The sequence below is a fragment of the Lepidochelys kempii genome, chromosome 6 (genome assembly GCF_965140265.1).
Source record: "Lepidochelys kempii isolate rLepKem1 chromosome 6, rLepKem1.hap2, whole genome shotgun sequence".
NCBI classification, from domain to species: domain Eukaryota; kingdom Metazoa; phylum Chordata; order Testudines; family Cheloniidae; genus Lepidochelys; species Lepidochelys kempii.
The window spans coordinates 15,561,130-15,702,378 of NC_133261.1; the positions used below are offsets into that span (position 1 = coordinate 15,561,130).

Below are 141,249 nucleotides of genomic sequence, written 5' to 3' on the forward strand. Positions count from 1 at the left end.
AGATTAGATTGAAGTGAACCTGGATGGCAGCATTATTAGATGGAAAGTGCTTTCTAAGCATTAGGTATAATTATTATGACTGCCCCTGCTGAGGGAAGTGTGTCATTCTTTCCCTTTGCTTCCATCACATACAGCCTGTCTTGGAGGAGTGATCATTCTTGTAAGTGTGAAATATGAATGACGGTTTTCTCTTTCCTGGGCAGTTTGTCATTTCTGGATCCCTCTCGGTTGCAGCTGAGACTCATCGCAACACCTGTTTGGTGAGTTTCTAGATATTGTTTCCTCCTCTTCCCTAATGTGGGGGATACTCAGAGTTTAGCTCTGCTTCGCCCAGGGCACTATCCAGGAAGAGAGTTGCTGATGAGAGAGCAGAGAGCTTGTTCATCAAGAATATGGAGAAGGAATGTTGGAGAGGGAGAAGGTGGGGGAGGTAATATCATTTATTGGACCAGCTTCTGTTGGAACATGTGTTGGAGAGGAAGACAGAAGAGACCAATGGGGAGCTGGAGGAGAAATGGGGATACTTTAAATCACTCCCTGCCGTCTGCCTCAGTATTCTTAGTGATGCTGAACTGAGAGCCAGTAGAGCTGAGTTAATTCCTCACTCTGCCGGAAACCTTGGGCAAGTCTCTTCACCACTCTGTGTTTCACTATCCCTCTTGTGTGTTTAGATCATAAGCTCTTGGGGGCAGGGACTGTATATGTGTGTGTATGTACAGCACCCTGCACAATGAACAACCAGTCTCAATTGGAACCTCTAGCTGTTATCATAGTAAGAGTCAGCCGGGCTTATCTAACTTTCCCAAAGAAGTTCAGGGTTTGAGTTGAGTGTAAGGTTCAGGCTGGTTCTTATATCTTCTTTCTATTAAATTTTTATTTAAAATTTCTCAGTATATACTGTGACAAAGTTCCTCCTCTACCTTGGTGGGTCTTGCGCTTATTGGCAGATTTGCTCACCTTGGAGCTTCGCGGCAGCCCTCAGTTTGGCCGTTTTCATGAACCCACAGTCCAGGTCAACTCCTCCTGTGTCTGACCAGGAGTTGGGAGGTTTGGGGGGAACCCGGGCCCGCCCTCTACTCCGGGTTCCAGCCCAGGGCCCTGTGGAATGCAGCTGTCTAGAGTGCTTCCTGGAACAGCTGTGCGATGGCTACAACTCCCTGGGCTACTTCCCCATGGCCTCTTCCCAACACCTTCTTTATCCTCACCATAGGATCTTCCTCCTGGTGTCTGATAATGCTTATACTCCTCAGTCCTCCAACAGTATGCGTTCTCATTCTCAGCTCCTAGTGCCTTTTGCTCCCAGCTCCTTACACACACACCACAAACTGAAGTGAGCTCCTTTTTAAACCCAGGTGCCCTGATTAGCCTGCCTTAATTGATTCTAGCAGCTTCTTGATTGGCTGCAGGTGTTCTAATCAGCCTGTCTGTCTTAATTGTCTCCAGAAGGTTCCTGATTGTTCTGGAACCTTCCCTGTTACCTTACCCAGGGAAAAGGGACCTACTTAACCTGGGGCTCATATATCTGTCTTCTATTACTCTCCTGTAGCCATCCGGCCCAACCCTGTCACAATACAGAATAAATAAACTATATGGACACTTCTCATAATACAGTAACCCTTTGCTACCTAATCTTAGCTGTACTTGAAACATTTAATTATTCATATGTATATATATAATATGAATGGTTAAAATATAAATCAATTATTTGTATTATACAATTTACAAACAAGCAAAATTTGTTTATAAAAATCCAACTAATTAAACCAAAAAAATTAAGTTAACCTAAAGAATAGAAGCAAAGTTCAGAGGAGGGGATTAGAGATGCGGAGGAAATGAAATGGGTAAAGAGGAGGGAGAAGTAAGGGAGCTCATTCGTTTAACAGGATCATTCAAATACTTCCAGGAGAGCATCCCATATCTCTGAGAATTTTTCTTGGGTATGTCTGTTACAATACACACGTCTTTCCGTGGTGGCCACACTTATGATATCTATGCTCCAGTCATCAATTGTTGGTCATTCTTTGGATTTCCATGCTTGTAGTACTGGTCTCGTAGTACTAGTGCTCTGCTTAGCCAATGTTTTTCAGATTTATTCACCTTCCAGTTAACATCCATTAGGGTTAAAATTACATTTTTGGCTGGTAACACAATTTTATCTGACAGGAAAAAGGTGACTCTGCAATTAAGTTCTGCCCAAAACATATGAGTGCTGGAGCATTCTCAGAACACACAGGTGGGCTGGTTCTTATTTTAACCAAACCTGTTCTCTGCCTACACACAGCCTGACCCTCTGCACGTCTCTTTCAGATGAGAGGCAGCCTGGGAATGAACATCACTAGCGCCATCTTCTCAGCCATTGGGATCATTCTCTTGCTAACGGAGCTGATTATTAATGCATCAGATTACAGCTACACTTATGAAGTATTTCTTTTGTTGGTAAGTGACAGACTCTGCCATAGAACCATAGAAGTATAAGGCTGGAAGGGACCGAGGTCGTCCAGCCCATCCCCCTGCACAGAAGCAGGGTTACGTCTACCTGGAGCATCCCTAACAGGTTTATTTAAAATACCAGGTACCTGGAATTGTCCCAAGCCTTTGACCCCAGGGTAGAAACTATCCATGTCTTCAGCTCCAGACTTTCTGATTTGGTTCTGCTGGATAAAGCCAGTGTCAAAACTCCCGTCAATGTTAAAAATCAGGCGGGGACCATGTTTTTCTTCTGTTTTTACAGCACCAAGCACAATATGGTCCTGATCTATGACTGGGATTTCCAGGCGCTTTCAACATACAAATTTAGAATAACTCCTGTTGATTTCAGCAGGAGTGGACCCAAATGTCTGTTTTATTTTATTTAACCCCACTTTGCACGGATGGGGCACTGTGGCACAGGGGAGTGAAGCCACTTGTCCAAAGTCACATGCAGGAAAGTGGTAGAACTCAGAACTGAACCCAGCTCTTCTGAGTTCTATTCCATTGTTTGAGCGACTAGGCCACACAGCCTCCCCTAGGCTTTATGATCCTCCATCTTCACAAATGGCTGCATCTCAGGGACACTGATTCCTGTAGATCCAAGAGAAAACAGAAGTCTATGATCTCCTGACAGTGGTGTGGCTCCAGGCATCACAATTACCAGGGCTGCTGAACAGTTTCAATGAGGAGAAGAATTCTGTGTGCCTGGGAGGAGGGAAGAACTGGAACCGAATTTCTGCATCCCCAGAATTGGACTCCCCACTACGTTCCCTTGGAGGGAAAAGAGGGGTTTTTATGTACCTCACGGCACCCCTGTGCAGTGTGTTACCTCTAGCAGTCAAAATTAATTAGCATCCCCTGTGGTTTTGTGCTCTCCAGAGTGCCGGGAAGGGGATCACGTTCATGCTGCTTTTGTTCACCATCCTGGAGTTTTCCATTGCCGTCTCAACCGCATACTTTGCATCCCAAGCCATCCGCTATACCCCCAACACTGTGAGTCTTTCAGCTCTCAAACGGGACGTGAGTCAGATCATGTGTTGAATGGAAGAGAAGATGTCTGCCTGAACAAAGTGCCCACCCTGATGGGAGGAGTGTCCCTGGGGAAGGACCTGAATGTCTCTTGGGGGGCACTGAAGGGGGAAAGTGATGGCCCTTGAGTTGGGCTGGTTGAAAATTTGGTCAAATAGTTTTCTTGATGGGAAATTGGGGTTTTGACTAAATGAGAATTTTAGCAGAAAGCACCTGCTTTCTTCACAAAATATTTCTATTTTGCCAAAACACTGAACACCTGAAAACAAACTATTTAAATACAAAGTGGCACCATGCTTCTTGATGGCAGTTGTAGTTCAGCTGCGGCATGCTCCCATTTTCCTCTATGGGCTGTGTTCTCTAGCTGGACTACATCTCCCATGATGCACCATTGCCAGGGCCCCTGTGACACATCCCCCTCCTCTCCCCAACAAAGGGAAAATGGTAAATCATGGGAGATATAGTCCTGCCAGTGACCATGGCTCTTAGAGGACAATAGAAGTTGTGATGCACCGTGGTTGCACGTTGAATCAAAATATTTTGGCGGTTGACAAACTTTTGTTGACATTTTTGGCAGAGGAAATTGCCCATTTTCTGGCCCTTTTTATCCTGATTCCTAACCAGGCTGCTAACACCATGGTCCAAGTGAATGAATTTTTTTTATGGGAGGGGGAAATAATCCCAGTTTTCACTGCCACCACATTGACCTTCATTGTCAGTGGTTTAATTTCCATATATCAGAGGGGTAGCCGTGTTAGTCTGGTCTGTAAAAGCGGCAAAGAGCCCTGTGGTACCTTATAGACTAACCGATGTATTGGAACATAAGCTTTCATGCATGCATCCGACGAAGTGGGTATTCACCCATGAACGCTTATGCCTTAATTTCCACAGGGATTCATTTTATCTCTCTGTGCCAGGTGGGGAGGAACAGGAGACTGTAACTGGGCCAGAACCTGAACTGCAATCCCTCGTTTTTGTGCCACTGAAAGTCACTGGCTGTCCTCAGCAGAGAATTCCCTTGGCACAGAATTCCCACCTGGCACCACCAGCCCTTACTCTCTTGGTGGAGGGCATGCACTGAGGGCACGGTCGGAGTCCCTTGTATTCCAGCAATACCTTGGGGGAAGAGGCGCCATCTTTCTCAGTTGCTGGGGGGTGCTCAACCCCCGTTCTGCCCCAGGCCCCAACCCCACTCCACATCTTCCCCAAGCCCCTGCCCCGCCTCTTCCTGCTCTGCCTCTTCACGCCCTGTTCTGCCCCCTCCCCCAAGCGTGCCCCTCACTCCTTCCCATCCCCCACCCCTAACACCTCCTGCACGCCGCTGAACAGCTGAGGACGGCAGGCAGCAGGCGCTGGGAAGGAGGGGAAGGAGCTGATCAGAGGGGCTGCCGGTGGGCAGGAAGCACTGGGGGGAAGGGTGAGAAGCTGATCGGGGGGGCGGCCGATGGGTGCTGAACACCCACTATTTTTTATGTGAGTGCTCCAGGGCTGGAGCATCCACGGAGTCAGTGCCTATGCTTGGGGTCATCACCAGCCTTGATGTTTTAGAGCAGCTGTTGGGACTAACACAGAGCCAGCCATGGAGTCATGATGCTGCAAACTCCCCTCCCAAAAGCTACAGCTGTGGACATTCCCTAGAGGGACAATGTTTCTAGCCAGACAGCAAAATAAATGAATCCAGGCAACAAAAACTCCTTGTTTGGGGTCAACTCACTGCTGTGATGCTGGTGTAGAATCTGACCTTCCCAAGGCTGTCTGCCTCCCATTCAGCAGTTCTCAGGGCGGTTCCTCTGAGCACCTTTGCATAACAAAGGGAGTAGCTGAGGTGAGGTTGACCCTTGTTGACCTGGGAGTAAGTAATCTCACACACTGATGGACTAACATTTTCTCAAACTGTGGTAAAACTGTGTTTTTATGAAGACACCCCCCCACCCCCCGTTTTTGTCTAAATTTTCCACAGACCTTTTTTATTTTTTTCAGCAGCAATTGTAATACTAGAATATTTTGACAAAACCAAAATATTTCAGTTTGGAAATACTGCCATGGTGCCTGATAGGGGTTGTAGTTTGAATGCCTCATGTTGCCATTCTCTTACGTAGGCCAAGCGCCTTGGCCTGACTACAACTCCCATGATGCGAAATTGCCTCCCCTCTTGGTGAAAGGAGGTTGTTGTATCCTAGGCATCCCTGGTCCTGGTGTGTCATGGGAAATGTAGTCTAGCCTGTGTTCCTGACCCATAGCGAAGAATTGGGACACCAGGCGACCAAACTGCATCTCCCATGAGCATCTCCAAATTGAAATCTTTCGGATTACAGGCACTCTTTTGAGGTGAAAAATTTAATTTTTCCCAGGAAACGGGATACTTTTCATGAAATATTTCACAGAAAAGTTTGGGGTTTGTTCATTTTTGGTTCTTTTTGTTTTGTTTTTTGGAGGGTTTTTTTGTTTTGTTTTTTAAAATCAGCATTTTGACAGGAAATTTTCAAGCATCCCTAGCAAGAAGCACAGAGGAATGCTCTGTGGCATAGTGAGACCTACCACATTAACCCTTTAAGTGCATCTCAGCAAATCTGCTGCAGTCAGGACCCAAGAGAACTTCTAGTTTCTTTATCCAAAATGTCATCACTATATCAAGAGACCAGAGTTATGTTCGTGACACCTGAGACCCATGCAACTACACAAAGAAAATCCTACCAATAGTGAGTAGGGGGTTGATAGTGATGATGGCACAGATTCATCCTTGTTGTAATGCCAGTCAGTACAGGAGACTTACACGAGGGATGCACCTGTCCCAGTTATACCAACTAGAGGGATTAGGAAGACGATGGTGGTAGTGTTGAAAAATGTGTTGATGAAAGGGAGTGGAAGAGTGAGGAAGGTGATGGGGGTGAGCATGGAAGACTGAGAAAGGTGATGGGGTGAAGAATGTGAGGAAGATGATGGAGCGAGAATAGAGGGGTGAGGAAGGTGATGGTTGTGGGGATGAGAATGGAGATAATGATGTTACCAGTGAGGACTGATCTCTTTTGTTCTGCAGGCCATGTTGTTCATGCCATATGTTGCCAATGCAAATGTTGGGGTTCCTTCTGCACAAATGCCCTCTCCAGCACCTCACACCAATGTGGCTTAGACCCCAAAGATGAGACCGAGTAATGGGCTTCATAACGAACTCCTACCAGAGATTGCTACAGCTGTGGCTCCTATTGAGAAGTAAAATCCAATGTAAATGAATTACACAAAGTTCTGTATTAATATGCCTAGTAAGGAATCTATTTGTCAAAAAAAAATGTACCAGACTTTTTTTGGGGGGGGGTCTGTATTGTTACACACATACTTGCTGACCGATATTTTGAAATAAATTACCAAAATAATTGTAACTTGCATTAGTATATTGTGATATTTTAACAAATAAAATATATGCAGATTGTTCCTTCCTGAGTGCAGTACTTTGAATTTGTCCTTATTGAATTTCATCCTATTTACTTCAGACCATTTCTCCAGTTTGTCCAGATCCTTTTGAATTTTTATTCTTTCATCCAAAGAATTTGAAACTCCTCCCAGCTTGGTATCATCCTTAATCTTTATAAGTGTACTCTCTCTGCCATTATCTAAATCAGAGGTCAGCAACCTTCGGCACGTGGCCCATAAGGGTAATCTGCTGGTGGTCCATGAGACATTTTGATGACATTGACGGCCCCCCGCAGCTCCCAGTGGCCGTGGTTCACTGTTCCCACCCAATGGGAGCTGTGGGAAGCGGTGGCCAGCACGCCCCTGCGGCCCGCCGCTTCCTGCAGCTCCCATTGGCCAGGAACGGCAAACCGCGGCCACTGGGAGCTGGGGGGGCTGTGCCTGTGGATGGTCAATGTCAGCAAAATGTCTCGCGGCCCACCAGCGAATTACCCTGATGGGCCGCATGCGGAAGGTTACCAACCCCTGATCTAAATCATGGACAAAGATATTGAACAGAACGAGACCCAGAACTAATCTCTGCGGGACCCCACTCAACATACCCTTCCACCTTGACTGTGAACCACTGATAACTACTCTCCGGGAATGGTTTTCAGTTATGCACCCACATTATAGTAGCTCCATCTAGGTTGTATTTCCCTAGTTTATTTATGAGACAGTCATGTGAGTCAGTTTCAAAAACCTTACTGACATCTATATATACCACATCTACCCCTTCCCCCATCCACAAGGCTTGTTACCCTGTCAAAGAAAGCTACTAGGTTGTTTTGACATGATTTGTTCTTGACAAATCCATGCTGACTGTTACTTATCACCTTATTATCTTCTAAGTGTTTGCAAATTGATTGCTTAATCATTTGCTCCATTATCTTTCTGGTTACTGAAGTAACCTGATGGGCCTGTAATTCCCCGGGTTTTCCTTATTTTTTTTTTTTTAATGGGAACTATGTTTGCTCTTTTCCAGTCCTCTGGAATCGCACCTGTGTTCCATGACTTTTCAAAGATAATCGCTAATGGCTCAGATATCTTCTTCAGTATTCTAGAATGTATTATATCAGGTCCTGCGACCTGAAGACATTTAACTTGTCTAAATAATTTTTAACTTGTTCTTTCCCTAGTATAGCCTCTGATCCTACCACATTTTCACTGACATTGACTATTTCAAACGTCCAATCGCTACTACCTTTTTTTGGGTGAAAACTGAAACAAAAAAGTCATTTCCACATTTTCTGTTATTGTTCCCCCGCACCCTCCATTGAGTAACAGGCCAACCCTGTCCTTGGTCTTCCTCTTGCTTCGAATGGATTTGCAGAATGTTTTCTTGTTACCCTTTATGTCTCTAGCTAGTTTAATTTCATTTTGTGCCTTGGCCTTTTTAATTTTGTCCCTACATACTTGTGATCTTTGTTTATATTCAGCCTTTGTAATCTGACCTAGTTTCCACATTTTGTAGGACTCTTTTTTTGTATTCCTGATCATTGAAGATCTCCTGATTAAATTCATTTAGTCCTAGCCATTTGCTTGCATGTAACAAATCCCTTCAGTTCATAGCACAGAAGCAGTGATAGGCCCTTTTCATGCCAAGTGGCTAGTCAAAGTTTGGAGCCCTGTGGGTGTTCCAGTTGGGAGCAGAAATTGGTGCTAGCCAGGTGGTTCTTTGATACAGTTGTGTTTCTTTTAAAGGAATGTTCAAAGTCCTTGGTCTCTGAATGCAGACAGAAGCAAATAGCAGGAAACAGCTTCTTTTGCTCACAGCACCAAGGACACCCTTTTAGCCTGCTCCCTGACCCAAAAACCTCTTTCCCAGTGTTTTCCAGGGTCAGCAACCACGCTTTCAGCTGCTCCCTCAGGCTGCCTGCCTCTCTCTTAGGGTATGTCTACACTACAGCAGCACAGCTCTGGCACCTCAGGGCCATTGTTTGAATGCTTTCTACATCGACAGAAGGGGTTTTTCCATTGAGGTAGGTAATCCTCTTCTGTGAGAAGCTAGGTCTTCTGTCAACCTAGCCACATCGACTCCGGGGGTTCAGTAAACCTAGCTACGGTGCTTAGGGCGTGAAATTTTTCAGAGATCTGAGCAATCTGATGAGGTCGACCTAAGATTTAAGTGTAGACCAGGCCTCAGTCTGTCCCTGTCTGACCTCAGTTTGCGTGATCTCTTTCTCGCTTACACATACACACACGCACAAAACAATACTCAGCCAAAAACTGCTGAGAGGGTTCGCACACACCTTTTGTCTTAGATGGGGCTTAGGCTTAGAGTTATGTTAACTGAAAGGTTAACTAACAGTGTTTCGAGCCTCACCCAGAGCCCATTAAAGTTCATGGAAGAACTCCTGTCGACTCCAGGGCCTCATGACTAAGATTTTCAAAGGTGAGTAGTGATTTGGGGTACCCAACCTGAGATACCTCGCAAGGGCCTGATTTTCAGAAGGTGGGTCCTCAGCACTTTCTGAACATCAGGACCCTTTAAGGCATCACAAGCTGGATATCCCCAAACCACTAGTCAGCTTGGCCCAACATCCTTACTCCCATATTCGTAACTTCACCATGGACCCAAATGAAATTAATGGGCAGCAGGTTTAAAACAAATAAAAGGAAGTTCTTCTTCACACAGCGCACAGTCAACCAAGGAACTCCTTGCCTGAGGAGGTTGTGAAGGCTAGGACTATAACAGGGTTTAAAAGAGAACTAGATAAATTCATGGAGGTTAGGTCCATTAATGGCTATTAGCCAGGATGGGTAAGGAATGGTGTCCCTAGCCTCTGTTTGTCGGAGGGTGGAGATGGATGGCAGGAGAGAGATCACTTGATCATTACCTGTTAGGTTCACTCCCTCTGGGGCACCTGGCATTGGCCACTGTCAGCAGACAGGATCCTGGGCTGGATGGACCTTTGGTCTGACCCAGTATGGCCATTCTTATGTTCTTCTTATGACCCACACAATGACAGGAGACAAAAGGTTCCTCTCCTACCATCAATGTTTGTAAACAACAGAGGCTAATAAGTGATACCATAAAAGGGAAGTGTGGTTCATAAGGGATCAAAGCACTCACTCAAATACTCTTTTGATATTGGTCAAGCCAGCCACCGGATTGTGTCACAGCACTGACGGGAAGCTGAAAGACAAGATGTGGTTGTGCTTGACTTTGTTACAGTTACACCCCTGAAGGCTTTGGCCCATGCAGGTTGACACTCAGTTGCCATCACACATTTTGCAAGAGTAGGAAACCTGCGCAGCAGAGGCTGAATTAGGCCAAATAATGGATTTTTTTAGTTCTCTGGCAATTCTGAAAAATTGAAACATTTGTTTTCATAGAATCATAGAATCATAGAATATCAGGGTTGGAAGGGACCTCAGGAGGTTATCTAGTCCAACCCCCTGCTCAAAAGCAGGACCCATACCCAATTAAATCATCCCAGCCAGGGCTTTGTCAAGCCTGACCTTAAAAACGTCTAAGGAAGGAGATTCCACCACCTCCCTAGGCAACGCATTCCAGTGTTTCACCACCCTCCTAGTGAAAAAGTTTTTCCTAATATCCAACCTGAACCTCCCCCACTGCAACTTGAGACCGTTACTCCTTGTCCTGTCCTCTTCCACCACTGAGAATAGTCTAGAACCATCCTCTCTGGAACTACCTCTCAGGTAGTTGAAAGCAGCTATCAAATCCCCCCTCATTCTTCTCTTCTGCAGACTAAACAATCCCAGTTCCCTCAGCCTCTCCTCATAAGTCATGTGTTCTAGACCCCTAATCATTTTTGTTGCCCTTCGCTGGACTCTCTCCAATTTATCCACATCCTTCTTGTAGTGTGGGGCCCAAAACTGGACACAGTACTCCAGATGAGGCCTCACCAATGTCGAATAGAGGGGGACGATCACGTCCCTCGATCTGCTCGCTATGCCCCTACTTATACATCCCAAAATGCCATTGGCCTTCTTGGCAACAAGGGCACACTGCTGGCTCATATCCAGCTTCTCGTCCACTGTCACCCCTAGGTCCTTTTCTGCAGAACTGCTGCCTAGCCATTCGGTCCCTAGTCTGTAGCTGTGCATTGGGTTCTTCCGTCCTAAGTGCAGGACCCTGCACTTATCCTTATTGAACCTCATCAGATTTCTTTTGGCCCAATCCTCCAATTTGTCTAGGTCCCTCTGTATCCTATCCCTGCCCTCCAGTGTATCTACCACTCCTCCCAGTTTAGTATCATCCGCAAATTTGCTGAGAGTGCAATCCACACCATCCTCCAGATCATTTATGAAGATATTGAACAAAACCGGCCCCAGGACCGACCCCGGGGCACTCCACTTGACACCGGCTGCCAACTAGACATGGAGCCATTAATCACTACCCGTTGAGCCCGACAATCTAGCCAACTTTCTACCCACCTTATGGTGCATTCATCCAGCCCATACTTCCTTAACTTGCTGACAAGAATACTGTGGGAGACCGTGTCAAAAGCTTTGCTAAAGTCAAGATACAATACATCCACTGCTTTCCCTTCATCCACAGAACCAGTAATCTCATCATAGAAGGCGATTAGATTAGTCAGGCATGACCTTCCCTTGGTGAATCCATGCTGACTGTTCCTGATCACTTTCCTCTCATGTAAGTGCTTCAGGATTGATTCTTTGAGGACCTGCTCCATGATTTTTCCGGGGACTGAAGTGATGCTGACTGGCCTGTAGTTCCCAGGATCCTCCTTCCCTTTTTTAAAGATTGGCACTACATTAGCCTTTTTCCAGTCATCTGGGACTTCCCCCGTTCCCACGAGTTTTCAAAGATAGTGGCCAATGGCTCTGCAATCACAGCCGCCAGTTCCTTTAGCACTCTCGGATGCAACTCATCTGGCCCCATGGACTTGTGCACGTCCAGTTTTTCTAAATAGTCCCTAACCACCTCTTTCTCCACAGAGGGCTGGCCATCTATTCCCCATGTTGTGATGCCCAGCACAGCAGTCTGGGAGCTGACCTTGTTCGTGAAGACAGAGGCAAAAAAATAATTGAGTACATTAGCTTTTTCCACATCCTCCGTCACTAGGTTGCCTCCATCATTCATTAAGGGGCCCACACTTTCCTTGGCTTTCTTCTTGTTGCCAACATACCTGAAGAAACCCTTCTTGTTACTCTTAACATCTCTTTGAGTCAAACCAAAACTGAAATTTTTCTATACATCCGATGAGAAAATAGTCAAAACAATATTTCTGGTCAAAAGAAATTCTTTGTTTGAACCTAAATGAAATATTTTGTTTCAGTTTTAAGCAGTTTTATAATGTGTTAATTGCATTTAATAAATGTGAAGGAAATTTCTAAATAAAAGGTTGTTTTAAACCAAAAAATTGAAGTGTTACCTTTTGGATTTTTTTTGTTTTGTTGTTATTTGGTCTGTTTTGTTTGAACATGAACAATTCAGCCAAAACTAAACAAATCTGTGAAACTTTTTGATGTCTCTGAATCCGAATTTTTTGCCAATAAACATTTTGGCTGAAAGATTTTGCCCAGCTCTAGCTGGACACAGGATTGCCATTCTCAACCATAGAAAAATTGTCATTCAGGTCCCCCAAAATCATGAGACTTTTTAAAAAATATTCGGTTCTTTTTACTGATATTTTGTGTCTGAGCCACTAGGGGTCATAGTTTTTTAGCTTTTCTGTGCACCCACAAGGGCTAGAAACTTACGATTTTTTTAAAAAAATGAAAGCTAAGATTCTCTCACAATCACAGGACTTCAAGAACTGGGGCTTTAAGAAAAGCACCAAATATTGCATGACTTGCAATAAAAACATCAGACTTTGTAGTGATGAGAGTCTCTCTTCATTAATTCCAAGCCCTTAAATTCTTCTCTTCCTCATTATTCACTGGCTACCTTTGAGCTAAGCATTGGGGAAGGCTGTGTGGCATCTGTCACTGATCTGTTAGGTATAAACATTGCTTGTGATAACTATCTGGTTGTGATAGGCTGGGCCATTCTCTGAGGTCACACGCAGGCAGTCTGAGTCTCTTCCTTGCTTGGGATCTTTACTTCAGCCTTTCTGGGTTCTGTGTGAGTCTTCTGATTATGGGGATGTGCAGTGTCTGAGTTTTCTTATACAGCTCTGGTTTGTATATGATGATCCAGCACAGTTGGACTCTGGGTCAGGGTTTACCTTCAACCCCTACCCCATGTTGGGGACACTGGGGCATGGCCACTATGTAACTCGAGGGGATGGAAGACCACAAGTGTCGATGAAGCCCCCTCGCACTAGACCCAAGTGTCCTTGGCCTCTTCCCCCTCCCCCCCCCCGACCTGGAGGCACTCGTAGCTGCTATGCTGAGGATCTGCAACAATATGTTGCAGAGTCAGACTGCCTGAAACTAAACAAGACCAAACAGGGCAGATATGGAAGAACAATGCTGAATAAAGCAGCTTTATGTATGGTTTAACAAATGATACAGAGAACAAGGGAACTAGCTGGTAACTGGATTGGCTGGCTATATGGATACTTAGGGCAGCTTGCTATTGGATAAGTATGCTGAAGAAAGGGTGTATAAAAGCCTGTGTAACTTCCTGCTCTGTGTGCAGGATTTGAGATTCTATTCTCCCTGTGCCTTGTTTGCAGCTGCAAATAAACTGTTCTGCTTCTCCACCCCGTTGTGATTATTGGATGACACACACCGGGTAACGAACCCCTGCTGTTGTTTTGCCTCTTGGTACTGGGTGCCGGCAACACCATGGAGATCAGCTTGTCCTACATCTGGTAAGTTCTTGTGGGCAGCAGAGGCTTGTCAGGTGTTTTCCTCTCAGCTGCTCTGTAGCAAGAGCCAGCTGGCATTTAAGACCACAGAACCTCACAATCTCTCTTAGGGGTAAATGCCGAATAAGAAGTTCCTAAATGTTTAAGATGCTTAGTTGCTGTCCTGGGGATGCTACAGAAGGAGAGAGAGAGAGCGCCTTGGAGATGAAAACCACTCGGTAAATCCCAAAAGCACTTATTAGAGCTGTTTGGAAAATGGGCTTTTTTCCCATAGAAAATTTCATTAAAACAAAAATGTCATTTACATCATAATTTTCCGTGGGAAATTCCTAGTTTTCTTCAAAAAACTGAAAAAATTTCAGTTTTATGGACATAAATGTTTTTTCAGGCTGTTCAGCTTTCCTCTGAAACATCAACCAATTTTGGGGAAAGCCGGAGCTTCCTCGTAACATTTTTGTTTAGTCAAAAACCAGATTTTCCTGATGAAAAGTTTTGATCAGAAAATGTCCAGCCAACCCTCATTACTTTTGTGGCAGTTCCCTCTAGACAAAGAGGAAAAGGAAGGGTCTCATTTCATTCTGTAGTGCCCCTAGTGGCCAAAGGACAATGTTGGTGGGCTCCTACCGGGAGCCCCATGTGTTCTGAGCCAGAAGGGATGGTGATTAGGGTGGGGAAAAGGCACAAGAGGGACTCTGAGCGGGATGAAGAAAAAACATCCAAAGGGGAAGAGGACTTTGGAGTCCTGCAATAAAACAAGGCAGAGAGACAGGGAGGAGCTAAGCATAACAGGCAGGGCAGGATTCAAAGTCTGATGCTATTAAAATCCCTTTTGCATGAGCCTGTCAGAATTTCCCGATGACTCTGGGAGTTGCCCACAGCTGGAAGGAGGACAGTAGCTGCAGCGAAAACAGAGTAAGTTCATCAGCGCAAACATTCTTAGGGTGACGGTTAAAATTGGGTGTTGGGGGCCATACTGGGGGAGGCTGTGGGGACACCCTGACAAGGACCCTTGTAATTTATGCTTCTAGAGTTGAGGGGAAAAAAGGTCAGAATTTAAAGAGCAGCAGATCCCATTACCTGACAAGCAGGGGAGAGAGGAGAGGAGGAGAAATTTGTGGCTCAAAGGCATATGCTCCTGTGACAGCAAGCGGCACATCTCAGACCTCTAGAAAATGTTCATACAGAAGGATGGAGCAGTGACACAACTTGCTTGCATTCACCCAAAGCTTTTCATGAATCAGCTGCTCTCCACTACGTGGCGCTAGCCAGTGGGTAAAAGGGGCAAGGTTCAGAGATTGGGATGGTCTTGACACGGTCTGTGATGTCTCCTGTCTAATAACAGTTGGCTCTGGGGTGAGCACTTGGTGCTTCCAAAGGGAGGTGCCTCTGGCAAACGTGGTGTCAATCGGCCGCCTTCCCACCCCCACAACCAGGGCCGGCTCTACAGTTTTTGCTGACTCCAACAGTGAAAAAAACTGCCGCTGCAGACGACAAAAGGGACAAGCTGCCGTCGATTTGCCGCTGCGGCCGGCGGGACAGAGAAGCTGCCGCCGAATTGCCGCCGCAGCCGGCGGGACAGAGGGGCTGCCGCCGAATGGCTGCCACCACGGAAACACTGCAGCCCCTTTCTAACTGCCGCCGCAAGCGCCTGCTTGGACCACTGGTGCCTGGAGCCAGCCCTGCCCACAAAATCCCCCAGCCAAGGAACAAAGTACTCTGGCCTGGACCGTGAAAGGGAAACAGAAATTGGACAAAAGGGGGTTGCACAGGTTGGAGAGAATAGAATCTCTGGGAAGGAAGAGACAGTCCTGACTATTCCCATGGCCCTTTAGCCTTTCCTTTCTCCTTACTACCCACATAGGTTAGAACCGCATTTAGATTGAGAGCTTTCAGGGCCTGAAGGAATCATTATGGTCATCTAGTCTGATCTCCTCTGTAACAGAGGCCAAAGAACTTCCCCCCCAGGGATTTCAGCATCAAGCCTCTTAATTCCTGCTTGCACTAAACTGAATGTATGTAGCTCCAGCAGCTAGCCACTACATCTTGTTATGCCTTTGTCTGCCAAATGAAAGAGCTCTCTCTCCTTAGAAATCATCTCCCCACTTATAGATCGTGACCACAACCTGCTTTCCAGTGCTTGTTAACACTTAAAAAATATCTGGAGCCTCTTAACAAGCCAAACCTAGCAGCAGCTGGGAGCATTGTGAAGACTGGCCCCTTATGGGGTTAGTGCTGTACATTGCCATGCGGGTGCACCTGTAAATGTCTCGCAAACTAGGAAATACACATATAACCCTCTGCAGCCATATTTCTTTTGGAGTGTTGGGAGATTATTAATAAGCCTTTGTGCTGTTTACTAGAGCCGGTTCAAAATTTCATTTTTTTCCAGAGAAAAATTCAATTTTCAGTGGAAATCTGAATACCAAAATATTTTCATTTGGAAATGCTGACTCATAGGAGTGGTCATTCCTTGCCTCATTGCCCCCCTTTCGCTCTGTAGCCCAGGAATCCTGGTCAGACATCTCCTATGGTGCACCATGGTCCTTCCTCCTGGAAATGGACACAGTGCATCATGGGAGTCCATAGCACATGATGGGGGATGTAGTCCAGCCAAGGAGCTCAGCCTGCAGAGGAGTATGGGGATATGCGGCAACTGAACTACATATCCCATGAGGCACCACAGCAGTATAGCTGAATTGTAATGTTTTCAGTTTAGAGCTTTCAGTTTTTTTATGCAAACGTGAAGTTCTGTGCAAAGGAGACCCTTTCCACACATACAAATATCCACTTAATGAAAAACCCAATTTTCCAGCAAAAAACAGTTTTGATGGAAAATTTTTGGCCAGCTCTTTTGTAAATGCTTTCGGGTCTGATCCCATGCCTTTGAAGTTAACGGGAATGTTTCCTTCGCTTCAATGGGAGCAACACTAGAGCCTCTGTGCCAAAGAACCCGAGTTAATTTCACCCTCTATCAACCCTAGGATAATCAGTTACACAGCTCTGGAAAATTCCATCCCAAAAACTGAATGATCCAGAAAGTTAAAAGCACCTGGAAAAGGAGGGGTGGAATGGAGACACTTGAGCTCCTTGGCTGAGATTTTAAAAGCCAACGAGACTGTTTTGCCACACAAACCCCATTGAAATTAATGGGAGTTGTGTGGCTGAATCCTTGAGTCAGCTTTCGGAATCTCAACCCTGAGCTTTAAGGTGTTGCTCGTGCTCCAATTATAGCTCCAGGAGAAGGACAAAATCATGGCAGGGACTCAAAGGGGGTTGAGCAATAGGTAACGAAGATTCCTACTCAGCATGGCCCAGGGGCTAATTTTGGGACTAGTGTTATTACATATGGCTTAATCTGGGCTAATCTCTCTTTTCTGCAGCATCTTCGCCATCATGGCAGCACCAGGAAGCATGGCCGATGGGGTGCTTGTGTTCATGCCCCCAAACAGCGCTGGTGTCATCCACCAAGGCCAGGGGGGATTAAGTGTCATTTCCCAGACTCCTGGGATGGTGCAATGTGGGCCTCAGCAGTTCACAGTCATGAACCAACTTGGGAACCAACCTCTTGGGTCAACGTACCCCAGGTGTCCCGCTGAACAGATCGCACAGCTAAGAAACGTAGGGATGATGGAGATATTCCTCAAAGCACAGCCCAAGACCCTAGGGGTAAGTGTGATCTTTGCTCCCAGTCCATGAGGATGAGTCATTTCAATACCGAAGGGCCTGAACAGTGGCTGAAGGCCTAAGCATGAGCAAACTCCAGATTCCACCCTTTTCTTTTTTACTTTAACCAACAGCTTTATGGGAAGGATGCCAAGAAGCTGGTACCATCAGGCCTCTTCCTGAGACTTCATTGCTTTGTAGGGGGTGGTGGATGGAAATACACCCAGAGTTCCAGGGGCACTGAATCCTCCTAGCTGCCCAAACAGGGAGAAATGAGGATTAATCAAGCAAAGGAGAAACAGGGGGAAAGGATTATAAACCAGCTATTTCTGGAACTAATGGAACAAAACAGCCCCATCTTTGGGAGGTGGGGATGGCTATTAAACTGGTGTAAATCAATGTAGCTTCATTGTGCTAATTCACTCCGGCCGAGGATCTGGTCTGAGAAGAAGCAGTTCAAACCCAGAGTCCCACTCCTAGTTACTGCAGTGCAGAGCTGATTCCATTCACCCTTGCGCTGCTAGTGAAAACAACCAACCTGCAACTTCTATTCATCAGTCTACATGGATAAGCCAATGATTGGTTGTTTATTTACAATTATGTAAATAAATAAGCAAATCCATTAATAGATTTGAAGTCCAAAAGGGACCACTGACCTCCTGTATATCACAGCCCAGAGAACCTTCCTGCTGAGGGGACCATTAGGGGGAAGAGGGGAGCGCGGGGAGGTTGACATTTTTTCAATGGGAAATGTAGTTTCCACAAAAATCAAAGATTTCCATTGGAAAAATCAAAACAAAATATTTTGGTTTTGGGTTGGGTCTTCCCAAATCAAACTACCTCAATTTGTCAAACTGAACTGTTTCCTCTCAAGTCAGTTTGACATTAAACTGCACCCACGTGAGCTGCTACGATGCCTCAAGGAAGTTGAGGTGATTCTTCCCAATAGGACTGGCTCCCTATTCCAAACTACGCCTTCCCAGCTGCACTGCGGTCGTCTCTTTTACTGAACCACCATGGTATGCCATGAGAGTCCCATGATTCTGCATGTGAGATGTAGTCCATGTAGGAAGTCTAGCCCATAGAAGAGAATGGGACCCCAACTACAACTCCTAAAGGGCAACGGTTTGACAAACTGAAATGAAATGTTTAACATTTTCCAAACTGAAAATTTTCAGATTTCAGATTAAAACAACAGTCTAAAGATCAGAATTTCTCACAGGATGGAGCTCTAATCAGCTCTGTTCAGGACAGGGTGCTCTGCTCATCCCCAAGATGGGGGGAAATTGGCTCCTCTTACTTCCCCATTCTCTTCCCACAGGCCATCCAGATCTTGATTGGGCTGATACACATCGGCTTTGGAGGTGTCTCTACAATTTTCATTAAATACATTGCTGTCTCTGGCATCGTTGGGTACCCGTTCTGCGAAGGAATTTTTGTGAGTAGAATAATTTAATGCTTTTATGAAATGATGGCATGACCACATGGATAAATAATAATTGTATATTATTAAAGCTCTAAATGGACACAAATCAGACATCAGGAACATACAAAAGCCAGTAGGAGAACACTTCAATCTCCTTGGACATTCTATAACAGATTTAAAAGTAGCCATACTTCAACAAAAAAACTTCAAAAACAGACTTCAAAGAGAAACTGCAGAGCTTCAATTCATTTGCAAATTTAACACTATTAATTTGGGCTTGAACAGGGACTGGGAGTGGCTGGCTCACAAAAAAAGCTATTTTCCCTCTCTTGGTGTTGACACCTCTTCATCAATTATTGGGAGTGGACCACATCCACCCTGATCGAATTGGCCCTGTCAGCACTGGTTCTCCACTTGTAAGGTAACTCCCTTCTCTACATGTGTCAGTATATTTATGCCTGCATCTGTAATTTTCACTCCATACATCTGAAGAAGTGGGTTTTTTTACCCACGAAAGCTTATGCTCAAATAAATCTGTTAGTCTTTAAGGTGCCACCAGACTCCTCAATCTGCATTAATCTGTATCATGCAGTGCCCCGGAATAGGCTTCTAAAAACCTTCCCCATGTGCCACCTTAGTCCCCCAGTAAAACCCACCTACATGTGCTTGAAAGACAGGAGCCTTCCACCAACTACCACTCTCACAATCCCTGCTATCTTACCTTGTCCTGGCTTCTCGTTTTGAAAATCTGCTCACCCTCTTCACCAAAACTGTCTTGTTGGGCTGGTGTTAAGGGCCAAGATGCTGTGAAGTCCCTGCCTTAGCCCCTCTCCAGGGCCGACGTTGGCACTCAGACACCTGTGAAGTCACTGGCTCAGCACTTCTGCCTACTGGGCTGTTGTCAAGGCCCAAGCCTTTGTGAGGTCACTGTCTGAGCATCTCTAGCTTACTAGGCTGAGGTCAAGGCTCAGGTCTCTGTCCCTTTGCAATTCCCCTGGCTGAACTGGGCCTTGTTAGGGTTTTATCTACCCTGAATCGGGGGTGGAGGCGAGGAACATTGCCTGATGAGCAAAAAGGGCAAATCTGCTGTCACCTTCCAACCAAGGGACTATTCAACTCTTAAGTGAAATTGGTAACTGCTTCACCACAGACAGCAGAGTATGGAGGTGACAGCAGGAGGCACTGCAGGTCTGGATTGAGGCATGTTAGCACAACTGGGAGGCTGGAGGACAGGTAAGGTGACCAGTTTTTCAAAAGGCAAAAGTAGGACACATGCAGAAGCCCCACCCTCCGTGTGGCCCTGCCCCCTGGTCCTCCTCTTCCCCCAAAGCCCCACCCATCAGCCAGGCTGGAAGCCAGAGCCAAGCCATGTGGTAAGAGTGGCCCAGGGAGCCCAGGACACTGTGGGGAGCCCCAGATCCTCCATCTGCCCTGAGCAGGGGGCTGGGGGACCTGAGAGCAACCCCCAGCCTGTGTCCCCACTACAGGTCAGTCTTGAAATGTAGAGGTACTCCAATCCCATGGTGATGGGAGTACTATACAACTTCCATAGGTGGAGACATAGGCAGAGGATGGCACAGCTGCATTGGATGGAAGGTGGGGTGAGGAACCTGGTGACTTCCTGAGCTCTTCTCAGGACCATCCAGTCATTGCTCTATTTATGGGGAGAAGAGCAAGCTCAGTTGTCAAAAAGGAGCAAGAACTCAGAAGGAGGAGAGAATCTGGGGGGAAAGATTATGGTATGGGTGTCACCTTAACTGATTAGATTGAAGTGAACCTGGATGGCAGCATTATTAGATGGAAAGTGCTCTCTAAGCACGAGGTATAATTATTATGACTGCCCCTGCTGAGAGAAGTGTCATTCTTTCCCTTTGCTTCCATCACATAGAGCCTGTCTCAGAGGAGAGATCTTTCTTGTAAGTGTGAATGATGGTTTTCTCTTTCCCGGGCAGTTCATCATTTCTGGATCCCTCTCGGTTGTAGCTGAGAATCGTGGCAACATCTGTCTGGTGAGTTTCTAGAGAATGTTCCCATCCCTTTCCTAACAGGAGGGGGCGGATGATTCTCAGAGTTTAGCTCTGCTTCGCCCAGGGCACTATCCAGGAAGAGTGGCTGATGGGAAAGAGCAGAGTGCTTGATCAAGAACATGGAGAAGGAATGTTGGAGAGGGAGAAGGTGGGGGAGGTAATATCGTTTACAGGACCAATTTTTGTTGGAACTTGTATTGGAGAGGAAGACAGAAGAGACAGGGTGGTGAAGCACTGGAATGGGTTACCTAGGGAGGTCGTGGAATCTCCTTCCTTAGAGATTTTTAAGGTCAGACTTGACAAAGCCCTGGCTGGGATGATTTAGTTGGGGTTGGTCCTGCTTTGAGCAGGGGGTTGGACTAGATGACCTCCTGAGGTCCCTTCCAACCCTGATATTCTATGATTCTATGACAAATAGGGAGCTGGAAGAGAAATGGGGATACTTTAAACGGCTCCCTGCTGTCTGCCTGCTGTATCTGTAGCAGCAGCTTGTGGCTCAACAACCACCTTCAATTTTTCTACTGACACATAAACCTCAATTAAGAGCCCAATAGAAAGGAGTCCAATAGAAAGAAAAGCTGCAAACTTTTCAGCCAGGCTACCAGGGAGCAAAAGAAAGACAAAGTGTCCAGGGAGGCTGAAAAAGGGAAGTTAGAAGAATTAAAGTAACCAGAAATATATTCAAAATAGTGAAAAGAAGCGGACTTCCAGCTAGGCCCCTACTGAGCAAAGCACTAAGGGTATGTCTACACTACGAAATTAGGTCGAATTTATAGACGTCGATTTTTATAGAAGCGATTTTATACAGTTGATTGTGTGTGTCCACACTAAGCACATTAAGTCAACGGAGTGCGTCCACAGGACCATGGCTAGCGTCGACTTCCGGAGCATTGCACTGTAGGTAGCTATCCCACAGTTCCCGTAGTCTCTGCCACCCATTGGAATTCTGGGTTAAGCTCCCAATGCCTGATGGGGCAAAAACATTGTCGTGGGTGGTTTTGGGTACATGTCGTCAGTTGCCCCTCCCTCCGTGAAAGCAACGGCAGACAATCATTTCGCGCCTTTTTTTCCGTGCGGACACCATGCTGCTTTCAGCAGATGATGCAGTAGGACTGCAAACCATCATCATCCACCGCTTCTGCTGCACCTCTGCTCTCCTGCAGACGCCATACCATGGCAAGCGTGCAGCCCGGTCAGCTTAGCTCACCAACACTGCCACTGTTGTGTTCTGGTGCTGCTGGCAGCAGACGGTGCAGTAGACCTGCTAACCATCATCATCCACCTCTTCTGCTGCAACTCTGCTCTGCTGCTATTATCTCAATAGCTAATTTCTCCATGTTGTCTGTCATGGGCACCCGGGTACATGTGTTCTTCCTTGGGAAACGTGTGTGGTGCTAACCGTCGTTCTCCACCACTTCTGCTGCAACTGTGGTGAAACACTGGAATGCGTTACCTAGGGAGGTGGTAGAATCTCCTTCCTTAGAGGTTTTTTAAGGTCAGGCTTGACAAAGCCCTGGCTGGGATGATTTAACTGGGAATTGGTCCTCCTTTGAGCAGGGGGTTGGACTAGATGACCTTCTGGGGTCCCTTCCAACCCTGATATTCTATGAACTCTGCTCTCCTGGTCTCATGAATCCACCTCGCAGGTCCTCTCGTCATTCTCTATAAATATCTATTCTCGTGGCATCCGTCGTCAGCCATTGCTTCCGCTGCAAGTCTGCTCTCCTGCAGACGCCATACCACGGCAAGCATGGAGCCCGCTCAGATCTCCGCAGCAGTTATGAGCATTGTAAACACCTCGTGCATTATCCTGCAGTATATGCAGAACCAGAACCTGCAAAAGCAGGCGAGGAGGTGACGGCAGCGTGGTGATGAGAGTGATGAGGACATGGACACAGACTTCTCTCAAAGTACGGGCCCCAGCAATTTGGACATCCTGGTGGCAATGGGGCAGGCTCATGAAACGAGGACAGACTGGTGGGACGGCATAGTTTTGCAGGTCTGGGATGATTCCCAGTGGCTGCGAAACTTTTGCATGCATAAGGGCACTTTCATGGAACTTTGTGACTTGCTTTCCCCTGCCCTGAAGTGCAAGAATATCAAGATGAGAGCATCCCTCACAGTTCACAAGCAAGTGGCAATAGCACTATGGAAGCTTGCAACGCCAGACAGCTACCGATCTGTCGGGAATCAATTTGGAGTGGGCAAATCTACTGTGGGGGCTGCTGTGATCCAAGTAGCCAACGCAATCACTGAGCTGCTGCTATCAAGGGTAGTGACTCTGGGAAATGTGCAGATCATAGTGGATGGCTTTGCTGCAATGGGATTCCCTAAATGTGGTGGGGCAATACACGGAACGCATATCGCTATCTTGGGACCTGAACACCTTGGCAGCCAGAACGCAAGAGGTACTTTTCGATGGTGCTGCAAGCACTGGTGGATCACAAGGGACTTTTCACCGACATCAACATGGGATGGCCGGGAAACGTACATGATGCTCGCATCTTCAGGTACTCTGGTCTGTTTCAACAGCTGCAGGAAGGGACTTACTTCCCAGACCAGAAAATAACCGTTGCAGATGTTAAAATGCCTGTAGTTAACCTTGGGGACCCAGCCTACCCCTTAATGCCATGGCTCATGAAGCCATACACAGGCAGCCTGGACAGTAGTAAGGAGAAGTTCAACTATGGGCTGAGCAAGTGCAGAACGGTGGTAGAATGTACATTTGGACCTTTAAAAGTGCACTGGTGCAGTTTACTGATGCGGTTAGACCTCAGCAAAACCAATATTCCCATTGTTATTACTGCTTGCTGTGTGCTCCACAATATCTGTGAGAGTAAGGGGGAGATGTTTATGGCGGGTGGGAGGTTGAGGCAAATCGCCTGGCCGCTGATTACGCGCAGCCAGACATCGGGGCAGTTAGAAGAGCACAGAAGGGCATGCTGCACATCAGAGAAGCTTTGAAAGCCAGTTTCATGACGGGCCAGGCTACGGTGTGACAGTTCTGTTTGTTTCTCCTTGATGAAAACCCGCCCCCTTGCTTCACTCTACTCCCCTGTAAGCCAACTGACCTCCCCCCCTTCGATCACCGCTTGCAGAGGCAATAAAGTCATTGTTGTTTCAAAATCATGCATTCTTTATTAATTTGTCACACAAATAGGGGGATAACTGCCAAGGTAGCCCGGGAGGGGTGGGGGAGGAGGGAAGCACCGGGTGGGGTGGGGGAGGAGGAGAGGAGGAAAGGACAAACCCACACTGCACTTCAAAACTTATTGAATGCCAGCCTTCTGTTGCTTGGGCAGTCCTCTGGGGTGGAGTGGTTGGGTACCCAGAGGTCCCCCCCCGACCCCCCGCATTCTTGGGCATCTGGGTGAGGAGGCTATGGAACTTGGGGAGGAGGGCAGGCGGTTACACAGGGGCTACAGCGGCAGGCTGTGCTCCTGCTGCCTTTCCTGCAGCTCAACCATACACCAGAGCATATCAGTTTGATCCTCCAGTAGCCTCAGCATTGCATCCTGCCTCCTCTCATCATGCTGCGGCCACCTCTCCTCTTGCTCATCCCGCCTGTCCTCATGTTCATTTCCTGCTTTCCTGGACTCTGCCATTGTTTGCCTCCACACATTCTGCTGAGCTCTTTCAGTGCAGGGGGACTGCATGAGCTCAGAGAACATTTCATCACAAGTGCGTTTTCTTCGCCTTCTTATCTGCATTAGCCTCTGCAATGGAGATGATAGGGGGAGTGTTGAAACATTTGCAGCTTTGGGAGGAAAAAAAAGGGAGAGTAGTATTTAAAAAGACACATTTTAGAGAACAATGCGTAGACTCTTTCACAGTGAACCAAGCTGTTAACATAACAGCACATGTGCTTGCCTCTTGTATTGAGGGCCTGCCGGTTTGGTGTGAGAGATCACAAACGCAGGGCTGGGCAACAGAATTTGGCTTGCAGCAGCCATGATAAGCCACAGTCTTTTGGCTTCTTCAACCTTCATAATATGTGAGAATGGTTTCAAACAGCAGCGCCCTCATTTCCCATAGCAAGCACCCGTTTGGTTGGCCATTTAAAATGGGTTGGCCATTTAAAAGGAGGGGCTGTGGTTTTCGGGTTAATGTGCAGCACAAACCCAACTAAACCCCCACACACACCCAATTCTCTGGGATGATCATTTCACCCCTCCTCCCACCACGTGGCTAACAGCAGGAGTGACTTCTTTTCAGCCACAGGCAAACAGCTCAGCAGGAATGGCCACCTCTGAATGTCCCCTTAATAAAATTCCCCTATTTCAACCAGGTGTCCATGAATGATATCACTCTCCTGAGGATAACACAGAGAGATAAAGAACGGATGTTGTTTGAATGCCAGCAAATACCGGGACCATGCTTTGTTATGCAATGATTCTAGACTATGTGCTATAGGCCTGGTGTGGTAAAGTGTCCTACCATGGAGGATGGAATAAGGCTTCCCTCCCCAGAAACCTTTTGCAAAGCCTTTGGAGTACCTCCAGGAGAGCTTCAGGGAGATGTCCCTGGAGGATTTCTGCTCCATCCCCAGACACATAAACAGACTTTCCCAGTAGCTGTACTGGCCGCATCCCAAGTCTTCAGGGCAAATTAATCATTAAATACGCTTGCTTTTAAACCATGTATTATATTTATAAAGGTACACTCACCAGAGGTGCCTTCTCCGGCTTCATGCTCTGTGAGCCCAGGTTGGGAGGGTATTGGCTCCAGGGTGATAAACAGTTCCTGGCTATCGGGGAGAATGGTTTCATCTTCCGCCTCCTCATCATCTTCCTCCTCCCCAAAATCCTCATCCCTGTTGCATGAGACTCCCACATGGCAGGAGTCCACATACAAGGGTAGGGTAGTGGTAGGGACACCCCTAGAATTGCATGCAGCTCATCATAGAAGCAGCATGTCTGAGGGTCTAACCTGGAGCAGCCGTTTGCCTCTTTGGTTTTTTGGTAGGCTTGCCTCAGCTCCTTAAGTTTCACACGGCACTGCTGTGGGTCCCTGTTATAGTCCCTGTCCTTCATGCCCTGGGAGATTTTTTCAAATATTTTGGCATTTTGTGTTTTGGAACGGAGTTCTGATAGCACGGATTCCTCTCCTCATACAGCTATCAGCTCCAGTACCTCCCGTTCGATCCATGCTGGAGCTCTTTTGCGATTCTGGGACTGCATGATGAGCTCGCCACGCTGGCCAAACAGGAAATGAAAATCAGAAGTTCGCAGTGCTTTTCCTGTCTACCTGGCTAGTGCATCTGAGTTGAAAGTGCTGTCTAGAGTGGTCACAATGGAGCACTCTGGGATAGCTCCCGGAGGCCAATACCGTTGAATTGGGTCCACACTACCCCAAATTCGACCCAGAGAGGTCAATTTTAGTGCTACTCCCCTCGCCGGGGAGGAGTACAGAAATCGATTTTAAGAGCCCTTTATGTCGACAAAAATGGTTTTGTCGTGTGGACAGGTGCAGGGTTAAATCGATCTAACGCTGCTAAATTTGACCTAAACTCATAGTGTAGACCAGGGCTAAGTATCTGTGAGACTTAAGGATGTACTAAAAATTAAGTATGTTTTTAAGTGCTTTCCTGAATTGAGACCTAAAGGCAGATCAAAAAATAGGGGAATGAATGAAAAATGAAAAATGTAGAAATTTTTTCACACACCCCCCCCCCAAAAAATCACGATTTCAATGAAATTTTGAAAATTTCAACCAGCTCTGCCTCTTACCTTTTACCTGCTATTTTCTTTTCTCTGCATAGTAGGAACAGTTTTTTTCTAAGTAGAAAGACACATTGCATAATTCACCCTATGAACCGTACTCTGATAACAATGAGCCATTCCTAGGAATATATTAGCTAGCTATTGGTAGGCTTCAGAGGTGACTAAGGGCTGCAGTAGCCAACTGCTATGGTTTATTGCTGTGGTCATGAGACGTGAACGTCCAAAGTGTCATAGGCTTGGTTTGTATGAAGCCTGAAAATTCAGGCAGTTCCTTGAACTCCCAAAATTACATAAACTGTGAAATCTCATTTTTAATTGAATTTATTGCTTATAAGAAGACCTACGACAGAAAAATCAAACTCACTGTTTACCCTGGAACATACACAGCATGTGTAAGTGACTGTTAAACCAGCCACAGGGCTTAGAACTTGGGAACCTTCAGCAACTTGGGAACCTTAGAAGGAAAAGTCTCTACTACTTGAGCAAGCAGATGGGGAGCCTTAAATGGATGCAGCAGCAGCCTTAAAACCCTTCTGTGGCTCAGCTACTAGAGGCAGACAAGAACTCTACCCTTTCCTAGCATGACTTGCCTATGGACAGTGCAACATTAGCCCCAAACCACCTCACCAGTGCGCCTCACCCCAGGTCTGCTGGGACCACCTCCAAGAGTGAGTGTATAGATCAGCATTCCAGCCCAGTCAGGTCTTGGCCTGTTTTTTGCATGTAGTACCCTGTTCACCTGGTTACCTCTTCTATGGGTTTTGAGGCACAGGCCTGGGTTCTTCTGGAACCTCCTCCAGCTCAGCAAGATGTAACTTCCTTATTTCCTTCCCATATGTATTTATTTGGCAGTGCTCCCACCGCCCTCACTCTTTCCAGGGCAGCTTGGAAGAGAAATTCTAACCACAAAGTAACCTCAACTTACTTGCCAGATAGTTGGAGACTCCCAAGAAATAACATAAACATATACAGTATATTCAAGACAGCCATCTTCTTCGTGCAGGAGTCAGGCTGCTTCTGGTGCTAGTATTTCGCCTCCCCACCAAAGGGTGCAGGGCTCAAGGTGCAGATTATAATAACTCTACTAAATTCCAAACTTCAATCTCCCACCCAAGCACTCAGACACTCTCACAGCAGGCAGGCAGCCCTGAGCTAGCAGCCAGAGCCGCGGTGCCATGCGGTGGCTGATTGTACCTGGGGAGCTGAAGGGCTGTCGGGGGTGGGGAGAGTTTTCCCAACAAAACTCCATAAACTGGGAGTCACCTTGAAGAGGGAAAGGGCCTAGCTGAGGGATTTTGCTTCCAGGTGCCCAGAGGCCAGTTCTCAGGGGGAACCCTGCATGAAGGAATGGACTCACCACCTCCCCACACAGCCAGTCCTGCCCTTTCTGTGGCTGGCTCCAGACCCCTCCAAAATGGCTTCCCCCCTCCCACTGTGCTCCCAGGGGCAGGCATCACACTTCTTATTGGTCAGGCTAGCTCTTCTTCCCAGGCTATCACTTGTCAATCATTTGACTCTGCCCTTTCCCTCCTTTCTCTCAGACACTGCCCCTCCTCCAAGCAGCCTACTTGCCATCCACCCCCTGTCACTGTCTCCTCTCTCCATCTTGGTTCCCCGGCAGACCCTGAGTCTGCCCATGGTTTGCCTCCCTCCCAGGGACAGTGCCTCTCCCTGAGCAGCCAGCGTACAGAGCTCCGGGAACCTGGCTGAGCTCCTTGGGGGTGACACACAGCCAACAATGGAGCCAGTTACTCCAACTGAGACTTCCAGCCACCTTCCGGTCAGCCATGAGATATCAGACAGGAGTCATGTGTTGTCACCAGCTGGTCACTGAGAGATGCAAAGCCCCAAATCCAGTTCCCAGTGCCCCAAGAAGAATCGGGCTTTTTCATCATGAAAGTTCTAGTCTTTCGTGGGGGGGGTAGGAGGGTTGTCTTTATTGGCTGAAGAGAAAATGCCAGTAGAACAGCTTGGCTGTTCTCTATGGGTGCCATTCTCAGTCCTCGCTGCCATAACATAAGACCATAAGAACGGTCATATTGGCCCATCTAGCCCAGTATCCTGTCTGCTGACAGTGGCCAGTGCGAGATCCTCACAGGAAATGAACAGAACAGGGCAATTATTGGGTGAAGCATCCCCTGTTGTCCAGTCCCAACATCGGGGGAGTGAGGCTTAGTGTAAGAGGGCTGTTGGTCCCTTATTGAAACTGTGGGAGGGAGAGGTGGGGGGAAGGAGAAGGACTGAAGCGGGTTCTTATATTGGTCTATTAAATTTGTATTAAATTTTTTCAAAATATATATAGAGAAAAAACAAACTGTATTTAAACTACTTATACTATATTAACCATTTGCTACCTAACCTTAGCTATATATGAAACATTTAATTATGTATATAATATGAATGGTTAAACTATGAGTCAATTATTTCTATTACACAATTTACAGACAAAATTTGTTTGTAAAAATCCAACTAGCTACAGCAAAAATATTAAGTTATCCTAAAGAATAGAAGCAAAGTTCAGAGGAGGGGAATAGAGTTGGGGAGGGAAGGAAGAGGGTAGAGAGAAGGGGAAAGCAGGAGTGCGGGCATTCATTAAATAGGGGATTATTCAGATATTTCCAGAAAAGCATCCCATATCTCTGAGACTTGTTCTTGGGTATGTCTGTTACAGAACACAAGTCCTTTCCATGGTGGCCATGCTTATGATATCTATGTTCCAGTCTTCAATTGTTGGTCACTTTTTGGATTGACATGCTTTTAGCAATTACTAGTGCTCTGCTTAGCCAATGTTTTTCAGATTTATTCAGCTTCCAACCAACATCCATTAGGTTTAAAATTACATTTTTAGCTTGTAACACAATTTTATCTGACAGGAAAAAAGTAACTCTGCAAATAAGTTCTTCCAAAAACATGAGTATAGACGTATTCCCAGAACATATAGGTGAGCTGGTTCTTATGTGGGACTTCAATCACCCTGACATCTGCTGGGAGAGCAATACAGCAGTTCACAGACAATCCAGGAAGTTTTTGGAGAGTGTTGGGTACAACTTCCTGGTGCAACTACTGGAGGAACCAACCAGGGGCCATTCTCATCTTGACCTGCTGCTTACAAACAGGGAAGAATTGGTTGGGGAAGTAGACGTGGGTGGCAACCTGGGCAGCAGTGACCATGAGATGGTCGAGTTCAGGATCCTCACAAAAGGAAGAAAGGAGAATAGCAAAACATGGACACTGGACTTCAGAAAAGCAGACTTTGACTCCCTTAAGGAACTGATGGGCAGGATCCCCTGGGAGGCTAATATGAGGGGGCAAGGAGTCCAGGAAAGCTGGCTGTATTTTAAAGAAGCCTTATTGGGGACACAGGAACAAACCATCCCGATGTGCAGAAAGAATAGCAAATATGGCAGGCAACCAGCTTGGCTTAACAGTGAAATCTTCGGTGATCTTAAACACAAAAAGGAAGCTTACAAGAAGTGGAAACTTGGACAGATGACTAGGGAGGAGTATAAAGATACTGGTCAATCATGCAAGGGGTGTAATCATAGAATATCAGGATTGGAAGGGACCTCAGGAAGTCATCTAGTCCAACCCCCTGTTCAAAGCAGGACCAATCCCCAACTTAATCATCCCAGCCAGGGCTTTGTCAGGCCTGACCTTAAAAACCTCAAAGGAAGGCGATTCCACCACCTCCCTAGGTAATGCATTCAAGTGCTTCACCACCCTCCTAGTGAAAAAGTTTTTTCTAATATCCAACCTAAACCTCCCCCACTGCAACTTGAGACAATTACTCCTTGTTCTGTCATCTGCTACCACTGAGAACAGTCTAGATCCATCCTCTTTGGAACCCCCTTTCAGGTACTTGAAAGCAGCTATCAAATCCCCCCTCATTCTTCTCTTCTGCAGACTAGACAATCCCAGTTCCTCAGCCTCTCTTCATATGTCATGTGCACCAGTCCCCTAATCATTTTTGTTGACCTCCGCTGGATGCTTTCCAATTTTTCCACATCCTTCTTGTAGTGTGGGGCCCAAAACTGGACACAGGGTGCAGTCCACGCCATCCTCCAGATCATTAATGAAGATATTGAACAAAACTGGCCCCAGGACCAATCCTTGGGGCACTCCACTTGATACCTGCTGCCAACTAGACATGGAGCCATTGATCCCTATCCGTTGAGCCCGACTATCTAGCCAGCTTTCTATCCACCTTATAGTCCATTCATCCAGCCCATACTTCTTTAACTTGCTGGAAAGAATACTGTGGGAGACCATATCAAAAGCTTTGCTAAAGTCAAGGAACAACACGTCCACCGCTTTCCCCTCATCCACAGAGCCAGTTATCTCATCATAGAAGGCAATTAGATTAGTTAGGCATGACTTGGCCTTGGTGAATCCATGCTAGCTGTTCCTGATCACTTTCCTCTCCTCTAAGTGCTTCAGAATTGATTTCTTGAGGACCTGCTCCATGATTTTTCCAGGGATTGAGGTGAGGCTGACTGGTCTGTAGTAATCAGGAAGGCCACAACACAACTGGAGTTGCAGCTAGAGAGGGATGTGAAGGATAACAAGAAGGGTTTCTATAGGTATGTTAGCAACCAGAAAAAGGTCAGGGAAAGTGTGGGACCCTTAATGAATGGAGGAAGCAACCTAGTGACAGATGATGTGGAAAAAGCTGAAGTACTCAATGCTTTTTTTGCCTCGGTCTTCACAGACAAGGTCAATTCCCACACTTCTGTCTTCGGCAACACAGTAAGGGGAGGAGGTGAGCAGCCCTCAGTGGTGAAAGAACAGATTAAGGACTATTTAGAAAAACTGGACATGTACAACTCCATGGGTCCAGGTCTAATGCATCCGAGGGTACTGAGGAAATTGGCTGATGTGATTGCAGAGCCATTAGCCATTATCTTTGAAAACTCATGGCAATCAGGGGAAGTCCCGGACAACTGGAAAAAGGCTAATCTGGTGCCCATCTTTAAAAAAGGGAAGAAGGAGGATCCTGGGAACTACAGGCCAGTCAGATTCACCTCAGTCCCTGGAAAAATCATGGAGCAGGTCCTCAAGGAAATGATTTTGAAGCACTTAGAGGAGAGAAATGTGATCAGGAACAGTCAACATGGATTCACCAAGGGCAAGTCATGCCTGACCAACCTGATTGCCTTCTATGATGAGATAACTGGCTCTGTGGATATGGGGAAAGCAGTGGACATGATATATCTTGACTTTAGCAAAGCTTTTGTTACGGTCTCCCACAGTATTCTTGCCAGCAAGTTAAAAAAGTATGGATTGGATGAATGGACTATAAGGTGGATAGAAAGCTGGCTAGATTGTCAGGCTCAACAGGTAGTGATCAACGGATCAATGTCTAGTTGGCAGCCAGTATCAAGCTGAGTGCCCCAGGGGTTGGTCCTGGGGCTGGTTTTGTTCAACATCTTTATTAATGATCTGGTTGATTGGATGGATTGCACCCACAGCAAGTTCACAGGTGACACTAAACTGGGAAGAGAGGTAGATACACTGGAGGGTAGGGATAGGATACAGAGTGACCCAGACAAATTAGAGGATTGGGCCAAAAGAAATCTGATGAGGTTCAAGAAGGACAAGTGCAGAGTCCTGCACTTAGGAAGGAAGAATCCCATGCACTGCTACAGGCTGGGGACTGACTGGCTAAGCAGCAGTTCTGCAGAAAAGGACCTGGGGATTAAAGTGGATGAGAAGCTGGATATGAGTCAGCAGTGTGCCCTTGTTGCCAAGACAGCTAACAGAATATTGGGCTGCATTAGTAGGAGCATTGCCAGCAGATCGAGGGAAGTGATTATTCCCCTCTATTCAGCACTGGTGAGGCCACATCTGGAGCATTGCATCCAGTTTTGGGCCCCCCACTACAGAAAGGATGTGGACAAATTGGAGAGAGGGCACAAAGCGGAGGGCGACGAAAATGATCGGGGGGGCTGGGGCACATGACTTACGAGGAAAGGCTGAGGGAACTGGGCCTGTTTAGTCTGCAGAAGAGAAGAGTGAGAGGGGATTTGATAGCTGCCTTCAACTGCCTGCAATGGGGGTTCCAAAGAGGATGGAGCTAGGCTGTTCTCAGTGGTGGCAGATGACAGAACAAGGAGCAGTAGTCTCAAATTGCAGTGGGAAAGGTCTAGGTTGGATGTTAGGAAATACTATTTCATAGGAGGGTGGTGAAGCACTGGAATGGGTTACCTAGAAAGATGGTGGAATCTCCATCCTTAAAGGTTTTTAAGGCCCATCTTGACAAAGCCCTGGTTGGGATGATTTAGTTGGGGCTGGTCCTGCTTAGAGCAGGGGGTTGGACTAGATGGCCTCCTGAGGTCTCTTCCAACCCTAAACTTTTATGATTCTATGATAACCAAACCTGTTTTCTGCCTACACACAACCTGACCCTCTGCACGTCTCTCTCAGGTGAAAAGCAGCCGGGGAATGAACAACACTAGTGCCATCTTCTCATCCATTGGGATAATTCTCTTCCTAACGGAGCTGATTTTGAATACGTCACATGACCACAAGGATGAGGAATATCGTTGGTTGGTAAGTGGCCAGATTCTGCCATAGAATTATAGAAGTATAAGGCTGGAAGGGACCTCAAGAGGTCATCCAGTCCATCACCCTCTGCTGAGGCTGTGTTATGTCTACCTGGACCATCCCTAACAGGTGTGTTTTTAAAATATCAGGTAGCTGGAATTGTCCTAAGTCCTTGACTCCACGGTAGAAACTGTCCATGTGTTCAGCTCCAGACCTTTGATCTGGGGAAAAATTGACAAAAGTTTGCTCTTAACGTGCTTGGTTCTGCTCTTGATAAAGCCAGTGTCAAAATTCCTGTCAAAGTCAAAAACCAGGCAAGGACCATGCTTTTGTTCTGTGTTTTCTGCAGCACCTAGCACAGTAGGGTCCTAGTCCATGACTGGGGTTTCCAGCCACTATCAACATACAAATTAATAATAATAATAACTCCTGTTGACTTCATCAGTAGCAGGATTGGACCCAAATACCTGTTTTACTTTGTTTAATCCCCACTTCACACAGATGGGGAAATTAAGGCACAGGGAGATGAAACGACATGCCCAGCGTCACCCAACAGGCCTAGATTTTCTTAATCCTAATCCAGTGCTCTATGCACTAGACAACACTGCCTCCATGCTACAAAATCCTGGCTGGCCAACCCGGGGAGCGTCTCAGGGGCGTATATCCCTGTAGACTCAGGAGAAAACAGAATTCTATGATCTCCTGACAGTGGTGTGGCTCCATGCATCACAATTACCGGGGCTACTGAGTAGTTAGAAAGAGGAGGAGAATTCTGTGTGCCTGGGAGGAGGGAAGAACTAGAACCAGATTTCTACATCCCCCGAAGTGGGAAAAGAGGGATTTTTTATGCACCTCACAGCAGCCTTGTGCAATGTTACACCTCTAGCAGTCAAAATTAATTAGCATCCCCTGTGGTTTTATGCTCTCCAGAGTGCTGGGAAGGGGATCACGGGTATGCTGCTCTTGTTGTCCATCCTGGAGTTCTCCATTGCTGTCTCAACCTCGTACTTTGCATCCCAAGCCATCCGCTATACCCCCAACACCGTGAGTCTTCCAGCTCTCAAACGGGATGTGAATCAGAGCATGTGTTGAAAGGAGGGGGAGATGTACACCTCTGCGAAGCGCCCTCCCTGATGGGAGGAGTGTCCCTGGGGAAGGGCCTGAATGTGTATGAGGGAGGCAGTGATGGGGGAAAGTGACAGGCCCTGATTTAGGGCTGGTTGACAAGTCTGTCAAATGGGGTTTTTTTAATGGGAAACTGGGGTTTTGACTACATGAGAATTTTAGCAGAAAGCACCTGCTTTCTCCAGAAAATGTTACTATTTTGCCAGAACACTGAATGCCTGAAAACCAATCTATTTAGATTCAAAGTGGTGCCAGGGTGCCTCATGGCAGTTGTAGTTAAGCTGCCGTGTACGCACATTTTCCCTTCTGGGCCATGTTCTCTAGCTGGACTACATCTCCCATGATGCACCATGGGCAAGGGTGCTTGTGACACATAGCCTCATGGGAGATAGAGTCCTGCCAGTGACCGTGGCCCATAAAGGACAAAAGAAGTATAAGGCACCCAAACTACAACTCCAGTGAGGCACTATGGTTCCATGTTGAATCAACATATTTTGGTGGTTGATAGATTTTTGATGACATTTTTGGCAGGGAAAATAGCCCTATTTTCTGGCTCTTTTTACCTTGGTTCCTAACTGGGCTGCTGGCACCACGATCCAAGTTACTGAATCTTTTTTTAATGGGGGGAAGTAATCCCAGTTTTCATTGCCACCACGTTGACCTTCATTGTCAGTGTTTTAATTTCTGTGGGGCTGCATTTCATCTTCCCAGGTGGGGATGAGGGGACCCAGGAAACTGTAACTGGGCCAGATTCTGAGCTGCAATCACACTCTTTTGTGCCACTGAAAGTCACTGGAGCTCTCCAGCAGAGAATTCTCTTGGCTTGGAATTCCCCGCCTGGCACAGCCAGCTCTTACTCCCTTGGTGGAGGCAATGTATTGAGGGCATAGAATCATAGAAAATTAGGGTTAGAAGGGACCTCAGGAGGTCATCTAGTCCAACCCCCTGCTCAAAGCAGGACCATCACCAACTAAATCATCCCAGCCCGGGCTTTGTCAAGCCGGGCCTTAAAAACCTCTAAGGATGGAGATTCCACCACCTCCCTAGGTAACCCATTCCAGCGCTTCACCATCCTCCTAGTGAAATAGTGTTTCCTAATATCCAACCTAGACCTCCCCCACTGCAACTTGAGACCATTGCTTCTTGATCTGTCATCTGCCACCACTGAGAATAGCTGAGTTCCATCCTCTTTGGAACCCCCTTTCAGGTAGTTGAAGGCTGCTATCAAATCCCCCCTCACTCTTCTCTTCTGCAGACTAAACAAGCCCAGTTCCCTCAGCCTCTCCTCGTAAGTCAGGAGACTATGGCATGGCCAGAGTGCCTTGTGTTCCAGCAATACCTGACAGGTGGACAACTCCTTTGGGGTCATCACCAGCCTCATTGTTTTAGAGCAGCTGCTGGGGCTAGCACAGAACCAGCCATGGAATCATGATGCTGCAAACTCCCCGCCCAAAAGCTACAGCTTTGGACGTTCCCTCCAGGGACAATGTTTCTAGCCAGACAGGAAAATAAATGAATCCAGGCAACAAAAACTCCTTGTTTGGGGTCAACTCACTGCTGTGATGGTGGTGTAGAATCTGACCTTCTCAAAGGCTGGCTGCCTCCCAATCAGCAGGTCTCAGGTCCGTTCTCTGAGCACCTTTGCATAGTGAAGGGGGTAGCTGAGATGAGGTTGACCCCTTGTTGACCTGGGAGTAGGTCACACACTGATAGGCTAATGTTTTCTCAAACTGTGATGACAACTGTTAAGTATTTATGAAAAAAAACAGTTTTTGTCTAAATGTTCCATAGACATTTTTTATTTTTTTTCAGCAACAATTCAAATACCAGAATATTTTGACAAAATCAAAAGATTTCAATTTAGAAATGTTGCCATGGTGCCTAATGTGGTTTGTAATTTGAATGCCTCATGTTGCCATTCTCCTTTGTATGACAGTCTCCTTGGTCTGACTACAAGTCCCATGACGCAACATCGTCTGCCCTCTTGGTGGGGGGAGGTTGTTGCATCCTGGGAGACCCTGGCCATGGTGCATCATGAGAAATGTAGTCTAGCCTATGAGCCTGACCCATAGTGAAGAATGGGGACACTAGGCAACCAAACTACATTTCCCATGAAGCACTGCAGCAGCATCTTCAAATTGAAATCTTTTGGTTTTGGGGCATTCACTTTTTTTTATGAAAAATTGAATTTTTCCAGGGAAACTGGATATTTTTTCATGAAACATTTTGTTTAGTTACACAGAAAAGTTTGGGGATTCTGTTTTTGTTTTGTTTTTTTTGTTGAAAAGCAGCTTTTTGACAGGAAATTTTCAAGCAGCCCTAGCAAGGAACACAAAGGGACACTCTGTAGCATAGTGAGACCTACCGTGTTAACTCTTTAAGTGCCTTACAGCAAACCTGCTGCAGTCAGGACCCAAAGGAAGTATAGATTCTGTATCCTCGAGTATTGCAAAAGACCATGGTCATGTTCTGTGACATCTGGGAGCCATGCACCTCCACAAGGAAAATCCTACAGATAGTGAATTGGGGGTTGATCGTGGAATTAGTGATGATGGCACAGATTCATCCCTGGGATAATGCCAGTCGATACAGGAGACTTATAAAAACTAGAGAGATGAGGAAGATGATGGTGGTAATGCTGAAAAATATGTTGATGGAAGGATGAGGAAGGTGGTGGTGATGAAGAATGTGAGGAAGATGATGGAGCGAGAATGAAGGGGTGAGGAAGGTGATGGTTGTGGGGGTGAGAATGAAGATAATGATGTTACTAGTGAGGGCTGATCTCTTTTGTTTTGCAGGCCATTGCGTTCAGGCCATGTGCTGCCAATGAAAACGTTGGGGTTCCCTCCACACCAGTGCCCCCTCCACCACCTTACACCAATGAGGCTTATGACCCCAAAGAAGAGACCTAACAATGGGCCTCATAAGGAACTCCTATGAGAGATGGCTCCAGCAGCAGCTCCTCTGAGAAGTAAAACCCAACCCTGTCCTGCATGATAGATCTCATTTCATTTTCTGAGGGGAGTTCTAGTACCCAGCTCCATTGTTCGTCTCACAGGGAACTCATCCCACCTGCCGCACGATTTGTAGTTCATGGTACACAGAATGAAATAAGGTGATGACTCACCAACACCGTTCAGCCCCCCCAGAGGCTTTGGTCCTGAAAGTTTCCCTTGGCAACTTTGTCAATAAAGCTTCAAAATGGATCCTGAGTCAGTTTAAAGCACTTGTTCACAGATATGTGTCTGCGTGTGCATGTGGCATGCGTGTCTGTGTGTGCAAGTAGTATATAGATGTGGCATATGCGTACCCACATGTAACTCTTACCACACATGTATGGTAGAGCAGGGAGTCCCCTTTCACTAGTAGCATACATCACAAAACCGACTATTGCAACTAGCACTAATTTGTTTGTTGTGGGCCCCGAAAGTTTCACACACTTTCTTCCTTTGGAACGTGACTGAAGCATGAAGGGCTTGTCTTCACATACAGCATTAGAGCTGCATCGTTGTAGTGTTTTAGGGAAGATGCTCCTATGCCGATGGGAGAACTTCTCCTGTCAGCGTAGTTAATCCACCTCCCTGAGAAGCAGTTGCTGTGTCGATGGGAGGTGCTCTCTCATCGACACAGTGTTGTCTATCTGGGGGGATTAGGTCGATATAACTACATCACTCAGAAGTTTGTGGATTTTTCACACCCTTGAGTGCCGTAGTTATACCGATATAGGTCTATAGTGTAGACCTGGCCTAAGGCCATTTAAGTTGACTTACGGAATGTCAATGATCATAAGCCACTTTAATTACATAGGTTCTGCACGTCCACACAATGCTCCTTGTGTTGGTGGAGTGTGTCCATAGTCATTGCTGTTGCAGCAACAGAGAGTGTTGCATCATGGGTAGCTACCCCACTATGCAGTTCACCACCCTCTGCCACTGGGACCTCTGGGAACAGATCACAGTGTATCATGGAGGCATGCTCGCCATCCCATGATGTATTTCTTTCCATCCCATCATTCCATGGGCTTCTGACTTCATTTTGCACCATTTTTCACCAGCCCTTGTAAACTATGTGCCTGCCATCTCTGCCTGAAACATGGATCCTGAACTGCTGACCAGTCTGGTGATGATCATTATGAACACAACACGGCTGATCCTGCAGTATATCATGAGCTGTAAAACAGAGAGTGAATCAGAACCATTACTGGGGTCAATATAGGGATCAGTCCTGGGACCAGTCCTGGGATCAGTGCTTTGACCTGTATTGGGTCCAGTCATGGGATCTATTCTGGGATCAGTGCTGGGACCAATACTGGGAAAAGTACTGGAGTAGTACTGGAGTCTGTACTGGGACCAGTCATAAGACCAGTACTGGAGTCTGAACTGGGACTAGTACTGGGTTCTGTACTGAGACAAGTCATGGGACCAGTACTGTGGTCTGTATTGAGACCTTCAGTGTGGTCTGTGCTGATCCCAGTAATGGGACAAGCAAGTCATTAACCTGTATTAGACCAAAGTATTACAATCCTCTGGAGACTAAGCTATTGTGTCAGAGGCAAAGACCAGGCGGGACCGAGATCTGCCAATCCCTGAGGCCCCTGCAATGGCAGGGCATTGATTCAATGAGATACTTAAGGCACAGACTAGAAATTTTCCAATGGAACTTTTATCCATTAGTTGAATGCCAATTCGTTGAAAGCGAAACATGGCAATTTTGATGACATTTCATTTAGAAAGTCATCATATTTAGATCTTCTGTTTCACCAGGACGTTTCATTTCAATGCTTGTATTTTATGTAATAAAATGTTTAAAAAGTCAAAAATTGGAACGACTCATTTTGATCGACCCAGTGCTCACTTTTGGATGCAGGCCAGTACAATAAAGGCCTCTGGTTTCCATGCATAACGCGGAGCCCTGAGACATTGTCTCTCCTTCTCCTTCAACCATGGATGCCACCAGGGGTGGCGGCAATAACTGGTCACATTGGCATACCAGGGGTATTCCCACCTGCCCACAGCAGAAACAAGGTGCTGTTCTAATTGGTCCCACAGGGACCTGCCTGAGACACCCTGCCTGGAGAGGACCTTTAGGGAGAATATCTCCTCCATTCACCAAACTCCTCCTATAAATCATCCAAGTTTTCTATCAAGTGGGAGCCCACTGGAGTCAGCCAGGAAATGTACCTTCTCTTCCACAGGTAAGTCTGGCCATGCCAGGCAATGGTAGGATCAGGATCCCATTCGCCCCCTACCTCTGGCTTGAATGAGGTATGAGGTATTGTCTAGCCCCCTCCCTTCTCTACCCGGTGATTAGCCCTAGGACCATGATGGCCAAACATGGATTTAATCTTTCTCTCCTTCACTCAGGAGATGGCTGTGAATGGCAGACATTCAGGGATCTTTGTGGTGCTTCACACACTGCTGCCTGGACCCACCAGTCAGACCCCAGTATTGATCCCAGCATGCACCCCTGGCTGCCATCCAGCACACAATCACAGCCCATGCCCAGTTTTGGGTGTTAGCCTTTTTCCCTAAAAGAGGAGTATGGGGTGGGACACCCAAGTTATGTTTAAAACCAGCCCTGAGATCTTCCAGCTGGATCATCAGGTCACAGACATGGCAGAAGAGAGCACTAGGTCTCCTCTGATGTGCATCCTCCCCACAACCCCCATGTAGCGTCTCACTTCAGTTTCAGTGTTGGCTGCTGAGCAGAAAAGTGCTTCTCCACAGGTCAGCTCTTGTAAAAGCAAAGACTCCATCTGCCCCTAAACTTCATGGTAACCTGCCTTCTCCAGTGAGTAAGGTCACAACTGAAATGATATTTCTGATGCCCAGGTCATGTCCCAAGAGCAGCTAGGAGTTCAAAGTTTATTTGCTCATATCACAAAGAGTTTGGCACAATGTGCAAATTACTAGCACGTGGGTGCTGTCTACAAAGGTTTTCTTTGAAAAGAAGGAAAGGTAAAGGGGTGACATGATCACAGTCTAAGAACCAACATGGAGAAGAGAAAGCTGTTAATAGAGGGCTCTTAGTCTAGCAGACAAAGATCTAACAAGATCCAATGGCTGGAAATTGAAGCTAGATAAAGTCAGACTAGAAATAAGCACAATTTTTAATAGTGAGAGTAATTAACCATTGGAACAAATTACCAAGGGCTGTGGTGTCTTCTCCACTATCGGAAATTTTTAAATCAAGACTGGGTATTTGTGAGAAGGATCTGCTCTAGTTCAAATGGAAATTAACTCAGGGAAGTTCTATGGCCTGTGTTATAATGGAGGTCAGATGATCACTGTGGTCTTTCTGGCCTTCAAATCTATGAATATGAAGAGGAACGCTATTAGATAAGCAGATAGGACCAGATCCTCAGCTGGAATAAATCCCCTCTGACCTCCATAGGGCCAGGGTGCCCCCAGTTTTTCCCATGGTACACACTGTCAATCCCTGTGGGGCCATCCCTGCTGCAGCCGCTGGCCCCAGCATGTTACCTGCTTATCCACACCATATTCAGCCCCCACCTTCCAGTCCAGCCCGCACAGGTGCAGTGTCACTCCCCATCCTGGGAGGGGACACGGAGTGCTGGAAGTGGGGCGAGGCTGGGCAAGTCCCTGGGGTAGAGTTCTGGTGCAGCAGCCGGCCCTACGGCAGCAGCAAAGAGTAGCGGCATGAGACATGGCCCGTGCTGGGGCTTCTCACCGCTGCCAATTGTGCGTAACATGCATATGGCTGTAGACACTACTGACTAGGGCTATGTCAATTCACACCAGCTGTAGATCTGGCCCACACGTGATCTTAGCTCTGCCCCTTTTGTAGGTTTCTAGCATTCAGTCTTTAATCCCTCATACACTATTTCTCAGATTTCACAACGTATCAGAGCATTTTTTGTATACTGACATTATTTTTAGTGTCATCATGACCCAGCTGAGTTTTTAGTGGCTTAGAGATTTTACATGGTAAATTGTCTCCTCTATAATCTGTAGTTTAGTAGTGTTTTCAGCCTCCATGTACTATACATTTTCCTGTCAAGGGCAATTGAGGGTGTGAGACACTTAACTAAATTAGCTGTGAACTTCAGTGGCCTTAGATATAGTAGCTAATTCTAACCATTAGTCCATGTTGTGTATGTATGGCTTACTGTGTAGTTTTTCACTGGACGTGAGCAAAATTTTTCAGCCATGGGGTTTTTTTTCACCAAAAAATGTAGCTTGGGGGTCAATCAAAATGTTTTGTGAATTTGTATTGAATTTGCTAAATTGTTTTGGTTGGAAAAAAAGAAGTCTAAATGTTTTGTTTCAACATTTTCAAAATGAAATGTTTTGACTTCAATTCAAAATTACTTAGTTTTGTATTTTATTTCAATTTTATTTAATTTTTTAAAGGTTAAAAACTCAAACAAAATTAAACATTTCATTTTGAGTCGACCAAAAGATTTTCTTTGAGCTAAAGCAAAAAGAATTCAGCTTTTTCGGTTACACAAAGCAATTTTTTTTTTTTAATTTTTTTGGTTCAGCATTGAACCGAAAATTGGTTCTTCACACAACTCTGATTTGCATAGTAATGCATTTCATGGGCTCTAGCTGACTGTCCTACAGAGTGATGTTCAGTACTACACAACCTTCTCAGAGGAGAAGGAGGGCATGCTGCACCCAAACTACATGTCCCATGAGGAATCATAGTGGCATTTTCTCACTGACTTATTTCAGGTTTTGGACAAAATATTTTTTTACCATAAAATGATTTTTTTTTTTTTTTGCATGGGGGAGCCTTGTTTTCCAACCAGTTCTAATGTTTGGGAATTATTTCGTGAGGCTGACCAAAGCCAACTTTAGGCAAGATACCAGGAAACATTTCTGAACAGCAAGATCTATTTGGCTGTGGACTGAGCTGGCAAGAGCACCATCATCTGAGTCACTCAGTGTTAGATTGCACAGGAGCATGTATTGTAGAAAGCAGTCCTACAGTGGAGTTATGCATTGCATAGGACAGGTGATTTAGGTCTTTCCAGCTCTGACATCAGTGACCTGGAGATATTTTCTCCTTATGTTGAGAGCAGAGCTCAGGGGAAGTTACCATTTAATTAAGGCTGAGGAATGAAATGTATGATTACAAAATGCTGATGAAAGCAAATCCTGAAATTGGCTGTTTTTATGAGTTTGTACATCCTTACTTTAACCGGGTGCTTGCAAGATAATCCTATGGCAAGAAAGTGGCCTCCAGTGGTCATTTCAGGTAGTACATAGTGTGTGGATACATATACATATCAAGGGGTATATAATGTGCAGCAACACTTTCCGTAGAAGCCCTGGCTTCCTTGTAGCTTTCTGACAATATTTTCCATTGGGCTGACATCTGCTAGCCCAGACATGAATTTCTTTTGGAAAATATGGTAAAATTCTGATCTGAAGCTTTTGAGTTTAGTTGAGTGTGAACAACGCAACCAGAGGTGATAGCAGATATACCACCATGGAGCATCACAGGCTGAAATAATCAGAGGGGAGGAAATCCACTAGCAGCACATAACTAATTGATCACATTTCTTCTGTTTTCTGCTTGCAGAACTTCTGAGAACAGATCACAACTTTCAGAAAGTTATTAGTTTACTAGACACTTCCTCCCCCCCGCCCCGAATTTTCTACAGACTGATTCAGAACAGTTTGTTGTGAGTATTCTCTGTCAGTCTAGCTGCAGATCCTGAGATTGTGTAAACTGTCATCGCTCCATTGACTTCACCAGCTGAGGATTTGCCTCCTGATTCTTGCATAGCTCCCATTCCCACAGTATGTGAGCACATACTCACAGCTGACAAAATTGAGGAGGGTGCAGAGAAGAGATACAGAAATTATTTGAAGTCTGGGAAAAATGTCTTCCAATGAGAGAGATTCAGTGTTGCTGTAGCCATGTCTGTCCCAGGGTATTAGCGAGACAAGGTGGGTGCGGTAATAAATTTTATTGGACTAAACTGTCCAATTAAAATTAAACTATCCAATTGCTCAGAGCTCCGGTATGAAACTGCAGAAAAACCTGAGTGTCTCTAGATTAAGTTTAGAAGTGTGAGCAACAAGGGTGATGTCGTGGTGGGAGTCTGCTATAGACCACCGGACCAGGGGGATGAGATGGACAAGGCTTTCTTCCAGCAACTCACAAAAGTTACTAGATCGCAGGCTCTGGTTCTCATGGGAGACTTCAATCACCCTAGTATCTGCTGGGAGAGCAATACAGCGGTGCACACACAATCCAGGAAGTTTTTGGAAAGTGTAGGGGACAATTTCCTGGTGCAAGTGCTGGAAGAACCAACTAGGGGCAGAGTTCTTCTTGACCTGCTGCTCACAAACAGACAAGAATTAGTAGGGGAAGCAAAACTGGATGGGAACCTGGGAGGCAGTGACCATGAGCTGGTTGAGTTCAGGATCCTGACACAGGGAAGAAAGCAGAATACGGACAGCAGAATACGGACCCTGGACTTCAGAAAAGCAGACTTTGACTCCCTCACGGAACTGATGGGCAGGATCCCCTGGGAGAATAACATGAGGGGGAAAGGAGTCCAGGAGAGCTGGCCGTATTTTAAAGAATCCTTATTGAGGTTACAGGGACAAACCATCCCGATGTGTAGAAAGAATAGTAAATATGGTAGGCGACCAGCTTGGCTTAACAGTGAAATCCTTGCTGATCTTAAACACAAAAAAGAAGCTTACAAGAAGTGAAAGATTAGACAAATGACCAGGGAAGAGTATAAAAATATTGCTCGGGCATGCAGGAGTGAAATCAGGAAGGCCAAATCACACCTGGAGTTGCAGCTAGCAAGAGATGTTAAGAGTAAAAAGAAGGGTTTCTTCAGGTATGTCAGCAACAAGAAGAAAGTCAAGGAAAGTGCGGGCCCCTGACTGAATGAGGGAGGCAACCTAGTGACAGAAGATGTGGAAAAAGCTAATGTACTCAATGCTTTTTTTGCCTCTGTCTTCACGAACAAGGTCAGCTCCCAGACTACTGCACTGGGCAGCACAGCATGGGGAGGAGGCGACCAGCCCTCTGTGGAGAAAGAAGTGGTTCGGGACTATTTAGAAAAGCTGGATGAGCACAAGTCCATGGGGCCGGATGTGCTGCATCCGAGAGTGCTAAAGGAGTTGGCGGATGTGATTGCAGAGCCAGTGGCCATTATCTTTGAAAACTCATGGCGATCGGGGGAGGTCCCGGATGATTGGAAAAAGGCTAATGTAGTGCCCATCTTTAAAAAAGGGAAGAAGGAGGATCCTGTCAGGCCAGTCAGCCTCACCTCAGTCCCTGGAAAAATCATGGAGCAGTCAGGTCCTCAAGAAATCAATTCTGAAGCACTTAGAGGAGAGGAAAGTGATCAGGAACAGCTAGCATGGATTCACCAAGGGCAAGTCATGCCTGACTAATCTAATTGCCTTCTATGATGAGATAACTGGCTCTGTGGATGAGGGGAAAGCGGTGGATGTGTTATTCTTTGACTTTAGCAAAGCTTTTGAAACAGTCTCCCACAGTATTCTTGTGAGCAAGTTAAAGAAGTATGGGCTGGATGAATGGACTATAAGGTGGATAGAAAGCTGGCTAGATTGTCGGGCTCAATGGGTAGTGATCAATGGCTCCATGTCTTGTTGGCAGCTGGTATCAAGCGGAGTTCCCCAAGGGTCGGTCATGGGGCCAGTTTTGTTCAATATCTTCATTAATGATCTGGAGGAGGGCGTGGATTGCATCCTCAGCAAGTTTGCAGATGACACTAAACTGGGAGGAGAGGTAGATACGCTGGAGGGTAGGGATAGGATACAGAGGGCCCTAGACAAATTAGAGGATTGGGCCAAAAGAAATCTGATGAGGTTCAACAAGGACAATTGCAGAGTCCTGCACTTAGGATGGAAGAATCCCATACACCGCTACAGACTAGGGACCGAATGGCTTAGCAGCAGTTCTACAGAAAAGGACCTAGGGGTTACAGTGGACGAGAAGCTGGATATGAGTCAACTGTGTGCCGTTGTTGCCAAGAAGGCCAATGGCATTTTGGGATGTATAAGTAGGGACATTGCCAGCAGATCAATGGACATGATCGTTCCCCTCTATTCGACATTGGTGAGGCTTCATCTGGAGTACTGTGTCTAGTTTTGTGCCTCACACTACAAGAAGGATGTGGAAAAATTGGAAAGCATCCAGCGGAGGGTAACAAAAATGATTAGGGGACTGGAACACATGACGTATGAGGAGAGGCTGAGGAGAACTGGGATTGTTTAGTCTGCAGAAGAGAAGAATGAGGGGGGGACTTGATAGCTGCTTTCAACTACCTGAAAGGGAGTTCCAAAGAGGATGGATCTAGACTGTTCTCAGTGGTGGCAGATGACAGATCAAGGAGTAATGGTCTCAAGTTGCAGTGGGGAAGTTTAGGTTGGATATTAGGAAAAGCTTTTTCACTAGGAGGGTGGTGAAGCATTGGAATGAATTACCTAGGGAGGTGTTGGAATCTCCTTTCTTTGAGGTTTTTAAGGTCAGGCTTGACAAAGCCCTGGCTGGGATGATTTAGTTGGGGATTGGTCCTGCTTTGAGCAGGGGGTTGGACCTCCTCAAGTCCCCTCCAACCCTGATATTCTATGATTCTATGACTTAGATCAAGGCCCCATTGTGCGAGGTTCACACCCATAATGGGAAAGTCCTAGAGGATACAATCTAAATAGACAAAGGAATGATAATTATCCCCATTTTACAGATGAGGAACTGAGGCACAGAAAGAGTAACTTGCTGAAAAATCAGACAGGGAGTATCTAGCAGAGCTGGGAATTGAACCCACCTTGCCTTAACCACAGCACCAGCCTTTCTTTCCTTTATTTAGGCTCACAGTATTGCTGTGAAAAGAAAAGGAGTACTTGTGGCACCTTAGAGACTAACAAATTTATCTGAGCGTAAGTTTTCGTGAGCTACAGCTCACTTCATCGGATACATGCAGTGCTGTGAAGTAATTAAGTAACTATATTAAGTCCCTTGTTCCTCACTTCTCTTCAGAGTTGTAACCCTTCTGTGCTTAACCCAGGGGGTTTTCTTCATATCCTTCCCAAAACAGTGTAATTCACTCCACCCACTGGGGGCACTGTGGAACACCAAACCTTTCCAGATACACAGTAGCACCCCTGTACATCGTGAGCTCAGAGGCCAATCCATAGGCACATCATCAGCTAAGCCTATAGGTTGTAGCATGAAGTGTAACCCCAATAAGCAGGTGCACACACAGCTGGAGGTAAATGATTCTTTATTAGGGTTGGTGGGAAGAGAAGACAGCAGAATACAATGGCTCAGGTAGCTACAATAGGAGCTTAACAGCAGTTCCTAACTAGACCCCTAGGGGAAGTCCAATATAGGGGTACATGGGTATCCATTCTCCATTGGTGCCTCAGGACTAGTAACCTGGATAACGCATCCCTTAATTAAAAGGAATTAGGCATTGGTCTGTCTATCCCGCCAGCCAAGATTCGCTCTTGTCATCTATGGTCTCAGTGTTGCCAACTCTCATGATTCTATCGTGATCCCCGCAATGTGGGGGGTGGGTGTTTTTTAACCTGTCTCACGAAAATGCCAGCAAAGGCTGTCCAACTCACCAATTTTTCCTTATTCAAAATGGCCACCCTTGCTCATTCCTGCCAATAGGGCCAAAGGGGGCGGGATGGCCATTTTCCTACAGCCCAGCTGCATGTGGAAGTGGGGTGGTATATGACTCATGATTTTTGTACACGTGGGGCTGGCAGCACTTGGGGTCCCCTCCACAGTGGGGCCTGAAGGAAGCAGTTCCCTCCTGTTTCATGCTTGCAGGTTTTCCCCCCTGTGCACAATAATTAGGCCGCCCCCCACCCCACAGTCCCCATGATGTACTCCCTACGTCCGCCCTTTGCAAGCACCATTGCCTAGCTCCTTCCCTTTAAGCCTAACATCCAGGCGAGCCACACAGATCCCTTCCCCAGGCTCATCCCTTGGGTCTGAGGTTCCTGGGGCTGCCACAGTTTTTCAGGTTGCTGCCCCCTTGAGAACCATGTGTGGGAGCTGCCCTACAATCCCCTTCTTATTCCACTCTGGCTGCAGGGCCTCCTCCCTCAGTATCTATTGCTTCCCCACAGGCTCTGTGCAGGCCTGTATCCTGCCTTTCAGTGACTCTCCCAGTCTCCTGCTGTTAGGGTTGCCACCCCTCCAGGATTGTCCATGAGTCTCCAGATGAATCTTTTAATTAAATATTATGTCATATAAGAACATAAGAATGGCCCTACTGGGTCAGACCAAAGGTCCATCTAACCCAGTATCCTGTCTTCCAACAGTGGCCAGTGCCAGGTACCCCAGAGGGAATGAACAGAAAAGGTAATCATCAAGTGATCCATCCCCTGTTGCTGATTCCCAGCTTCTGGCAAACAGAGGCTAGAGACACCATTCCTGCCCATCCTGGCTAGTAGCCATTGATGGATCTATCCTCCATGAATTTATCCAGTTCTTTTTTTAACCCTGTTATGGCCTTGGCCTTCACAACATCCTCTGGCAAGGAGTTCCACAGGTTGACTGTGCATTGTGTGACGAAATACTTCCTTTTATTTGTTTTCAACCTGCTGCCTATTCATGTGATGAAACCTCCTGGAATATGCCCAACCAAAATTGGCAACCCTACCTGCTGTCACTGGATGCCCAGAGAGAGTGAACTCCAATCTAGACACTTCCTCTCTGCATATTCCCCCAGGACAGTCTCTCTGCTGCCACACCCTAATCAAGCTGTGACTCTAGGAACACCCCAATGCCAGTTGGCAATTGGCTCCCTGATATGTAACAGTAAAAGCACACCTCACATGGTGTTGTCATGATATTCATCTCAAAGGTCCCATGTAAGGTATTATGTACCACAGTGGTGCATAAACTTTTCCAGCCGTGCCTGCCCCAGGCTGGAAGTGTGGTGTGGCACTCCCTTCCCGCCCCCATGGGGCTAGCTCTGGCCCCAGGGCACGATCCCTAGGAGGGCGGCCAGTCTGGAATCAGTGCCCAGAGCTGAGAGGCTCTGTGTCCCATGCTCACCCTTCCCTGCTGTCCCTGCAGTTACACTGGTGACTATGGAAGCAAGGGAGTAGCTCTGATTTTCTCCCATCTGGCACCCTTTGAACAACACCTGCCGGGGCAGTAATGACAGCAGCAGCCTATCAGGCCTTTGTCTTTATTGGTTCATCAGTGTCACATGACATTTGTTTAACAAGGAGCCTGCCTTTGCCGATGGTCTTTCTCAGGGCCTCCTTTATGTCCTTGTTCCTCAGGCTGTAGATGATTGGATTCAGCAAGGGGCTCAGCACCGTGTAGAGAAGGGAGGCCACCTTGTCCTGATCAAGTAAGTAGCTGAAGCTGGGCCTCATCTACATGAAGAGGAGGGAACCGTAGTACAAGGCAATGGAGGCCAGGTGGGCAGCACCAGCAGAGAAGGTCTTGCGCCGGCCCTTGGCTGAGTGGATGAATAGGCCGGCAGCTACAACGTAGCCGTAGGATAATGAGAATGCTGACGACGACAGTGCCACTGACAAAGCCAAAGAGGATGGCCTAGTAGGTGTGGCTGGAGTCACAGGAGAGGCCCAGCAGTTGTGGCACATCGCAGAAGAAATGGTTGATGACATTGGAGCCACAGAAGTCCAAACGGAAGGTGTGGCTGTGTGGGCCACAGCATTGAGGAAGCCACCCACATAGGACCAGGCTACCAGCAGGAGGCAGAGCCCTTTGGACATGGTGGTGGTGTCGTGCAGCGGGTTGCAGGTGGCCATGTAGCAATTGTAGGCCATGACCGCCAGGAAGATGTCTGCCAAGCCAGAAGGACTGGGCGGCACAGCTAGCCAGGGAGGTGCCCCTATAGTCTAACAGCAAGTCAGCCAGGATCCGGAAGGACAAGCTGCCAGTGAAGAAGTCCATGGGGGTGTGGAGGTGCCTAAATTCCCTCTAATCTGCTCGGCCGTGCAGCAGACGATTAAGCGCCGCGCAGGCCCTCAGGGCTGCAGTGAGGAGAGATGCCTCTTCCCCAGCCATGCCGCAGCCGGGGGAGAGGCACCCAAACCCAGCGCTGGTCCAGACCTACCGTGGCCGGGGGAGAGGCGCCTATCCTGCAGTCCCAACCCTGGAGCTTCATGGCGGGGAAAGGCACCTCTCCTGTCCACCAGCCCAGGTGCTGCTGTGGGGAGAGAGAGAGCTGGTGGGAGTCCTTTCTCCCCACCGTAGCCCTGGGGCAGCCTCCACCCCAAACCCCTCATCCCTGGCCTCGCCCCAGAGCCCGCAAACCCAGCAGGAGCCCTCACCCCCCACCCCACACTCCAACTCTCTGCCCCAGCCCCTGAGCTCCCTCCTGTACTCCGAACCCCTCGGCCCCACACCCATCACATGAATTTTGTTATATGCATCAAATATGGAGGTCACACATCACCTCCATATTAGTGCACATAACAAAATTCATTCCACAAACGTGTGCGAAAAATTAATGGGAACACTGGTTTGTGGCCTCAAGCAGATTCCACTGTCATGTCCTGTGGTGGCATAAATTACCATAAAGGGCACCTCGAAGACAGGTGAGCTGGTGGGTGGTCACTCAGTAAGGGGCCCACACTTTCCTTGACTTTCTTCTTGTTGCTAACATACCTGAAGAAACCCTTCTTTTTACTCTTAACATCTCTTGCTAGCTGCAACTCCAGGTGTGATTTGGCCTTCCAGATTTCACTCCTGCATGCCTGAGCAATATTTTTATACTCTTCCCTGGTCATTTGTCTAATCTTTCACTTCTTGTAAGCTTCTTTTTTGTGTTTAAGATCAGCAAGGATTTCACTGTGAAGCCAAGCTGGTCGCCTGCCATATTTACTATTCTTTCTACACATCGGGATGTTTGTCCCTGTAACCTCAATAAGGATTCTTTAAAATACGGCCAGCTCTCCTGGATTCCTTTCCCCCTCATGTTATTCTCCCAGGGGATCCTGCTCATCAGTTCCCTGAGGGAGTCAAAGTCTGCTTTTCTGAAGTCCAGGTCCGTATTCTCCTGCTCTCCTTTCTTCCCTGTGTCAGGATCCTGAACTCGACCAGCTCATGGTCACTGCCTCCCAGGTTCCCCTCCACTTTTGCTTCTCCTACTAATTCTTCCTGGCTTGTGAGCAGCCGGTCAAGAAGAGCTCTGCCCCTAGTTGGTTCCTCCAGCACTTGCACCAGGAAATTGTCCCCTACACTTTCCAAAACCTTCCTGGATTGTGTGTGCACTGCTGTATTGCTCTCCCAGCAGACATCAGGGTGATTGAAGTCTCCCATGAGAACCAGGGCCTGCGATCTAGTAACTTCCGTTAGTCGCCAGAAGAAAGCCTCATCCACCTCATCCCCCGGTCCGGTGGTCTATAGCAGACTCCCACCACGACATCACCCTTGTTGCTCACACTTCTAAACTTAATCCAGAGACACTCAGGTTTTTCTGCAGTTTCATAGCGGAGCTCTGAGCAGTCATACTGCTCTCTTACATACAATGTAACTCCCCCACCTTTTCTGCCCTGCCTGTCCTTCCTGAACAGTTTATATCCATCCATGACAGTACTCTAGTCATGTGAGTTATCCCACCAGGTCTCTGTTATTCCAATCACATCATCATTCTTTGACTGTGCCAGGACTTCCAGTTCTCCCTGCTTGTTTCCCAGGCTTCTTGCATTTGTGAATAGGCACTTGAGATAACTCGCTGATTGTCCTGCTTTCTCAGTATGAGGCAAGAGTCCTCCCCCTTGTGCTCTCCTGCTCGTGCTTCCTCCCGATATCCCACTTCCCCACTTACCTCAGGGCTTTGGTCTCCTTCCCCAGTGAACCTAGTTTAAAGCCCTCCTCACTAGGTTAGCCAGCCTGCTTGCAAAGTTGCTGTTCCCTCTCTTCGTTAGGTGGAGCCCGTCTCTGCCTAGCACTCCTCCTTCTTGGAACACCATCACATGGTCAAAGAATCCAAAGCCTTCTCTCCGACACCACCTGCATAGCCATTTACCTGTTTGGACAAGAAGGAGCTTTGGTCCCCCCACATGATACGGCTATAGATGGGGTGTCTGTGCCCGCTTTTGTGTGGGTGGCCAGGCCCAGCCCCTGCCCTGGCTTATGAAGCTAAACCCTGATGAGAGAGCGCCTGGCAGCAGAAGGCTCAGCCACCCCCAAAGCAGTTGACGGATGGTGGGGGAGTGTGCCTGGGGGAAGCTGAAGGCAAGAGAGTGCTGCCTACAAACCCATCACTTATTTCCGGGGGGTACCGCACACTGTGCAACATACATCAGGACGCAGGCGAGAGCTGTCCCCAGGGGTGGGCCGATGCCTGTGCTGGAGTACAGAGCCCCTGCTGTACCCTGAGCGGACAACTTGTTTCTGGTGCTCCTTTGTCCCGCTTCTGCCAGCAGGCGGGAGCGCGGAGCATAACACACATACCCACCCCGTGTGGGGGAAGCTCTGTCCTGCAGCCACCAGGATGACACCGCTGAACTTCTGGGCTCGGTCCAGCTCCTGGACACCTGCAGAGAGAAGGAGACTGAGCCCAGGCTGCTGTTAGACCCCAGGAGGGGGCAGCGGGAACATGGCACCACCTAGAGGAGTTTAATGAGCAGAGGAGCAGCTGGTGCCATAACCGCCCTTGGAGAAGCCAGGCGTTGTTCCCACTGGGGGGACTCACGCGTTGTTCCCACTGGGTGGGTCCCAGCCCAGCTCCTGCCTCACAGGAGTCCCCATCTCAAAAACTCCAACCCCAGCTGTGCTAACCGCCTGTCCTTGGCAGCCTCAGCAGAGCAGCATAGTCGGGCCTGCCCCTCTCTGCCCAGAGCAGGTCCCCCTGGGCAGGCTGGTGAGGGGCATTGACAGAAGGTGAAGCAAGAGACGTTTGATCTGCAATCAGTTCCATCCCCTGGCTGTGCGTCTGTCCGTGGGGCTGGTCCAGTCGAGCACCCCCCTCCCGCCCCCTGCAGCCTCTCCCTAAACTGCTGTCCCAGGTCTTTTGAGCCTGCAGAGTCTGAACAGAGCTCAGACACTGCGGTCCCTCGGCACACGCTCGGGGCGCATAGCCTCTATTCAGCACCCCATCCTGAGAGCTCTGACCATGCAGCCCCCTGCCCAGCCCCTACAACAGTGGTCTCCAAACTTTTGAGGGTCACCCCACCCCTGTCCTCATGTTCGTGCCTCCATTCCCCCCCCACCCCCTGAGCCAGGGCCAGGAGCAGGGCCAAGGCTCCTGGGGGAGGGGAGGAAAATGGATGCAGACAGGTGTAAGGGGGCCAAGGTTGGGGCCGCAGCTGGGCATGAGTCTGGATCCAGAGCCACAGCCAGTGACCAAGGCTGGGGACGAGGACAGGTGCACGGCTGAGAGCTGGGTCTGCAGCTGGGGGCGGGGCTGGAGCAGAGCTGGGGGTGGGGCGGGCCAGGGCTGGGTGGTGCTCCCTCCTGTCCCGCTCCCCTCCGTGGGGGCTTGGGTTCTGAAACATGGATCCATCTCTCCTCCAGTTCACCCCCTAGGACTGGCCCATCCCCTTCCCCTCTGCTGTCCAAACTCCCTATGTGTGCCTCTCCAGCCTCCCCCAGGAGTCCATTTATAACCCCCAGTTTAGTCACCCCTCTTTCTTTGTCCTGCTTCGGGAATTTCCACTCCCCAAAACCCAGCAAATCAACTTGGCCAGACTGGTTTCCCAATGCGAGCACCCTCCTTAGCATAATTATTGTGTGGTCCGAGCACAGTTGTTAAAGTTAAGAACTCCCCATTGCCCTTGGTCTGGTGTGGATCCTGTCCACAATGAATACTAGGGCTGTCAAGCGATTAAAAAATTAATCATGATTAATCGCACAATTAATCACACTGTTAATAATAGAATACCATAATAAAATAAATGGTATTCTATTATTAATGCTCAAATAAATGTGTTAGTCTCTAAGGTGCCAAAAGTCCTCCTTTTCTTTTTGCAGATACAGGTGTTATGGTCACATGTCCTGTGAGACCCCAGCCTTCATTCTTCCAGCACTGACCTGCACGTATCCAGGAAGTTTTGCAAATAAACAGAGCCATCTACAATCAATTGTCCTAGTTAATGGGAGCCATCAAGATTCCAAGCCACCATTGATGGCCCACACTTTGCTTAATTACAACAGGACTTCAGAATAATACTTCATATTTCTAGTTTTAGATACAAGAATGATACATACATACAAATAGGATGACCACACTCAGTAGATTATAAGCTTTGTAATGATACCTTACAAGAGACCTTTTGCATAAAGCATATTCCAGTTACATCATATCCACACTCGTAAGCATATTTCCATAAACATATAGAGTGCAACGTCTCATGCCATAACCAAGCACTCAGCCTGCGGTATCAAAGACGATCTCCACAGATGTGTGGCAGAACACTGTGAAGGCTCTGACGATGGTCACGGAGGCCGAGGCTTTGGAACAGGAAGCAAAGCTGGTGAGCATAGCTTAGAGTTAGCCAGAGCCCATGGCCTGAGTCTTGCCAATACAGACTCTGTAAAGAGGGAGAAGCTCTTAATTACACACCAGGGTGGTGCCAACACATCCCAGCTCAACAGCTTCCTGACAAGAGGAACAGATCTAAAAAGCATGAAACTGTTAGGTGATGCCAGGAGAGCAGATTGTGGAGAGACGTAGACAGCTTGTAATCGATGTCTGGGTGAAAAGTCTAGGGAAGGGCAAGAAACAAGCTGTGGAACAAAGGACAGAGTGGTGGAGGTTCGCGGATAGCGAAGTTAGTCGAAGATATAAGGATGAGGTTCTGCAGAGGTTGGACAATGACCACAACGATACCAAGGAGGTTTTGGGGGAAAATATCAGATTACAGGAAGTGTAGAAGCTCCCTCTGTCCAAAGGAAAGGAGGGAAATTTCACGGCAAGGAGATGTGGCATCCAACAATGGGCAGGAGGCAGGGAGGAAGAAGAAGAAGTAGGACAGGCAGGCTTAAGCAATAGCAAAAAGTCAGACTGGTGGAAAGTGATGAGGAAACAAGCTGGGAAAGAAAAAGGTGAAAGTGCGGTGGGTGGAAGCTAAAGGTCAACCATTTAAAGGTTTTTATGCAGAACTACTAACAAAGGAAGGGGGGAAGGAATACATAGATTAGCCAAGATTAGGCAAAGAAGCACAGAGCATTTAGGAGATGAAAAGGGAAGACTGCTTGTGGAAGACGGTGAAATCACTAGGCAGAGGTTTTATGAGAAAATGCTCAGTGAAGAGACTGTGAAGAAGCTGGTGAGGGAAGTAGGCTCAAGCGACAGCCTCACAAGACCTGTCACCACGATGGAGACTCAGCTAAAGATGGTGAAATGGGGCAGCACAAGAGTAGGGAGAAGTAACGGCGGCTCCAGTGAGTCATTTGCTGTGGGGCAAATTATGACTGGGGGAGCACAAGCTAAAGGGGAGGACATATGCCGGCTCCACATGTCTCCCCTGCTGAGTGACACACTCCCCCGCTCAGCCCAGGGCCGCCGCATTCTCCCCACCCCACATTACCTGCAGGGAGAGGTCCCGGGGAGGTTCTGTCTTTCTCTCCCTGTGTCTTCCCCCTCCCCCAGGCAAGTTTGACCCACTCTCCCTGGCAGTCGGGCAGGGAGCGGGACAGAGCCGCTTCTGCATGAGAGAGCCTGGCTGGGAGGCAGCTGGGGCTTGGCTGCAAGGAGAGGGAGTGGGGCTCTGGCTTGCTCGGCCCCTGTCCCTGCAGCAGGGCCCGGATGGGGGGTGGCCCGCTGCCGCCCCAGTTGCCAGGGTCAGGGGTGAGCGAGCCAGAGTCCCCTCCTGGGCAGAATTCCCTGTCTCGGTTGTACTGAGCATGCTCACAGGAACTGAGCCGGCTCAGTAACATCTGCTGATGCTGCTGCCCTCACTCTGCCCTTACTTCCACTCTGACTCTGCTGCCTGCTCTTTAGAGGGTTTCAAAAGGGGCCAAGTGAGCTGGAGTCCCCTCTTCCCCCCATGCAGCCGAGCCCAGGCAGGGAGCAGGCTACCGCTCTCAGGCAGACGTGGCTCTTTCCTGTTCCCCGCCCAGCTGCCAGGGAGAGCAACCAATAGGGGGAAGAGGGGGTGCAGGGAGAGAAAGTAGAGCCCCACCCTTCCCCTGGCAGGCCAATGGGGGGGCACTTGACCCCACATCGTGCCCCTGCACACACACACGCATTGCCTCTAATGGGGTGATGCAGACTTGAGCTGGGAAACGCTTGGACGATGGAATCGAGAGCCAACCTGGCTGCATGGCAACCAGACACGGCAGCGTGAACCTTGAGCTATCAGCTCTGTGTACACTGACTCCCTGTAGCAGAGACACTCATTTAGTCCGTGTAAAGAGACACAGGCCAGGAGTGCAGGGACTGCCCCCATTGCTAGACTGGAGGCTGAAACCAGAGGCAAGACCTACCGGAGAAAAGGGGATCTCAGTGTTAAACAGGCCCCAGGGCTGTTCCCTGCAGGAATTAATCAGAATTCCCCTATCATAGAATCTCAGGGTTGGAAGGGACCTCAGGAGGTCATCTAGTCCAACCCCCTGCTCAAAGCAGGACCAATCCCCAATTTTTGCCCCAGATCCCTAAATGGCCCCCTCAAGGATTGAACTCACAATCCTGGGTTTAGCAAGCCAATGCTCAAACCACTGAGCTATCCCTCCCCCCAACCATCCCTCCCAGAGTGAGCACTCCCTCCCCCCCCCCCCCGACTCACAGCTTTACACTGCAACCCGTATCATTCTCCTTGGGTTTCCATGGCAGCCACTGCCCACCAGGGCATTCAGAAACCCTGGTGCCAAGATACAGGGCACTTTTTTTTGTGACTGGCCCCTGTCCGAGGGCCAGGGAATCCTCACCCCACCCTGAGCGGCTTTATGACTCTGGCACAGAGCAAGCGTTTCTCCCCTAGCTCCCCACCCCATCCAAAAACACAGCTAGAGACTTTCTGAATACAAGCACGTAGGCAAGACACCTGGAAGCCTCCTCTTCCAAGCACAGTGCTGTGCTCTGGGGACACGTACTGGAGACCCTAATGACTATAATCCACCCTCAAGCTGCATGGCTTCAGCCAGACACTGAAGGGGTCAGGAAAGATTTGCCCCCCACTGATGCTCAGCTGTAATCTAGGGAATTATTCCATCTTCCTCTGAAGCATCAGAGATCTGGCCACTGCTAGAGATGGGATCTTGGTTGGGGTGGGCTGGTGGTTTGAGGTGGTGCAGAGAATCCTCTCTCTAGATGCCCCCCATCAGAACCTCCCCCTCCCCGCAGTGTCTCCTGCCCACTGGCAGGCCCCACTAATCAACGCCTCTCCCTCCCTCCCTGCACCTCCTGCCTGCCATAATCAGCTGTTTCTCGGCACACAAGAGGCTCTGGGGGGGATGGGGGAGGAGTGAGGACATGGCACACTCTGGGGAGGGGGCAGAACAGGCTGGGAAGAGGCAGGGTGGAAGTTGGGCCTTGGGGGAAGGGGTATAGTGGGGGAGGGGTCTGGGGCAGATCCAGGGGGCACATTATAAAGTCAGCGCCTGTGCAGTGTGTGTCCCCTGCCAGTGGGCCGATACAGGGGAGGCTGGTTGTCTGTGGCCCCCAGGGTTGGGGGCATGATGACAGCGGGGCTGGCTGCCAGTGGGAATGCCCAGAAACTTCTCCCACACTCCGGGGAGAGGGCACAGCACAGTTTTGGGGGAAGGGGCATTGTGGGGCAAGTCCGTGTGCACTGTGGGAGCTGGCAGTGACCCCGGGGGGAGGTAGGAGAAGCAGGGTGGAGTGGAAGAGGGAGGGAGGGGAGAGTCTGACTTGAAGGTCGGGGGTTGGCTCTGTATGGGGCAGTAGAAGGGAGGAAGGTGACAGCCCTGGGGTGAAAGTGGGGGGTGGGTGGGCGGTAGCAGGGAGATTGAGGAGAGCTTTTGTTTGAAAGTGGAGGTTAGTTGTGTGGGATGCAGACAGTAGGAGGGATAGGAGGAGAGCCCAGATGTGAAGGTTGGGGTGGGGGCTTGAGGCTGGATTGTGGTAGCCTTGGTGTATGTCTCAGTGGCCCTTTCTCCCTGCAAAAAGGGCACCAGCAATTTTCCTCCCCACACTCCTCCCCAGTAACTTTACTGTTTCACTTGAAGTCATGAGGGGTGGTGAGGCAAAGGGAGAAATAGGCTAAAGAAACTAACTTTTTAAAAAGTTTTGTAAACATTATTGTACCAAAGTAGAAAATCCAGCTTTCAAAAAATGTATTTATGAAACATAACTTTGCGTGGAGGAAGTGGTGTTGATGATGCGGAGTTGCAGGTGCAACTCCACTGACTGCTCCATCCGGGCTTAATATGGCTCATAAATGTGCTACCTAAGCACTTGTGTTCAGGGCCCCAAGCAGGCCCTGAGTGTTTAAACAAAAAAGACAAAACTAACAAACAACCCCCCTCCCACACAAATAAAACAAATTCAAGAGTACTCTGCATATACGGATGCTAGCCCAGTTTGTTCTCTATGGGCTGAGTGGAGGTCTCAATCAAGTGTGGCTTCAAATATCTGATTTTGTATGAATAAAGGTTTTCATCCCCATCCCAGCAGTGCCGGGTATACTACAGCGGCATTGCGCCAGGCCCACACTTGGAAGGGGCCCATAATGACTATATGGGGGCCCTCAAATATGTTTGGCACCGGGCCCACAAAAAGTTAGATAGAGAGAGCTTATTCCTTCACTCTCCCACTTCCCGGGCCCTTCTCGCATGAACAGAGAGCAGCCATACCTGAAGGCCGAAGGTGCAAACCATTCGATGTTCGTTGGGGTGAACTTCCAGCAAGCTTGAATCCAAGTTCCTTTTTTCTTATTTTCGAATCCCAACTTACTTCCTGTTTGCCCCTAATTTATATAGTAATATTCTTAGCTATACCTTAACAAATCATTCTACTGAAATTTAACTAACCAATCCTAACATATTGTAACATGATTAGCTAACCAATTATGTTAGCAGAGTCAGGATGAGCTCCACCCTGACATCTGGTGGTGAGGTGTGGCAAGTTGTGGAAAAGAACTTCAGGGGCTGATCTCATTTGCATAGGCACACCCACCCCAACTAGAATGAAGCCATAACTGCCCAAATGGTCACTTTGGCTGTTGTGGGATCCCCAGTGTCTCTGTTATTGAGGCGGGAAGAATAAATTGTTATTACCCTGATTATGGGAACTGTGCTTGGAACTGTACTTGGCCTTTTGTTATGATGGAGGGACTCACCATCAACTAAGTAGCACTCGCTAGGCAAGGGACATGGGTTCCAAAATTCTGTGAATTGAGAGAGGCTTGAGATAGGTATTAGTACCTGGTGGTGTGGGCCCTCTTGTGATGGCCTGAAACACCAATTGTACCTCTGTCTCTCTCCACTGTAGAATGTCAGAGCTAATTTTGGGTGGATTAAGAGTTTTGCTACAGGTACTGTGCTGAATTCACTTTGGCCTTATGGTGCACCAGCACTAAGGCTCCCACTACTATAAGCTGGAATCACTGAGCACGGTGTCAAGTAGTGGGGAGCCGGAAGATCTAGAGTGCAGCAGTGCCGTTCGTGGATAGGCTGGTGGAGTGTTTGTGAGATGGCAAGGTGAGCTGAGCAGATCCATTCGTGAGACAGCGGCGTGTTCGTGAGACGGTGAGCTGAGCAGAGCTGTTCATGAGACGGTGAGCTGTGCAGAGCGGAGCCGGTCGTGGTGGAGCAGAGCCCTGTGGGGCAGTCAGCTTCAGGACACGTAAGGTGCCCCTTACCTCTTTCCCCCCACACACAGGCACATTTTAGCCAGACTGGGGAGTAGCACTCTGCAGATGAACTTTTGAACTCTGGGGCTGGACTTTTTGGACTTTGGGTGATTTGTGGATTGCTGGACTCAAGAAACTTTTGGGTTCTGGGACTCAAGAACCGAGGGAAAGGACATGGCCCAATTTGCTGGGGTGGGTCTTTGCTCATGGTTTGGTTAATGAACACTAGTTGTGGTGTTTCCCCAATTTAATGCTGATGTCGTTTACCTCATGTTATTAAAGATTCTCTGCTACACCGAGACTCTGTGCTTGCGAGAGGGGAAGTATTGCCTCTTTGAGGTGCCCAGGGGGTGTGTAAGATTTTCCCAGGTCACTGGGTGGGGGCTCGAGCCAGTTTTGCATTTGCTTTGATGAGAGGGAGCCCCTGTGTACTGAACCCGGCCCTTGCTGCTATCAACTTGGCCTGGCAGAAGGGTTACAATTATATGCCACCACCTTAATTAGTTTACACCCAGCAAAATTAATTATACAGCAGACAGAAACAATCACAGAACCAGACAGAGACCATGCCAATAAACAATAGCAAAGTGGGAACTATAATGACAAAACAATACAGAAGTGAGGATTTCACAACTACATCTATAAAGACATAAGGGTTTCCCAGCTGTATCTATTGATAAGTGAGTTCTTACCAGACAGAAAACTATCAACCTAAATTTCCTTTTACATCTTCTAGGCTCTTCCCTTTCTCTGGAGGTGATAGATCGGATCACCTTCCTAACAGCCCCAGATTGACTAGTTTGGAATGTGAGGATGTGACCCTTCGCTTCCCAGTTTATGGCTGCCTCTGCTGCTTAGCCAAAGGCCTTAGCCTAAGAACAGGGCCTCAGACTGTCACAGTGAGAGAAGGCCCTTACACAGATTCTTTCTTGTATACCTCTATTACTAGCTAAATAATAAACATATACCTACATTCTTAGAGTATAGGCCTTTACAGACAGGCCTGAATATCTATATCCTAACACTCCACCCCGTTTTTAATTTTGGGATCCTCCTGCCCAGGTGTTAGCCGATGGCCAAGGATGTTTGGTGAGGTGCCAGCTATGCCCGTTTTATACCATCCGTGACTTTAACCGCTAGGACGCACTGTCCCTTCGCGGCGGGCAGCCCGAGCTAGGCTGACGGATGCCCCAAGGTCCTAAACACCCGTGACTTTAACTGCTAGAGCTCAGAGCTCCTTCGCAGTGGGCAGTCAGGATTGACTGACAGGCGCCCCAAGAGTTTGCCCTGTGGAGGCGGCACAACTCAACGCTAGGCTCTTAGTACTCTCACCTAATGGCCAGGCTTTAAAGCCAAAACGGCTGAGGTTCTTTAATTGTGTTGGCTGCTTTACAGTAAACCAGAGAAACAAGTCAGGCTTATGCACAAATGGTTACCAAAATTTATTAAACTAGATTCTAATCATGTGGTTACAAAATTGCTAGTGCCTACTTATTTAAATGTAGAGATGTTACACACACAAACAAGTTACAAAACTGAAGCCACAATCCCAAAGAAAGAAAACAAAGTATAGAGCTCTATTTCAAAATATGTGTACACTAAAGATAGGAGATCAGGTGTGGGTGCTTCTTACCCTCCTTGCATCTCTCGATTCCAGCGGTGCCAAGCCAGGATCGGTCACTCAATTCCGCGGAAAGACGAATAAGGGACAAGGCTTAGGGACCCTCTTAGCTGCAGAAGCCTTGGGAGGCTGTCACTTATCTGACCAGCAGATAGATAGTGAAAAGCACTCAAAAATCATGGTGCTGTAGGTCCCATACTTATACCTCTGTACTCCTTTATTCTCTTTCTCCTTTCTTATGCCAAATTGGGGCTGGTCTGTCTGGGCGACACCAGCTCTCGCAAGAGTAGTTTACACTTGCAAGGGAGAGAAACAATAAGTGTCGACTACTGGACATTCCTTTTATCAGGGTAAATATTTTCCCACCTATGATGTTGGGGTGTGTGCATCACGCTATTTAGTAGGGGCTAAGAGCCATGTCTGTCACAGCTTCTCTGTCTGCTGTGAGCCTAATCATTGTATATGTTCCCAGAGGCACATTGGAGCAGCACACCTGGGCTTCTCACAGCTTCAAAGGCTGTGCTGGAATTTATGTTAAGTGCCCTGTTGTTTTGGCTCCCTTGTGTTCCCAGCAATGCTGGTCTGAGAGGGGGGGGGGGCTGGCTGTTTGGCTACACCAGGTATCCCAGGAAAAGCATAGGACATATGGCGACACACTTTCTGATAGGGCCAGGCATCAAGGTGGAAGGTGTCGATGCTCCATCTGTCCCACTGCCCCTTGTGTAGTACCATGCCCTCCACCTTCTCTCGTACGGGCATACTACACCTATTAAAATTAGTGTTCCAGACTTCCCAGTATAGTGGGCCCGAGAAGGTTGGGTCCAGGTTGTCTAGTACACTTGGGGGGGGGGCTTACTACATTACTTATAGGTTATAATTAGTGGCTGTTCTCTAGGGGGTTGTGCCCCCCTTGATCGTTTCCATATGCATACTATATAGTTAACAATACATCAGCTGCTATGATAATCCACAGCAACACCGAGAGTCCTGACCACTGCAGTATGGTCCAACATCCTGGCCACCACCAAAAACACTGCTTCTCCTCCTTTGATAAGGTTAAAATTTTGTCAGTGCCATCCTGTAGTGTATTGTAAGTGTGTCCAACTGTTGGCGCTTGCAGCAAGTTGCTCTTGTAATCTTTGTGTACTTTTGTCCATATTGTGTGTCCATTGAATATCCACAGTGAAATTTGGTATTGTCCAAACCAATTCAACTACTTTGTACAGTATGGGGTAGTAGGTGCCGGTTCGATTGTTTACAACAATTAAGTCCACTGATCCATTGGTGCACCATAGTCCAGGTGGCAGTGTATAGAAGTTCATAATTTGGTCATACACTGGAAGGATTTTGCCTCCTAGTGTTATATTGCAGGATTGCATACATTCCCAACAGAATACACTGTACCCCATATATATTACCCCTAAATGCCCCCCCTTTGCAATAGGCCATTGATCCTGCTCCTCCATAGTCACAGGAGAGGGGCACATCCATATTCCTCTTCTGGATATACAACTGCTTAATGTGATGACAGTCCAATTTACCCCATTCCACCCCCCCACCACCTATTTCCTAGTGGCTCCCAACGCACTCCCCCTTCCCTACTTACTCCCATAGGGTTCAAGGGAACCACCTTATTTGCATTTCCTTCCCATGGTATCATAGTAACAATTGCACAAGAACTGTCCCCACAGGTCGGGGATGTTATTTTCCAGGTAGATGGGTATGTTTTTGCAATTGTGGATAAATATGGGCTAGCCTCCCGATTTAATACTGAAGGCCATTGTTCTGACCAAGCATCTCTCATAATATCCATTAACATTATTAGCTGAGCATTTTGAATACCTACGCACACTTCTCCCCATGTTAGTCTTCTGAAGCCATCCCCTACCGATGTCACCAGGTCCCCTGCCCAACGATTTAACTGCAAGTTTACCTCTACTGCTGTCCTCCACCCTGTGGCAACTGCCGATTGTTGCTGTGCCATTAATTCATTAATTTGTTGTTGAAATTTCATATTTTGGCTTACTAATTGTTTGGTTACCCACTTGTCCCCCAGATTCCATGTACCCAGCATAGTGTTCCCCGCTGCCCACAACCCCCTTTTCCGACGACGATTCCAGGTGTGTCCCCTCACCCATGCATTGAATTGTTGTTTCAATCCTTTTATGTACATACTACAATTAGGATGGATTTGGTCCACCCACCATTCCTTGGGGCGTCCCACCCATGTAATAGAGTGAAAGGACACGTTAAAAAGTGCTGGCTGCACCTGCTCCCACAATGGCTCCCAGACATTTGCTCATCGGGGAATATTCTCGGCTCCAGGCTGTGGCCACTTTAAATTTGGATTCTTCCAACTTGGCATCCATATCACCTGTAGGGTTACATTCTGTAAAATGGTTAACTCATCATACACCCAGCGTCCCAAAGGGGATTTTACGCCTAATGTAATATGTACATAACAATCACACCTTCGGGGATTATCTTCCATGGAAGTACCATTGTGGTTACATATAGTAACATCACACCCTAAATGTGGGGCCCTATTTTCCCAAGAGGGATCGTTTGCTCCAGGACACTAGAGGGTTATATTCTTTGGACCCTCTGTAACAAACCACATAGCTGGGTAACTGTGTTTTCCACTATCGTTAATCATGGCAGCACCCAGGGAGTACCATTCGATATTTTCTGATGAATTTGATATTCTCCACCAGGTTGGGATTCCCCCATCTAATCCATAAACCATATACCAACACTGCCCAATTCCTGTTGGAGTATTAGTGGTACATCTTTCTATGGGGAGATTCTCATAGTCTTCATTAGCTTTATTGCCACAGGTTGCATGTGTAGCCGTCCATGTGTTTCCTCCTTTTGACACTTCACATCGTGGGATCTGAATAGAATTTGTAAATGTGACAATTGTGATTAGCACTAGTAATTGTTCCATCCAGGGCCAGAGAATTTTCATCCTTTTCTCCTTTTTGAATTAACCTGTAATACACACATAACAAAATGTACACGTCGCCTTTCCCAATCCCCTGTTTGTACCTTTTTATTTGCATGCAGTGAACCCACTTTCATCCTCCATTCTCTGTACCCAGTAATAGCAGACTGGGCCCTAATTGGTCAAGGACAAGGTAGGGGCCCTTCCATTTAGGAGCTGGTGTTGACCTGGAATCTTGTACATCACTAGATCTCCCACCATGGGTAGATTACGCTCCCCAGGCAGGTCATACCATGTTTTGACTCTTGCTGCTCCTTGCTCGTCTTGCCAGGCCACCGCCTGCTTTTACATGTTCGATTAGAGTTAAAATCCATTCTTGTGTTAAGCCGTGTATAGTGACTTCCCCAGGTACTGGGGTAAGTAGATTTTCCCACCGTTCCATGAGCCTTCTCATGAGCGCTTCATATGGAGAAAATCCTGTGCCCTTATTCTCATTAAGTCAAAGGGCAGTAACTGACCAGTTTTTTCCTCCCATTTCTACTCCCTTTCTTAGCTCACTTTTAATGGTGTGGTTCATGCGTTCCACTTGCCCTGCAGCCTGTGGGTGATAAGCAATATGGAACAACTGTGTGATTCCAGTGAAGGCCGATAGCTCCCCTAACAGATCTGACTGGAAAGCTGCTCCTTGGTCTAAGTCAATCACCTTTGGGACCCCCCAGCGAGTGAATACCTCATTTACCAGTTACCCGGGCAGTTTGATACTTTATGGGAAAGCTTCCACCCACCTGCTGAAAGCATCCACTACCACCAACATGAATCGGTTTTTCCTGTGATCTGGTGGTAGGGGTCCTGTGTAGTCAATTTGTATTCTTTCCCATGGTCCCCTTGGAGCTTGTCTCATTAATTCTCCCCTTAGCACCTTGTGTGGTGGGCTGTGCCTGGCACAGTCCAAACAACGTTCCAGATGTGATTTTAAATCAGCTGCCATTCCTGGCCACCAGCAAAACCTTTTTAAAGTTCCCAGTGCCTCCTCAAACCCGGGGTGTCCCCCTGCCAAGCTTCCATGCACCCAGTTTGTCATAAATATAAAGGGAAGGGTAAACCCCTTTAAAATCCCTCCTGGCCAGAGGAAAAATCCTTTCACCTGTAAAAGGTTAAGAAGCTAAAGGTAACCTCACTGGCACCTGACCAAAATGACCAATGAGGAGACAAAATACTTTCAAAAGCTGGGAGGAGGGAGAGAAGCAAAGGGTCTGTGTCTGTCTGTGTGATGCCTTTGCCGGAGACAGAACAGGAATGGAGTCTTAGAACTTAGTAAATAATCTAGCTAGATATGCGTTAGATTATGATTTCTTTAAATGGCTGAGAAAATAGCTGTGCTGAATAGAATGAATATTCCTGTCTGTGTGTCTTTTTTGTAACTTAAGGTTTTGCCTAGAGGCATTCTCTATGTTTGAATCTAATTACCCTGTAAGGTATCTACCATCCTGATTTTACAGAGGTGATTCCTTTTTACTTCTATTAAAAGTCTTTTTGTAAGAAAACTGAATGCTTTTTCATTGTTCTCAGATCCAAGGGTCTGGGTCTGTGGTCACCTATGCAAATTGGTGAGGATTTTTACCAAACCTTCCCCAGGAAGTGGGGTGCAAGGGTTGGGAGGATTTTGGGGGGAAAGATGTTTCCAAACTATGTATTTTAAGGAACCCAGATAAAGTTTGGTGGTGGCAGTGGAAGTCCAAGGGCAAAGGGTAAAATTAGTTTGTACCTTGGGGAAGTTTTAACCTAAGCTGGTAAAAGTAAGCTTAGGAGTTTTCATGCAGATCCCCACATCTGTACCCTAGAGTTCAGAGTGGGGAAGGAACCTTGACACAGCTTAAGAAAGCCGTCTGACTTCCCTGAGGGCACAACATTACTGGTCCCTCAGTTGTTAAGACACACCAAATCCCTTCCATTAGTTCCACCTTTGGCACATGCCTGTCCCCAAGTTTCATGATGCCTTCCAGTCCTGGGTCAGATTCCTGCAACTCTCGAATTCGCCCTCCCCGATCTGTCTCCACCCCGCTTCTTGTTAACACTGCTACAGGCACTCTCTCTTCTGGCTCCCAGGGCCATGGGGGTGCCTCTGTTGCAGCCCGCTTGGCCTCTACATCGGCCAGATTATTCCCTCTGCTTAGGGGTCCTGTTTTCTTGTGTGCCTTTACCTTTACCACATTGATCCGTGTTAAACAGTGACTCAGCTCCTCCACTCGCTTCCACCAGGTAGCATGCTTGATTGTGGAGCCGTCTGTTGCCCTGAAATGATTATCCACTCACCATCTCAGCATTAATGTGGCATCACAAAATACATAATCTGAATCTACCACCACCCAACATTCTGGCTCAAATTTGGGATCCACTTCATTTAAAGCTGTTAGCAAGGCTGCCAGTTCTGCCTCCTGAGCTGACTTTGCTTCTAGTGAGAAACCAGTGGTGCTGACTGTCTCATTGCCTCTGATTCCCACAACAGCTAAGCCTGCAGTTTTCCGTCCCCCTTGATACCTACAACTTCCATCCAAAAACCATACCAGTGTCCCCTCCTTTACCTGATTGGGGTTAGCCGCCCGAAACACCTGATGTTGGGTTTTACCTGGGCTGGCTTCACGTTGGTGTGGGGTGCCAGCCAGATGTAATCCAGCTACCCAGACTATGGGTTCCTTTAACACTTCTGCTTTAATATTTTCTGCCTGTAGAGCCAGCAACCATTGGGCAATATGCTGCCCACTCACTTGTCCCTGTAAGATTGTGTGCATGTTTAACAGCCACAGGGGGTCATGATGAGATTGGACTATTACTTTCTGCATTCCCGTGAGGCATTTGAATTTCCCAACCCCCCAGTAGGAGCACAACAGAACCTTTTCACACCATCCATACTTCAGTTCCACAGCACTCAAAAGTCAAGAGGCAAAGGCCACAGGTCGGTCCTTTGCTCCATACTCCTGTGTTAATGGTAGTGTCCAATGCCAATGGTAGTGTCCGATACCAAAGGGTACAGATAAAAGAATTTCTCCCCATCCGGGAGGCCAGCACTGGAGCACTGGCCAGATTTTCCTTTAGCACTCTCACTGCCTCAGTACACTCTTCTGACCATTCCCAAGTTGAGGCTCGGGTTAGGTCAAATAGAGGCTGGGCTATTTCTGCATAATTGGCCACAAAATCCCTGCAAAATCCAGTTAGACCCAGAAAACTTTGCAAGCTTTTAACATCTGTAGGCAGTGGCAGGGACTGGATCAGTTGCACCCGTCCCTTATCAATTTCCCTTCCCATCTGAGACGCTTCCACTCCTAAGTAGGTCACTCTTGTCTGTCCCATCTGAGCCTTTTTCCCATTGACCTTCAATCCTTCTCTTGCCAAAGCTTGAAGGATCTGCTCGGTTAGTTCCCTGTCTTCTTCCTCTGTCCCTGACATTAACAACAGGTCATCTACATATTGTATGCACCTTGCTGAATCCACCCTCTCCAGAGCCTGTCTCATGTATCTGTGAAAAATTGCCGAGGAGTTCCTATATCCCTGGGGTAGGACTGTCCAGCAGAAGTGACTGCCCTCCCATGTGAATGCAGTTTTATACTGACACGAGGTAGCTAGTGGCAGAGACCAAAACCCATTAGCTATGTCCAAAACAGTGAAAATTCAGAACTGGGGTCCAATACAGGCAACAGTAATGGAGCCATAAGAGGCCAGGATGGTGGAGATGGTGGCCACCAGGTTGAAGTCCATGACGAATAAGATGTCAGCCTGAGTGGGCCGTTGTTACTTGTGAGACCTGGGTGGGAAATGGTTTTTCCACCCTGCAAGTATTTTTCAAGAGTTAGAAATTTTTCCCCATCTTGAATCAGGACAAAAAGTTGTAATCTCAAAAAAATTTTGCAAAGAGAAAAACTAATTTTGTGGGAGGTGGTCAATTGAAATGTTTCAATAATTTTGAAACAGTTCATTGCAATTTCAACTTCTTTTCTTTTCAGTCCAGTTAGCTTACATTTAAAAAAACAAGTTATTTTGAACTGGAAAACCAGAACTTTTCATTTTGAAAATGTGGAAATGTTTTGACAATTTTGAAATTTTTTTCCTCCACATTTTCTCAAGTTGGGAAAGTCATCAAAGCCAACCTTGTTTCATGAACAGTTGTGATGAATTTGCATTTTTCCATTCAGAACCAATTCTTGGCAGCATCCAAGCACTTCCAGCAACATTCTGGATGTTCCTCAAGAAACACAGCCAATACCTCTTCTCCTCTGGAGGACTGAGCGGTGGTTATGATGGACCTTAATGTGGCTAGTCCAGCAGTGGGTTTGGAATCTGACATTCTCCCACTCACAGTGGAGGTAGCAATTTGGCATTCCTGTCATAGAACTTCCTCTGTTCTTGTCTCCTGGTATGTAGCTCTTTGATAAACTACTTCAGCGTGCCTTGATTATGGCTCAAGAACTTTTTCATATGTTGGTGCTAGGTTTTTGTCCTTCTGCCCACAAGTATCTCAGCTGGGGATCCAAATAAAGCAGTGATAAATGGGTTGCAATACTCTGACAGTACTAAGTTTGGGATCCACTGAATCTGCCACTTTTTGTTTTCATCTGCTCAAGTTTTTTGCTATTTGTACTACTCTTCTGCTAACCTATTTGATTGTGCATCGAAAGGATGTGACATAACATGGCTGAACTGAGATATCAAAGGGAATGGTTAAATTGAGCTATTGGCCTTCAAAAAACTTGACAATGTCGTACTGAGATCAACTACCAGTATTTTCTCATTGTTTCCTTGTGCTCCCCTACCTGTCTGCATCCATCTGTTGTCTCTTGTCTTGTCATATACTCACATTGTCAGCTTTCTGGGGCAGGAACTATCTGTGGTGTTTTGTACTGTGCCTGGTCCAAAACTGGGGCCCCTACATGTTACTATAATAAAAATAATTTGTGACTTGTGGGCACCTTTATCTGTGATTCTTCTGGAATCACATGATGAGCTACCTGCAATTCACAGTGTTTGTTATTACATTGCTACTTGATGTGTTGTGCAACATTTCAAATTTTTTTTAATTGAGTAGTTGTCCACTAATAATGGAGGATCATTCCCACTTAATTCAAACAGATCTGTACCAATTTTAAACCAAAGGCAAACAGAGGTTCTTGTTTCCTCACCTGACTGCAGATTCCACACTAGGATACCTTATCTTCAAAGGAGCATTCCTGCCTGGCTGGAACATGGCATCTCGGGCTTTGTTCTTACACTTCTCCATACCCAGAAGAGCACTGTGGATAATGCTTAGTATTTGTGATCTCACGCTGTGTGGCATCATGACAATGGTGTCCTTTGGACAGAATCCCATAAGATGCAGGAATTCCATCACTGTATTCCCAAAGGGATTTTGTGTTTGGAAGGACCTGGGATTTTTTACATAGTCCATCCTTCTAGAATTACTCTCGCAAGCTCTGATAAGGTTGGCTCATTTATCTGTGCCTCTAGGCTACTGAGCTCTGCCTTTGGTTACTCTGGGTCAGAGCTAGGGCTCTTCTTAAAAGACGCTTCACAAATCACAGTCCCTTCTGCCCCTGAATCAATTTTAAATCTAACAATAGCACTGCAGATTTTGAGATTAACAGCCCAGCCTGCTCATGATGCTTTCTCTGGACACAGATCTCTGGAAAAAAAACCAAGGGAAGGTGAGTGAGGTCATCTCCTTAATTCCTTTGTTGTACAAATATGTTTTCACTGTCATTGTTTCTTGGTTTTCTTGCACATTTCTACTAGCTGAGCAGACCTCACTTGCCCTGAGTCTGCCTTTGCCTCACCTACCCCCTTTTTCCCATGGGAACTCTACGCTCTTAAAATGATGCTTCCCTTTTCCCCATGGGAATGTTTTCTTTCCTCCTTCTCACATCTGCTGCCACTATTTTCTTGCTGGGTGATTTGTATCCACTTATTGTGGCACCACCCTGACTGAGCCATTTCTAGTGGCTATTGACAGTTCCAGGAGGGTAGAGTTAAGGTTGTGTGGGGAGGGTATCATAGAATCATAGAATATCAGGGTTGGAAGGGACCTCAGGAGGTCATCTAGTCCAACCCCCTGCTCAAAAGCAGGACCCATCCCCAATTAAATCATCCCAGCCAGGGCTTTGTCAAGCCTGACCTTAAAAATTTCTAAGGAAGGAGATTCCACCACCTCCCTAGGCAACGCATTCCAGTGTTTCACCACCCTCCTAGTGAAAAAGTTTTTCCTAATATCCAACCTAAACCTCCCCCACTGCAACTTGAGACCATTACTCCTTGTCCTGTCCTCTTCTACCACTGAGAATAGTCTAGAACCATCCTCTCTGGAACCAACTCTCAGGTAGTTGAAAGCAGCTATCAAATCCCCCCTCATTCTTCTCTTCTGCAGGCTAAACAATCCCAGTTCCCTCAGCCTCTCCACATAAGTCATGTGTTCCAGACCCCTAATCATTTTTGTTGCCCTTCGCTGGACTCTTTCCAATTTATCCACATCCTTCTTGAAGTGTGGGGCCCAAAACTGGACACAGTACTCCAGATGAGGCCTCACCAATGTCGAATAGAGGGGGATGATCACGTCCCTCGATCTGCTCGCTATGCCCCTACTTATACATCCCAAAATGCCATTGGCCTTCTTGGCAACAAGGGCACACTGCTGACTCATATCCAGCTTCTCGTCCACTGTCACCCCAGGTCCTTTTCCGCAGAACTGCTGCCTAGCCATTCGGTCCATAGTCTGTAGCTGTGCATTGGGTTCTTCTGTCCTAAGTGCAGGACCCTGCACTTATCCTTATTGAACCTCATCAGATTTCTTTTGGCCCAATCCTCCAATTTGTATAGGTCCCTCTGTATCCTATCCCTGCCCTCCAGAGTATCTACCACTCCTCCCAGTTTAGTATCATCTGCAAATTTGCTGAGAGTGCAATCCACACCATCCTCCAGATCATTTATGAAGATATTGAACAAAACCGGCCCCAGGACCGACCCCTGGGGCACTCCACTTGACACCGGCTGCCAACCGGCTGTTATGTACCATAACTCTTAATTTCTTAGTTTTCAGAGGTTTAAATTTAATCTCTCTCCATGATCTTGAAGGGCACGAGGCACTACTGGGCAACCTTAACACTGCAATAGCAAAGTTTTTTGGCAGTTAATTTTCACTAGCTCACATTGCCGTGCCGGTTAGATTTGCCTAGTCCAGCGCTAGCTAAGATATTGGCTGTTTGTTCTGAAAGCTCCTTGCTGAAAACCCCAGCTACTAGACAATCTCTGCTGCACAGTGTCCTTGATCTTGGATGCCAAAGCCACAATGCTCTGCTTGTTCATGTAGAGCTTGGGCAAAGGCTCCCATGTTTTCTCTGCACCCTATTGTGAAACCTCATCTGTTTGCGTACAGAGTTCCTTTTAGAGAATGAAATGCTTGTCCGGCTTTTGAAGAAGGATGTGACACATATTTTTATTTCCTTCCTTGCAAAGGCAAATGATTTTCAGTCCCCATTGCATAAGCTAAAACTGAGCTTAGTGTTACCCTTCTGTGACACATGGCTAGAAAGGGTTAAACATCCTGCAAAATAAATAACCCTCAAAAGACATGTGGGGAGATAATGTTTGTGTTTTTACATATGTATGAGTAGGGTCTGACAATGTAATCAACAGTCCCTGTCTATGCTGTATTCTGATAATTCAGAGGTCAAAAGAAGATCCTTGCATTTAAATTAATTGTAAACATAGGATATCTCGGCATTCATCTCTCTTTGAAATGTACTGTGAATGGCCTTATGTTAATTCATATAGCTAAGTACTGGTGATGGACCTCCTTCAAAGTCATCCTAATTACCTTTTGTTCCCTGAAGAAATTCCAACTTGTCAAAAGACATGAAATTGTATAAAAGATCCTTGGGTCCTGATTCTGTCATCTCAGATCTGCTTAGGCTTCATCAGGGGAAGTTTGAGTCACAAGACTGAAGTCCCAGTTATGCTGGTACACCCTGAATATGAGATTTGGACATTGGACTATGACCTATGAACTGAATTCTAAAGGAACTCTTTGCAAAGCTCACCATCTCTGCTGTGAATCTGAACCTCAATGAATTGAACTCATGTCTGTATTATTTTACATTCCCCCTGAGGCTCCACAGAACTGACAGTCGAAGGGCCTGGCCCAAAGCCTGTTGAAGTCAATCGAAGGGCTCCCACTGACCTCCAGAGTCTTCGCATCCAGCCCTAAGAAAGCTGAGGACTCCAGGCATTGCCAGAGTTGCCTCACCACAGCGTTCTCAGGGAGATCTGAAAGGGGCTGACAGACAACCAGATTGTCCACATCACATGGTCGGTGTCTAGAGCAGAGGCCTAACAGTCCTTCCAAAGGGCAGCAGCCCAAGGACTTTCTCCCTGAGCACTGGATTTTGCCTGCTGTCCTTCACCAGCCAGGAAACTTGAGTCCAACCCTCAGATCATAGCCCTGTGCTCCCCCAGCAGAGGCTGAAACTCAAGCAGAGAAGATCTGGCATTTCGTCCCTCCAGACCTTGCTCGGCCTTCATGCCGGGAGATTTCTCAGTCCAGATCTGAGCCACCCTATCCACCATGTTACATGGAAAATCCTCTCGGCAGGACACAACTGGATTAACCCAATGGAGATAACTGAATGAGCCCAGTCCCCATGTCAAGCCCTCCCTCTGGGATTTGCACCATGGCTTGCCGGAGGTAATTAAATCCTCTCTGGCCTCTGTTACAGCCCTGGCTGAGTTCCCTTCTAGTGGCTGATCACCAGTCAGATCTATTGGACCCAATGTCAGGATTCCCTGTGCTTTCAAGCCTGCTGGTTCTGAGCAGCCTCCTGATACTGTCTCTAGCTTTGAGTTCTCAGCACACTCCCGGGATGCAGATGTCCTCTCTGGTGCCCATTTTGGCATGTGAGATCCCACAGTCATACTGCCCTCCACCCCGAGAGCAGTGCTGAGTCCCCCAGGCCTCCCACCTGTAGTTTATGCATGCTGTCCCCAGAGCTGTGCACTCAGAAGTTTAACTCTTAGAGGACACATGGCAGATAAAGCAAGGAATACAAGCTTTGCAAAGGAAGTTCTTAAACACAGACCCTGTAGACAGCACAGGAGAAATTCAGATGTAGACAAAACAATGAACATCTGAATGCAGTTCACCACCTTCACCTCCTTGGAATTCTCATCCCTCCTGAGAGTCCTTGGGGCTTTAGCCAGTGTCCTAAAGGAACAGCAAGTTGCTTCTTGCCCCGATGCCTCCAGCCATGTCTTGTCTTTCTGGCAGTGAACTGGCTCTCCTTCCTTAGAGAGCCGGTCTCCTTTAAAAGCAGATTTTTCCTGACACCATGTCAGGTGGTCAGCTGGAGAAAATTGCAGCTCTTTAAGTCGTGGGCTGAGATTGGAGAGCGGGGAGAAGGAAGAAATTCCAGCCTCCCTTCTTCTCCCCCTAAAAAGTCTTTGGGAAGAGGTAAGTCCATTCAAAACCCTATTGTTCAAACAGGGAAATCCACTCACTGCTGATGGGGCCAGAGGGCCAGAGCAGCCTTGATTGCCCCATTTCCCAAAACATAGCTTCCTCCTCACACACCAGATGGATGATCTAATTCACAAGGACCATTACAGTCACTAATCGTGGTCATAACACCACAGCAAAAGATAACTGGACACAGACGTATTCCCTAGAGCTGGCTGGAAAATGGAAATCCCTTTCCGTGGACAATGTCGCATATTTGAAAAATTTCCATTCCAGGAGGAAAAGACAAACATGTGACATTATTTGCAGGAAGGGATCTCAAGTAAAATTCCTTTGGAGCTTTTCAACTGCCCCTCTGGAAAACACTTGTTAGTTTCTGAAAGTGAAACTGACAAGAGCCTTCCCACCTAGCTGCAACAGATGAAGAGCCCCACCACTCACCCTGGCACCTGACTCTGGCAGCACAGCCATTCAACCTTCCTGGTTCCCCCATCTCTGAGAGCCAGAGAAGCAGAGAGGCAGTCAGGGCATTCAGCCTCCTCAGCCCCAGAGCTGGGGAGGAGGTAGGGAGGCTGAGAGCTCGGGCAGCACAGAGTCAAGGCACTACAACTGGGCACCCCCTCTTGGATGGCTTTTGTCAATTTCACATTCTGAAATTCAGATAAAATTCAGGCAGTGAAACTGACATGAGTCTTCCAGGCTGGCCAGCCAGGGAGATGTCCTGCTGAAAACTCTGGACTATGCAAAAAGGGCATTTTCCCACAGAAAGTTTCCGAGCATCTTCCCCAAAACCCCACAGCTTCTGCAGGAGATTCTGGCCATTGTCAGCCACAGGCCGCTGGTGCCACAGTGCTATGAGGAGATGAGGCTGATGACAAGGGCATACAGGAGTCCCGCTCACTCCCAGAGGCAGCCATTCCTTCCAAGGCAGGGCTGAGACATGTTGCCAGGGCTGTGTGAAGGAAGTGTGCCTGTCACACAAGAGTGAAAGCATCTTGCTACCACCTGCCCTTAGCATGAGGGAGCTTTGTCTGTGCCTGGTGGGGGTCAGCTCCCCAACTCCATTAGCCACAAGCAACACAATCACTCCCCTCTAGACCTCCCAAGCCCTGCAGGCTCTCTATAGGCTAGCAACAGGCACCCTCCAAGCATCCCACTGGAGTGCCCACCCCCTGGCCCTCTAGACACTCACAGACTTCACCAATCTGCTACTTCCAAAGAAGCCATATGGCCCAGCTTATCAGTTCCACCTCAGACCACCACTCTGCTCAATTCACACGACTTCAATTTGTTTATAGTGAAATCAAATACAAGTTTATTTACCAAAGCAGAGAGATCCAAATAGTAGCAAGTGGAAGTACTGGAAACAAATGACTACATATAAAACAAAATCATAACATGCATTCTAGAGCCTAGACTTAATTCACAAGATACTCTCATGTCTTGTAGAATATTGCTCACCCAAAATCCTTGCAGAGTTTTATAGCCAGGCTGGCTGGGACCCTCCTTTCATGAGAAGAATACAGTCAGTTGGCCTCCTTGGTGAAGAATTCAGCGTGTCTCTTGCACACCAAGATATACCAGCCAATTCTTTATCTTTATTCATCAACAGGCCACCCCCACCCCTGCTGCTTCTTTCTCCCTATAGATTGCCTCTCTTGTACAGCCTCTCAATTCAGACCTGGCTAAGTTTGCAAATAGACATCCACTGAGAGGCGCACAACACACAAATGGCCAGACAGGGAAATAGGTGTCTATTACCTCCTGTCTGAAAGGAACATCTCCGAGGTATGTCACTGCCTGGTGATCGGCCTTAACTCCAAGACCTTAAGAACATAATTTTTATTATAGATACATGACTCTTTAAATATTACCTGTATGTACATTTCACAATGACTGTGACAATCAGTAGGCTACTGGCTCTTGATAGAGACCTCACATGCCACCCTTCGGTGAGCTATTATGCAGGTAGCCAACCCAGGGAATCCCTATGCTGCCCTGTGCCCTCTGCCAGCTGACATCAAGGGCTCCCTGGTCACAGGGCACATGCTGTATACAGAAGATCTACTGGGGATACAGAGGGGCCTTCAAGTGCCCAGGGCTGTGCATACTTCATGAAGATACAGAGTAATTCACATTATTTTCTCCCTGCGCATGGTCTCTGTCTCCGGTCCATGTTGTCTCTCTTACAGGCACCCAGATCCACAGAGGTGGACAGATCCTCCCTCTCGCCGCCCCCTTTCCTCCCCAGCTCTGGGAAACAGGCCAGAATGGGAGACTTGGGAAACAGGAACCCTCCCATACGTCCACAAACAAACTTCCTGTCAGTGCAGAGCTGCCAGAATGGCAATGAGTTCCTCTGACAGGCTCCCTGCATTCCCGCCCACCCTTGGACTCTGGCCAACAATCTGGGGAAAGCTGCCAAGGCAGAGAGAACCCGAGGCTTGCACAACACAACACACGGCGTCCCACCAGCCAAACAGCTAGGCAGAGTAAGTGAAGGCAGTGGGTCAGCCCCCTGCATTCCCCCTGACAGACACTCACTGAGGCAGGGAGACCCTGGGGATGGGGGGCTGTGGGGAGTGGGAGATCCCCAAGGGGCTGGGGGGAGATTGTTAGATTGATGGGGGAGAGTGGGAGATCCCCAAAGAACTGGGGGATGATTATTAGATTGGGGGGGGCTGTGGGGAGTGGGAGATCCCAAGGGGCTGGGGGGAGATTGTTAGATTGATGGGGGGGGAGTGGGAGATGCCCAAGGAACTGGGGGGGCAATTATTAAGTTGGCAGGGGGCTGTGGGGAGTGGGAGATCCCTGAGGAACTGGAGGTGATTGTTAGGTTGGGGGGTAGGGGGAGGGGAGTGGGAGATCCCCAAGGAACTGGGGGGCAATCGTTAGATTGGCACTTGCATTGTGGTAGTTTTGAATCCATCAAGAGTTCTGAACAACTGGAGTCAAAATGTGTCTCTGCCAATTTCCTTCTCTCTGTTTTTTTCTGAGTCCATCATTTCATTTCTTCCTCCATCCTCCTTATTCCCCTGTGTGCTTCTCTCTTCCCCCTCCCTTTTATCTTTCCTCTTCCTCCTCTGCACCTCTTACTCTATCCCTACCTCCCATAGGGAGCTCGCCCTGGGATCTGGTCTCCTAAATACTTTGTCCCCCCTCCTCACTTTTTGTCCTTCCCTTTGTTTCCTTTTCCCTCCCTATAGCTTTTCTACTGTATCTTCCCCTCCACACCAATTCTGTTTTTCCCTCTCTCACTCTCTCTCTTCCTGTAAAAAGAAAAGGAGGACTTGTGGCACCTTAGAGACTAACAAATTTATTTGAGCATAAGCTTTCATGAGCTACATCCGATGAAGTGAGCTGTAGCTCACGAAAGCTCATGCTCAAATAAATTGGTTAGTCTCTAAGGTGCCACAAGTACTCCTTTTCTTTTTGCGAATACAGACTAACACGGCTGCTACTCTGAAACCTCTCTTCCTGTTGTTTCATTTCTCACGCTCTCCCCCCTCCCCCCATCTCTGTTTGGTTCTGTTGTTCCCCAGGCCCTGCTTTCTCCCAGCAAATGGAGGGTGTCCTCCTTCCCTGCTTTGGCCTCCTCTCTCTAACCCCCACCCACTCCCTTAGCCTCATCCCCTGGAATTTCTTCTCCCTTTGCCAGGGCAGGGGGAATGTCAGGAAGTAATCCGCATGCTTGGCATGGAGCAATCTTTGAGTGTGTCCATGCTGCTGTCAGAGGTCTGACTGCAGCGCTGTGGCATACCCACACTAGCTTTCATCGAGCTAGCGTGGAACAAAATTGCAGTCAAGATGTGAGCTGTCCAAGCCCGCCCTGGATCCTAGGGACCTACTTGTATTGCTAGTCCACCAGTCTTCACAGCAGTCTACCTGGTGCGGGGCTATTTGCCCCATGACTCCTTTCCCACTCCCTGAAGCCTACAGCCTCATCACTTCCAGGTGCCTGGGACGTAACAGGGGCCAGGATCTGTCCCCACAGAATGCAGCCACAGGACTGGCCTCAATGGCCCCTGCACTGCCTTTCAGTGGAGCCTGTGATTTGCCCCTCCCCTAGCTTCTTCTGGAAACCCTAAGGGGTAAACCACTGGGATCATTGTACATCGAATATCCATGGGACTTCTCCCTGGGGATCCCATAGCAAGCAGACCCCTAGGATCTCCCCTGGGATCCCCCTAGTTAGCTCACCCCTGGGATCTCTCCCCTGGGATCCCCTTGGCCAACAGGCCCCTGGGATCTCTCCCGTGGGGTTCGCTTAGCAAACAGGCCCCTGGGATCTCTCCCCTGGGATCCCCTTGGTGAACAGGCCCCAGGGATTATCTCCCCTGGGATCCCCCTCATGAGCAGGCTCCTGAGACCTCTCCTCCAGGATTCCCTTAGCGAGCAGGCCCCTGGGGTCTTTCCTCTGGGATCCCCTTAGTGAGCAAGCCCCTGGGGTCTCTCTCTGGGATTCCCCTAGCAAGCAGGCCCCTGGGGTCTCTCCTCTGGGATCCCCTTAGCGAGCAGGCCCTGGGGTCTCTCCTCTAGGAGCCCCTTAGCCAGCAGGTCCCTGGGATCTCTTCCATGGGAACCCCTTAGCGAGCAGACCCTGGGATGCCCATAGCAAGCTCCCCCCTCCTCTATAGGCTATTTGTCTGAAGGGATTCCCCAGCTAGGAAGGAGTCGGCTGTCCCATTCCATTGGCAGGAAGTGGAGGATTCTCCTCTGCCTAACTCCCGCAGTGGGGAGCTGCCATTCCTCTGCCCCGGCCTTGTCCTGCTATTGACCCCAACTTCCCCATTCTCTCCACAGCTGGCACCGAAATGGCAGCAACAGTGACAGAATCCGGGGGGATGAAGGTCATCACAGAGGTCATCCCGCAGACTGACCCCCGGGCTGCACAGCTGGACTCAACGGCTCCACAGCCCAGCTCCTCCCAGGTCAAAGGCTTCAGGAAGGCACAGCCCAAGGCACTGGGGGTGAGGGTCTGACATCTCTGCTGGATGAACGAAGGGGAACTGAGAGTGACCCACCCCCGCACAGTGCACTTAGTGAGGGGCAGTGGGGCTCTTCCCCTTGGGTCACTAGGAAACTAATGGACTCTCCTTCCCTTCACTTGCAAGGATGCTGTGGGTGAGGCCTAGAGGAGCAAGAATTAACTCTTCACTGGGTGTGGGGGGGGGGTGGCTTAGAATTGGAACCCGCGCCCTGCACATTCAGCCCTTGCCTGGCTGCTGAGATGGCCCAACAAGGGGCTCAGCTAGCACCAGCTGAACTGTAAGCGTCACCCCCCACTGGACGGTCACGTAGCCCCTTGCATCCCTAAAGATTCCACGCTGCAGCTCCAGCCACTGAAATGCAGCCACCTCTGGGGTGACACACAGCAACTGTGCAGCAGCCATATGCAAGTGAAACAGCGGGAGGGAAATTTGAGGAAGGCAGTGAGTAATTCCATGAGCCAGGATGCCACATCTAACCTCCCCCTTTGGCATCTTAAAAGACCATGTGTGACCTCAGTTTTATCTCTGCTCCAACAGGCAAGTGCCCCACTTACCCTAGGGAGCAGGTCTGGACCTAACCCCAAGTGAAGAACCCCCCTATTGCATCACCAGCCTCCCACAGTGCTATTAACACAGCCTGAGCCCCGTTTAGCTGGCGAGAGCTGGCAAGAGCACACCACGGAGTGCTATAGCTGCAGGGTTTCCTAGCTTAACAGCTTCCTGGCATTCAAAGGCATAAACATCTCCCCGTATGCCCAGAAAAATGCTGGCCAGCCAGACAATGTAAGTCAGAGAGGATTATCTCCATGGGAGGATTTTGGTGCCTCAACCCAGCTGATTTCCCCCATCTGCTCTCATTCTGCTGATAAGTTTAGGTCCTGGGGCTAACCTAAGGGCTGCCGCTGAGCATGTGTGTCTCAGACACTGTGGGTCATCAGGAGACGAGCTCCTCCAGGAACGGAGATCTCAAGAGGCGATGTGAGAGGAGTCGCAATTTGTTCCCCGGGTGGGGTGGGGGGAGAGAAAACAGAAAATAATGACAATGGCAGCAGTGAGGATGCAGCTGCTGTTCATAACGGTAGTGGGGATGGTAAAGACGATGGTTAGCATTGATGGTGGGGGTAATGGCAGTGATGATGTTGGCAGGGTGATGGGGTGATGGTGATAATGTTGGTGGGGGTGGTGGGAGTGATGATGATAATTGCAGGGTGATGGGGTTGTCAGAGGTGATGGTGGTGATGATGTTAGCCGGATGATGGGGTTGATGATGTTGGCAGTGTGATGGGGTGATGATATTGATGGAATTAGTGATGGGATTAGTGGGGTTAATGGTGAGGGTGATGAGGTTGGTGGGGCTGATGGCAGTGATGATGTTGGCAGGGTAATGGGGTGAGGAGGTTAGTGGGGGTGATGGCGGTGATGGGGTTGACGGGGTGATGGGGTTCGCAGGGTGAGGGGGTTGGTGGGGCTGATGGCAGTGATGATGGTGGGGATGATGAGGTTGATAAGGGTGATGGCGGTGATGGGGTTGGCGGGGTGATGAGATTGGCAGTGATGATGATGGTGGGGTGATGATGTTAGCAGGGTAATGGGGTGATGGCGGGGTGATGGAGGTAATGATGTCAGTGGTGATGGCTATGGTGATAACAGTGATGCCATAGATCATGGTAATGCTGCTGCACATATTGTGTATAAGTAACACCAAGCTCCATCTCCTCTTCCCCTCTAGGCCATACAGATCGTATCTGGTTTCACGCAGATCTCCTTTGGGATTGCCTTGATGGTAACTGAATTCCCAGCCCCAGCCCTCACTGTGGCCAGCGGAGTCTACTTTTGGATCGGCTTCCTGGTAGGCACAGCCAGCTCCGGGAGTGAGAAGCTCAGCCCTTTGATCCAGTTTCGGGGCGGCAGGGGGGTGTCTCAACAAATTTGCTCTGGGATATGCCCTGAACTCTGGCACAGAAGGCAGTGAGCATAGCCAGGCAGGCTTTCAGAATAACAGGGAGTGTGCTATGCACTGAGCCCTTGGGAGGGGCGGAGAAGGTGGTGGTAACCCTGCAAATGCTTTCAGGGTGGACTCACTCCCCCTAGGATGGGTCCGTTTGCTCAACCTGTGGCAGCTCCATCAGGCCCCACCATGGTGCAGGGTCACGGCATGCAGATGTGCAGGACCCTGGGCCAGCATGCCATCATCAGCGCTCACACACATTTTGGGATGCAGGCCTGCAAATGAGGCTCATGGAAATGTGGGGCATTTCCCTGAATGCTGGGGCAGACTGGCAACCCTACCCCTATGACATTGCTCTGCCCCAATCCTGCCCCAGATCAGATCCATCCCCCCACCCCCACACTCCTCAGGCTGGTGTGAGGGTGGGGTTCAGTCTGTTAGTTTTCACCCCACAATCACCGCTCCGACGGAGAGGCCCCAGCTCTGGCAGGGAAGAACTCTCGGATATGATGGAAATTCACCCCTACATTCAATCAGGCTCCACTGTGTGTACACCCCAGTCTGGGAGATGGTGGATATTTGCCTCCCGCCGGTGGCTGCGCCCCATAAGACACTACTGAAACTGATGCAGCCATCAGCAGGGGACTAAATTGGCCCTTATTCTTAGATCAAGAGGCTCATGCAATTCTCTCTCTGAGTCCCAAGCTCAGGGTCAGCTACCTGTGCATAAAGAAAAGGAGTACTTGTGGCACCTTAGAGACTAACCAATTTATTTGAGCATAAGCTTTCGTGAGCTACAGCTCACTTCATCGGATGCATACTGTGGAAAGAGTAGAAGATCTTTTTATAAACACAAAGCATGAAAAAATACCTCCCCCCACCCCACTCTCCTGCTGGTAATAGCTTATCTAAAGTGATCACTCTCCTTACAATGTGTATGATAATCAAGGTGGGCCATTTCCAGCACAAATCCAGGGTTTAACAAGAACGTCTGGGGGGGAGAGGGAGTAGGAAAAAACAAGGGGAAATAGATTACCTTGCATAATGGCTTAGCCACTCCCAGTCTCTATTCAAGCCTAAGTTAATTGTATCCAATTTGCAAATGAATTCCAATTCAACAGTCTCTCGCTGGAGTCTGGATTTGAAGTTTTTTTGTTGTAATATCACAACTTTCATGTCTGTAATCGCGTGACCAGAGAGATTGAAGTGTTCTCCGACTGGTTTATGAATGTTATAATTCTTGACATCTGATTTGTGTCCATTTATTCTTTTGCGTAGAGACTGTCCAGTTTGACCAATGTACATGGCAGAGGGGCATTGCTGGCACATGATGGCATATATCACATTGGTGGATGTGCAGGTGAACCAGCCTCTGATCGTGTGGCTGATGTGATTAGGCCCTGTGATGGTGTCCCCTGAATAGATATGTGGACACAGTTGGCAACGGGCTTTGTTGCAAGGATAGGTTCCTGGGTTAGAGGTTCTGTTGTGTGGTATGTGGTTGCTGGTGAGTATTTGCTTCAGGTTGGGGGGCTGTCTGTAGACAAGGACTGGCCTGTCTCCCAAGATTTGTGAGAGTGTTGGGTCATCCTTCAAGATAGGTTGTAGATCCTTAATAATGTGTTGGAGGGATTTTAGTTGGGGGCTGAAGGTGACGGCTAGTGGCATTCTGTTATTTTCTTTGTTAGGCCTGTCCTGTAGTAGGTGACTTCTGGGAACTCTTCTGGCTCTATCAATCTGTTTCTTCACTTCCGCAGGTGGGTATTGTAGTTGTAAGAATGCTTGACAGAGATCTTGTAGGTGTTTGTCTCTGTCTGAGGGGTTGGAGCAAATGCGGTTGTATCGCAGAGCTTGGCTGTAGGCAATGGATTGTGTGGTGTAGTCAGGGTGAAAGCTGGAGGCATGTACGTAGGAATAGCGGTCAGTAGGTTTCCGGTATAGGGTAGTGTTTATGTGACCATCGTTTATTAGCACTGTACTGTCCAGGAAGTGGATCTCTTGTGTGGACTGGACCAAGCTGAGGTTGATGGTGGGATGGAAATTGTTGAAATCATGGTGGAATTCCTCAAGGGCTTCTTTTCCATGGGTCCAGATTATGAAGATGTCATCAATATAGCGCAAGTAGAGTAGGGCATACAGGCTTTAGGCTTCTGTCCAACTGTCAGGGAGGCAATGGATCCAGGTGGTGACATGGAGGGAAAGCAAATCCTATCTGGAGAACTTCACAGCTACCCTGCCATACGGAAACGCCCAGCAGATTGCACTGTGGCTCCGGACAATGAGCCTTTGGCTTCTGAGAATTTGGGAAAATCCCAGCTCCTCTGGGCTGCTTTGCAGTGGGATAAAAGGAGAGGGAGTCCCATGAGATGGGACTTGAGAGCCTGTGAGACCTCAATCCCACCATTAATCTCCCGAAACCTGAATTTGGGTCTCTTTACACCTCGATCCTAGTGACAATCTCGTGTCATCTTCTGGGGCAGGGCTTTCATGGCCCATAATCCTGTGGGGTTCATTCCACCCAGTTCCAACGTGTGCGTGATTTTGAGTGGGATGGGAACCTGCCGATAACTCTTCCCCATTTGCTGTTCCCTGGGCAGCTTGTGTCCTCGGGATCCGTGCTGGTGGAGACTGAGAGAAGAGAAAGCATCTGGCTGGTAAATATCCTCCAAGCATTTTCGTTCATGGGAGTGGGACTGGTGCGTGGCTGCACTCCAGCTAGCCACAGTGGCTGATGGCACCTAGGAGGCCCTACGTAGCCTGGATGCAAATTTCAGAAGCCCTGAGCCTGCTTTAACTCAGTCCATTTCTACACTGCAACTGGGAGGTGGGATTCCCAGCTCAGGCATGTGAACATGCGCTAGCTCTGCAGTGTGGCCATGGCAGCATGGGTGGTGGCCCCGAGTACAACCCTGTCCAAGATCTTAAGTACATACTCAGGTTACCTGGCTCGTGCTGTTGAGGCCAGCACCGCTAGTTTTAGGTGTTAGCTTGAGCAGAGCTTGCATGTGCATGTCTACCTGAGCTGGGAGTCACACCTCCCAGCTGCTGTGTAGATGGACCCTTACACTAGGGGCTGGGATGTGTGAGGGTGGCTTTAACCACATTTGCCCAACCCTCTCCATTCCTGCATCCGCCTGAATGAAGATTTAGGCCCATGGACTTTGCTGGGAGTTGATGGGGCTCTGAGCATCACAAAATGGGGCCCTAGGACTCTAATACCACAACTGCATAATGATTCAGCCCCATCACCCCCTGCTGGACCAGATACGCTGTGTCCTCCAAGGCAACGTGCTCAGACTCCATATGACCAGCACGGGAAGTCCATTCCAGACCCCAGAGCTGCCCCACGTAGGCCACTCAGCCACAGCTGTTTCATCCCATGGACTGTTGGCTCAGGTGCCTCAGCTGATGGGCCCTTAGAGATTACACCCATATTATAAATGTGCCATGAGGATGGCTTTTTAGTTAAGGCTTTGGCCTGGGCGGTCTAGAGAGCTGGCTTCTTTTCCCAGTCCTGCCAGAGATTTGACCTCAGGCAAGGCACCGAATGTCTCTGTGCCCCATTTCTACACCTGTAGAGTGGGAGGCGGGAGACGGGGCTTGTAACAGTTCTTTCTGCCTAGTCTGTTTGGACGGTAAGACCTTTGGGGTAGAGATGCCTTTTGCTGTGCCCATGGGGCTCCCATCGCACTGGGACACTGATCTCGGTGAGTGCTGTAACGATTGCAGATGTTGTGCTCTGCTCTCCTCTAATTGGCTGTGATTGATCCAGGTGAAAGTCTGCTACATTATCAGCGGCCTGGTCATCCTGGCTACCCTGGCGGCCATGATCATTCACAGCGTGGAGATGGGCCAAGACATCCCGTGGTGCAGCATACTTGAGGGCAACAAAATGACCCTGCTGAACTGCTCCCAATCTGTCTACGTGGGTACCTCTTCCACGCCGCCTGCTCCTGCAGCAATCCACAGCCTCTTTGAAGGGGTCTGACTGGGTCTAGCACTTCAGGGGACCTGGGATCATCCCTCTCAGGACCCACTGGCTCCGCAACATGGGAATAGAAACTCAGCAAGGGGCAACGAATCCATCTGTTCACCTGGTTGGGGGGGGGGTTTCAATCAAACAAGAGCGGTGGGAAGCTGTAGTAGTTATTCACTAGACCAGGGTGGGTCAGGAGACCTCAGCTCTGTCACTGACTTGCTCTGCAACCCCACTCTGTGCCTCAGTTTCCCCATCTAGGAAATGGGGCTAATAGTGCCTTCCTCGGGTGGGTTGGCCATCAGAATGTTTGTGAAGCCCTTTGAGAGGCTCAGATGCAAGCGGTGCTGCCAACTCTTGCAAGTCTATTTGAGTTGCACAATATTTGGTGTTTTTCTTAAAGTCCCAGCTCCTGGATTAGGCTGATTAGGTGAGACTCTCAGCTGCTGTTTAAAACCAAAAAAAAGTAAGGTTCCTCCAGCCTCCTGGCTGTGGGGAACCAAAAGGCAAATAAAATGAACCCCATGTTTGTTTTTATTTCTGTTTTAATCTCATGATTTTTACACCAAACTTGCAACCCTTTGAGGCCTGACTCATGATTTTTGCTTGCTTGAGACTGGCAATAAGTAGGGTGAGGTTCTTTTATGGGGTGCCTCTACAACAGCAGCATTGCCCCAGAGCTAGGTGGGGCCCACACTGAGATCTGCTACAAATCAGCACCCTGAGATTTAAAGAGACCAGTCTTTCTTTGGCCGGCCAGTATAATGATACCATCAGTATGTAGCCCGGAATGGGGACTGGATCACCCAGGAGCTGTACAGCCTTATGGGAGGAAGCTCAGGAGTGGGTGTAGAGTCAGTGTGTGGGTGTTATGGGTCCCCATAGCACCTGGTGCACAGCAGCTACTGGCTCTTTAGCTCAACCTGTAAAGACTCAATAATTTAGGTCTAGGGGTCCCCGGTTCAGTTCCCCAAGGGGCTAGCCAAGATGGTGGCTGATCCCCTACAATATAAAGTGACTGCTTGTAATTTTAACACCGTTTCCAATACACCACACTCCAGAGGCTCCCTGGTGCGCCAGCCAAGATGGCAGCCATCACAATGGTCGTAGTGAGAGGAACAGTACAGAGACTATGCTTTTAATGCGTGGCCTTTACGGGGCCCATATTGTGCCATGATAAGCTGCAGCCCCCTTGGCCTGCCCCGATCCAACACAATGCTCCCCGCTTCCCCCTTCCTGCCCTCCATCCTGTTGCCAAACCCCCTTCCCTCAAAAATGCTAGGTGGATCACTGAAATCTACCTGGGACACCATGGGTGTGACCTGGCCCAGGGCCCTGCAAAGCTATGAGTGTCTCTGGTGAGCTTCACTGCCCCAAGTGAGAACAAGGGGCAGGAGAAGAGCCAGAGATGAAGGAGGGACAGGGAGCTAGACTCTGAAACAAGATAGGCTCTGCCCAGCTCAGCCCTGGGAGGAGAAGGGATTCCCTTTGGCTGTACTGGGAGAGTCACTGCCTAATGCAGCCAATTTGAGTCCTAGCTAGTGCCACGCAGGACCCAACACATAGTATGTCTGTCCACTGGATGGCTGGGCCCCCTTGCCATGCCCTGCCCCCTATCAGGGCATGTGCAGAGAGGAGAGCTTGGGCAGTCCTCACCTGCTCGCTGTGTAGTAATGACACTTCCCAGCTGGGGGACAGGCCTCCCCTGGGGCGAGGTGGCTCCATGCAGTGGGATTGCTGGATGACCTCACCTGGGCTTTCTTCCCCACAGATTCTGAGTCACGGGATTAACTCAGTGTTCATCCTGCTGTGCCTGCTGGAGCTGTGCACGGCCATCGCCGCCCTGGTGTTCGGACACAAGGCCATGAAACAGCAGGACTACACACGGATGGTGAGGCTGGAGCACAGACACACTCCCTGCCGCACAACCCTGGAGCAATTGCGCGCAAACCGTGCTCCTCACCTCGGCCTGATCCATAGCCCATTGACATCAGCAGCAAGACTCCCATTGCCTTAGCCCTGGAGAGACCTCCTGCCTCATTGCTCTGACAATGGAGCCACCAGCTGAGCCCTCATGGACGTCAGTGAGGGTTTGTCCAGAGATTTCAATTGGAGCAAGGTCAGATCCCCTTGACCCCGTTCCTTGGGGAAAGGGGAATTCATTGCCCATGTTGGACCAGTCCAGCGCTTTACCTCTATGTTGATCCACCAATGGATTCTAATCCTGCCCTGGATGAACCACTGTCAGAAAAGGCAGAGGAGGGGAGGGGTCGAATGCCAGTTTTCAGTGTGATCCTGATGAGATGGAAAGGTAAATTCTGTTCTCTGATTATTCCCCAGGTGCTGTGATGGAACAGAGGCCAGCTCTGCTCCTCCCACCCCCAGGTGCACTGAGAACATGACAGAGATTTCCCACACTGGAGCCACAGCAACATGGACCCTTGGCCACATCTTCACTTTCCCAGGCAGGATGGCAGAGGGAGCAAACTCTGAGCCCCAACATCTCCTGCAGCCCACCTACCCCCCCTTCTGTGTCTAGGGGATAGGGGCGAATGCTGAGCCAGACACCACTATTCCTGAGCCCCCCAACTGAGAGATGAGAGCAGCTTTAACGCTCAAACTATCCCCTGACTTTCCCCAGAAACTCTCCTGTCTGTAACCTACTGCAGCCCATGACCTCTCTCAGGACCCTACTCACAGAATCCCCTCATGGACTCTGACCCCTGAACTTCCCCCCTCCCTCCTGACACTAGCAGGCAGGAGTTAACTCTGATTTTTTGCACCTCAAAGCCCTCCCCTGACTCCCAAACGCTCCAGCCTGTATGGGGATGGTGAAAATAAACTGACCCCCACACACCTTCCCTGGCCCCTCAAACTCGCCAGTCAGTAATGGGAGAGGAGATGGAATGAGACTGAACCCAGGGCCCCCTCTCCCCTCAAATCCTCCTATGATCCCTAGAATTCTCTGCAACCAGAGCAAAAGACAGCAAACTCCAAAGCCACTCCTTCCATCCTGCTCACGCCTCTCCCCCAGTTCCACAAACCCTCCGGTCTGCACAGGCAAACAAGATGGATGGGGAAAGCAGTGGGAGTCAACAGGATTATGGAGTAGAAGATGACCTTTTTCTTGGTCTTTGCCCCCTGGTTCCCTCACACAACTTAATTGCACCAAGACAGAGAGTGGGGGTCTGTTTAATTTTTTTTATTTGTGTTGCAGTAAAGGAGTGCAGTAAGCCAGGGGCTATAGATAGAAGGTAACAGATTTTGTATATATACAGATATATAACAGATATAAACACATCTATTATGTGATGGAACATACAGGGCAGCGCGTGATATAAAAAAACCAAACCACTAAAGACATGACACCCTGATTGTCCCCAAACAGAGCAGTGATGCCATGATCTCCATGTAAATGCCACATTCAGCCCTCATGTAGCTCCTGATGTCTTCGGCTTCCACCAAGAACTTGGCCCTTTTGTCTCCTGAAAATCCTCACTTGTTCTCCCTTCATGTTGTATTATCCATCCAGACCACATGTTTTATGGACCAGCCCTTAGCACTTGTGTTCTTTGCTGATTTCCAAGTCCTTAGAATGATTTCTTCAGCCACTGCTGATACTCTCAAACTACATATTTCTGAGGGGAAGTCAAACCCTTAGCAGTCTTCAGGACTTATAGAATAAAGTTCTTAGGACTGCCAGGGTTACTGCTGTTTAGAATCACATTCACTCACCCCCTAACTTCTTTCCAATCTTCTTTGGCTTTATGGCAGCTCTTTCATTCTGAGGATCATGTCATAAAAGAAAGATCTTCTCACTGATCCCCCTTCACTTCCAGTATCCCAGTTGTCTTCCAGTACCTCACCTCTCCCATTGCTTGGATCTTAAAATGTCTCATTTTGTAACCTGCCAGGAAGGATTCAGTAGGCCACAGTGGGAAAGTCACACCTCTAGGGCTATATAAATGTATCAGGTTCCCTTCATACCTCCAGCAAGAATCCACCTCTTGTGTGTATTGCCAGGTTCATTCTACTGGGTACCATGCAAATGCTAAAGATGATTTTTTTTATTTTTTGCTATATTAACCTGAGCTTACAGTATTATTATAACAAATGTTCCCACAGAATGTTATGTCTATCTACATCCCTATCTGTCCATTCGAAACCAAGCTTACCTCTCGAATTTGAGAAGTGGTCGCTAGAGGTTAGAACCTTACCAGTCTGGATTCTGAGTGGTACTGACTAGAGCTGGTCAAGAATTTTTCAGCAAAAAAAATTTTTTTTTGTGTGTGTGGAAATGCCAATTCACTGAAACCAAAACGGTTTGTGGGAAAAGGGTGGTTTTGAGGAACTTCTTGTTTTGAAAAATTTTGGGACAAAAGAGTTAGAATTTTATTTTTGAAACAAAAAAAATAATTTTTTTCAATGCAAAACTAGTTTTTGTTTAGAAATCTATGCTAATGATAGGGGGGGAAAGTTAATTTAAAAAGATAAAAATCAAAATTAAATGTTTTGATCGATCGAAACTAAAAAAAATTTCAGATTTTTCAGTTTGCAAATTTTTTTGAGATTTTGACATTTCATCCCAATTTGGGCCAAGAAAAATCTCAAAAATTTTATCCAGATGGGAACTGTTTTCTACCCAGTTTTACTACTCAGTACTCACAGTTCTAGTTGACTGCACTGGGCACTGCAGATATTCAGTGCCGCTTAGGGTCAGCTGTTAGGCAATGACAGCAGAAAAGTATTATATAGACCGGATCAGAACACCAGAATTTGTCCCATGGATCTTTCCACAGGAAAAATTGTGTTTTGAAATTTTCCCATTAGAAAATGTTGGTTTTCTGTGGGGCATTTCAAAACAAAATTAGTGTGGTTTTTTTTGCTTTAGTTTTGAAATGCCACTTTGAAACAAAACAACAGAGATTTATTGTTGCATTTCAAAATGTAGATTTGAAATTAAAAATTTCAATGTATTTCAATTTAAACTTTCATTTCAGCTTTTGAAAACTGGAGAAAATGGGGTAGTTACCCTCCACTCCCTTTTTTCACTTTTTCCAGTGAAGAAAAATGGGGAACAAGTTGAGAAAAGTAAAAATACAATTAAACACTTGTTCACACTTTTTTTCAGTTATAAAAGAAATTACAAATTAGAGAAAGTAGCACTTTTAATGACTTTTTAAAAAAACTTTTTTCATATCTTTTCAGTTCAAAAAAGCTAAAAAGTGTGAAAGAGCTTTTCACTTTTTTAACTCTTCCAAGTTGGAAGAAGTTTAAAAAAGGGAGCGGGGGGGGGGGATTTCAACAACTTTTTTTGCTTCCTCCATTGAAAAAAACAAAGAGGAGAAAGTCACTGAATGAGGAACTTCCAAAACATCCCCAAACCCAAAGGAAAAAACTGAACTTTTTCAGTATCCGAAACAAAACAACATTTTAAGTCAAAAATTAAAGAATAAATGTTCCTTTAGTTGTGGAATGTCAACAAAAAGGCTTATTGCAAAATGTCACTTCAAAATACCCTGGACATTTATTCCTTAGGAAAAGGCTTGTTTACATAAGAAAACTGACCAGAATAATTATTTCAGAATAGCTCCTCATCTGGACATTCTATTCCAGAATAAAAGTCACTTTACTCCAGAATGTGCTTTCAAAATGGAGTAACTTATTCTGGAATGAAATCACTTTTATTCTGGAATAGAGCGTCCAACTATTCTGGTCAATATGGTGCTGACAAACTGTAACATAAGAGAATCAAGAAAGTGGTGACAATACAAACCGCTAAACAGTTTTACATACACCAGTACAGAGGAAACTGGGTGAACTTCTCTGGTCTATGTTCTATAGAAGGTCAGACTAGAATGGTCTAATGGCACCTTCTGGCCTTAACAGCTATGAATCTCAATCTCTGGAAAATGAGGTCCATGGGACACTCTGCCTTGTTTAAAATGGTAAACGGGCCAGCTTCAGGATTCTGCTTAGAGCTCACACCTTTTCTTGTATCAATCACACAATGAATGTCTTTTCTGCATATAACCAGCACATGGCAATATCAGCGTTAGCGCTGAAGAGAATAACTGTATAATGCTGCTGTTCTGAACACCTGTGTTCTCATTTCAGTATATACCAGCCTCTCCCCGTGCAATTCCCTTTTCAGATTAAAAGTGATATCATTCTGTGAAATGCTTTGTTCCTCCTTCCCAGCGATGGGGGGAGGTGGCAATGGAGGGAGAGAGAAAGAGGCATGGATGAAGGTGGCAGGGATGGAGGGGAGGGAGGAGGTAGGGATGGAGAGGGTGTGATGTTCCCCTCTGGTGTTAGCCAGACCGGTGATCTGCTAGTCAATCCTTGACTCTGAGAGCCAGCCTTACTCTGCTCTGCTGTGAGAACCCCCACACCTGAGCTGTTCACGCACAGCCTCTGGCATGGCAGCTGCTCCTTGGATTGTGCAACCAAATTACACTAGCCAATATCTCCAGGCCCAGATACAACCCTAGGAACCTCCATCTTGCAGAGTTCAGTTATACCCACTGGACACTGCAAGCTTATAGGAGTTTGTCAATTTAACAAAGAAATTGATATGCACCAGGCTTGTTATCCCAAGGGGAGTCTCTGACATGCTTCAAACCAAACGCACTGCTTCAGAGAGAATAAATAAAAAAAATGATTAACTACAAAGATAGATTTTAAGTGATTATAAATCAAAGCATGACAAGTCAGATTTGGTCAAATGAAATAAAAGCAAAACGCATCCTAAGCTGATCTTAATGCTTTCAGTGTCACCATAACAATGGGGGCCAGGGTCAGTTTTGGGGGGTTCCTCCCCGTTTCAAGGAAGTGTCAATGTCACACACTGGCCTAGCAAAACAATACACTGTGTGCCCCTCACAAACATGGCAGACATCGGGAAGGGGGGGCCTGAGAGCCCATCACAAGTATGGCGGCTGGGGTAGAGGTTTGGGGAGGGTTCCCTCCTTCCCTTTCCTGTAGGGTTGCCAGATGTCCAGTTTCTACCAGAACGCCTGGTCGAAAAGGGACCCTGGCAGCTCTGATCAGCACTGCTGACTGGGCTGTTAAAAGTCCACTTGGCATCAGCAGGGCAGGCAGGCTACCTGCCAGGCTCTCTGCATATCCTGGGAAGTGGCCAGCATGTCTCGCCAGCTCCTAGGCATAGGGGTGCCCGTGGGGGCTCCGTACACTGCCCCTGCCCTGTGCACCGGCTCCACAGCTCCCATTGGCCGGGAACTGCAGCCAATGGGAGCTGCGGGGGCAGCGCCTGCAGGCACAGGCAGTGCATGGAACTACCAGTGGCCGCTATTCTGCCTAGGAGTCGAAGGGACACGGTGCTGCTTCCCGGGAGCCGCCTGAGGTAAGCACCACCCTCACCCCCCAACACTCCCACCCTCTGCCTCAGCCCAGAGCCCCCTCCTGCACCCCAAACTCCTCATCCCAGCCCCACCCCAGAGCCCGCACCCCAGCTGGAGTCCTCACCCCCCCCCACGCTCCCACCCTCTGCCTCAGCCCAGAGCCCCCTCCTGCCCCCCAAACTCCTCATCTCGGCCCCACCCCAGAGCCCGCACCCCCCCATGCTCCCACCCCCTGCCTCAGCCCAGAGCCCCCTCCTGCCCCCCAAACTCCTCATCCCAGCCCCACCCCAGAGCCCGCACCCCAGCTGGAGCCCACACCCCCCATGCTCCCACCCCCTGCCTCAGCCCAGAGCCCCCTCCTGCCCCCCAAACTCCTCATCCCAGCCCCACCCTCACTCTCTGCCTGGTGAAAATGGGAAAGTGAGCAAGGTTAGGAGAGAAAAAGGGGGGAAAGGGCGAGTCCTCGAAAAAGTGGTGGGTAGGGGCGGGACTTCGGGGCAGTGGGCGGAGCAAGGGCGGGGGCAAGGGTGTTCAGGTTTCTGCCGTTAGAAAGTTTCTTTCTGATGCCCCCTCACAAACATGGCGGACGGGGGGCGGGCTCGTCACTGGTTCCCCTCACAAACATGGCGGACGGGGGGCGGGCTCGTCACTGGTTCCCCTCACAAACATGGCGGACGGGGGCGGGCTCGTCACTGGTTCCCCTCACAAACATGGCGGACGGGGGGCGGGCTCGTCACTGGTTCCCCTCACAAACATGGCGGACGGGGGGCGGGCTCGTCACTGGTTCCCCTCACAAACATGGCGGACGGGGGCGGGCTCGTCACTGGTTCCCCTCACAAACATGGCGGACGGGGGGCGGGCTCGTCACTGGTTCCCCTCACAAACATGGCACCTGACGTCGGTCCGCTTTGATTCTGAGCACGCGTAGATTTGCGAACGGTGCGTGTCGCGCGCGCTAATGACGTCGCTGGCCGCTGCCCTCGCTGGGAGGCACGCGGCGGGAGGCTGCCGCCGGGCACGTGGGGATGGAGCCGGACCAGGGCGCCAGGCGGCTGCGGAGGAGCCGGAGGCTGCAGGCGCAGGGGCTAGAGCCGGCGCCCGACCGTCCCCGGGAGGAGCCCCCGGCTCCCCCGCTCGGCCCCGAGGACGGGCAAGCGGGTACCCCCGGGGAGCCCGGCCGCGGCGAGACCCTGGGGGCGGCCCCGGCCTTGCAGCGGCGGAATCCGGGCAAGGAGGCGCCGGCGGTTCCCAAGGGGAAACCCAAATCCGGGCGGGTGTGGAAGGATCCCGGCAAGAAGCGGTGAGCGGGGAGGCCGGGCGAGCAGGTGGGGTGCGGCGGGGAGCCAGGAGCAGGCCGTGGAGCGTGGGGGCTGGCGGAGGGAGGAGACATGGGTAGCGTGGGGGTGGCGTAAGGAGGCTTGAGGCGCTGGCAGCTAGGATGGCTTGTGACTTCCCCGCGGTGCGTTACAAACAGACGCAGTTGGAGATGGGCGCTAACGCTAAATGGGCACCCGGGATAACGCTTCTCCCCTTGTAAAAGTGCTCTGGAGCCCGTTCCTGGCCTGTTGCTGTGTGGAGCTGTCTTAATGCAAATGCTCGCCTCAGTGTGTTGGTGGCTGATGGGAATTCTCTCTTCTTCTCTCTCTCCCCCCCCCCCCCCCTTTCTTCAGGTTTTCCCATATGATTCAGGACAAGCCCCTCCGCACCTCCTGGGAGCGAAAGATGAAAGAGCGCCAGGAGAAGAAAATAGTCAAGGATTTTGCCCGGCATCTTCAGGAAGAAAAACAGAGGGAGCGTGAGGTAACAGGAGCGGATGGTGCAGCACAGCTCATTGCCCAATTATCCCAAACCCTTGTGTGTGTCTCCCCTTCCCCGCACCCACATGTTATCACAGTAGTAAACTAGGCTCCAAGAGGAGGCCTGCATGAGTTAATGAACCCCAAGATCTTATGGTATCCTGATGTTGGAATTGCCACTCCTCTGCCTGTTGTGATCAAGTAACCTTGCTGTTCTGTCTCAGTTCCTTCAGCTCTAAGTCTCCAGTGCAGAAATGCTTCTCTCAGGCTAGAGAAGCCTCCCTCATTCACCCCAGCTCTAGTTCCCACCTCAGCTTGCCTCTTGTTTGCCTCTAATGTAAGTGTTGTTCTTGAGTCTGACCTCTCTCCTCTCCACCACCCTCCTCCAGTGTCTGGGACCTTGTTGCCTCCATTGCAGCATTGCCTATGCATGCTGCTGCTTTAGCTCCACCCTGATCTTTGGCTCTCCTTCCTATGATTTCCCTGTGTTCCTGTTCTCCACATTCCTTTTTGTGGGATAATGATAAATACAAGGGGATACAAATATGAGGTATCAAGCCTGCTGTGTCAGGATATAATATGACCACTAAGCGCAGCCTGGGCTCCAGGGGAAACTTCTGTTTGCTGAGATTGTTCCATAGGTGGGTTGTTTGCACCTTCTCTGCAACATCTGGTGTGGGCTGCTCTCAGAGACAGGATATTGGGCTGGATGGATCTCACCTTTTATCTGGGGTGGCAGTTTGCATGTGCAGACACCTACTGCCATGTGCTGATCCCATCCCTTCCATCCTGAAACAATTCTACTGGTTTTCTGTTAAGTTCCTGATCCAGTTTTGTTTAAAAACCTGCCACATCCTAGCTCTAGGGTATCACATGGACTGTCTCTTCCTTGCTCTAGCCACCTTCTCTCTTCCTTCATACCATACAACTTATTGTATTGCCTCTTCTTCTGACACCAGTGTCACCCCTCTGTTGGATGGTAGCAAAAGTTTGGGGCCTTGCCGTTTATTTTTCCAGTAGAGGAGAAATCAGAGACACGATCTGGGTATAATCTAAGTGTGACTTTGATGTATTTATGCTATACATAGGTTTGGAATAATTCAATTTTTATCATTTTGATGGATAATATCAATGTTTATTTTTAAACATTGTTTCTGTTTTTTTATTTAAATTTTCACAATTGTATGAAATTATGAGGGAGGGGGTCAGACAATTATTTGGTGTTTAGTCAAACACTGGGATTCAAAGAGCTAAAGCTTTATTGCTGTTCAAACACAAATTGTCAACATCATGTCAAAATATGCAAAGTAAATAGCTTTAACTCAAACCCTAATAAGTTCTCAAGCAGCACTTTTCTTTCTTTGCCTATCTGTACCTTTCAGTTACTATTGCTGGAAATATTTTTTCATCAATTTCAGCGTGTATGGTGAAATCAGTATTTACTGATAAATATCTAATACTTCCAAGCTTACCCATACACCAGTTCTGGAACAGAGGTGGTCAAATAGCATACAGGGCAAATCTATCCAGGAATTTCTGAACAGCACTAGAGCCTGGTTCCCAGCGAACAACTCTGCCTCCAGAATTGACTGATCAGAGCAGTGAGCAAACTCCCACCACTGATGTGGCTTGCTCCTTCCCAGGATCATTGCTCCCAGAACCTTGCATAACCCAAAACTAAATGACCCAGCATGTCTGTCTAAGAGTCACGCTGTTTAAAGGGATGCTCTGCAATTCCAGTATGCTGCACTTCAAGCCACTCCTTGATCTTCTCTTTAGGAGTCTGTAGGTACCTGCGTAAGGAACAGAAATTTGATAGAGGGCTCTTTAACCTAGCAGACAAAGGCATAACAAGATCCTATGACTGGACATGTAAGCTAGATAAACGCAGACTAGAAATGAGGTGAAAATTTAAGCTCAGATCAGATGACCACAATGGTCTTGTCTGACTTTTAAATCTATAAGACTTGTTCACTAAGAAAAAGAACTTTGGAGAGTATAGAACAGTGCCACCTGCAGGAACCGCTTCAAGGAATTAAGCCCAGTAGTTGGTACATAAGCTCCCTCTGGTACATAATGCAGCAGCCCTACTACTGAGTGGCACAGGTCCCCACAAACTCATCACCCCAGTTTCCTGTCATTTACTGTCTTTTCTGTCACCTCTTTGGATACAGAGTGCAAAGCGAGGGGTGTGTCCTGCTATTCAGAGCCCTGTGTGTGACTGTCTCTGGCCACCTGAGATCGCCTTTCCTAACTGCAACTCCGATCCCAGCATTCTACTGAAGCAGCAAAACCACCTCCCAGTGGGAGAGGCTTATGAAAGGAGTCAGAACTTCCATAGCAGAGGTCCCTAGATTATGTAGCTCTCACCCACTCATCATGTTGACTCCCCTGTCTCCCAGGAAGGATCTTTACACACAGACACGCAACTAATTATTAAAGTACCTAGAGAGAATCTCACTGGGCCTGGTGCAAGAGCCTTCTCCTCTGCAGCTCTTGCCCTCCCTGTGCTCTCTTGCCTCGGTGATTCCATCTCTTCCAATCTTTGCTGGGGACCCCTTTCACCTTTTCTGCCTCTTCCCCCTTTGCTCCCATTCCTGGGCATGACCCTAGAATGCAGTTTCCCTGAACAGCAGGATATAAAATCAAAGCTTCACTCTGCTGTTTCTGCAGGAGAAAAAGCAGCGCCGGGAAGAGAACTTGAAACGACGCCTGGAGAACGAGCGGAAGGCGGAGATCGTACAAGTGGTGAGTGTCTTGGCTTTTTAGCCTCTCCTGCAGGGAGACCCAGAACCCACCTCTCCAACATGAGACGGATTCATTTGGGGGGCTCCTTCTCCCATGCTCACTGTGTCCCGTTTGCTGCTTGGGAAACCATATTTGTATTGAGGCCTGACACATGCCAGATTTTCGTAAGTTTCTGGGGTCAACCCAGTTTTTCTCCCTGCAGAGACTGGTTCTTGTTGAATGCCCAAGGCAGGGACAAGAAGGTGAAAATGAACTGAGAGAGAGAGAAATCCAGATGGATAGTGGGGAAAACAGCCTCATACTGGAATCTGTGAGCCTCTGGAATAGTCTTTTGTTGCAGGGGGAGCCCGTCACTAAAACTATTCAGGACTGGACTAGGCAGAGCCCTGCTGGCCATACTTTAGGGAACAGCCCTGCTTTGGCCCTGAGATGCATGACTTGCCCCAGTGGCTGAAAACTTTCCACTGAAACTGTTTTTGACTGAAAATTGGAGGATTAACTTTTTTTGTGAGAGTTGTCTTTTTATTTGAAAAACTGAAATGCTTCCATTTGGAAAAGCTGCCGTGGTGCCTCCTAGGAGTTGTAGTCAAGTTACCTCATGCTCCCATTCTCCTCTCAGCTGGACTCACCAGCCAGACTACATTTCCCATGATGCTCCACAGGCAGGCCTGCCCACGATGTACATCTTCACGAAGGGACAGTGCGATACATCATGGGAGATGTAGTCTGACCAGGCAGCCCAGCCTATAGAGGAGAATTGGGATTATGAGGCACTTGAACTACCCTCTCATGAGATACCACAGCACCATTTTTTTCTGACCAGCTGTCTCCAATAGGTGTGTTGTCCTTGGTCTGTGTTGCTACATGGCTGAGGTTCACAGCTTTTCTCTCTTGCTCCACCCCTGCAGATCCGGAATCCGCTCAAGCTGAAGCGTGCCAAGAAGAAGCAACTGCGCCGGATCGAGAAGCGGGATACGCTGGCACTATTGCAGAAACGCCAGGCGCAGCGCAAAGAGGCCAAGGAGTGAGGCTGCAGAGGGGAAGGGGAATAAGGCTCAGGGCAGCTGTTTCTCTGGGGTCCATCTGTCCTGACACTGCTTTCCCAGCTATCCTGCCCATCCTTCGCTGGGGACTCCCCATCACCTCTCCTCCCTGCAGTAGGCTGATCAGCTGCACTGAGTACACGCTGGCTCACTCACGAGGGGTTATACAAACTCACGGGCCGCACGGCTGCTCTTAAATGGAAACCTGCATTGTCTTCTCTTGCACCAGTGAGGCAGGATGCTGCAGTCCACAGCGCTGGGAGGTGTCATAAGCCCTAATGAGACAGGGATGAGGTGTCCTCATACTGCCTGACTTGGGGCAAAGAAACCAAAGACCGTGGCAGCTGAGCCAATGTGTGAACTGGAGCCCCTGCTGTTAAAGGCTCTGAATCCTCTTAAGCAGCGCACGCTCATTGGCTTGTGGAGCTGGTGGGAGCAGGGCTGGAGCAGGGAGCTGCTTCTGGTGTCTGTCTTGGCCTGTGCCTCAATAATTTGATCTTCTGTTAGGAGGAACCACATAGAAAAAGATTTGGGTTTGTAGGGACCTAGGTTGTGGACTGGATGCTGTCTGTTGCTGTCTTATATTTGTAATGGTCTGTCACCTTGCTCTGTGGTAAAGGACAGAAGTCCCAGCTGCCCAGAGTAGGCCAAGCTTCTCTCCCATCAATCAGCCTCTTCCCCAGGTTTGAGGTGGGTGTTCATCATTCTTGCCTTAGCCAATTGGCCTTTCTGCTGAGACTGACAACCAGGGGCCTGATTATTAAAGGAGGGTGGGTTTTTATTTTGCTGGACTCTTCCTGGAAATCTGCCTCAGGTGACCCACTAACTCGTTGAAGAGGTTCCTGGCAACAGCTAGGAGAGAATGACGGTGGGTTGCTCCCAACCACATCAGGGCTGTATGTGAGAAGGGATTTGTTGATCCATCCATGTTTGCTCTGGCCAAAGAAATGAAACAGAAGGAAAAATACCAGCCAAGCCTGTGTCCTGCTCTCTCCTTTCCGTCCAGAGGAGTGTAAGGCGCAGGGAGTGTCCACAACAAACACTGATGGGGATGGCGGGAGGGAGTCAGACATGCTGTGCAGGAGCCATTCAGCATGAGGTGAAGGCTTGCGGCCCTAAAAGGGGCAGCGGGTAGCGGTGCGCTGCCTGCGCCCACAAGAGCTGCCTGGCAGCTCCCATTGGCTGCAGTTCCCCCACCCCAGGGGCTGCAGAGACATGCCAGCTGCTTCCGGGAGCAGTGTGGGGCCAGAGCAGGCAGGGAGCCTGCTTTAGCCTCGCTGCATTGCCACTGGGAGCCACCTGTGGTAAGCGCCTTCTGGCCAGAGCCTACACCTCGCACCCCCTCCTGCACCCCAAGCCCCAGTTCAGAGCTGCCTCCTGGCCTCCAAGCCCCTGCCCCAGGCTCGTCCCGGAGACCCCTCCCACACATAAGGAAGCAGGGGGGCGCCTGTGTGTAAAGTGAATTGCTGGGAGGGGGCAGCATGGAGTTCGGTGAGGGGTAGATCTGTAAAAAGAAGGATAGAGTGGTGAGGTGGGCCTGAGGTGAAAGGGGTTGGTAGTGAGGATTAAGGCTGGGCATGAGGGACACTTAGAGGTGTGGCCAGACGTGTATATGATAACAGGGCCTTTGATTGATACCTCCTGCCAGGCCGATTCCTGTAGCAATAGATCAGCCTATCACCTGCAGTTGGCAGCCCTCAGCTGCTGGACTTCTGCCTCCAGCCCTGCCAGGCCCAAGTGGTGCATCCTGTTGCCTCGCTGCACCAGCAGGCCTAGCAACCCGCTGAGCTGCTGCATCCATCGCCCAAGGTGAGTCCTGCAGCTGCTGCAGTAACAGGCCCATGTGGAAGAGCCTGCCTGGCCAGGTTCACTATGGTAAAAGTAGGTGGTGGAGCCCATAGCAGAGGGGCAGGATGCCCGCTGAGGCTTAGCTGCTGCTTCCCCAGTGGGCGAAGGGTGGATGTGGCAGCAGCCATGGAATTCTGCCCGGCTATGCTGGTAACCAGTCCCTCTCTCACTGAGCATTCACTGAGAACTCCACATTACAAGAGAAAGGTTTAAAGGTTGAGCTGAAGATTAAATAGCTGTAATGCACTTGTGATCAGCAATGGCTTGAAATATTAAGGGAACAAGATTGCTGTTTAAAGGAAAATGGCCACAAAGGCGGCAAGCAGTAAATGTGGTTCTGAACTCTCAACACCAGCAGACTTTGGCTAACCATGCATATTGCCAACAGGAAGCAGCTTGCTTATAGGACGAGCTGCAGGCTATGAAGGTAGTAAACAGTGCAGCTCTGGAAAGCAGTGCTGTAGTGAGCATTAAGAAAGTTGTGTTCAGAAAATTGGAGGAAAAGAACAGGGTTAGCTCTCATACGAGTTCAGAAAACTTTTTCTGGACTTCCTTATGGAAGTAATATCAATAACCTGAAAAGAAGTGAAGTTTTTCTTCCCAGTAGGGGATTCTGATTCTGTAGAGAAACAATGGGTAAAAGAAAAACCAGAGTCATGTATGACTTGGAAATTAGTGCATGGAAATCCCGAGTTGACTCTGGATGGGAAGGTACCATGTGATGTAACACAATCAGAAGGAACGTTAGTGTCACAATTTGGTTTAACAATGAAAACAGCAGTAATGTTTAATAATTCATATACTGCTTTAAACAGTCTAGGAAAAGTTGTAGGTAAAATACAGAAAGGATGGCCACCTCCAAAGAAAAAACTCAAGGTGCACTGCTGATAACTTTCCCCAACAATGGGCCACAAGGAAAAGAGGAACCAGCAAAATAAACAAAGGGGAACCAAGGAAAGAAGAGGGCAAAGATAAAAGAAAAGAAGAGAATTTCTGATCCGGGCAGAAATTGGCTTTGGAGAAAATTGCTACAGTATGAGCCTCTGGATCAGATTGATAGGCTACCCACTAAAGAATTGTTTCCGAGATTGGCAAGTCATGAGCAAACCTATGGCTCCCCCATGCTCCAAAGACCAAGTACAGGCGGCGGTTCGCCTCCCTAGCTCCCCATTGTCAGCAAACGATCATGCTGACATAGTGGCACATTTAAAATGGGTTGAATGTGGAAGACCCACAATTTATGTGGTGATTAATAGCAGAGCATTCAAATAAAATATGTTAGTAGACACAAGTGCCACTTTTGGTACGGGTAAAAAGAATTTATTTGGACCACCAGTAGCAATAAAAAGATTGCAAGGATTTAATGAAACAGAAAGTAAAGTGCCATTTAGCTAGCCAATATCTTTTTGGTTAGGAACAAATCGAGGAATAGGACAATTTGGCCTGATAAATTTGGGTGGCAATGGAATAATAGGAATAGATATGTTGAATAATGGTAGCCAACTAGTCATAGGCGCTGACTTCCCCTTTTTCCCCATGGGTGCTCAACCCCCCTCCTCTGCCCTCAACCCCACCCCCACTCCACCCCTTCTATGAAGTCCCACCCATGCCCCTCCTCTTCCCACCTCTGCCCCACCCCGCCCCCATTCCAACACCTTCCCCAAAGCCCCTGCCCCAACTCCTCCCCCTCCCTGCCCCTATTCCAACTCCTTCCCCAAATCCCCACCCCGCCTCCTCCCCCTCCCTTCCGGAGCGTGCTAATGTTGCCAAACAGCTAGGTGGGAAGTGCTGGGAGGTAGGCAGAGAAGTGAGGATGCGGTGAGGTTGGGGGAGGGGGAGGAGAGCTTGCCTGCCAGTGGCAATTTTTTTTTTCCCTGTGCGTGCTCCAGCCCCGGAGCACCCATGGAGTCAGCGCCTGTGCAACTAGTATTAATGGACGAAGTGAACGCTCATAGGAGAAACCTTGAAAGAGCTCAGTAGAATAGCAAGGCAGATGAACAGGCTGAGAAAGGAACCAAGGAGGGGATAGTATGGCAGCCACAATTCCGATCAACCCCAATAGCAAAAATAGAAAGAACAAATTGATTTAGTAGTGCTTCAGAACAGGGAGCCTAAACCCCCTAAAACAACTTTAAATGAGATAAGCACTAGCCATCGGCTGATAGCTAGTTTGCTCCCTGGATGGGAGAAGCTACAAGAAGTGGATCACTTACCTCCACTGTTCGTAATACTGCTATTACAGAGCAATGTATCTATGGCATTAGCTTGTGTACAAGCACAAACACGGACTAATGATGTGGTAAAGGACATCATAAGGGATGGAATGAGTGGGATTTTGCCTTTAGAAATAAGAAGCATTATGTAGAAATATGCTACTATCTCTGAACAAAAATTGTATTCTTGGTAGAAAATGATAAATTTTACACATGATGTACAATTAAATCAAATTACCACCTATATAGTGATAGAATGGATTTTGGCATTAGGATTAAATGTTAATGACGCTTTAATGCAGCCAGTGGGGCATGAAACAAACCTTTGTATGGAAAACTGGAATTTGAAGCCTGCATGGAAGAGTGTGGGTATTGGATATGTTTGCAGTTATGATACTATACAACCATATGATATATGTTTAAGTTCAGAAAAGAGAAGATGTCATTACCCACTCGATCCTTTTCCACTTAATGGATCTGTAGTTGTGTATATAGGAAATGTGTATGTACTGGAAGTTGGTGTAACTGGTTTGAAGTTAATCGTTCATCATAACACATGATCCTCAGGAAAACCAATGTCTATGCAATATAACTACTATAATAGGGTGTGATTTTAATTTTTCATTGCCTGAAAGAAAAAGTGAAGACATTAAAGATCAGTTTCAGATATATATCAAGATTAACCCAATACCATTGGGAATGAATATAAGTTTAGTTAGACAGCTATTAAGGCATTCTGACTTACAAAAACAATTACAGAAAGCTCAGGAAAGTACACAGAAAGTCATAATCATTGCATACCACTCTAGTGATGAACAAGTTATGGAACGAATACAAAAAGATACTAAACATAGGTGGTGGAAGATATTTTTGGAATGGTCTCCCACAGCAACAGGATTCTTTAATGCTATTCTACATCCTTTAGTAATAATTTTGGTGTTTCAGGTTTTGGTGGCAATTACACTTATATTTTGGTGTGCTTGCCCAAAGAGAAATTTAAGCAGCTGAGCATATACTGTCCACAAGTCTTAAAAGAGTTATAATGGTGCACAAGGTGTGCAGCCTTAGTGAGGCAGAATCAAGGATGACAAGATATTGTGCCAGCAAGAAGAAAAATCTGCTTGGTCTCATGGAGAGCCTTGAGCTAATGCTGGACAAAACTGAACATCCACTGAACTCACTAATTAGGTGTTGGATTGATAAACAAGTATATCATGCAATAAGGAGGGGACTGATACAAGAGATTTTTCTGGCTGCCCTATTCTGTGTGGAAATACAGCACTAGAAGCACTGTCCAGAACTAAAGGTGCTGACCTGTTACCATTAGTTGAAGCAGGGAGAAATTGAGATTTGGGCTTGTTTGAATTAGTGAAATTGGAGTGGTGACAGTGAAACATAATGTTAAGGTACATATACATGTATAATTTGTTTAATAATCATGAGGCTTTAAATAGTTAATAAAGATGGTTTTAAGCGGTTATGGCAGCTGCAAGAAATCAAAGCTGGGAAAACCAAACTGGAGGCCTTAGAATGATCTGGCCAAGGGCAAGCAGGCAGGTTGGGGGTGAAATAAAGGTCACTCCAAAAACCTGAAGAGAGGGGTCAGTTAGGTAGAATACAGGTCTTCAAACTGGTCCAGCCTTAAGAGCACAGGTTTTCAATCAGGTCCAGCTTTGATTGACAGGTGAAGGCCTTGAAGCTGATTGGCTGATAATGATTGGGATTTAAAAGAGAGCCAATCAGGATAAGCTAAAATCTGTATAAGGCAGAGAGCTGACTGGCTTTAGTTAGTTTGTCTGCCTCAGCGTGAGCGGAAGTAGTTGGAATGAGTGGGAGAAGCAAAAGAAAAAGAAACTCAACTAAAAGAGTTGAAATCATAAGAAGACAGAGAGCAGAAGCAAAGTAGTAGTGACAAAATTAGGTCTGACAGATCAGAAGGACCTAGAGTAGAGGGAAGGAAAACCAACAGGAAAGTAAGCCCATAATAAGAAATAAACTGAGTGAATAGGTGTGTATGGGATAATAAAGCTGGATATTTGTGTATATATGTTTAATGTTTAAGAACTTGCTGTCAGCATCCTATATGTAATTAGCCACTGCATATAGAATGTAACCACTTAAAGCTATTTTCCAGTTGTAGGATATTGAAATTTTGAGTACTTTAATGTGCATCTGTGCTAACAGAATTCTATGCCTTTGTTAAGAAAATATTAATATATTTATTTTAAATTTGCTGTTTTCTTAATATGTTTTAGCTTTACTTTATTAGGAAATATTGTGTTAAATAAAGATTATTTTTGTTGTTGAAGGATTACTGCCTGAGGGTCAATCCTTTGAGCAGAAGGGTATCCATATCCTCCACAATTTGGAGGGAAGCCCCCTGATAAAATCCTGGCAGTTCCTCTAGGGCATGCCACTTACCAAAAACTTACAAAACCAAACAAATTGAGGATTAAGTTGTGAATATAGGCAGGCTCTTGTAGGAGTGCCTGGAGTTCTATTTTAGGGGTAATAGGAGCAGCTGGCTGATAAATAAGGGGTTCTGTGGGCCACAGGACAATTGCCTACCTTCTAGGTGTAGAAAGACATAAATTGGCTTTTTATTTTAAAAATTCTGTTTGTCTTCCCACTGAGCCTGAGAGGCAGAAATCCACTTCCAGTTTCTCTGCAAGAAAAGTCATTTTCACACATGTGGGAATTCAGACTGGTTCTTTGTCTCCCCACCCCTGCTTCCTCATCAGGCTGAGCAATGCAGCTATCATACCCTGTTCCCCTGGGGGCCAACTCAGGGATCTTTAACCCTTCCTGTACTGCCACTATCCAGACTGCTAAAAAGGCATAGGCCAGAGGAGGTGGGGCATCCATTGCTGCAGACTCTAAGGCAGCCCCTGTGGCTTAGCAGGAACAGGCTGTGGATCCACCAGTGGTTTATTATGCGTTTATGTAGATATAGATGTATGGATTGTGGAAGGAAAGTCTCCCTCATAGGTTATAGACACTTGGGCATAGTTTAAAAGCTCAGCCATACATCGAGATCAAAGCAGCACCTCCCAGCCAGCGTTGACAATTGGAACTTTAAGCCAAAGGAGGACAGCTGGAGTGGGAGGGAAGTGGAGGCTGAACAACTGGGAAGGGGTTTAGAGAAGTTGTTCAGAGTCTGGGCTTGTTTGCTATTAATGCTGGATTCTGCAACTAACGAATGTTTTGGAGAAAAAGTCTTGCAAGGGCATCAGCGCTGAACAACCTGCAGCTGCTCCAAGCCCAGCATCACCTCTGGCTCCAGGCACAGCATTGGCTCTGCAGTGGACAGTGAATCAAGTCTGTGGTAATAGAGCTGGGGTAAAAACTTCAACTCTATTAAAGTCAGTGAGGGTTTTGCCACTGATCTTGCTAGAGTCAGGATTTCTCCCTGACCTTCAGTGCTCAAGGTAAGCCAGGCCCACGGCTGTGCTCAGCAGGAACAATGGAGCTGCCTGTAACAAGAGGCTGGTGGGTTAGAGGCTGGGCTTTCTCAGGAGCCAGGCTGTGGTTGTGGAGCTCCCTGCCCGGGATGATCATCCCTCTCAGTTCATGCAGCTCTAGATGCATTGTCAGCATAGTAGCTGCCAGGGTTTGATTAACCTTTTGTGGGCCTGGCTCCAAACATATTTGTGGGCTCCCAAGGAGGCAATGGAGCATGGTGCAGGGAGATCAGCTACAGGCAATGGGGCATGGCATGGCAGGCGTGGCTCTGCTCTGCCCAATGCGAGGGCACTATTTACAAACCAGCAGTTGCCAGACGCACAGTGGCCTGCCTGGCCCTGTGCTGCCTGTGTATCCCTTTCCCTCAGGGGCAGGCCCATGCCACACCACACGGCCTCCAACACCCCCTGACTCCCTGTGGCCAGAGCCCCCCTGGACCCACCCACAAATACACAGTGCCCTGCACAACACCACCCCTGCCCACAGCCCCACCACAACTGCCCAGCACCCTCCACAGAACCCCCACTTCCTATTGCCCCAACACACACAGATCTTCCCTGCCCCCTCACAACCCAGAACCCCCCCACACACGCCCCACAGACCTACTCCGCCACATCCTGCCTCTCGGCTGCACTCACTGGCCTTGCTGGGAGGCGACTGTGTCTGCTGGGCTGAGCTGGCAGCGCAGCCAGGACTGGTCCCAGGGCCGGGAATAGCTCTGGCCCCTCAGGAGTGCTGCGATCAGCCAGGCCAGGACCTGCCCCAGCCAGGGTCCCTCAAGATGTGCTTGCCTGGAGGGGCCCAGCCAAGCCCACCACACTGTTTCCCCCCAACCCCACACACACCTGGCTGAGACTGGACAGGCTTCTGCACCAATCCCAGGCAGCTCAGCTCTGGGGGGACAGGTGGGGCCCCACAGGTGGTGGGAAGCAGAGACTGCCCAGAGCCGGAGATGCACTGGGGTCTGGCCGGGGGGCTGAGAGGAGCAGGGGGTGGGGCTAGGGGGTGGAGCGGAGTCCTCGGCTAACCAGCGGGCAGGCTGAGAGGAGCAAGTGGTGGGCGAGGGGAGCCAGTGGGGTCTCGGGGCGCAGTGCAAGCGGAGCAGGCTGGGGCCTCTTCTGAGCATGGGCCTGGCTCCATGGAGCCACTGGAGCCATTGTAAACCCGGCACTAAATCGAGATCCTGCCTGAGATCAGGGTACACACAAGAGACAGTCCCTACTGTGCAAAGCTAGTATTGCCTAGTGGATAGCTCACTAGACTAGGACTCAAGATCTGGAGTCCATTCTTGGCTCTGCCACTGGCCTGTTGGGTGACTTCGGGTAAATCACTTCACTGCCTTGTGCCTCACTTTTCCCAGCTGTAAAAGGGGCATGATGATACTGACCACCTTTGTGTGCGATATAAAGAACTAGGTATTATTACACAGACGAAAGGTGGGAACTGGGGAACAAGGCAAGGGCCTTGGCCAAAATCACACCGCAGGTCAGTTGTAGCAGTGGGAATAGAAGCATGAATCTTGGTCTGATGCCCAGTCCTGTGCTCAGTCTGCTAGGCCACACTACCTCGCAACACAAAGACTTCTCCTCTGCCCTTGCTTTCTCTCAGTAAGGAAACTCTTGCCTACTAATGAGCCCTAGGAACTGGGACAGACAGGGCCCTGTGACAGTGCACCAGACTTTATTACCTTCCTATGGTGTCCCAGATCCCATGGAGATAAGCACAGTATAAAGTACCTGGATGGATAGAGAGATTAAATAGAGGAGCGCTGCGTCATAAATGCTTCAGGTCAGGCTGGCGCAGGGGAGAGCAGCAGGCTCTGAAGTAGCCAGGTCTTTCCACCATTAGGGCCTTGAACTTCACCCTGGAGCTGGCTGGCTGTGGCGCACAGGTGTGACTGCTCTCAGGCTAACCCCTTGGTGGTGGGATCAAGGGGTTACGTGGGGCAAGCAGCTTTTGCCAATCCCACTAGGTGCCTGGCTGCAATTGTAAGCACCTCAGACCTTGGAAAATGTGGTGCCTAGTTCATCTTTATTTTTAGATGAGGGTAGCCGTTAAATGCCACAACACGCTGGGTGCTGAATACACTCCTAGTGGGAGACAGAGCCTGCCCTGAACAGCCAGAGAAAGGATGAGATCGGAATGGCAGGGGGCACTGAGGGGCTATGAGTTGGGATTGAGAGGCATTGGCAGCCAAGCCCAGGGGCAGCAGGGATTGGGGGGTGGGAGGTAACCCACACTAAGATAGCAGGTAGCTCTGGGTCAGGATTGAGGGGCACTGGCACTGCTGAGAGTGGGCAGTCCAGGGCTGGAACAGCAGTGGGAGCTAAAGGTTGGGATTGAGGGGTGTTGGCAGAGCTGGGGGGAACACAGGGCTGGGATAGGAGGGGGTTAAGTGGGGCAAGTCTGAGGTTCATTGGCCCCTCAGTCACGGTGCAGTGCCCTCTGAGACAGGGAAATATTTCTAGCTTTGATTGTCCCTCCGGGTTAATGATTATCTTCACTATTGAGCACAAAGGGCATCCCAGGAGGGTGGGAGATATAAAGCGAAAACAAGAGGTTTGTGGGGTCAGATGAAGAGCAAAGTCCTGGATCTCTCACACCCTTCTCTCTCCTGCAACTCTGGCCCATTGCAGACACACCAGGGGGGAACCCTGAAAACTGCTCCATCTCGGTGGGAGCCCTGGAGATTTCCCGCAGACTCAAGGAGCTCACCTTCATTCCTTCCTGTCTGGTAAAAAGACCTTGATTTTCCTCCTGGGCTCAGGGAACGCTCTTACCCTGGCCTAGCTTCTGGAGCCTATCACAGCGGTATCTGAGCTGTCTGGTGGCTGGAGTTTTCAAGCCGTGGGGAGCATCCATTCCCTTGAGTTGGGCTGGGAAGAGAGCAGGCTGAATTTGGATGGGATCATGGGCCTCCACAGCAGATTTCCCTCCCTACGGCTCCAGAGGTGCCAGAACAATTTGTATAGTGGGGGTGCTGAGAGCCATTGAACCAAACTGTAAAACCTGTATACTTCCAGCCACAAACTGTGGTTATGCCCCTAATTCCAGCACCTATGTACTGCCCTGTCTTCTGAGTTCAGACTCTGGGGAAGTGGTGGGGGTGAGAGAGAGAGAGCTAAGGAAGGTGGGAGTCGGAGCGGGGGTGGAGGGGTGACATGCTGGCTTAGCACAGGGAATTGGGTCTCCTTTAGCAGCTGTGATAGCTGACTACTTAGTGACAATCTGCAGAGTTGGTCCTTTGGCTCAGGTGGGGTGTGTATGAGGTTTACGGTAGGGATGATGACAGGTTTGATCCCTGATGTTGGCTACATTCGCATCAGTGTGCGTTGGGTACACATGGAGTTGCTGCGTCAGTGACCGCGTGGGCCCTGATCTAGACCCAGTTCAGTCAAAAGGTACTGGCCTGACCAGCACCAGTGTGAAGCAGAGACAGACCCTTTATCCCTGCTCTGCCATAGACTCCCTGTGGACCTGGGGCAAATCACTTAGGGCTAGAGTCACATGTTGCTCAGAACGCACCTGCCAGGCACCGGCTCCAGCCTAGCAGGAGGGTGCAGTGTGAATGTTCAAAGGCAGAAACAGAGGCACCCAACAAACCTGTACTGCAAAAATATAGGTGCGGAGTGAGTTTAGGCACCTACGGGTTTAGCTGGGCAGGTGACAATCCCTTTTTTAAGCTTGATCAGTTGGCAAGAGCAAATGAGACAAATGCCCACTTTTGTCAAAAAAATGAGGTACAGAGGAACATGCGGGGGGGCGGGGGGGGACAGGTGACTGGCGATGCCAGCCCCATGACGGGGGGAGGCAGGGCTTGGGAGGGGGGCAGGCAGGGCTCAAGCAAGCAGCAACATCAACCCCAGCCTTTGGGAAATACTGTCACCCTATCTAACATGTGCGTTGCTGCTTGCCCGAGCCCTGCCTGACCCCCCACATGGGGAGGGGGCTTGGGCAAGCAGTGGGGGGGGGGCTCAGGTGAGTGGCTTGAGCCAGCCCCATGGAGGGGAGGGCTCGGGCCAGCCCCATGCACTGTCCTGTTTTCCCATTGGGAAATATGGTCACCTTTAGCATCTGGGACTTAGACGCCTAAGTCTCTTTGTGAATCCAGCACGTAGCCTCGCTGTGGCTCAGTTTCCCCATCTGTATTATGAGGATAATGGTACGATAAAGACTGTGAGGCGCTCAGATACTACAGCAATCAGGGCCAGTGCAACCACTAGGCGAACTAGGCGGTCGCCTAGGGCGCCAAGTGGTTGGGGGCGGCCAAAAGCGCGCTCTGGGGAGGCGGTGGAGCGGAGCTGAGCTGGGGGCAGGGGGCCGCGGGGAGGGCCGCCTGCAGCAAGTAACGGGAGGTGGGGTGGCGCCCAGGGGAACCGCTCCCTCCCCCGCCTCTGCTCCGCCTCCCTCCCTGAGCACCGCCCCGCTCTGCTTCTCTCCCGCCCAGGCTTCAGCGCCAAACAGCTGATTGGCGCCCCAAGCCTTGGAGGCTGGAGAAGGGGGGGCCTGCTCCGGGAGGAGGCGGAGCAGAGGTGAGCTGGGGCAGGGAGTTGCTGCACACCTCCCCGAGGGGAGAGGGGGCGGCAGGGAGCTGCCGCGGGGGGGAGGGGCGCCTCAGGGCGGAGGGGGCGCGGGCGGGGAGCTGCCGTGGGGGGGGGAGCCTCAGGGCAGAGAGGGGGTGGCGGGGAGCTGCCGTGGGGGGGTGCCTCAGGGCGGGGGGGGGGTGCCAGGTGGAAGTTTTGCCTAGGGCGCAAACATCCTTGCACCACTGGCCCTGACAGCAGCGGAAGCCGGGTCGGTACCTTAGATAGATCGGGCTGCGCCAGGGCTGTGCGCTGTGCTCGGGGTCGGCACGGGGCCCTTGGACAGAAGCAAGGTGGCCTCAGGGCTGCCGGTGACCGACACTCGGCTCTCCAGGCCCCAGGGTGGGCGGGGCAGGGGGGCACGGGAACTGCTGCCAGGCTGGATCAGAGGCGAGGGGATCCTCCGAGCCCAGGAGCCCGAGGGGGGTCGGCCGGCCCCCGACGCTTCAGGGGACGGTAACGCTGCCGTAGCAGGCGTGAGATCATCTGCCCTGCTCCGCACCTAGCAGCAGCAATTCCCCACCCGTGTGCGGCGCATCTCAAAGCATCCCACGCAGGAGGGTCGCCGTCGGAGCGGAGGCAGGGGGCACTGGGGACTGTGCCCCCCGCCGGCCGCTCAGCGCGGGATGAGCAGGAAACAGCCCAGCCTCGCCCCGCCTCACTCGCGATCCCCGTATGCACAGCGGCAGGGGAGCGGCCCAGCGCCACGCTCCATCGGGTGGGGAACTCTGCAGGGTCACGTGGGAGGCGGGTCACATGACAGAGGGCCCGGCTGGCGGCGCCGTGGCTAGCTCTGGGGGCCTGCATGGCCCCTGGTGGCGGGGGGGAGACATGGGTGCCGAGGGGCCCGGGGCCGGAGGGGGTATCAAGGGACCCCAGGGCTGGAGGAAGAGGTGGGGGCACTGAAGGGACTTGGGAGGGGTGGGGGCAGGGAGCCCAGTTTTTAGATCCCCGAGTGTTGGACTCAAAGCTCCTGTTAAGGCGCCAGCCTTGGAAAGTCAGACCCTGTGGGGTTTGGGGGTCTGCCATCGGGGGAGCAGGTCAGGGAGCTAGGGGCAGGGGTGTGAGGGTGCCAGCTCTAACTACTCCCTGCCAGCGTCACCGGGGGAGGTTCTGGTCTTGCAATCGGTTCCCCGCCCCAAGCCCAGGCACCCCATTTTCTGCCCCCTGGAAGGCAGGGATACCAGGGGACAGAGGAGGGACAGCTTAGTGCTGCTGGTATTTTCCCTGCCCCCCTCAAACCTTTCCTAGCTTCTCCCATTGATAACAGTCCGTCCCGCCATTTCCTTTCCTCTGTTTCCCTCACCCCACTCTGCTCCCCAGACTCCCCCTTTCCCAGGTTCCAAGCCCAACACCCATCAGTCATGATCCAGCTCCGGGTCACGCCTGAGACATCGCTGGTCGACATGCCGGTGAGGATCCATGTCTCCGGCCTAGCACCCACCCAGTTGGTGACCCTGCAGTCATCGCTGACGGACGAGAGGGGCGTCCAGTTCCGGGCCCGAGCCTTTTACCGGGCAGACGAGGCTGGGGAGGTGGACCTGGAGCGGGCAGCTGCCAAGGGCGGTGACTACGTGGGCGTCTGGCCCATGGGCCTCTTCTGGTTCCTCAAGCCGGAGAAGCTCTTCCACAGGCTGGTGAAACGGGATGTGATGAGCGGCCCCTTTTGCTTCCAGCTCGACCTCTTTGACTCCTGCCAGCTCCTTCCCTCACCCCAGCTGGTGCCCCTTGCCACTTGCACCGTGGAGAGGTGGTATGTGGGCCCCGGAGTGGAGCGTGTCCCAATCAAGGAGGGCCAGGTCCGAGGGGCCCTATTCCTGCCTCCTGGTGAGGAAACTGGCTCATCGCATCCCTGCCTTTTGCATCCTTTATCCCTGTTCTCCTCCCTTCCCAGTCCAGCCTGGCGTCCCCTTCCTATCTCTCTCTGGTGCTTGTCTTGCCCTGTTTGCATATACAAGTTCCTCTTGTACCCCTCACCCCAAAGGGTCAGTCTCCCTGCAATAGGGCATGACCATCAGGTAAGCTCACTGTGGACTCTGTCCCCCTCCCTGGTGTCCCAGCAGGACCAACAGCTTGTCCTCCTTCTCACTGTCACAGCACCCCCTGCTGGAGAGGGCAGGGTTGGACAGCTGCAGGCTCCTTCCCCTCCATGATGTCACAGAAATGCCACCCACTGACACATGAACATTTGTATTCAGCACAAAGCCGGACTCATCCCTGTTCTCTTCCTAAATCACCCTGATTCCCTGCCATAGTGAATAACAAGCCCTTCCCGGTTGCTGAGGCAGATGTCTGGAGTCCCACTGCAACAGCCTCCTTGACCCCAAGCAGTAGGCTCATCAGCTGGAGGCCATCCCTTTCTCAGGCCTGGCTGGGGGAGTATATTGTCGCTTTTAGCCGAGCTAGTTCGGCTGCACAACCTTGCAGCAACCACAGGCTGTTGGTCTCCCTGGACCAAAGATTGGGTTTAGGTGGAGCTTATAAATGCACTTAGCTTTTTATTGGTAAAGATTGATTTCACCAGAGACACACAAACTGACGGATAATTATTTCCATCGATAATAATACAAATTTGCCGATAAAGTAAGAAAAATGCTGGCTGAGATCGTTAGTTTGATTGAAGGGTAGTGCCTTTTTATATTCTGATGTCATGTTGATAGTTTGTATTTTAACGGTTGTAAAGCTTTAACTTTTTGAATCTCAATATCTGCTGCCATTAAATAATTGTCTGACCCCGCCCCATCATTTTCCACAACAGTGAAAATTTTGATTGATAAAATTTTTTAAACATGCTTAAAATCCATAACTTTTACACAACTGTGAAAATGTAAATCAATAAAAATAGAAAAAATGCTTAAAAATAAACATCAATACTATCGAAATTATAAAAAAAAAATCTTCCCCTGCCCTCCCCCCCTCCCCACTTATAACCACTTCAAGGCTCATCAAGAAGTTAATTCTCTTTAGAGACAATTCTCAGAGGTTCAAATAGAACAAAAACTTCCAAACTAATTGCTCGGCCCCTCAGAGAAAACAGAGGTACAGGATTGCCAATCCCAGGTGTTCAAAAATCACCAGATCGGTTTAAAAATCTTGAGATTTGAAAAATAATAAATATAGGGTTCTTTCTATTGGGCCATCTGCTTCCTGAGCGTGTTTGGGTCACATTTAATATTTCTCCAACAATGGGAGCTAGGAACTTTTTTAAAAAAAGAAAGAAAGCTGAAATCCGCATGAGCATTAAAGAAAATCCGCAAATCTCACGAGACCTCAGGATAAAATGGTGAGAGTTGGCGATAGTCCTGTGGCCATGGTCTCAACACATGAAGGACAGGGATATGGAGTTTCTTAAGAGGCAGTGGCCCAGATCAACAAAGGTATTTAGGCCTCTAACTTCCATTGATATCCAGTTCAATGGAAGACTTTTGCACAAGTGAAATAGATTCCTGTTCCTGTGATCCTCCCTCTCTACTGAGCCCTAGTTTGCTAAGGCTAAGCTAAGCCCTTAGCCCTGGGGTCGCCATAACTAACTGCTGTGTTTTTCCCTTTCCCCACAATGCCTCTCTCCCCCGTTCTCTGCAGGGCCGGGCCCCTTTCCGGGGGTGATCGACATGTTTGGCGGGTCTGGCGGGCTCATTGAATTCCGATCCAGCCTGCTCGCCAGCCGGGGCTTCGCCGTGCTGGCGCTGGCTTTCTTTGGCTATGACGACCTGCCGCAGGTGCTGGCGGAGGTGGACCTGGAGTATTTCGAGGAAGCAGCCAACCTGCTCTTGAAACACCCCAAGGTATGTCCCACTCCTTCACTAGGGTCCCTTCACAGCCACTGGATGAGGGGCTTCAGGCTCCAGCCTAGATATCTGACATGTCCTGGCAATGGCTCTCACCCATGGGATCCACCCCTCCCTGGTGTCACAGTGCCCCCTGCTGGGGAGGACAGGGCTGGGCAGTGCAGGCTCCTCCTCTGCCTTGGTGTGACAGCACCCCCGCTGGAGGGGATGGGGATGGGCAATGCAGGCTCCTGCCCCGGGGTCACATTGCCCCCTGCTAAGGAGGACAGGGCTGGGCACTGCAGGCTCCTCCCCCTCCATGGTATCACAGTGCCCCCTGCTGGGGAGGATGGGGCTGGGCAGTGCAGGTTCCTGCCCCAGGGTCATAGTGCCCCTTGCTGGCCAGGGCGGGATTGGCTAGTGCAGGCTCCATCTTCGTCTGTGTCACAGCGCCCTCTGCAGGCTCCTCCTGGTATCATCCTGTGCTGGCTCCAAATTGCAGATTCCCAGGCTGTTGGCATGATTGTTCCAATGTGGCTTCTCATGGGTTTTTCAGGTGAGAGGCCCAGGCCTCGGAGTGATCGGGGTGTCCAAAGGGGCTGAGGTCTCGCTGGCCATGGCTGCTTTCTTAGAGCAGGTGGTGGCCGCGGTCTGGATCAATGGCACAGGATTCCTGAACGGCACGCCACTCCGTTACAAAGGGGTCCACATCCCGCACATTCCCTACTGCCCTGAGCGGCTGCTCATCACAGAGATGGGGGCCCTGGACAACTACCATGTCTTCAGGGATCCCCGGGACCCAGCCCACGCGGCTGCCGCCATCCCTGTGGAGAAGGCTCAAGGGGAGGTGCTCTTCGTGGTGGGAGAAGACGACCGCAATTTTAACAGCAAGCTGTTTGCTGAGATGGCTATAGAGAGGATGAAGAGCCATGGGAAGAAGAACTATACCCTGCTTTCCTACCCCGGGGCTGGGCACCTGATCGAGCCGCCAGGGTCCCCGCTGTGCAGCATCTCGCTGATCCGGGGGAGCCCCAGACCTGTGCACTGGGGGGGTGAGCCGGAGCTCCATGCCAAAGCTCAAGAGCATTCCTGGCAGGAGATCCTGAAATTCCTCGACTGCTGTCTTGGACCAACCAGCAACCTGTAACAGCCAAGGGAGTGGGGGGCCAGGGGGACCCCCTCCTGCCAGGCTGGGGAAGCTCCTCCCATCACCCCAGCCTGATCAACATAATAAATACTGAGAACATAGAAAGAATATGTGGGAAGCTTCCAGGGGAGCACCAGGGGTGGGTGTGGGGGTGCAAGGGGGAGTGCCCAAGGAAGGAAGCAGGCTGGCCTGCTGCTTAAGGCACTGCCCTGGATTTGGGAGACCTGGGCTGAAGTCTCAGCCTTGCTGCTGACACCATGGGTGGGTCACTGAATCTTTCTAAGCCTCTGTTCCCTGTCTGTAAAATGGGGATAATGCTTCTGCCTTGTCTACGTATACAGCAAGCTCGTCAATGGAATGAGTGGCTCTTAGTGTGTGTGCAATGCCCAGCTCACGGGCCTGACTCAGAGTCTGAAGGTGCTACTGGAATCTAGCTGGTAAAGAGGGCTATGTAGGAGAGGGCGCTGCTTTAAAGGGAGAAGGGGATGCCCTGCATTTATAGGCAGGGGAATCCGCAGGAGATAATTAGCTTAGATACAAGGGAACAGGTATCCATCCCCCATTAGGTTATAACTAAGGCTAAGATTTTTTCACAGATATTTTTAGTAAAAATGACAAAGAGGTCACAGGCAATAAAGAAAAAGTAATGGAAGCCCGTGACCTGTCCTTGACTTTTACTAAAAATATCCATCACAAAATAGGTAGCCGCTAGGCAGCTGCAGAGGCCTGGCTGGGAGTTCCGGGGGCCCCCACCTCCCATGGGGGCTCAGAGCTCCAGGGTCCCTCTCCTCCACACTCTGAGCTGTGGGGTCCCCTGCCACCAGAGGCTGGGAGCTGTGGGGATGGGCCAGGAACTGTGGGGTCCCCCTTCACTCATTTGGAGCTCCCCTGCACCCATGGTGGTGAGGAGCTGCGGGGTACCCGGCGCCCTGTGGCAGGCAGGTGTTGTAGGGAGCTGTGAGGGTCCACCCACAACAGCCAGTAGCTGCGGGGACCCAGCTACCCACGGTGGCCAGGAGCAGCTGGGTACCCCCACTGCCTTGGGCTTCATAGCCTTAGTTATAACAAGTTCAAAGTGGATTAAACTGCAGCCATTGCACCAGATATTACGTTAGATCTTCTGATGTTCTCACCCTCCCCTCTTAGCTCCCAGAGAAAAGCTTAGTTACTGCACATCCATGGCTGCTTGGTTTCCAAGGTAATTCACTGAAAATGACGTTAAAATGAGACGCCTCGTTGTGCCATGATAATTTACAGAAAACAATCTCATCCTCAGGGGTGGGAATTAAGTGCCACGCTAGCCTGGGGAACGGCAATTGTCTTGGTCATTTCCTGCAGCTAAACGTGGGCCCTGCAGAGCTAAGAGCAGAAGCCTGCATGGCTTGAGTTCCTTATCTGGACTCTGTAGCTGAGATGGAGCCTCAGACAATCAAGCACCGAGGTGGTGGGAGGGTGTCATACTCAGTGAATAATGTCTAGGCTGCAGGTGGCCATATTCCCTTGTACAAAGGGGAAGCCTTTCTCATTGTCCTTCATATCCGTAACCCATGAGCTTTCGCTGCAACATAAATCCACAAGACACAAACTGTGCTCCAGGTTGGGCGTGATGCTGATCGAGGAGGATTAGAGGAATAATCCTTGTGTTTTAAAGGCCCCAGCCCAGGCTTTCACCATGGAAGGGTGACAGACTATACATGAAAAGAAAGGGAGTACTTGTGGCACCTTAGAGACTAACAAATTTGTTTGAGCATAAGCTTTCGTGAGCTACAGCTCACTTCATCGGATGCATTCAGTGGAAAATACAGTGGGGAGATTTATATACACAGAGAACACGAAACAATGGGTGTTATACACACTGTAAGGAGAGCGATCACTTAAGACGAGCTAATACCAGTAGGAGAGCAGGGGGGAGAAAACCTTTTGTGGTGATAATCAAGGTGGGTCATTTCCAGCAGTTGACAAGAACGTCTAAGGGAAATGGCCTGATTATCACTACAAAAAGTTTTCTTCCCCCCCCCCCCCCCCCGCTCTCCTGCTGGTATTAGCTCATCTTAAGTGATCACTCTCCTTACAGTGTGTATGGTAACACCCATTGTTTCATGTTCTCTGTGTATATAAATCTCCCCACTGTATTTTCCACTGAATGCATCCGATGAAGTGAGCTGTAGCTCACGAAAGCTTATGCTCAAATAAATTTGTTAGTCTCTAAATACTCCTTTTCTTTTTGCGAATACAGACTAACAGGGCTGCTACTCTGAAACCAGACTATACATGTTACAGAGTAACAGCCGTGTTAGTCTGTATTCGCAAAAAGAAAAGGAATACTTCTCTAAGGTGCCACAAGTACTCCTTTTCTTTTTACTATACATGTTGTCACTTCACCCTTTGCTAAGTAGCGCCTAACATTACTCCTCACATCCAGTCGTGCCCCTGGGTGGATTAGGCTCAAACAGTGATGAGCTATTCTGCTGTGGGGGGAGCAAATTAATGAGCCTTGGGGCTGATTAGAAAGGAGCATTTGTTAAAGGGGCATCATCCTGTTGAAAAAACCTCATACCTGAAAAGCCACACAAACAAATATCCTTCGCGAAGTTAACGTTAATTCTTCTGACAGAAATTTTTTTAAGCATTTAACTGATTCATCAACATGAAGTTGACTGACTTTTTCTCTCCTTTTGCAAAATGACAATAGGCTCCTCAGCTTCAAGGCTGTGGGTTGTCTGTCTGGTCAATTTCATCTCCCTCTCTTGTGCTAGCACAAAGCTTGACTCTGTTACAATTGCAAAAGTCAGAGGACCAGCTTACAGCACCATTAACATTTAAATGCGCCCCTGGATCTGGGCTCATGATTGTACAGTCCCAGGATTTAACCCAGTTCCCGGGGCACAGAGCTGTGCATGACACAGCTGGGGGGGGGGGCAATCTGGCTTTAAGCCACCTTTGCATTCTGCTGACCCTCGGAGCTGCCAAGGGCAGATTTGGCCTCTGGCATAATTTGGAGCAATCTCAGGACAGCTCTTAAATTCTTCTGGCTTGGTACGATCCCCAAGGGCCTGCTATGCCAGTCATGTATTGTTGAAAAACAGTGCACTATGTTCCATCAATGGCTACTAGCCAGGAAGGGCAGGGAGCCTCTGCCCTAGCCTCTGTTTGCCAGAAGCTGTGAATGGGCGACAGGGGTGGATCACTTGATGATTACCTGTTCTCTTCATTCCCTCTGGGGCACCTGGCATTGGCCACTGTCAGAAGACAGGATACTGGGCTAGATGGACCTTTGATCTGACCCAGTATGGCCATTCTTATGTACTATGAATGCACCCACTCCATGCTGGGGAGAAGGGTAGCATGAGTTCAAGGCAATAACCATTTACACCTTCACATAACACATGAGCCAGGGGGTCACCCAATGTAATCAATAGGCAGCAGGTTTAAAACAAACAAAAGGAAGTAATTCACACAACACATAGTCAATGTTTGGAATGCAGGGGATGTTGTGGAGGCCAAAACTAACAGGTCAAAAAAGAATTAGAAAAGTTCACAGGGGATATGTCCATCAATGGCTGTTAGCCAGGGTGGGCAGGGATGTAACCCCATCCTCTGGGTGTTCCTAACCTCTGACTGCCAGACTGTGAGTGCATGCCAGGCAGGCCTACTGACGGGGGGCAAAGGGGGCAATTGCCCAGGGGCCCGGGTGATTAAAGTGCCTGGGGCTGCAGGGCTCCTAGGCATAGGCACCAAGTGGGTGCTGAGCACCCACCAGCGGGCCCTTTCCACCCGCCTCGACCCCCGCAGCGCCTCCCACCAGCGGCAGCAATCAGCTTGTCCCCATCCCCTCCAGTACCCCCCGCCCACTGCTGTCAGCTGTTTGGCCGCAGGCTGAGGGCGCTGGGCGGAGGGGGCGGAGCGGGGGTGCGGGGCGGGCCTGGGTGAGTCATGGCCCAGATGCTGGGCTTGGAAGGGGCGGGACCAGCCTTCTGCAGCCCTGCGCAGCGGCTGCCGGAGAGAGTCTGGCCGGGGGATTCGCTTCCACTTCCTGCCCGGGCTGGGGTGCCGGGGTCCCCAGCAGCTGAGCCGGGTGGGGAGCGGAAGCTGCCTCCTCCCCAGCCAGGTATCTCAGGCAGCTGAGGGGCCGGGCTGCAGAGCGGTGACCGGGAGGGGCCTGGGTTAAAGGGGGGTCCCTCCTGCTCCCCGCCAGGGAGAGCCGCAGAGTGTGCTGGGGGGGGAGGCGCAGCAGGGGGACAAAGCGCCCCCCCCGCACAGATAACATGGGGTGGGGAGAGCGCGGCAGTGGGGGGGGGAACGTGACCTGCCCTTTAGATCGTGCCTCCCACACGCTATGGGGAGGCACCAGTTATATATGGGGTGCCCTCGGAGGAGGGGACGGAACAGAGGTGGGGTGGGGGTGGGGCATTGGGGAAAGGGCTCTAGGATGGAGCGGGGGGTCAAGCACCCCCTGGGAAATCTGGAAGTTGGTGCATATGCTCCTAGGCGTGCGCGGGGTAGTACTGGTGGCAGTGAAGGCCGCTGGGCAGGCATGCGGAAGCCCTGGCCATGCCAGAAGAGCACACCCAGCCGGCAGCAGCTGACTGGGCACCAGTGGGGGCCCATTGACTGTTCCGCCCTGGGGCCCGGCCTTGCTGGGGGTTGCCAGCATTGCCTGAGGGGTTGGATCACTCGATAAATTGACTGTTCTGTTCATTCCCTCCTTAGCACCTGGCACCGGCCACTGTCAAAAGAAAGGGTACTGGGCTAGATGGACCACTGGTCTGACCAGTATGGCCATTCTTATATAATATATGTGGGAGAGAGTGGAGGCAACACCATGGATTCCGTACAAGCACAACCAGTAATGCCTGTCCCAAGAGTGCAGGTGGAAATTCCCCGCATAATGCCAGAGCTATGGGCAAGATAGCAGAGTCAGGGAACGAGCTGATCCCAGTTCACACGGCTCGCACAGCCCACCTGATCCCATTGAGGTCAGTTGGATTCTGCTCTGAACATGGCCCATGGCCTCTGAGGACCTTGAGGAAACTTCTGGGCCCCTCAGATCCCAAGCTGGTGTAGCCAAGTCTTCATTTATTCACTGTAATTTAAGGTTTTGCGTGCCAGTAATACCTTTTAACTTTTTTAGAAGGTCTCTCTATAAGTCTATATTATATAACTAAACTATTGTCGTATGTAAAGTAAACAAGATTTTTTAAATGTTTAAGAAGCTTAATTTAAAATTAAATTAAAATGCAGATCTTATCAGTTTAGTGCAGTGGTTCTTAACCTGGGGTGCGAGATGCCCTTTCTCGGGGTGCGAGACATGCGAGATTTTTTTAGAAGGTAAATCATGGAAAACACAAATTAAGCACAGGCATATAAGTACAACTACTTTGTTTCATCAAACCTATGTCTTAACATTATAAATTTTTTAACAATTACTGTAATATACAAACAAAGTTTTTAAGTTTTCAAGTTTTTTAAGCTAATTATAGTGTAATTTTTGATAAGTGGTGCGAGAACATATTTTGAGAACTCCAGACTGTGAGCAGGCTGCGTGTCGTGTATTCAATTGCTCCCCATAGGAATGTGCTACTTACAGCGTACTACTTACGGCTGCCCGTCCTCGTGCAAGGGGATGGGGAACAGGGGTGCTTGGATAGGCGTGGGAGTCCCAGGGAGCCTGTTGGGGGTATGAATAGGGGTCGGGGCAGTCAGGGGACAGGGAGCGGGGGGGCTTGGATGGGTGGGTGGGGTTCTGGGGGGGGCAGATAGGGGTGAGGGGTTCCAGGAGGGGGCGGTCAGGAGACAAGGAGCAGGGGGGGTTGGATGGGTGGGAGGCTCTGAGGAGGGCAGTCAGGGGGTGGGGCATCCCGGGAGGGGGTGGTCAGGGGACAAGGAGCGGGGGGGGGTGGTTGGATGGGTCAGGGGGCAGGAAGGCAGGAAGTGGTAGGGGGCGGATGGGGGCGGGCTGTTTGGGGAGGCACAGCCTTCCCTACTCAGGTGTAGTGTATTAAATTTCTCCACGTAGGAATGTGCTACTTACGGGGTACTACTTATGGCCGCCAGTCCCAGTGCTCCGCAAGTATCACATTCCTACGGGGAAAAATTTAATACGCTGCACTGGGACCCCGGCTGGCAGCAGCGTGCCAGTAAAAATTGGCTCGCGTGCCGCCTTTGGCACACGTGCCACAGGTTGCCGACCCCTGTTCTAGCATATAGTCTGGTGGCTGTCCCAGAAAGTCTGTGTTGCTCCCATCCCATGTCAGACCAAAACCGTAGGCAGGATAATGGGAATAAACATGGTTGATCTCAACTGCTTTCTTTAAGGAAAAATTCCTCTCTGGGGGTTTGCTGGGTGGGAGATCTCTGGCTCTGAATCCAGCTTCTCCAGTCTATCAGGAAGTCCCTCTGAGAAGAAGCCCCGAGTGACTGGTCGTCACTCACAGACCCATGAGACCCACCTGAACTCTAAATTCTCCCATGCTGAGCCCGGAGTGCAACTGATTCCCTGCTTTTCCCCTTGCTTGGTCTCTGCTAACTTCCCAACCCTTCACCACTTGCCTCTTACCCACCTGTCACCCTCCAACTCTGTGCTGCCCTCCCCAGCCAGCTGCCATTTCCCTGCCATCCTGGATCTGCTCGGACGGGCTGCCATAGTGCCCCCTTTTGTAATGTTCTGGAACCTGCCTACCTGGTTACCCCTGTTGCAATGTTCTGGGACTTGAGGTTGGTAGCCACGCCCCCACCCAGCCCTAGCCCCCTTTGTTGCTATAGCACCCCTTCTTTTAATGTTCCAGAATCCTTCCATCTTGTTGCCATGGTCACCCCATTAAAATAGGGGAAGGAGTTTTTATCTCAGCTGTGGTTGGCATGCAGGGAGCTGCTCGGTGTTCTCTGGTCCTATGTCATCTGCAGAGTGGGTCACTGCGAAGTGAGCGTTCGCTCACTCTGAAACTGAAGCTAGTGTAGCCGGCAGCTGTTTGCTGAACAAGGACCCAAGCCCGGCAAACACTTAACCATAAGCGTTGATTTCAGTGGCACAACTCGTGCTTCAAGTCAAGCATGTGCTTATGCATTTTGTTGGCTCCTGGCCCAAAAGGGGTTTCCCATAGTCAGCTCCTGACATGAGCTCTATGATTTCTGCTGGCTTCCCATCAATTTCCAGCAGGTGTTTAAGATGTTGGCTTGAGCTGTAAAGTACGCTCTGTGTCCGATTCAACTGCATGACCCATCTCTTGCCCCAGCTAATGCAGCAGCAGCTGGGAAGTGATACCTTTACTGGCAATTTGTCATTTGGCCACTGGATGTCTCTGTGTGCATGCATCCGATGAAGTGAGCTGTAGCTCACGTAAGCTTATGCTCAAATACATTTGTTAGTCTCTAAGGTGCCACAAGTACTCCTGTTCTTTCTGTGTGTTCTGTAGACTTCCAGATGCAGAGCCTGGTTCTCATTTAATGATATTCCCTAGCACTTGTCTAGAGCTCTTCACCTGTGGTTCTCAAAGCACTTTACAAAGAAGGCCAGGATCATTATTCTCATTACACAGATGGGGAAATTGAGGCATCAGGAGGTGAAGGCCCCCATTGGGAGTTTGGCACCTAAATACCTTTGAGGATCTGAGCCAAAGTAACTTGCCTAGGATCACCTGCAGGCCAGCAGCAGAGCTGGGAATAGGCCACGCTGTGCCAACCAGTCTCATTGCTGCCCCATGCACCCCCAGCTATCCCAGTGCTGGACCCCATTACGGCTTGAGCAATTCACTTCAATTCTGGGCAGGCCCAGCCCTGCTGTTCTGCTCTGGAGCCCTCTCAGGGTTCTGGGAATTCAGTGCTATTTTGAGTTTTACATAAGCACTTGTTATGTTTGCGGTGGGAAGTGGAGCCACTGAACATTTCTGGATGGGGCAAGATTACCTCCTGCCCCTGTTGCAAATCCCCCATAAGAACATAAGAACGGCCATACTGGGTCAGACCAATGGCCCATCTAGCCCAGTATCCTCATAGACTCATAGATATTAAGGTCAGAAGGGACCATTATGATAATCTAGTCGGACCTCCTGCACAATGCAGGCCACAGAATCTCACCCATCCATTCCTGCAATAAACCTTTCTCCTATGTCTGAGCTACTGAAGTCCTCAAATCATGGTTTAAAGACTTCAAGGTGCAGAGAATCCTCCAGCAAGTGCCCCATGCTACAGAGGAAGGCGAAAAACCCCCAGGGCCTCTTCCAACCTGCCCTGGAGGAAAATTCCTTCCCGACCCCAATATGGGGGGAGGGATAGCTCAGTGGTTTGAGCATTGGCCTGCTAAACCCAGGGTTGTGAGTTCAATCCTTGAGGGGGCCATTTGCAATCTCTGGCAAAAATTGGGGATTGGTCCTGCTTTGAGTAGGGGGTTGGACTAGATGACCTCCTGAGGTCCCTTCCAACCCTGATAGTCTATGATAGTCTATGTCGATCAGCTGAACCATGAGCATGTGGGCAAGATTCACCAGCCAGATACCCAGGAAAGAATTCTCTGTAGTAACTCAGATCCCATCCCATCACAGGCCATTGGGCCTCTTCACCATGAATAGTTAAAGATCAATTAATTGCCAAAATCATGTTATCCCATCATACCATCTCCTCCATAAACTTATTGAGTTTAATCTTGAAGCCAGATAGGTCTTTTGCCCCCACTGCTTCCCTTGGAAGGCTATTCCAGAACTTCACTTCCCTGATAGTTAGAAACCTTCATCTAATTTCAAGTCTAAACTTCTCGATGGCCAGTTTATATCCATTTGTTCTTGTGTCACATTGGTACTGAGCTTAAATAATTCCTCTCCCTCTCCGGTATTTATCCCTCTGATATATTTATAGAGAGCAATCATATCTCCCCTCAACCTTCTTTGGTCAGGCTAAACAAGCCAAGCTCCTTTAGTCTCCTTTCATAAGACAGGTTTTCCATTCCTCGGATCATTCTAGTAGCCCTTCTCTGTACCTGTTCCACTTTGAATTCATCCTTCTTAAACAGAACTGCACACAATATTCCCGATGAGGTCTCACTAGTGCCTTTTATAACGGTACTAACACCTCCTTATCTCTACTGGAAATACTTCGCCTGATGCATCCCAAGACCGCATTAGCTTTTTTCAAGCCATATCACATTGGCCAATGCCAGGTGTTTCAGAGGAAATGAACAGAACAGTCAATCATCAAGCGATCCATCCCATCACTCATTCCCAGCTTCTGGCAGTCAGAGGCTAGGGACACCCAGATCATGGGGTTGTGGCCCTGACCATCCTGGCTATTAGCCTGTGATGGGTTGGACCCCCCCATCTGGGATGCCACCTGATATGCTAGGGTCTCACTGAGCCCACCCGTTCCACCAGCCTAGGCTTCCTCACCCTGTCTATGCTATGCCAGGCCCTCAAGCCTTCTCTAGAACACACTCTGGCCACACCCAGCTGCAGACACAGACGGAAGTCAGCTCTGTGTGAGAGGATTCAGCTCAGAGATTCACCCAGCACACACGTGCACACCCCTTTTGGGGAGTAAACCCAAAATAATATTGTCTTGCACTATATAGAAAAATCTGCACTGCGCAAGCTCATAAAAATTGTCCTCTCCCTCAATGTGGAGAGAGATATGCACAGCTTCTTGCCCCCCACCCCAGACATGAATTGCACAAACTGGGTTATGTTATAAACAAGAAATAAGTTTATTAACTACAAAAGGTAAATTTTAAGTGATTATAAGGGATAGCAAACAGTACAAAGCAGATTATTGAGCAAATAAAACGAAACATGCAAACTAAGTTTAATACACTCAAGAAACAGGTTACAAAATGTAATTTCTCACCCTAAATGTTGTTTTAGGCAAGTCACAGAGTTTCTGGCGTTCCAGCACTGAATGCAGCATGTCTGATTACCAGTCTTGGGGGCAGGTGGCGTATGTGTGCATTCGGTGCAAGGAGCTCCTGGCCCTGAGGGACCAAGTACAGGCTCTTACTATTCAGACATAGAATCTCCATCCATAGAAATTCAATGGCAGTGGTTCTCTAACATTTTAACGTTACCCTTGTCTATGGCCAAACCCCTCCCACAGCTGTGGTTGGGAGCTGTGGCTGGGAGCAGGGCTGGAGGCCACAGGTGGGGCCAGAGGCTGCAGGCGGGGGCTGGGCCAGAAGCGAAGCCATGGCTGGGGGTGAGGCTGGGAGCTGGGGCTGGAGCAGAGGTGGGGGCAGAGCAGGGCTGGGTGGCACTCCCACCCTGCCCCCTGTGGGGGCTGGCCCGGGGCCACACTACCCCGAAATGTTAATAAACTGGATAGTCCCCATTCTGCTACTGGACTTCGGCCTGCATTTTTGTTGGGTTTTGGTTTGGGGGTGGGGGTGTTTATCGATCTAAGTCTAGAGAATGTTCATCAGGTGTACCTGGCTCTCCCATTCCCACTCTAAACTTCCTCACAAGACTCTCCTGTTAGCTGCTCCTGTTCCCCCTTCATTAGCTACCTGATCTTTATAGTTCAGCCTATTTGTAGGAAGCCCAGAACTTGCCATTAATGAGAAGACCTGACTGTCAGCAGCTGGGACTTTTGAAAATCGTTAGCCACCAGTGGATATCTTTACACAGTGTAAATAAAGGCTTTGGAAGATATAAAGGGCAGGGGAACATTCCTTTATGATCCCTTATGAAAATAAGTCTGCATTCCAGGTTTGTGATGTCATCCCATTTTGTTTGAGCAGTTATGACTCAGGAACAATATAACCCCGGGAGGGGCGTTTCCTAAGGTTCCTGGTAAACTCGGCACTTTCGCTTTTCAAGGTGATCGCAAAGTTGTCAGTGCTCAGAGACATGGAGTGATAAAAGGCCTAGGGTGAAATTCTGGCCCTATTGAAATCAATGGCAAGACTCCCCTGGAGTTCAGTGGGACCAGCCAACTCCTGGGGCTCATGCTGCAGGCTCCGCCCCCACCAGCAGCCAAGGTCTCCCCTCCCCCACCTCCTCCCCCGAGCCTGCCATGTTCCCGCCCCTCCCTCTCTCTTCCAGCACTTCCCCTGCTGCCAAACAGCTGTTTGCCAGTGCTCAGGTTGCTCCAGGTCCCCTCACCCCCCTCCCAAAAACCACACACACAAACTCACTATCCTGCTGGTAATAGCTCATCCAAAGTGACCACTCTCCCTACAATGTGCATGATAATCAAGGTGGGCCATTTCCAGCACAAATTCAGGTTTTCTCACCCCCCCACCCCCATACACACACAAACTCACTCTCCTGCTGGTAATAGCTCATCCAAAGTGACCACTCTCCCTACAATGTGCATGGTAATCAAGGTGGGCCATGTCTAGCACAAATCCAGGTTTGTGTGTGTGCTTTTTGGGAGGGGGGTGAGGGGGTGAGAGAACCTGGATTTGTGCAGGAAATGGCCCAACTTGATTATCATGCACATTGTGTAGAGAGTTGTCACTTTGGATGGGCTATTACCAGCAGGAGAGTGAATTTGTGTGTGTGGGGGGGTGGAGGGTGAGAAAACCTGGATTTGTGCTGGAAATGGCCCAACTTGATGATCACTTTAGATAAGCTATTACCAGCAGGACAGTGGGGTGGGAGGAGGTATTGTTTCATATTCTCTGTGTGTATATAAAGTCTGCTGCAGTTTCCACGGTATGCATCCGATGAAGTGAGCTGTAGCTCACGAAAGCTCATGCTCAAATAAATTGGTTAGTCTCTAAGGTGCCACAAGTACTCCTTTTCTTTTTGCGAATATTTGGAAAGATCATTAAGTGGTCCACTGAGACCCCCAGCGATTTTCAAGTGGTCGGTGGAAAAATAAGTTAGACTACAAAAGCAATCAAGGTACCTCCCTTTATTTTCATTTACTTCCTATTACTTATAGGAGGAGGAGGAAGAAGAAAAAAAGAATGAAAAAAGGGGGCAGGGAGGAGATAAGTGAGAATGTTCTTTTCTTGGCTGGGTCCCAAGGTCGGGCCCACAAAATGAAGCTAAGCACAGGGCCCCACTAACTCTAAATCCGCCACTGCTTACAAATCAACCCATTTCTGAGAAGCCCAGAGCTTTTTAAAAGGAGCAGGTGTGCCCAGCAGTCACTGATGGCTTTTAATAATCGCTTGCAACCTCTGGGCTGCCAATCTGCCTAGTAACAGGGTGACGGATCCTGCACATCGCTTCCTGAGCTCTTGGCCATGCACCAAACCTGGCTTGCAGAGACAGTGTTGAAAGAAGGAAGCCAAATTAACACAGCAAAGGACTGAGTTGGCTGTGAGCCTCCGAGCAATCTTCCCCTGAGTTTCCCATCATCTAGATGTGCAGGGATAGCTCAGTGGTTTGAGCATTGGCCTGCTAAATTCAGGGTAGAGTGTTCAATCCTTGAGGGAGCCATTTAGGGATCTGGGCCAAAAATTGGGCATTGGCCCTGCTTTGAGCAGGGGGTTGGACTAGATGACCTCCTGAGGTCCCTTCCAGCCCTGATATTCTATGAGTAACCCATATTACGGGCAGTGCTTCCATGGCACCAAAGGCATCCCCGGAGTAACTCCACTGCTGTCAGGGCGAGTTGGGCCCTGTGTCTTCACAGCACTTCAAACCATGAACGCAGAAGCATTGGTTTCATCTTCCCAGCTTTGAAGAGCATTGTGGGGGGGTTTCATGGAGACTAAAGGACTGGAGGCGGGTACAGGGCTATGTTCAGAAACAAGCTCAACTCCCAGCACACTGATCCAGATTTACACGCTCATTTCAAGCTTCCCAGAGGTGGGGGTTGGGGGGGATCTAAGGCACCAGTTCTCATACATGGGGAGCGATTTCCCTTTGACTCTAGTGGGAGTTACACACATCCTCCAGCATGGAAATGGGGCCTCCTTAGGTTGCTCTGGCCCGTTATGAAGATGGGGCTGTTGGTGACATGGAGCTGGGTTTGGCTTTCCAACAGCCTCAACGGGCTGTTTGGATCTGGGGGTGGGTGACTTAGTTTTTCAGTTGGGAAATTTCCCAGTGGGGTTTCAAAGGCTGGATGCGGTACACCCTGACCAAGTCTCTTATAAACAGCGATGCTACCTGCTTTTGCTTTTAGTTTCGAGAGGGACTTTCCAGCAGCACCTCTCTATAAAACACCTGTAAGAGCCGCCCTGGGCTGAGAGACCTGAGAGAGATCATCCAAGTGCTGCCAGGATAGGAGGAGGCACAAGGGGAAATCATGACTACGACTCTGTGGGTGCTGCCAAAGGTAAGCAAGTGTGAGTGATGTGTCAGCTAAAGAAAGAAAGATCCATGTATCTTTGTTTTTATTTCAGTTTTACAAACCTGCCACCATCACAACTTTTCTTTCTTTCACTGAGATGAACTCTGCGTTTATAACTGGTTCTGATCTGCCATATCCAAGCACCAGGTTCTAAATAGGGCCTGGAATTCATGAGCGGCAAATTCTATGGGCCCGTGGCGCCTAGGCACCAGGAATATTCCTGGCCTGGGCCTGGCTCCAGCACTGCTTGAGGCCGGGTCTCTCCCTCAGCCCTGCCATCTGTCCCCAAGCGCTCCCCGCCAGCACATCCCCCAGGCAATTTAAAACAGACCGGGGCCCCTACCCACCACCTGCCTGCTAGTTCCATGTAGCTGCCGGCCCCTTCCTGCAGCCCCTGGGTGGGGGTGGTGGGGTAGGGAGGGTGGTCTGCGTGTGTGTCCACACACGCTGCTCCCGCCCCAAGCGCCCCTACGGCCAATAGGAAGCTGCAAGGGCAATGCCTGGGGGTAGCAGCACACGGAGGCCCCCCGGCCTGCCCTGCCTAGGAGCCCCAGTTAAGCGCCACCCCCTCCACCCCTTCCCAGAGCCTGCACCCCCAGCCCAGAGCCTGCACCCAAACTCCGTCCCAAAGCCTGCACCCCCACCCCCTTCCCATGCACCCTCTCCTGCCCCCAAACTCCCTCCCAGAGCCTGCACCCCAGCCCTCCGCACTCCCTTCCAGAGCCTGCACCCAAACTCCCTCCCAGAGCCTGCATCCCTCACCCCCTCCTGCACTCCCACCCCTTGCCCCAGAGCCTACACCCAGCACCCAAACTCCATCCCAGAGTCTGCACCCCGCACACCCTCCTGCACCCCCACCCCCTGCACCAGCCTGGAGCCTGCACCCAGCACCCAAACTCCATCCCAGAGCCTGCACCCCTCCTACACCCCAATTTCCTCCCCCAGCCCAGGGCCTGTACCCCAGACCTCCTCCCCCAACCCAAAATCCCTCCCAGAGCTTTAGGCAGGTGGAGGGAAGAGTTGGGGCGGGGCAGGCTCTGGGCGTTCTGGGCACCACCAAAATTTCTACAAACCTGCCGCCCCTGCTGGAATTCTCATGTTAGCAATTTTTCTTTGGAATAAAGACTCATTGACTGCTCTTGATGCATAGAATGCTGTCTTTCCTCATGACAATCTCAGGTAAAAACCTCTCCCTCGCCCATGATCAGCTGTTCACTCATAAATCGCTTCATTCTAACCCTTTTTCCCTTCATCTGTTGTTTTAAAGACAGACGGTCAGAATTCTCATTTACACCAAAGCCTTTTTACACCGTTATTGCAATGTAACAGAGCCTTCAGCTATGTCTCCACTGCAAGAAGGGATGTGTTTTTACACTGTCTCAATGTAAAAAAAACACACCTGTTTTTGGCAGCAAAGACATAGCCTTAAAGTGGGAGCACTTTATATTTACAACTACTTTAAGTCACCTTTATAATGACTGGAGCAATGTAAACTGGCCTTAGTATAAATAAGAATCAAGCTCAGATGTTTCTCTACATTCCAGCGAATCAACTATTGAATCTGTGTGGGAAAGGGGCTAGTTGGCATTCCCTTGAGCTAGTTTTTTTAGTTGAAAAATGGGTTTTTGTAAAAATGAAATTGTTCATTTTTCTATTACTAACTGGAATGACAAATTTTGGAGGGGGGTGAGGGGGGGAAGTTGAAGTTTTACAAATTCCATCTCTATTTTTTTTTTAAATATTCCCCTCCTTTTTCACCATTGGAAAAAGGGGGGAATGTGTAACTATGTTAAGAGAAAATGAAAGAAAACACACTGTTTTCTCTCACTTAATAGAGTAAGAAAAATTACGTGAGAGGAAGTAGAGAAAAAACATTTCTCACATCTGACCTTTTTCCACTGGAAACGTATGACGAGAGAGCTTCTTTCCCTCACTTTTTTCACACTTTTAAAAGAATTCACACTTTTCTAGTGGAAGAAAATAAGCAATGGCAGAGAAAGGCAGGGGAAAAAAACAAATATTCTACATGAATTTTTTCAAAACAAAATGAAAATTAAAATAGTTTAGGATGTACATTTTTGGCAAAAAATTGCCAACCAAATCTCAACCAGCTGTAATCAAATCTTGCCTCCCCTTCTCCTCCCTGAAGTGCTATGATCTTGATACAGAAATAATTGCCCTTTGGTGTACTGGGAGGAACAAGTCTCTGACTGTATGTACAGTGGCATCATGTTGCAGGGCTGGATCTGTTATCTCTCTGGCCTACAGCCTACACTGCAATAAAATACCTGTGCCACCAAGTCTCAGAGCCGGAGCCAGTTGACTCAGGCTTGCAGGTCTTGGACTGTGGAGCTAAAAATTGCTGAATAGGCATTCAGGCTTCGTCTGGAGCCTGGGCTCTGAGACCCTCCCAACCCAGGTCTGCAGGACCCAGGCTTGTGGACTCCATGTTTCCAAGCCCATGCTGCATTGTAAACCTGGGCTTACAGCGACTTGACCAGGGCCTCACAGCCATGCTAATGTGTCCATGGTGCACTATGCAGACTTCCTAACTCAGGTCTCCGGCTTGAGCTGCATCCACACGGCACAATGACAGGGCTTGGACCTAAGTCATAGGGTCCTAAGACTCGGGTCCTGAGTGCTTCCCAGGTCAGACTGATTTGTGTGTGGACAGAAGGGAGGCTCGGGCTCAAACCTGAGTCAGTGTCCAGGTTTAGTGTCCAGGATAGACAGGCCCTAAGGGGTTTAGGCCTTTCTTTCCAAGGCAGCACTGGCGGACTGTGCGTTGAATGCTGAGCGCAGTTCTGGCATGGGTTGACAAGCTGGAGAGGATTCAGGGAGAACTAAACAAACCAATGGAAGGGCTGGAGGGACAGAGCAAGAGATCTCAATGGGCCTTGGGGAGGAAGCCAAACCTGCGAAGCTCCTCACGCAAAGGGAGAGTCCAGGACCCAAGCGAAGATCACAGGTGAAGGCTGGGGGTGGACAACAGGGCCCCCAATTCTAACATGATGCAGTTCCTGTCCATAGGAACCAGAATCAGGCCAAGGAGAAACTCCGTGAGGTACAACCTTGATGGCTTTATTAAATCCCCCTGCTCTCTTTCCACCATCAAGGCTAGGAATGGGGCTTTGAGGGGGGATTAGAATCAGCAGAACTAGAGGTGCCTGGGGATGCCTGTCAGAGGAGGAGAGGGATGGGGCACCAAGGCTGATACAGCAGTGGGGGTGGGGGGAGATGAGAAAGGACACCAAGCCCAAGGCATAGGCAGGAGTTGTGTGACACATGCTCTCAGAGGCAGAGCCCGGGAGCTTGAACTCAGTGGGCAGCACAACCAAGAGCCAGTGATGTGACCCAGCTGGCACAGGGGTGATATTTTTGAAGCAATGAACGAGAGAGCTGATCTTGGCGGTGGTGGCACCAGAGGTGGCAGCAGTAGGGCTGGGCTGGAGTTAGGGGTGGTGTGAGGGTGAAGTCCAAAGGAAAACAGAGTAGTGAAAGACACAGAGTTGGAACGGGGGCAAATCCCCAGTGTAGACAAAGGAGCTTTATGGGGCAGGGTCTGTGGATTGTTTCAGGGAAGTCCACAGCACACTTTTGGGTGCTAAATAAAATGAGACTGGCTGGTGTAGGTAGAGAGGGTGGGTGCGGGAGCTGACATATGTGGACATGAAGGGTAGGGTAGGTGGGCACAATAACCTAATAGGCCTCTTCCGTCTGTAATGTGTCTCCTTCGTCTTTTCCTCACCTGTCATGTTAGGTCAATCAGAAGTCTGGCTGTTCAGCAGTGCTGCAGAATTCTCCCACCAGCGTCTGGAAGGCTCTCTTGGAGAAGGCCACCCACCTACAAACCCTCGATATCGGCCCAGAAACTGATACCAAAGTGACCCTGAACATCTTCAGTGGCCAGAAATCCCTGTGCCTGGAAGCCGATCTCCACAACACGGTCGATCAGATCAAGACGTGGATCATGCAGGAGAGGAAGTTTGGTGGCTCAGGGTCCATCAGCCTGCTGTATGGGAACCAGGAACTGCAGGGCCCAAAGACCTTGGGCCAGCACAGAGTGACGAGCCCAGCCACCCTGGTCATCGTCCACAAATGCACTGGGGGATAAGCAGCTACAGCATGTTAAAGGCAACGTTGTAGAGAGCAGTTGATTAAATTAATGCAAATAACTTGTTTCCTTAAATTAATCTCTGTTTTCTGACCTTAATTCCAATGATTGTGCTTAGTTTTAGAAGTTGAGCAGCTGTGTTAGTCCTGAGCATTAAAAGACAATGAATAAAAGGTTCTTCAAGGGGCTGGATTTCTTTTTTTCCATTCATATTCTGGCTTTCAGTTCCTTGTCCCTACCCCTCAGAGTGGCTTTTCAGCTGTTGGTTGAAAGACCAGTGTTAGAGGGCTTATTCCTTCACCCGCTTACTTCCCTGGTCCTTCATGCATGAACAGAGAGTAACAATACCCAAAGTCCAAAGGTGCAAACAATTAGATGTTTATTGGGGTGAACTTCCAGCAAGCATAATTCCAGTTTCCTTCCTTAATGTCCCCCTTCCCAGGTCTGACACCACAGAGCCTTACCTGTGTCCCTGTTCCCATTCCCTCCCTTAGCAAAACATGATTCCAATTTCCCCACCCCCATTCCTCATTCCCATTCCCCCCCTTACTTCCTGATTGACTGCAGACTATATAGTAAAACTTGAGTTCAGCTTAGCTATACCATAACCAATCATTTTACTGAAATTTAACTAACCAATCCTAACATATTGTAACATGATTATTTAACCAATTATATCCCACCACCTTAATTAGTTTACACCCCACAAAATACAGCAGACAGAAACAATCACAGAACCAGACAGAGACCATGCAAATAAACAATAGCAAAGTGGGAACTATAATGACAAAACAATACAGAAGTGAGGATTTCACAACTACATCTATAAAGACATAAAGGTTTCCCAGCTGTGTCTATTGATAAGTGATTTCTTACTGAATAGAAAACGATCAAACTAAACTTCCTTTTACATCCTCTAGGCTCTTCCCTTTCTCTGGAGGTGATAGATCAGATCACCTTTCTAACAGCCCAATAGCACCTTATTTCAGTTTGGAATGTGAGGATGTGACCATCCTAGCTTATGGCTCCCTTGGCTGTTTAGCCAAAGGCCTTAGCCTAAGAATAGGGCCTCAGACTGTCACTGTAAGAGAAGGCCCGTAAACAGACAGCCTGTGATCTTGATTCTTTCTTTTGTACCTCTATAACTAGCTAAGTGATAAGAATACACCTACATTCTTAAAGTATAGCCCTTTGCAGACAGGCTTGAATATCTATATCCTAACAACCAGCAATGTGACCTGAGCGCAGCACAAGGAGTCACAACTCCTGGCGTTCTAATCTCAGGTCTCACGCTAACCATTTCTGGGCTTGTCCAGTCCTGGGCCCCACATGGTTCTGTTGACTGACCTCTACCCACCCCTGCTGCTATTACAGTCTTACGCCCCTACATAATTCTGCCATTGGACCTCAGTCCTGATCTGCCACCCCCCTCACTGTTATCACCCTGGGCCCACTGCGCCACTGAATTTCTATTTTAAATTATACATAAGCACTTATATTTAGGAAAGAAACAAAGAGGAGCAAAAGGCTGGTCTGTGATGATGCAGAATTCTCACCATTTCTTGCCAAGAATGACGCTGCTGGTGAAAGGGTCATATTTATTGTATACCGAATAGAACTGTATTAAAGGAACAGTAAGGGTGTCAGATTGGGCACTCCCAAATTGGGAAGTGCCAGAATTTAATTCTGCCCCACTCTGCATATGATACAGACTTTGATTACATGATCACATATTTTTTCCTGTGGGACCCCTGCCTCATTCAGTGCACCAGATGGACAACACTCACTGAATGAAGCAGCTGATTGAGATTTCTGTTTATCTTGCCCCGTTTAGCATGTGGCCTCATGTCTACCAGCCAAACCCTGCGCTAAATGCAGAATTCTGAATTTCCTCCACCAGCATTCATGGGTTTCTCTTCACAACACCTATGCAAAGCAGGGAGATATAGTTTAGAGCCGGTCGGGAACTCACCAACAAAACATTTTTCCATGGATAAATGCTGACTGGTCGAAATGGAAACTTTGTGGGAAAACATTTTGTGCTTTTGAAAAAACATTGGACATTTTTTTAAAAAAAAAAAGCCCTGAAATAGTGAAAATGTCCTGTTGTGACATTTTTGCAACAAAAAGTTCCAATTCTGGGTGGTTGAAATGTCTTTCATTTCAAAATTTGTCTTTTTTTTTATTTTAAAGGGTTGAAATGGAAGAAAATGTTGTTGAAATGATCAAAACAAAACACTTTAATTGACCCAATTTGGGATTTTCAGTTCACAAACATTTTCAAGACGTCGACTTTTCATCCCAGTTCAGGATGGGACCATTTTTTCGAAATCTTGAAAATGTTCCCAGGATGCAAAAACCATTTCCCACCCAGATGTAAAATTCCTAACCCTGCAGGCTTTCTAGGTCTTAGTGCAGAGCCTTAACCGTAAAACCATCCTTTCATTTTGTGTGCACCTCCACCTCATTCACCATGCACCTTCCACCTTCAGCTGGAAATGAGGCAAGGGGCCTACGGAGAATGCCCTCATCCCTACACAGCCCTGCTTCTTTCACCTTCCATCCTGTGCACTGAATGAGACAGGGGCCTGTTGAGAAAATAGCGCATGATCATGTAACAAAGGACTGGATCACGACGCACATGCACAAGAGGGCAGAGTTTAGTGCTGTGGCTTATTACTCACCCTAATCTGGGTTGTTTTTTTTTTTCAGAGGGACAACAAAAGGTACCTGCTTGACCTCAGGGCTAACCGGCTGCCAAATTTCTAGTTCCTGCTCAAAACCCCTAAGGTGCTAGAGCAGTGATTCTCAAACTTTTGTACTGGTGACCCCCTTCACACAGCAAACCTCTGAGTGTGACCCCCCCCCCTTATAAATTAAAAACACTTTTTTATATATTTAACGCTATTATAAATGCTGGAGGCAAAGCAGGGTTTGGGGTGGAGGCTGGCAGCTCGTGACCCCCTCCCCCCCATGTAATTACCTCATGACCCTGTGAGAGGTCCCAACCCCCAGTTTGATTACCCCTGTGCTAGAGCTTGTAAAAAACAATTGGAAAACTTGATTACAAGCGACAAAGCCACTTATTGTCTCAGCTCTTGTTCTCCAAAATGGCTGGTAACTGTTTCCAAGCCAGTTTAGCCTGAGGTAGCAGAGACCACCAATGCCTGCCGATAGTGGGGGGCAGGGCGGGGGGCAGGGGGCAGCCAGCTTCAGCAGTGTTACAGCACATGCTCAGTACAAGCCAAGCAGCAAAATGGGGGGGGGGGCATGTGACCCTGCATGCCCCCCCACCACCATGCAGCCCCTCTGCGAGGCCAGGAACGAGCATGAAATATTTTATCCCAAACGGTTAAAATTGGGCAAAGTTATAAGCCACAGAAAACAAATGTGCTAGGCAACCTATAGGGCCGCACACTAGATTAGACTTTCAGCCCATTTACAGGAAACCCGTGGCTCAGAGTAATGCTCTTGGCAATTACCTGTGATCAAAGGTGACAATTTGAATCATCTGAAATGCTCAGAGCTCCAGTGTCTCTTGTGACGACCTGCAGTTGGCCACAGAGCAGCTGAGAGGGAAATAATACAAGCAGTCAAGGCAGTGACAAGTTAGCTTTGGCTTTCAAATGAGAGCTCAGGTCTCTGGGGTTCTTTCGCTTGATCAGTGCCATACTCTGCATGGCAGCACTTGTGTGTCGAATGCAGCCCTGGTGTAACGTCACTGATGGAGCTGGGTGGTAACAGGGCTAGATTTGGCCCTGTGTCTTCACTGCACTTTACAAACACTAGCCAATGAGCCCTGGATTGGCTGAGCACTGAGAGGTGGGTTCGTGGACAGTGAAAAGCTCCAGGCCAGATACAGAGCAATGCTCCGAAATGGGCTCCAAAACACTGGGCTGGACTCCCAACCAGATTTTGAAACCCCCCAGGCCCAGTTCTCAAGCAGTGGGATCTGAGCAGCTTCACCTGCAGTAGCCTGAAGTAGGAGAATGCAACCTCCCTGCAGTTTGCTCCAGCTCATTATGGAGATGGGGCCATTGATGAAATTCAGCTCCAGACCTGGGTTCAGATCTCAATCACCCTCCACGTTCAGGGGTACTGAGATCTGGGTCTTTGGCTTGGGCCCACTAGCTAGGTTTTAGCTTGGCCAGGGTAGAGGGCTCAATCTACCTCACTCTGCTGCCTTTCCTGTCCCCTTCTCGCCCTAGTCTTTCAGCTGGGAATGCTGCCAGGTGTTTTTGGACATGACAGCTGTACAGTGCCGTGACCTTGTGGCCTTCAGTGTATCTTTTGCTTTCAGTTTTGGGGGAGAGTATAAAGAACCCCAGATAACAGCCTAGGGGCTTGTCAAGGTTTCTTCCCCACTCTGAACTCTAGGGTACAGATGTGGGGACCTGCATGAAAAAACCCCTAAACTTATTTTTACCAGCTTAGGTTAAAACTTTCCCAAGGTACAAACTATTTTACCTTTTGTCCCTGGACTTTATTGCTGCCACCACCAAGCGTCTAACAAATATAACAGGAAAAGAGCCCACTTGGAAACGTGTTTTCCCCCCAAATCCCCCCAAGCCCTACACCCCCTTTCCTGGGGAAGGCTTGATAAAAATCCTCACCAATTTGCATAGGTGAACACAGATCCAAACCCTTGGATCTTAACAACAAGGAAAAAGCAATCAGGTTCTTAAAAGAAGAAATTTAATTAAAAAAAAAAGTAAAAGAATCACCTCTGTAAAATCAGGATGGTAAATACCTTACAGGGTAATCAGATTCAAAACATAGAGAATCCCTCTAGGCTAAACCTTAAGTTACAAAAAACACAAAAACAGGAATATACATTCCATTCAGCACAACTTATTTTATCAGCCATTTAAACAAAACAGAATCTAACGCATATCTAACTAGATTGCTTATTAACACTTTACAGGAGTTCTGACCTGCATTCCTGCTCTGGTCCCGGCAAAAGACAACACAGACAGAGAGACCCTTTGTTCCCCCCGCCCTCCAGCTTTGCAAGTATCTTGTCTCCTCATTGGTCATTTTGGTCAGGTGCCAGCGAGGTTGTCTTAGCTTCTTAACCCTTTACAGGTGAAAGGGTTTTTCCTCTGGCCAGGAGGGATTTAAAGGTGTTTACCCTTCCCTTTATATTTATGACAGGGCTAAGATGAGACAGATCGGAGCCTCCCGGACAGGCTGCAAAGCTGGGATAACCATGGAAGTGCAAAGCCTACCCTAGGTAAGCGGGTGAGGGGTGGGATCTGCCAGCTAACCAGGACAGACAGCGAAAATATGTTATTTTAATTTTCTCTCTTGCAAACTTGCCACCACCACAACCCACCTCCCACCCATCTTTCTTTCTCTTCATTGTTCCTCTCTCACTCTCCCAGCCTCTCCCCTCCACTTCCCCCATTTCTTTCTTGGCCTCCCTCTCTATTTCTCTCCCTCGCTTCATTCTCTCTCTCTGAAGACAATCTCTGGTGCCAGCATCCTGTGCAACCAAATAGCGGGGAAAGACTAACTTGTTTCCACATCAGGTCTGAAATGCTCCCCTTGACAATGCTGACAACTTCAGAAGGGACCACGGATTGGCTGATTTAGAAATATCAAATGCCCCCTTTCCACACCAATAGACTCACGTTGCCAATGTAAATGGACCCATGAATTTGCATCACTCTCCTGTGGACTAACTGTGAACTCAGACTTGGGCTTACATTAATCTTTTTGTTCTGCGTCTAGCATCGGGGGGTCCTGATCCTGACTGTTGTTCGTAAGCACTACAACAGTGCAAATAACAAATAGTAACTAAGGGCTGCCAGCCCCTGCCCTGCAGGTCTGAAGCCAGAACTCTTTCTTTCTGTTCCGATGAGCCCACATCCAACATTTCTCAGTGTGGCTCTGAGCAATTGTCCTGGGGTTTACAGACCCCATACTGAGCATAGACAGAGAGGAGAGTCTTTCCTATTTACAAGCAGGAACCTTGATCACACCTCCAGAACTGCCAGTCATGGAGACAAGCTCCCACCGCTGCAATTAATAGAGGAAACCAGGCCTGCTATAAAGGGGAGAGCACAGAGAAGGAAAAGGAGGCAGAAAGGCCTGGGTTAGCAAGAAAACAGCCAGGAAACTGAAAACCCTAAAAAGGAAGGGCTGATAGACTCATTTGGAGGTGAGGGTCCGAGACACAGCTGACTGAGAACAAATGGGAAATGCAACCTAGATGGAGCTACTATAGGGTGGGTGCAAAACTGGTTGGAAAACCGTTCCCAGAGAGTAGTTACTGGTTCACAGTCATGCTGGGAGGGCATAATGAGTGGGGTCTTGCAGGGATAAGTTCTAGGTCCAGTTCTGTTCAATACATTCATCACTGATTTAGATAATGGCATAGAGAGTACACTTGTAAAGTTTGCGGATGATACCAAGCTGGGAGGGGTTGCAAGTGCTTTGGAGGATAGGATTAAAATTCAAAATGATCTGGACAAACTGGAGAAATGGTCTGAGGTAAACAGGATGAAATTCAATAAGGACAAATGCAAAGCACTCCACTTGGGAAGGAACAATCAGTTGCACACATACAAAATGGGAAATGACTGCCTAGGAAGGAGTACTGCGCAAAGGGATCTGGGGGTCATAGTAGACCATAAGTTAAATGAGTCAACAGTGTAATGCTGTTGCAAAAAAAGCAAACATCATTCTGGGATGTATTAGCAGGAGCAAGACAAGAAAAGTAATTCTTCTGCTCTACTATGCGCTGATTAGGCCTCAACTGGAGTACTGTATCCAGTTCTAGGTGTCATATTTCAGGAAGGATGTGGACAATTGGAGAGAGTCCAGAGAAGATCAACAAAAATGATTAGAGGTCTAGAACAGAGGTTCTCAAACTGTGGTCTGTGGACCACCAGGGTTTGCGAGCTCCATTCAGGTGGTCCGTGGATAGGTCCCTCTAAGGGTATGTCTACACTATGGAATAAGGTCGAATTTATAGAAGTCGTTTTTTTAGAAATCGGTTTTATATATTCAAGTGTGTGTGTCCCCACAGAAAATGCTCTAAGTGCATTAAGTGCATTAACTCCGCGGAGTGCTTCCACAGTACCGAGGCTAGAGTCGACTTCCGGAGCATTGCACTATGGATAGCTATCCCACAGTTCCCGCAGTCTCCGCTGCCCATTGGAATTCTGGGTTGAGATCCCAATGCCTGATGGGGCTAAAACATTGTCGTGGGTGGTTCTGGGTACATATCGTCAGGCCCCCGTTTCCTCCCTCCCTCCGTGAAAGCAAGGGCAGACAATCGTTTCGCGCCTTTTTTCCTGAGTTACCTGTGCAGACGCCATACCATGGCAAGCATGGAGCCCACTCAGGTAACCGTCACCCTATGTCTCCTGGGTGCTGGCAGACGCGGTACGGCATTGCTACACAGTAGCAGCAACCCCTTGCCTTGTGGCAGCAGACGGTACAGTATGACTGGTAGCCGTCATCGTCATGTCTGAGGTGCTCCTGGCCACGTCGGCTGGGAGCGCCTGGGCAGACATGGGCGCAGGGACTAAATTTGGAGTGACTTGACCAGGTCATTCTCTTTAGTCCTGCAGTCAGTCCTATTGAACCGTCTTATGGTGAGCAGGCAGGCGATACGGGTTGCTAGCAGTCGTACTGTACCATCTTCTGCCGGGCAGGCAAGAGATGAGGATGGCTAGCAGTCGTACTGTACCATCTTCTGCCGAGCAGCCATGAGATGTGGATGGCATGCAGTCCTTCTGCACCGTCTGCTGCCAGCCAAAGATGTAAAAGATAGATGGAGTGGATCAAAACAAGAAATAGACCAGATTTGTTCTGTATTCATTTGCTTCCCCCCTCCCCCGTCTAGGGGACTCATTCTTCTAGGTCACACTGCAGTCACTCACAGAAGGTGCAGCGAGGTAAATCTAGCTATGTATCAATCAGAGGCCAGGCTAACCTCCTTGTTCCAATAAGAACAATAACTTAGGTGCACCATTTCTTATTGGAACCCTCCGTGAAGTCCTGCCGGAAATACTCCTTGATGTAAAGCCACCCCCTTTGTTGATTTTAGCTCCCTGAAGCCAACCCTGTAAGCCATGTCCTCAGTCGCCCCTCCCTGCGTCAGAGCAACAGCAAACAATCGTGCATCTGAGAGTGCTGTCCAGAGCAGTCACAATGGAGCACTCTGATGGGGCTAAAACATTGTCGCGAGTGGTTCTGGGTACATATTGTCAGGCCCCTGTTCCCTCCCTCCGTGAAAGCAAGGGCAGACAATCGTTTCGTGCCTTTTTTCCTGAGTTACCTGTGCAGACGCCATACCACGGCAAGCATGGAGCTCGCTCAGGTAACCGTCACCCTATGTCTCCTGGGTGCTGGCAGACGCGGTACGGCATTGCTACACAGTAGCAGCAACCCATTGCCTTTTGGCAGCAGATGGTGCAATACGACTGGTAGCCGTCCTCGTTGTGTCCGAGGTGCTCCTGGCCACGTCGGCTGGGAGCGCGTGGGCAGACATGGGCGCAGGGACTAAATTTGGAGTGACTTGACCAGATCATTCTCTTTAGTCCTGCAGTCAGTCCTATTGAACCGTCTTATGGTGAGCAGGCAGGCGATACGGATTGCTAGCAGTCGTACTGTACCATCTTCTGCCGGGCAGGCAAGAGATGAGGATGGCTAGCAGTCGTACTGTACCATCTTCTGCCGAGCAGCTATGAGATGTGGATGGCATGCAGTCCTTCTGCACCATCTGCTGCCAGCCAAAGATGTAAAAGATAGATGGAGTGGATCAAAACAAGAAATAGACCAGATTTGTTTTGTACTCATTTGCCTCCTCCCCTGTCTAGGGGACTCATTCCTCTAGGTCACACTGCAGTCACTCACAGAGAAGGTGCAGCGAGGTAAATCTAGCCATGTATCAATCAGAGGCCAGGCTAACCTCCTTGTTCCAATAAGAACAATAACTTAGGTGCACCATTTCTTATTGGAACCCTCCGTGAAGTCCTGCCTGAAATACTCCTTGATGTAAAGACACCCCCTTTGTTGATTTTAGCTCCCTGAAGCCAACCCTGTAAGCCGCGTCGTCAGTCGCCTCTCCCTCTTTTGCGATTCTGGGACTCCATCATGGTCACCTCTGCTGATGAGCTCTGCCTGGTCACCTGCAGCTTGCCACGCTGGCCAAACAAGAAATGAGATTCAAAAGTTCGCGGTTCTTTTCCTGTCTACCTGGCCAGTGCATCTGAGTTGAGAGTGCTGTCCAGAGCGGTCACAGTGGAGCACTCTGGGATAGCTCCCGGAGGCCAATACCTTCGAATTGTGTCCACAGTACCCCAAATTTGAGCCGGCAAGGCCGATTTAAGCGCTAATCCACCTGTCAGGGGTGGAGTAAGGAAATCGATTTTAAGATTTAAAGCCCTTTAAGTCGAAATAAAGGGCTTCATCGTGTGGACGGGTGCAGGTTTACATCGATTTAACGCTGCTAAATTCGACCTAAAGTCCTAGTGTAGACCAGGGCTAAGCCTAGGAGTACTCCCATTGAGTCTTAAGTAGCAAGCAGCATTAGGTTCAGTGTGGGTGCTGCTAGGTGTTTTGTAGGATAAATACCTTTTACTCTCCTTTCCAGTATCAGAAAATATTGTGTTAATATTTGCAATGACTCATAGATTTGTTTAGCATCTTAAAGCGGAGCTATGTGTGCAGATAATATGCACACAAGAGGGACAGTTTATTTTAGTTTTTTTTAATATGGCGCTTTTATCCAAAGTGTTTTACAATAGTTAGCTCATGGTACAAACAACATTTGGAAAGACCATTGCATGGTCCACCAAGACCCTCGCAATTTTCAAGTGGTCCGTGGGAAAAAAGTTTGAAAACCACTGGTCTAGAAAACATAATCTATGAGGGAAGATTGAAAAAATTGGGTTTGTTTAGTCTGGAAAAGAGAAGACTGAGGGGGGACATAACAGTTTTCAAGTATGTTACAAGGAAGAGGAAGAAAAGTTTTTCTTAACCTCTGAGGATAGGACAAGAAGCAATGGGCTTAAATTGCAGCAAGGGAGATTT

At 48.8% G+C, this 141,249-nt stretch overlaps 5 protein-coding genes, 1 long non-coding RNA gene and 1 pseudogene across 7 annotated transcripts in view; 5 read left to right on the forward strand and 2 right to left on the reverse strand.

Moving 5' to 3' along the window:
• Positions 1–6,628, forward strand: part of LOC140913228 (membrane-spanning 4-domains subfamily A member 15-like) — a 14,306-nt gene extending 7,678 nt beyond the window's left edge. The window contains exons 3-6 of the mRNA XM_073349250.1: positions 204–260; positions 2,308–2,436; positions 3,349–3,462; positions 6,536–6,628. Coding sequence (XP_073205351.1) covers positions 204–260; positions 2,308–2,436; positions 3,349–3,462; positions 6,536–6,628 — 393 coding nt within the window. The remainder of the gene's footprint in view (positions 1–203; positions 261–2,307; positions 2,437–3,348; positions 3,463–6,535) is intronic.
• Positions 6,629–14,573: 7,945 nt separating this feature from the next.
• On the forward strand, positions 14,574–37,407 carry LOC140913800 (membrane-spanning 4-domains subfamily A member 15-like). Its single transcript, XM_073350600.1, has 7 exons — positions 14,574–14,606; positions 17,075–17,360; positions 18,679–18,795; positions 20,736–20,792; positions 32,957–33,082; positions 34,007–34,120; positions 37,000–37,407. Exons 2-7 carry the CDS (start codon positions 17,088–17,090, stop codon positions 37,111–37,113), a joined length of 801 nt encoding a protein of 266 aa, XP_073206701.1. The 5' UTR covers positions 14,574–14,606; positions 17,075–17,087; the 3' UTR covers positions 37,114–37,407.
• Positions 37,408–48,360: 10,953 nt separating this feature from the next.
• On the reverse strand, positions 48,361–53,648 carry LOC140913234 (olfactory receptor 9G4-like; annotated as a pseudogene).
• A 9,213-nt stretch (positions 53,649–62,861) lies between these two features.
• On the reverse strand, positions 62,862–74,541 carry LOC140913801 (uncharacterized). Its single transcript, XR_012159660.1, has 3 exons — positions 74,437–74,541; positions 65,687–65,777; positions 62,862–63,532 (listed from the first exon to the last, which is right to left on the reverse strand). It is a non-coding gene; the product is annotated as an uncharacterized lncRNA (long non-coding RNA).
• An 825-nt stretch (positions 74,542–75,366) lies between these two features.
• LOC140912460 (membrane-spanning 4-domains subfamily A member 15-like) lies at positions 75,367–90,070 on the forward strand. The gene is made up of 7 exons (XM_073346891.1): positions 75,367–75,467; positions 77,779–77,945; positions 79,696–79,815; positions 82,512–82,568; positions 83,687–83,839; positions 85,662–85,781; positions 86,231–90,070. The coding sequence occupies exons 2-7, from the start codon at positions 77,790–77,792 to the stop codon at positions 86,237–86,239; spliced, it is 615 nt and encodes a 204-aa protein (XP_073202992.1). The 5' UTR covers positions 75,367–75,467; positions 77,779–77,789; the 3' UTR covers positions 86,240–90,070.
• Positions 90,071–92,177: 2,107 nt separating this feature from the next.
• Positions 92,178–103,213, forward strand: CCDC86 (coiled-coil domain containing 86). Its single transcript, XM_073346892.1, has 4 exons — positions 92,178–92,554; positions 92,925–93,054; positions 95,724–95,798; positions 96,707–103,213. The coding sequence occupies exons 1-4, from the start codon at positions 92,280–92,282 to the stop codon at positions 96,824–96,826; spliced, it is 600 nt and encodes a 199-aa protein (XP_073202993.1). The 5' UTR covers positions 92,178–92,279; the 3' UTR covers positions 96,827–103,213.
• A 3,708-nt stretch (positions 103,214–106,921) lies between these two features.
• Positions 106,922–113,969, forward strand: LOC140912462 (acyl-coenzyme A amino acid N-acyltransferase 1-like). 2 transcript variants are annotated; one of them, XM_073346894.1, is made up of 4 exons: positions 106,922–107,098; positions 110,271–110,774; positions 112,530–112,732; positions 113,271–113,969. In XM_073346894.1, exons 2-4 carry the CDS (start codon positions 110,312–110,314, stop codon positions 113,859–113,861), a joined length of 1,257 nt encoding a protein of 418 aa, XP_073202995.1. In that variant the 5' UTR covers positions 106,922–107,098; positions 110,271–110,311; the 3' UTR covers positions 113,862–113,969. The 2 variants fall into 2 exon arrangements, with proteins under 2 accessions (XP_073202995.1, XP_073202996.1); XM_073346895.1 differs by lacking the exon at positions 106,922–107,098 and adding an exon at positions 108,838–108,896.
• The last annotated feature ends 27,280 nt before the right edge of the window (positions 113,970–141,249 follow it).

Excerpts from the sequence above, each read along its gene's own strand:
- LOC140912460 (XM_073346891.1), top strand. The coding sequence starts at position 77,790 with ATGGCAGCAACAGTGACAGAATCCGGGGGGATGAAGGTCATCACAGAG. Across the intron at positions 79,816-82,511 it reads ACTTTTGGATCGGCTTCCTG|CTTGTGTCCTCGGGATCCGT; the intron begins GTAGGCACAGCC and ends TTCCCTGGGCAG. Across the intron at positions 83,840-85,661 it reads ACTGCTCCCAATCTGTCTAC|ATTCTGAGTCACGGGATTAA; the intron begins GTGGGTACCTCT and ends TCTTCCCCACAG.
- CCDC86 (XM_073346892.1), top strand. The coding sequence starts at position 92,280 with ATGGAGCCGGACCAGGGCGCCAGGCGGCTGCGGAGGAGCCGGAGGCTG. Across the intron at positions 92,555-92,924 it reads AAGGATCCCGGCAAGAAGCG|GTTTTCCCATATGATTCAGG; the intron begins GTGAGCGGGGAG and ends CCCTTTCTTCAG. Across the intron at positions 93,055-95,723 it reads AAAAACAGAGGGAGCGTGAG|GAGAAAAAGCAGCGCCGGGA; the intron begins GTAACAGGAGCG and ends CTGTTTCTGCAG.
- LOC140913800 (XM_073350600.1), top strand. The coding sequence starts at position 17,088 with ATGGCAGCACCAGGAAGCATGGCCGATGGGGTGCTTGTGTTCATGCCC. Across the intron at positions 18,796-20,735 it reads CGTTCTGCGAAGGAATTTTT|TTCATCATTTCTGGATCCCT; the intron begins GTGAGTAGAATA and ends TTTCCCGGGCAG. Across the intron at positions 33,083-34,006 it reads ATGAGGAATATCGTTGGTTG|AGTGCTGGGAAGGGGATCAC; the intron begins GTAAGTGGCCAG and ends TATGCTCTCCAG.
- LOC140912462 (XM_073346894.1), top strand. The coding sequence starts at position 110,312 with ATGATCCAGCTCCGGGTCACGCCTGAGACATCGCTGGTCGACATGCCG. Across the intron at positions 110,775-112,529 it reads GGCCCTATTCCTGCCTCCTG|GGCCGGGCCCCTTTCCGGGG; the intron begins GTGAGGAAACTG and ends CGTTCTCTGCAG. Across the intron at positions 112,733-113,270 it reads TGCTCTTGAAACACCCCAAG|GTGAGAGGCCCAGGCCTCGG; the intron begins GTATGTCCCACT and ends TGGGTTTTTCAG.